This window comes from Salminus brasiliensis, chromosome 20 (genome assembly GCF_030463535.1).
Source record: "Salminus brasiliensis chromosome 20, fSalBra1.hap2, whole genome shotgun sequence".
NCBI lineage: Eukaryota > Metazoa > Chordata > Actinopteri > Characiformes > Bryconidae > Salminus > Salminus brasiliensis.
The window spans coordinates 16499323-16643501 of NC_132897.1; the positions used below are offsets into that span (position 1 = coordinate 16499323).

At 40.2% G+C, this 144179-nt stretch overlaps 2 protein-coding genes and 1 pseudogene across 3 annotated transcripts; all 3 read left to right on the plus strand.

Moving 5' to 3' along the window:
- The first annotated feature begins 767 nt into the window (after positions 1 to 767).
- parp8 (poly (ADP-ribose) polymerase family, member 8) lies at positions 768 to 56817 on the plus strand. 2 transcript variants are annotated; one of them, XM_072664360.1, is made up of 27 exons: positions 768 to 1423; positions 5178 to 5232; positions 20597 to 20634; positions 24252 to 24341; positions 29010 to 29080; positions 29176 to 29244; positions 33527 to 33621; positions 42194 to 42254; positions 42428 to 42518; positions 42880 to 42946; positions 43086 to 43214; positions 45317 to 45349; positions 45771 to 46380; positions 47636 to 47689; positions 48509 to 48604; positions 50055 to 50147; positions 50270 to 50395; positions 50620 to 50685; positions 50850 to 50917; positions 51135 to 51183; positions 51579 to 51691; positions 53095 to 53167; positions 53280 to 53349; positions 53450 to 53523; positions 53679 to 53748; positions 53833 to 53917; positions 54637 to 56817. In XM_072664360.1, exons 1-27 carry the CDS (start codon positions 1333 to 1335, stop codon positions 54737 to 54739), a joined length of 2640 nt encoding a protein of 879 aa, XP_072520461.1. In that variant the 5' UTR covers positions 768 to 1332; the 3' UTR covers positions 54740 to 56817. The 2 variants fall into 2 exon arrangements, with proteins under 2 accessions (XP_072520461.1, XP_072520462.1); XM_072664361.1 differs by lacking the exon at positions 45317 to 45349 and having other exon boundaries at positions 769 to 1423.
- Positions 40800 to 40962, plus strand: LOC140542438 (U2 spliceosomal RNA; annotated as a pseudogene).
- A 6148-nt stretch (positions 56818 to 62965) lies between the features above and the next one.
- LOC140542236 (uncharacterized) lies at positions 62966 to 71882 on the plus strand. The gene is made up of 4 exons (XM_072665128.1): positions 62966 to 63263; positions 66329 to 67333; positions 68139 to 68356; positions 69617 to 71882. Exons 1-4 carry the CDS (start codon positions 63240 to 63242, stop codon positions 69684 to 69686), a joined length of 1317 nt encoding a protein of 438 aa, XP_072521229.1. The 5' UTR covers positions 62966 to 63239; the 3' UTR covers positions 69687 to 71882.
- The last annotated feature ends 72297 nt before the right edge of the window (positions 71883 to 144179 follow it).

The following is a 144179-nucleotide window of genomic DNA, read 5'->3' on the forward strand; positions in this document are numbered from 1 at the left end:
GAAGATCTTACTGTACAGTAACAGCTGAAATATCACCACATATCAAACCTAATAAATGAAGATCTTACTGTACAGTAACAGCTGAATTATCACCACATATCAAACCTAATAAATGAAGATCTTACTGTACAGTAACAGCTGAAATATCACCACATATCAAACCTAATAAATGAAGATTTTACTGTACAGTAACAGCTGAAATATCACCACATATCAAACCTAATAAATGAAGATCTTACTGTACAGTAACAGCTGAAATATCACCACATATCAAACCTAATAATTGAAGATTTTACTGTCCAGTAACAGCTGAAATATCACCACATATCAAACCTAATAAATGAAGATTTTACTGTACAGTAACAGCTGAAATATCACCACATATCAAACCTAATAAATGAAACATTTACTGTACAGTAACAGCTGAAATATCACCACATATCAAACCTAATAAATGAAACATTTACTGTACAGTAACAGCTGAAATATCACCACATATCAAACCTAATAAATGAAACATTTACTGTACAGTAACAGCTGAATTATCACCACATATCAAACCTAATAATTGAAGATTTTACTGTACAGTAACAGCTGAAATATCACCACATATCACAAACCCGTGTATATCCATAGACTAACAGACAGATCACCACAGATGTTTTTGCACAGCTGAAATATCGTATCGAGTATCGGGCTCGTGCTCTATCGTATCGTGGCGACGCCGAGCAGCGGATCAGGCGCGCGGACGCGTGGGCAGAAAAACACGTCCATGACGTCACCTGGCTCGGTGTGACTGGGTTCGGCTGAGGTTTCCACCGCGAGTCCGGTTTTCTTTCCCCCCTGCGAGGCCGGTCCGTTTCCAGCAGCCCACTGGTCCGAGCAGCGATGTTAGTTTCACTTTAACGCCGCGCTCCCTCGCCTTTCCGAAACGCCATTGTTGGGTTCGGCAGAGTGATGAGGAGGAGGGCAGGACGATGCTTCCGGTGTGAAAGTGCTACCTTCGTGAAACCCGAGAGGAGCTCCGAGCCGCTGCTGGTGGGGTTTTTTCGCGGCAGCCTCTGTCCTTAGACGAGATGATGAAACGGTGGCGGTTCGTGTGACACACCTGGGATTGTTTCCACAGCACACGACCGAGAGAGAGAGCGAGAGAGCGAGAGAGAGAGGGAGAGAGAGCGAGAGACATAGAGAGATACCGAGAGAGAGAGAGAGCACGTCGAGCACTGGCTGGCTGGGCTTCGAGGCACGTCGTGTCTGGAAAAGGGGGAAGAGTTATTTCGGTGAAAATTAGTCAAACGGAAAAAAGGGGCCATTCCAGTGGGTTTTTATTTCATGGGGATGTGTTCAAGACAAGAGAGGATTCAAAAAGACGTCGACATCGTGATACAAAGGTGCAAGGCAGAAAAAGACTGCCTTTTCTTTGGTGAGTTTCCGGAGCCCGTATTGTTGTCAAGTGTGCTGCTGTTTGCCGCTTCGGTCCACAGACAGAGACCCGCCGTCACACCGCGGATTAGACGGACACACACACACACACACACACGGTTCCTGGGCTAGTTCTGGTCAGCCTTTGCTGAGAAAGGTTATAGCTAGAGAATAAGGACAGACAGTCTGGTCCGGGGTGGACAGTTGGCCATCATCATCATCATCATCATCTTCATCACATTGTCACGTATGTTTATTTTTCCAGATGAACTGTGCTCAGCTCGACTGCTACTACAGGCCTAGTAATACACGAGCCAGCACTGTTGCTTTCTGCTTGCTGAGGAGGTGGAGGAGGTGGTGGTGGTGGTGGTGGTGGAGCTGGAGGTGGTGGTAATATCTCCACAATAACGAGGCATTAATATGCCTGTCGTGTAATTAGCCAGTGCTTGCTCAGGTATCAAAATGGGGACCTCTCCTTTCTGAGGGAGATAAACACGCGCCGCCTGCGTGTTAGCCCAGGTAAAGCACACAGACGGACCAAGTGTATGCAGAGTGGCTGTGTAAATATTTATTAGCTATCAGTTTGCTCCCGGTATCCAGTGTCAGTGGAAATCCCTCTTGATGTTGCCATGGAGACTACACTTGTTGAGAGGGACTTCTCATTGTGGGGCTGTTCCTGTCGATGTGCTCCGGGTTCGGGTCTTGTGGATCTCTGGCCACCAGCAGGGTTTTTCCAGACAGACTTTGACGTGCATTATTAGTGTATTAGTGAATTACTGTCTATCTATCTATCTATCTATATATATATATATAAATATATGTTTATATCTATATATCTGACTGTCTGTATATCTATCTATCTATATATCTATATATATATCTATCTATCTGTCTCTCTATCTGTCTACCTATCTATCTGACTGACTGTATATCTATCTATCTGTATATCTATCTATCTATATATCTATATATATCTGTATGTCTATCTGTCTACCTGTCTATCTATCTATCTGACTGACTGACTGTCTGTATATCTATCTATCTGTCTCTCTATCTGTCTACCTATCTATCTATCTATCTGTCTGACTGACTGTATATCTATCTATCTGTATATCTATCTATCTGACTGACTGTCTGTCTGTATATCTATCTATCTGTCTCTCTATCTGTCTACCTATCTATCTATCTATCTATCTGACTGACTGTATATCTATCTATCTGTATATCTATCTGACTGACTGACTGTCTGTATATCTATCTATCTGTCTCTCTATCTGTCTACCTGTCTATCTACTTATCTGACTGACTGTATATCTATCTATCTGTCTATCTATCTATCTATCTATCTATATATATATATATATATATATATATATATATATATATATATCTGTATATCTATGTGTATCTACATGTTCTTTGGACAGCATCGATCGATATATATATATATATATATATATATATATATATATATATATATATATATATATATGTATATAATCGTATGATGAGGCAAATAGCAAAAACCACATGGTGCCACATAGCGGTGGGCAATATGATACAAGATATTTTGTTGTGAGGATATTATCGTCATAAATGTTATCATGATACACTGTATGTTTTTCTGAGCCTATCATGGAGATCATCAGTGCATAATGAATGAAAGCGTTTTTTATTTTTTCCTGTTTAACTGAATGGAGTGCAGCGAATGTTCAGTACAAATCGCTGTACTACTATGGATAGTAGTCGTTCTGTACTGTGTGATTGTGTAAATGTATTTTTTTTCTTCAAATTTGCCTGAAAATGTCTTTATGTATTGTGATATGATATTTTGACCACCTCTGGTAGCACCACATAAAACAAGGCATATACTAGAGGTGTGGTAGAAATACTATATTACGATATTTAAAGATATTTTCATAATAGAATATACTCATCATGATACATGTGATCACAGATTAAATACATCAGTAGAATAGAAACTACTATTCTCCCATCATCAACATCTGCTGCACTTCATCTACTTAAACCAGTCTAATGACACTGTTGGTAATGAAATGGGCAGTTGATCAGTTGATTCTTTAAGGCCTGACCATATTCTTGATATGCTTAGAAAAGCATATTGTGTATCATTATAACAAGATTTCTCACAGTACGATAAAATATCGCCATGTTGCCTAGCTCTACTAGAAAAACTATACTAGAAATAGACTATTTTTTCCTGCTGCTGCAGTACGAACTGCATGAGCCTCCTTGCAAGAACTGTGGAACATATTACATTGCTCAGCTTGTCAGCAAATGCATGTTTATAACTGTCAACAAGATGGAGCTCACAGTGCGATTTCTATTTATGGCTGTGGAGTAAAAGTGCATAACACTTCCCAACTGTAGGGGGAGGCCAGGAGCAAAAAATATCATACCTCGCATAATGTTGCTTTTAAGACATTTTCTCAACATAGATGCACTAGATGGACAAAAGTATTGGGGCACCTACACATAAGGCTTGCATGTAGCTGCTCAGCCATGGAAAGGTTTGGATCTCTTAGCACTCGGCGACCCCGTTCTGTAACTTTACATGGTCTGTCACTTGATTGCTAAGTTGCTGTGGTTCCTAAACACTTCCATACTTCCACTTTACATATCTAGGGAAGTAGATTCACCAACTGACCTGTTGCAGGTCCTATTACACTCCTATTCCAGGACCCTGCTGGAATCACTGAACTCTTTAGAACAACCCATTCTTTTAACAAATGTTTTTTTAATATTGAATTGAATACTGAATTCTATGATTAAGAGGTGTGTCCCAATACTTTTGTCCATATAATGTACTTATCACGATATTTTAACAAATAAGATTTATTATTCAAAATTTGCTGTACTACATTCAATTAAACAGGACTCTGTAATAACAACAGGTAGCTTTAATTAAATATTCAGGTCTGTAAGTACTTATAATATCCACAATCTGCTCAGAGACGCACAGTGTTTATCACAGTAACAGCATTCATCACAATAACAACAGCATGTCATTATTTTATGGTATTTCTGCTGTGTTGCACTATATTCAATTGACCAGGGCAATTGTTTAGGTAGTCACGTTATTTCCACCCTTATAGATGAGTACTTTAAGAGGCATTGGTTCTAGATACAACAGCCAGCCTTTACATTAGAAACCACCTGCCTGATATTGTGTAGTTACCCTCATACTGTTAAGGCATGGACTCCACAAGACCTCTGAAGGTGTCCTGTGGGATCTGGCACCAGTCCTGTAAATTATAAGTGGCGCCACCATAGATGACATCATTGAGTCCTGGGCACCCTTAACCCTGACTGCGGTTCACCAGTTGTCCTTCCTTGGGTAGGTATGGACCTCTGCATACCAGGAACACCAACAAGATCTGGCCTGGCCGGGTTTTGGAGATGCTCTCACCCAGACCCTTGCCAAAGTGGGCCAGATCCTTATGCTCGCCAATTTGTCCTGGTTCCAACACATCACAAACTCCCTGTTCACTGTATATTTCACATCGGTACAGATGCCATTTTTCAGTACTGTATAGAACAGTGCACAGATATACTGTGATCACATTGCCGTCCTGCACCAGTCTTGCTGCTTGTAACGTTCCATTATTTGTATTGTAATGCCACCATCCATTTTCTGAATTTCTGTCAGTCTGTTTTGCGGACAGTATGTGTTGGACAATATTCGCTACACAAATAACTGTGTCTGACTTCCTGTTTGTTTTTGTTTTTTTCAGATTTCCGATTCACCGACGCCACCTTCACGTTCACCTATTCAAAAGGCTCCAAAAGGTAACCCTAACAACAGTGGCAGCAGACAGTTGTCCCTGGTGTGGAAATCACATGGTCAGAGGAAAGTGCTGACCACATGATTTCTCTCGAAATGCAGCTGCCATCGTGCCACGCTGCAGCTGACATACACACGCTGTCTGTGGGTGTGCATGTGCCTCTCTGTTCCTATGTGTCCGTGCGAGCATGGCTTCATGCATGTGGTGTATGCGGCAAGTTGGGCGCAGTCTAGTCAAGTGATTGTTATGGTTCAGCTCTGCCATCTGCACTTGAAATCCACTTATTTACCATATTAGGTGGTGAAGGAAAGCTGGAAGATTTAGGCATAATGCGTAATGCTTTATATGTCCGAATTTAAACACATCAGAAACAATAAGTTATCAGCATTTCTGTCCATTGTCTGCCACTGAAATTCTAAGTCTGATCTGCATGCTGCTAAAACTATGTTGCCAAAATACAGCGGTAATGATGAATGTGATTTCAGTTCAGCAGGACATAGAAAGACTATTCATTACTTTGGTGCATACATCAACAAATGATCATAGTGCAGCCAGTACGCGCCGACAGATAGGGCAGGTTAGTGCTGCTTACTTTTTTCCCTCAGGCTGCTAAATACAAAATATTGTGATATTTGATTATTCATGTTAATTTAGTCGACGAATAATTGATTTATCTGCTTAAATGTAGCCTGATAATATGAAGATTACAAACTGAGGTGACATTCCACAGCTAAGTTACCAGTTACCAAAAGCCATTTTAAAGGGTTCTTTAATAAAAGGAATGGTTCTCGATAGCACATCTTCAAATCTTCAAGCTTTTCTTTAAATGATTCTACCTGGTGCCGAAAGAGTGATAAGCACTTTCTAAAAAAAATAAGCAATAAGATTAATATGTTGATAAAGCTCTTTAGGCTGCAGCCATTTTTAATTGGTGTATGATAGATAATACATAAGTTTGATTTATGTCTTTTATTTCAATACATGAGCTCTGTGTTGACTGGATGAGCTGCAAACAGCGTGAGAGGTACTTCAGAAACTCATATAGCTTAGTATTCCCTAATATTCCCATAACTAGTGTAAGTGGTGAGCCTTAGTGGTTTGTTGTCATACAAATAAAAGGTGGTGTAATTAGCTGTTAGGCTGTCCTTTAGCCCAACTGCTCACTGCCAGAGGCCTTGTTAGCCAAAGCCCAACTACCTACAATTATCTCATGTCATTTCAAAAAGTAAATGGCAAAAATGCCCCCCTGTCTTTTTTTGAGCTAGTGAAGTGTCGGACTGGAAATATGGAGAAGTGGGAGGAGGAACATGCCTTAATATGGTGTTCATTTTCATGTCTACGACAAGTCTGCGCTAACCTCCATCACCCCGTCACCCCCCCTGCCATGTATCATCCCTGGCTCCACATATCAGAGGGGGAACTGGTGTTCTCCAACTCCAACCCCAAAGTTCCAGGTTTACAGTCTTCTCCTAAATCATCACCAAAGGTCTAAACTAGCAAACGTCCATCTGGTGTTACGTGCAAAGAAAATGAACTGCATGCAAATACAAGGCACCAGGAACAGATTGTAAAGAGCTTGGAAACAAGAACGAAAATAAGGTCTGACTCAGACTCAGCATTACATTGTTGTCTTGGACATATCCAAGTGAATGGCATTGAGGGGTCATGAACCATTATTTCTTGAAAAAGCACCTCTCGTTCTTAGAGGCATCCAGGAAACGACCAAGGATTGGACTGCAGCCAGGTGGTTTCAGCCCCTCTTTGTATTTTATTGTCTACATTTTGGTGAACAAGAGGATTATAGTTTCTCTTCCGTGTGATAGGATCTTTGTGTTGGGCCAGAGCTCTGAACAAAAGTGCCATACGGTTAATCTAGATCACAGTGTATCTGTTTCACACTAGCCTGTATGTAAAAGGATGTTGCGTCTTGAGGTTTATGGTGTGGAGACATTTCCGCTCAGAAGAACATGTGCTTTGTAGTTTTTCACATAATCGAATTGTTGTGGGTGTACCTTTTCTCCAGCGGCCTGCGGTCCATGTTAACACTCTGCCTTCAGTCCAGTGACGTTACAGCACTTTCCTGCTAAATCCCATAACTATGAACACATTTGTATTTTGTTTTTAGCCAAAATTCTGGTCGCAATTGGTGGCCAGTAGCCATGACAACCAGCGCAGTCAGTTTGGATGCTCTGTTAAAATTATGTGGGTTTGCTTGAGGGGCATTTGGATGAACTTGAAGGCTTCCTAAGCCACCGTGCACAAATGAGCTGTGTTCTAGTACTTCCATCCCCATAGTCATGCAAATTCCTCGATAAATATGCTAATTAAAATAGGGGTGTCCAGGAATGCACTTTTCGCTCACTGGAGCAGCACCAGTGCGATAAGAAGGTCTTGAGAAAAAGATTTATGAATGCGGAGTGGGGGGCTCCTATATTTCAATTAATTCTCTTTTAATTAGGGCAGCCCCTGGGCCTTGGCGGCATCCTCTCCAGGCCTGCTGAATGATGGCCTTATTCAGAATAAAGCTTGAATTACTGCCAGCGGTTATGGTGGTGGTGTGTACGGTGGACACACCGTAGTTGTTTCAGTTCAGTTGTTGTATGACTGTACATCAGCTTTGATTAATATCAATGTGATCGTATTGCTTTGTAAATTCAATATAATATATTACATGCTGTACTTTAATATGAAACCCATGCCTTACGCTAACTGTTGATGGCAATGCTACATTTTAAAAAGGTAATAATATCATTCTGTAGACATACAGATAAAATATGTAATGTTAATTAATGGAATTTTGTGCAAACAGACAGCAAGAAACTCATATAACTCATTAATTTCGTAGTTAGTATTTTATAGTTAGCTTGTCGTCTGCAAAGACAGAAGGTACTGGGGTAGGAGAATACAGTATTTCTGATACTACAGTAAGTAAAGTACTTAGCAGACAACATTAACCAGGCAAGTGAGCAAGGAGCTACATTGAGGATACTGCTGGTAAGGGTGCATCAGATGATACGCAAGGGAGTGGGCACATCTACATTAACCAGATGTATTAACCATTAATATCACAGTGTGCTTTCCCTCCCCTTCCCACCTTCCCACCAGTCAGCAGCTGCTCGCAGAGGCTCACATACAACTCTTTACCTCTGCGTCTTCCTCCATCAGTGTTTTCTTTTCCTTGTCAGTACAGGTGCAGATGTAGTGTTGTAGGAAGCAAGTTCTGATCCTTAGTTAACTGCAGACCAATGTTCAACCTGTTCAACCTAATGTTTGTTTTTAATCAAATCAAATCTGGTAAAATCCTAATAGATCCTGTAGTATTTAAAAATGTATCGCCAAATAAAAAATGGTATGGTATGGCGTGAGGGCTCAGTGGTCTATTGCACTGCCACTATGCTCTAGGGGTTGTGAGGTTAAATCCCAAGCCAATGACGCTTTGCCATCAGCGACCAGAGTCTGAGAGAGCACAATTGGCCTTGCTCTCTCCGGGTGCATAGATGGTGCTTTCTCCAATCTTATTAAAGCAATGTTGGCCGGTACTGGTGTGGCAAAGCTGGGGACTTTCCTTAGAGCACATCGGCTACCCGACAATGCCACAAATCGATGGCAGTGCGAAAAGAGGTGGTGACAAATAAGTCCTACACTATATTCTCCCATGTGCATTTCAGAGGAACTCACTAATTGATGATGTCAAATCACCAATTATAAATAAAGGGAAAGCAACAAACCTGGAGGAACCAGTCTGCTAAATGTGCCTTTAAACGAGTTAAAAACACCCCCAAGACCATTCACTTGACTTTGTGCTTTCAGATATGTGGCTTTAACCTTTAAACATGCATGATTGGAGCCTCATTTAGCTGGAACACTGTTTGTACTATGGTGTTTACGTATCTGAGCATAGCTAGCTGGCTACAGGTCTAAACACAAAATAATCTGTTGGACGGTAGGATGAAATACATGAAAACCGCCCAACCCTATTAGCATTAGCTAAAAGTCACAAAAGGTCCTGTCTTACTATGTTCCTCTGGTATTCATTAAACTGTGATGAGCAGTGCTTACTGGATGGGTGGCATGTCCGTGTACAGATGTAAACTAGGAGTCTGGGTCACGTCTTACCCACGTGTTTTAAACAGTAATCACAAGCGTTTCCTTCCTCACCATTACGAAACCTGAAACAAAGAGTTATATATACCAAAATGAACCGAAAAGTACAGTAAAATCAAATAGCTTTCACACACACTTTCTCGGACCCCACCAGGCTTGCTTGAAATGAACTCCACGCCATTCTTTTCAGGACAGCTGAGCTTTTACACTCGGTCACATACATACATAACTCTCAGGGCAAACAGACTAGGCCGAATACCGCAGTAATACTTTGAGAACGTAAAAAAGTGGATACCTCCCCACCTTACCCAGCGTAATATTTACATATATAACTTCTAGAGGCATCGGTTTTCATTTTCTTCACTAGCTGCACAGATCAAATGGGAGAAGGGACATATTTAAATATCTCATAGATCAATTACAGGACTCTACCAAATAAATATTATAAAAATAATAATAACAATGCAAAGATATGCCATATGTGCATAGACCTGGCATCCCTGGTAATTTTTTCAATTATAGCTTTAAATAGACATTCAGGATTACGATGTTTTACTGTTAAACACACAGCTGTGTAAATTACTGCAGAAGGCTAATCTGCTTTGTAACGGAATGACATAACCGCCAGATAACTCGATGACATGTTGGCTACATAGATAGTGGCAACTCAGGGTCATATTTAATTTACACTGCCATTAAAAAAAACACTAGAGAAAAGTTATATTATATAATTAATTAATATACAGAAAGTCTAGTGTTTTTTGTTGGCAAAAAATATTCTACAATGTTAATTACAATTGAATTGCTTATTTAAAAATACCTTCTTATGCATGCATTTCTGTATTGTATGAATTCATATTGAATATAACATTAAAATGGATTAATATGAAAACTGATGCTAGACTTGTGAATAGTAACGTAAGTGTTAAATCTTTCAGCTATATTTTTTATTAATATATATTTTGTATTTTAATTGAATAGAAACAGTATGAGATAGTCAATATAGTAGTCATTAATATTAAATTTAGCTAACAACTTTTTGTATAATTAATTTATTTTTAATTTATATTTATTATAATAAAAAAATTAAAAAAAAAAACAATATATATATATATATATATATATATATATATATATATAATTTTTTTACAATTATTTTTATTGTAGTTCCAAAGAAGATTAGATTAATAAAAGACGGAAAACTGACCCACACTCACTGCTTTGTTCCGGCAAAAGAACTGTTTACTTTGTCTTAACTGGAACTCGAACAGCCACATCTCACTACAGTTGGGCTAGTTTTGGCAGGAAACCGAAATGCTGTACAAACAGTTCTCACACCAGGTTGCATTTGAGCCACATGTGGTCCACAAGTTAAATGCCATAGCAAACCTATAATGTGCCCTGCTTTTTGTAGTTTTGGCCGCACAGTACACTTGCCATTGCCATAACTTACCTGTAAGTGCCTTAACTGTCCCTCATTTGGCCCAGAATCATCTGCTATCTGAGTAATGTGTATAGGAATTTCACATTTATAAGATTTAAAGGTTTGAATTTGAAAAAAAGCTTTAGGTAGCTACAGTAAATGCCTTTCCACTCTTGTGAAATCACAATCCCTCATATACCGCCTTGTGATGCAGTAAGATTGTTTTTCTAAGATGCACTAGAAGCCTTTTAAAAGCCTTCAGGAATTTGTGTTTGTGTAATAAAACTGTTGGAAAACAGATGCCCTTAAAAACAGAGTGTGGCTTTAAAACGGCTTGAATTAGAGGCTTGCCGTCATCTGTTTGAACTAGGTCTGCAAATGTCACACTTGTTTCGGAGAAGAGGTGCCATGCATCACAATCAGGAAGCTGACGGAGTGTTGTCTATGAAAGTTTGTCAGTGTGTGTGAGCGTGTGAGGGGAAGTAATGAATTTCCTGTATTTTTTTGTTAGTGTTTTTGAGTCGCTGCTCAGCTGCATCTGTTAACTGCCGATCAGGGGAACACACTGTGCATGTCGGTGACGTAGATGTAAATAATTCAGCGTTTCAAACTTCAGCTCGCTGTTCACTGCAAACAAGCGAAAGCACTGTTTTCAAGCACAGCAGAAAGTGTAGTGTTTAGAGTTTAGAGCACTGAGGAGCTTGATTGGAGGAACAGTGACTTAATTTGGTCATAACAAATAAGGCCAGTTTAAATATAAGTTTTTGAAGTAGGGCTGGGTAGAGTAGAGCTGGGCGATATTGACAAAAAAATATTACGATATTTAAAGCCATTTTGTTTTACGATATACGATTTCTATTGCAATATTTTTACATATAGACAAAATGCACCAACAGCATTTAACAACTGCTATCCAAATACTCTCCCATAGTGAGTACCGTAATTTTACTCAAAATCTGCTGCACTCAAAATATGCCCTTTAATGAAATACGACTGATTACACTCTTGGTAATGAAATGTGCAGTTAATCAGTGCTCTAAAAGAACTGCTTATATCCACCGTATGCTCATAAAAGCATATTGTGTACCATGATAACAGAATTTGCCATAAATGCCATATATAAAATGTCACAGTACTTTTTTGTAAAAAAAAAAAAAAAAAGAAAAAGAATTTTTACTTATATATGATACGCGACAATATTTATTTTTCCTCAAATCTGACTAATTGATAAGGGCTAATTACACTCTTTTTGTAATGATACATATAGTTGATGTCCACTAAGACAGTAAGGTTCCAGAGACGAGAGGTTGCTAAAAGCATCACAAGTGCAACAAATCTGGGCTATCTGCTAAGAAATGCTGTTACTCTCAAACAAACCATCATATTATTAATGTTTCTTCTAGCTGTATCTCCACTATCCAAACTCTTTGTTATCTATAGTGAAGTGTTCCAGTGCTTTGTTGATCTAGACCTTCACACAGATGATGTGTGGGGGTTCTACTTTTCTGAGTCACAGCAAGTAGGCTTACCAAATGTTGATAATGTTAGTGTTGCCACTACTGTTGGTGTACAGTACTATTTTCTAAACATTTACACAGATGAGCCGAAACATTATGAAGCTAATAAAGAAAATAATGTTGGTCATTTCCTAAGAACGGCACATGTCAAGGTTTGGGATGTATGTGAAACTAACTAAACAGTTAATTAGTTGGTTAGACAACTTAGTCAAGCTTGTGAGGTGATCCTGATAAGTTGTGGTGGGTAACTACCGACAATCCTATGAAAAGAGGGACAAATCCAAAACTGGCCACAGGATGTTGGTTAGGTGCCCAATGCATGTCAGTGTGTGAGGTGATCGGGAAGGTGGAAGGGACAAGTCTCAGAAATGTTTAATGATGGTTACGGGAGAAATACCTCAAAACACAAGTGCATCGAGTAGATGCAGACCAGTCGGGAGTGCCCATGCTAACCCGGTCCACGGTCATGAGTGCTCTCTTATATTTCACTTGGAAGGCTGGGTCCACAGGCACTGTTTATCTGTGTAATCTCCACAGTAGACTCACCTCATATGTTTACTATAGGTTTTCTAGACGTGCAATATGGCAAAACAGACATTTTTCACAGTACACAATATGTAAAGCTTTCAATTAGGTCCCATACCTTAAGTCAGTTTGCACTTTGCATAATGAACTATTTTTTCAAAACCTGAGTAATTAAATATGCTATGAATCGTATCCAGTAAACACACATCTTCTGTGTCTCTTAATGAGCTTTAAGCAAGAAAATCATTTTCTTTGGTGGTTTTGGAAATATTGGTTTTTAAAATGAATGAATCAGTGGCCTGAGTGTTGCTCAAGATCTAAATGTAGTTACTTCCCATTTTAAAAGACAGCTTCTCTGAGTTAGCAGATAAAGATCAGATCAGATGTCACATGGTCAGTAGCTGTGGCTACCTTGGCACAGTATTGTTCGGGCTCAGGACTTTTATTCTGAAATTTCGAAGTTTGAGTCAGAGCAGGCTGTTCTTTATGATATGTGTATCATGTCATGTCTTACTCTAATCCTGAGTTATGAAGCCTAATTATCCAGTACCCGATCCAGTGCCTGTAGTTACTGAATAATAGGCCTTATTGTGTAATAAGCCTTGGAGTTTCAAGGGGTGAACCCATTCATGCAGTGAACACACTCATACACATGAGTGAGCACATACATGCAGTGAGAGTGGCTACTTATCGAACCCGGGTATCGAACCCACAACCCTCTCATTAATAGCACAGTGCTCCAACCACTGAGCCACCACCGCCTTGTACGAATCATACGTCAGAATCACATACATGCCTCAAATTCAGCCTAAATTCTATCTGTACTTTTTCTGCATTTTATCGGGAAGTCGTAGACCGACCAAAACCACCTAAGCAAGTTTATCTTACATGACAACTCGGCATGGTTTGAGATAAGTGTGTTACTGAACTGATCATTTAGCAGCTTGCACAATACGAACTGGTGCTAAGCTTGGCTGGTTCAGTGACTTGCTACAAACATTTGCTGTTATATTTTTTTTAAAATAATTTCTCATGGATTTTTAACAATAAGAATCTGGGAAAATGCAGAACAAGAAAAAATAGATTCATTGAGTTGTTAAGGAAACAATGCAGTCATTTTCCCTTTAGCCAGTGTGACTCGGAGTCATAAGCTGAGTAACAGCCCGTTCTGCTTAAAAAAGGTTCAGTAAACAGCCCAAAGACTTCACCAAGTACTGTGGATACAGAGCAACTAAGATTGTACCTGGTGATGGTTATTCTGGTAAGTTATTCTGGTAACAGCCCCCCACCCCCCTCCCCCAAGGACAGTAAAGCTCATCTCATTTACCGCTGATTTCAAAAACACACATGCAAACCATTGCGGATGACGCAGCTGTTGAGCTGTGCTTGCTGAGCTGCCTGCTCAGTGCTGCAGGTGCAGAAACTGTGCTGTATACATCTGCCATAACATAAAACAGGTCAAGTGAATAACATTGATTTTCTCCTAACAATGGCACCTGTCAATAGGTGGTATAGAATTATTATTATTATATACATATTAGTTACTCTGATTCTAAGTTAAGAAGCCTAGAATACCAGCGGTGCGAGAATCGGTTTCCCACGGATCAGCTTAATTACAAGCTAATTTTGTTAGTATTGAGACAGACATCCAATCCTAGTATCGGAGCGGTGCATCCTTACTCTCTTTAAGAACTTTTGACCCTACATTTTATAGTGAGTAATGGTGCTCAGGGCATATCTGTGCAGGTGTCGCTGCACAGTAGAACAGTGCACCACCACTCCAGAGTCTGTTAAATCTTTACATTTTCTACATTTTCATGGTCTTTTAGACCTCAACTTGACCTCCACCATTCCTGTACACTACCATTTCCTAAATGGGGAAAGGCTAATTGAGGAAAAGGCTATCTGAAATCATTTAGCTACCTTCCTATAGCCTTCTCTTGCTGAGTGGGCATCATTTTAATAATGAGCGCCAGACAGCTGCTTTAGAGGATGTGGTCAATTCAGGTGGTCCTGAAACAAGTTATGCAGACCTTAAAATAATCTCTAAAAATATGTTTTGCAGTTGTAACACACAGCAATATAATTACGGTGTGGTATTATGTCCATATCATGTGGTTCCAGATGGGTAACTTCTGTAGGAGAGGCTAAATTTCACATACCCCCCACCACTTGTATTTTTTATTATTTTTTTTTACACATGGGAGCAAACATTTAGTATTAAATCAAGCAAAACAATCACTAGCCAAGCTCCACTCCTGATTGTCTTGCCAGAATTGCCTACAGGGCTCCAGCGAAGCGTTGACAGCTAAGAGACATATTTCAGCAATGGATTTTATGGGTCTTACTGAGCACTAATTTCATCAAGTTCAATTCCGGTTGCGATTATGAGCTTTGGACGCCACAGGGCTCTGCGTTATGACTTCCACGGAAAGCTACAGGGCTTTTTGCTCGATTGGGCAAGTGGCTGAAAACAGCTTCAAAAAAAAAAAAAAAAAAACGACTCTAGGAATAGGATCTTAAAGCACCCCCTGAGTATGATGTGATATGATGGGTGCGTGCAGCACTCTTGCTCGCCCCTCCCCAACCCTACACACTTCCTAATGGAACGCCATCACACAAACACAGCCTCAGCAGCATGGGCGCGAGAGGTTGCTGGAGCAGGTGAGAAAGCGCAATCAAGCTGGAGAGAAATATATCATTGTTCACAGCTTCCACATTCCCCTTTTTGCTTTACCCAAGTAAGGCTTTCTGCAACTGAGATTGTACCTGGTGATGGTTATTCTGGTAAGTTGTTCTGGTAACAGCCCCCCCCCCACCCCCCCAAAGGTGGTAAAACTCATCTCATTCACCGCTGATTTCAAAAACACACATGCAAACCATTGCGGATGACGCAGCTGTTGAGCTGTGCTTGCTGAGCCGCCTGCTCAGTGCTGCAGGTGCAGAAACTGTGCTGTCAGGAGGTGGTTTATACGTATTAGGCAATGAATGAACAGTCAGTTCTTGAAATGAATGTGTTGGAAGCTGGAAGTAGGAAAAATGGTCAAGTGCAAGAATCTGAGCCACTTTAATAAGCGCCGAATTGTGATGGCTAGACAACTGGGTCTTGTGAGGTGTTCCAGTGTAGTGGTCAGTACCTACCAAAAGTGCTCCAATAAAGGACAACCAGTGAAGCGGCGACAGGATCATGATCACACAAGGCTCATTGATGCGATCCATGGATGTTATGGAATCAGTGTACACAGTAATATCAGAACATTATGACCATCCCTGGTTTGAAATTAACTTGGCCCATTCTATCAGCTCCCTTTACCATACAGGAGCACGTTGTAGTTCTATATTAACAGACTACAGTTCATCTGTTTCTCTGCATACTCTGTTAGCCTCCTTTCACCTTGTTCTTCAATGGTCAGGAGCCCACAGGACTGACCACTGACCACAGAGCCGGTCTTATTTGGGTTGTGGGTTATTCTCAGCACTGCTGTGACACTGACACTCTATTAGGCACTCCTACCTCGTGGATGTAAAGTCAGAGACAGAAGCTCTCAGTTTGTGCGGGTCATCCTCTGGATCTTCATCATCTGCTTTCTGGGTGGTATTAATAAACTCCAGCAGTACTGCTGTGTCTAATCCACTCGTACCACCAGCGCAACGCACACTAACACACCACCACCATGTCAGCATCATTGCAGTCATGAGAATGACCCACCACCCAAATAATACCTGCTCTGTGGGGTCCTGACCATTAAAGAACAGGGTGAAAGGAGGCTAACATGTATGTAGAGCCACCAAGGTGCATCACACCACTACGACAACATGTGGTTTAGATGGGTTTAAATGGTAGCTGGATGGTAGCAGCTTTGTCTTATATCAGCAAGCCAAAGTACCGCAGGTGCTTCACTGGTAATTAACTGAACCAAGCTTACCTCCTAATGGTGCCTTGATCAGCACGTTTTTAAAGCTGTTTCATCACAAGAGTGTGAAGCCAAAGGTAAAAAAATACCCAGTTACCTGATTATAATTGTGCAGTGCATAGAAAAGTCTTGTGACCAGATCAGATGTGACTTCATGTTTTTGATGTTGCTCTCTGTCCTGAGCTCTACTTGAAAACACTGGGAATAATCAATGTTTCATGTTCTTGTAAAATCCCCCAAATGTCCCCCTAATTTGCTCCTGGTCAATTAAGCAAGCCCGTGTTCAATTAGTTCCAGCATGAGTCTGGCTCCTGGGAGGGCTTTGCTCTTTGCTCTGCACCAGCAAAAGACATTCTCAAGCAGCTATCCATCCAAGAGGGGAGGTACCAGACCTCTGCAGCCATTCATTGGTCATTTATCACCAGGAGAACTGGTGGTCTGTGTAGTACCCCCCCCCCCCATGCCTTGTACTTCTTAGAGTCCATAAATTAGATTTTAGCAAGAGTGACACAGATGTGTTGTAAGGCCAGCGTGCAATTTTCTAGGCCTGCCCCGCCTTTCTAGCATTAAGTCTTGCTAGTGTCAGCGGCCTTAGAGATGGAGGTTCAGCAGAAAAAGTGAAATTTTGAAGTGTTTTAAACCAAGAGAAAGTAGAATCATTGTTTGCCATTTAGCTTTGGCCAAAGTTACATTGCTAGTTCACTCAAACGATGGATTAGCAAGCTTTCTGCTGGCAGTGATACGACGTACGTTAATCCAGGCCAGACAATATTACATTTTAGAGCAGTCACTGTCAAACTTACAAACTTGAAAATGAATGATGCAAAGTATGACACAGCACTAATAATTTTTAGCTCTTTCCAGATGCTGCTTTGAATAACGATGGCTGCGAACACCTCCATCCTGCAGAAAACCTCAAGAACTCTTCTGGGGATTGAGTTTTAACAGTTGACGTTCTTGTATACTTGAATATCTCTCACTTCTCATTTCAAAGGAAATGATTTGATTATGCCTTGAGAAAATGTGATCTATATATGTATACCAGGGTCGGTATGGTGATTAGTCATGATATATGATCAGATGGTTAATTCAATGAATATTTAAATGTCTAGAAGTTATAGTTCCAAAAAAATAAAACCAGTGGTCCTCGGCTGGTTGTACCTGTGTAACCCCTCAAACTGAAACAAACAAGACTTCTAAATGTTTTTATTGTGCCATTAGATTGACTTTAGCTACAGTTGAACTTTATTTCTCCCCAATTTGGGTCACCCATTTACCCAACCCATGCAATTACATGCAATACTCCAGACACTTGGAGGGTAAAGACTCACATATGCCACCTCTGACGTTCGCAGCCAGACATCGTCTTATTTCCAGACTGCTGCCACTGCAACACCACCGCGCAACCAATGCGCTCTGAGGAAAGTGCCATGTACCCACTGATGCATCAGCCAGCAGACGCCAGTGCCGGCCAGCATTGCATTGAAGTAATGTGGGGCAAAAGTGCCAAATACCCACCCTGGAAAGAGCAAGGCCAATTGTGCTGTGTGTCGATGGCTAGCACCATACTGGGATTCGAACTATCAATCTCATGGTCATACTGACCACGCCTTTTCCGCTGGACCACTGTAGGCATATCACAAGTTAAACTTAAGCATAGAGGGTCATTATAGTGTAAGAGCATCACTATAAGCCTCTTCAGAACAATAACTGCCAGTTAACTGGCTGCACATTGATACATTACAACAGAGTAATGCAAAATGGGGCTGTAACAGAAACAGGTCAGTATTGGTTTGTCCAGTTTACAAATGTTTGTGATAGATAAAAAAAAATCTTCATAACCTTGTTAAAGCTAATTAGTTGCCATTACATTGTTCTCTCTCTCTTTGATCGTATAATATTCACAATAGTTTCCTTAGGGGAACATTTAGGAGAACATAATAGAACACATCCAGATGTGTACCTACCCGTCATTGCAACACAATAGAGCACAGGCCTGGCTTCGATTCAGCTGATGAGTCTATTTGCTCTTGTGAAATTGCTGTCTTAAAGCATAATAGTTCTGGAAGCACACTGACCAAGGGTGATTATGCATGCTCAAACATTCACTCGTAAGATGCCTAGCCTGAATTATTAACAACAGTGGCAGACACTGAAAATCCTGGGAAATCTTTATAATTAGTGGACCTCTAATAAACCAAACGGTGAGAATTCACTTTAGAATTTGTATATCGTCGGCTGCTGTCAACACTCCTTTGTTGCAGTGGCATTAACTCCGTCAAACAACTAATGGACACTTGGTTTAATTCGTTTTATGGCTTTAAAGACTGGACAGTTCCTTCGTGTGACCGCGTAATCCCTACTGTGAAGCTCCTGCAGAAAATCTTCTTTATGTTTACATCTCATTTATATGAGCCACCTCTCTGCAACTGTGAAATTAGAAAATCTGGACCGCTGTGTTCTACTTTTTATGACCGAATTTGATTGCTGTTGTTTCATGGTAATGAACACCACCCCAGTGTAGTGAGGGAGACTTCAGAGGTTCTTTAATCATATCTTTACAACACAAAGGTAAAGATATAGAAACTTCATAAAGGTTCTTTATGCCCAGAAACTTAATTGCATTTGTGTGTGTGTTATAACTTGCTTTATTTGTGGACTAGATCAGTACTTTACAAACTGTGAGCCACTGGTGGGTCACAGTGTGGGAACGAGTGGGTTGTAAAGAAGCCACATGTGAGAGTAGAGCTTAATGAAGCATGTGGTAACCATTCTGTTTTCGGGGGGGAGGGGGGGCGGTGTTATTAATGCAAACAGCACAATTTCTTTTTATTATATTTATCATATTGTTATTCTACAGCCTATACACATTTCTTACATTTATCATGGCATATAATTGTGTTCGTCTATGGAAATATTGGTTTATTTGAGTTGAATGGAAACCTTTTTTTAGACTAGAGACTAACGCCGCCTCTACATGTGAGTTCTGGAAACAACCTACCATGCAACCGACACACTGAAGCTGAAAAACTATTGACTGTAGGCCTTTAACCTTTGTGAGTGGGAAGAAGGGTGTGGCTTAGGGGCAAGAAAAATCTTTTTTTCTAATTTAAATGCTGGACTTGTAGTTAATAATAAGTCATATGTGTTGTAATGTTATTTTTATAGTATATATGTATGCTGATTATATCAATAATAAAATGTTGAGCATGTTTAGTTAAAATGTTTTTTTTGCAGTTTTGTTCCAACAATGATGATATGCAATATCACAAGTCATTATGTTTCTTTCTACAATATTTGATAATTACTGTGTCAACATTTCATTAAGTATGGACTTCCAGAATTCCTTTAAACAAATGTACACTAAGTGTTTATGCTTCTCCTGATCACATATCTCTCCTATAAAGCTGCTATGCCAGAGATGCAAGGTTTCATTACAGCAGTGACAGTATTTTAAGATCACTGTTTCCAATAATAACACACATTGGAAATATGCAAAGTAGCACGGCTGCTGCGGGGAGTGAAAAAAAAAACAAGGCAGCGCCGGGCAGTGAAGTTGAATGTTGAATGAAAGGATGTGTGTTAGTACACTTGGCTGATTTCACTGTTGATCCATTAAGCAGCATCAGTGATAAACAATGCTGAGTCATGCAGAATCAGTGATGGGAGTGATTTTATTACAATAAGACCCAGGAGGGATATTTGAAAAGTACCCAAACAATACTAATTCCCACAGTCTACTGTTGTGGTCTGTGATTATGCAATTATAATTGATTCAGAATTAGCTTAGATTTGGTAGGCCATCATATCATAATTTTTGTGATCTAAAAGAATTCTTTAATGCTTTTTCTTTTTCATCTAATTCAACTCCTTTTGTTTCCCCAGGGTATCCTACTCTGTGCATGTCTCCGATGATTACCCAGGTAGAGTATTTTTTGAAAGCATTTTAAACATCACATGACGTTTAATTATAGCTGCAATTAAATTATATTATATAATTATGGATTATATTACGTGATGTATTAATGTTTCTGATGTCTAAGAAAGTAATTAGGCCAAATACTTTACTAAAAATATTCTAATACAGCTACTACACAGCTTACCGATTTTGAAAACAAGGAGTATCTCACATTTAATGCGTGTAATTTAAAGAATTTACAAACCTTAACAGTCTTGTCATTGTGAGGGTGCACACACTTGACGAATAGTCCAAAATGATAATAACAAGAACATGTGATTGGGAAATCATATGATTTGCTGTGAAAACTGTGGAAGTCTTTTACTATGAACTAGTGTTCATTTAGTTGAAACTGTAAAAGGAGTGGCTGAGGAAACACCTCCTTCACTGCCCTCTCTCTGGCTTTTGTCTCTCTGGCAGCTTTCTCACTGGCTCTTGCCTGAATCAGCCATTTACAGTTATATTGCACACATCATTTCACACTTTAGGACTAGTGAATGGTTGGAAATATTTGGAGGTCTTTGATCGCTGTGAAGTTAGATTGGAAGGCTAAAGATTGGCTTGCTTCCCCCTCAAACCTTAAAGTAGATCACTTGTGTCCAGCAGAATCAGATTGTGAACATTTATCAGAAGAAACGGTGTAATGTCCACATGACCTTATTCCACTCATTTTTATTTTTTTTACAGTAATCATCTGATGTGTCTTTTTTTCTCCACGTTTTTATAACATACGTAACATACTGAAACGCATATTTGGACAGTGAGGTTTATTAAAAGGATGTCCTGTAGAGTCTGGTTCTGCCACTGTGACAGAAATCTTGAGTCGTTTATACATGTTTTATTTCGGTCAGTGAACTATAATTGGCCTGACAAGAAAGCTGCTTCAGGACATGTCAAGCAAAGGGACAGTTAATGTAGCTATGACTGACTACCCACTGCTCTACAATGAGGGAGCACTTTAGTGCTGGTTTTACCAAAGGGGCAGTCGAAAATAGTACTTACGGATCACTTTACTGTGGTAAATCTAAAAGAGCTTCTCTAAAAGAGAGAAAGGGTGGATATTATAGCAATGTGTTATCTTTACCATGGTAATTAACATACACAATGATACACTTTTCTGAGTGTATTATGTGTATTATGAGGACTTGAAATAGCTGAAGACATGTATAGACCATTTATAGAGCGACTTTGCATGCAGCCTTGTAAACTAGAAGAATGGAAATTCTGGGATAATGCTGATATCTGAGATTTTTCCAGGTACTTCCGGCTAATTCCGTTACATAAACATGCATAACATGTAAAAAGTAAAACTGAATAATTCTGTCTAAATCTAATTAGCATTATTGAGTAACGTGTATAAAAATGCAGATAGTTTGGTAAAATGCAGATATGTTGTGAACTTGGAATGGATATTTTATCTGATTTCAAAGAAGCATAAAGGCCAATTTATGCTTCTGCTATGAATATACGTTGTAGTCTACGCATAGCTGCATACCCTTTGCGAAGCCACAAACCCTAATCATGGCCCCATAATGTATGTATAGCGGCGTGTCCTATGTGTAGCCTCGCACCCTATGTGTAGCCATGTACCTTTGGTGTAACCGCGTACCCTATGCATAGTCGTGTACTCTATGTGGCGCTGTGTATCCTACACACAGCCGCGTACCCTACGTATAGCCCTGCACCCTACGTGTAGCCTACGTGTACCCTATGCATGGCTGCATAGCCTATGTGTAGCCGCATACACTATGTGTAGCTACGCTACGTCATGCGCACGTGCACCTCCCCAGAAATGTAACTACGCAACGCAAACCACAACAACAGTGCTTGGAACGCTTGGTAGCATCGTATTACTGCAATTTTTAATAGGGATACGGCTTTTTCAGTTCCGATACCGATACATAAACTTGGCGTATCGGTCGATACCTGATACCAATCCGATACCATTGCTGATTTAATACCTCACCATGTGGAAGAGACTTAAGGCATCATGATTGACTTACACATTACTTTACTAACTTTGTAAAACAAAATATAACAAATCAGTCTAATCATCCGATACCCGATCCAGCTCATTTTGATAATATCACCTCCAATATCAGATCCTAATACGGAATCGGTGCATCCCTAATTTTTTATTCAGTTGGACAAACATGGATCATGGATTCTGGGAACACTGATATGAGATAAATGGATGCACATGGCAAACCAAGTCATCAAATCTATCTGTATTTCCTCGTCCCTGTCTCTCAGTTGCCAAACAAATACGGAAAATTCACCCTCCTTCTGCCTCGGTTCAGTGGTCGTATGGATCATCTCTTCTGATGTCCTCTCTCTCTTTTACTGCAGAAAATGAACAATGTTAACCTTAACAACAGCTATTTTGCTTCAACATAATCCCCTCAGTTTCAGTCACCATCAGTCACAGTGGTGTGGGTCACTGTGTAGAATTGAAGCAGAAGCATTAATCAGTCTTATCACCTTGTTACCAAACCTTTGTCCACAATTAATGAGGTCTGTAGTCATACTTACTTAATTTTTATCATTGTGTTATTATTCAAATACAGCCTACTTAAATTGGTAGGTTATGAGTAACGGAGGCTGCCTGAGATGAGCTAACAGAGTTACAGTACACTACAGTGCTGGACGTGGTATGTCTTCTACAAGATGTAGTTTCTCCTCAGTGGTTCAATGCCATCATGTCTTATGTCAAACAACCTTATCAGCTCTTTGGCAGTACACTTACGGCAAGGCACTTGGAAGAGCAATATAAGGTGCATACTTAATTACAAAGATGAGCAAAACCATCATATTTTGGTACTTGATTTCAGTATCTGAATACCCTGATGTAATTACCAATGTTTATTAAATGTATGGAAATATTTGATACATGCCATATGTCATGAAAGCGTTTTCAAATATTGTGATGTTTTTGCCATATTGCCCACCCATACTGCTCAATGTTTCTGGTGTGTACTGTATTTTTATTTCCTAAGACACGCCGTTTGTTCGAGATCTCTTAAAGCTTGTTGTAAAAAAAAGACTTGAAAAAGCTTTAGAGCTGTGGGCCAGAGTGCTTTCTCAGTCTGAGAATGACCCTGATACTCTGATCCAAAACACATCTGCGACGAACAAGAGGGTTTTCTCCGAATCAAAGGCCAGAGGATGCAGATTCTCTTTTAGCCCTGTATGCTGGGGCTTAATCCACAGCCCAGTGGCACCCGGAATCAGCTTTGCATAAGAATGTAGACTTTCCTGCCTTGGATTTGGACATCATTCTCAAAGTCAGTGCAGTGTGCAGAATAACTCCCACAAACCGGTGGAATTTCTTTCTAACCCAGAATTGCATTTATTGTCATTCGGTGTCGTGAGGGCTAGTTCAGGAGGAAAATCATATATTAAGCCTTGCGACTTCTTTCCGAGATATCTTCTGTTTACCAGTGCGAAGCATCGAGGTCTTCATAGCTTAATCAATAAAAAGAAGTCAATATTAAATGAATACTGTATTATAAAGAGGTTGACTATGACATGGTCTCCTTTGTACATATGTACTCATTTGTTTACTGTTTTTCTCTCTTTCAGACAACACCTATGTCTCTAACTCTGAGAACGACGATGAAGTATTAGTCACAAGAGATCCTATCCCAGTGATTTTCCACAGAATAGCAACAGGTAAACCCCCCGAGAATGTGAGATGTATGCTACTTATTATTATAGGAAATGAATTCTGTCATAAAATTGAATGTGCGTTACGTCCATGTCAAAACTTTAAATTGACTTACTAATGCATTATTGGACTGAAATATATATGAACATACTGTAAACTGTGCTGATTAGAAAATATTAGGCTTGTTTTCAGCTACCCCGAGCTCTTCAAGGATATCTGAAGGTACTGTTATAGTATTTGAAACTCTCCAAACTATAAGGGATTACTCCTGTTTGGTTCACAAATTGTCCAGTTAATTTAATATGAAGCTCAGAACATCTTAAGGTTTTTCAAGTGACTCTGAAATTATAAAAAAAAAAAGTTACAAAATAGGAATAATGAACTGAATTAATGAATGTTTACATTCCCTTGTCAACAAACAGTTTAACTGGATATCTGTGGAGATGCCTTATAAAATAAAAATATATATCTTTATTTATTACTGTCATTTATATGAAGATCGGAACACATTTTGGAATTGCCAGTTTGACAGGGTTGGCAAATCAGTTTTCTCCTCTATATACACTATATGGACAAAAGTATTAGGACACCTGCTCCTTCTTTGTTTTTTCCGAAATCAAGGGTATTATAGAAGTGTATCCTGCTTTTATTGGAGTAACTGTCTCTACTGTCCAGGGAGAGCTTTCTACTAGATTTTGGAGGAGCATTGCTGTGAGGATTTGGTTGCATTCAGTGACAAGAGCGTTAGTGAGGTCAGGATGTCGGATCATCACCACTTTATATCCCTCTAGTCCACGCCTAGCAATCGCCATGGTGCCAATAGATTCCTGTTTCGACGGCAGTAATTCTCTACAGGGATTAAACAAGCTGTGTGTGCATTTTCACATCTGTGTCAGCACTGGGTGCAACGTAAAGCAGCTGAATGCATGAATTTATAAGGAGTGTCCACAAACATTTGTTCATATTGTGTATGGTCTCTCAAACATCATGTTTCATGTATAGAAGTCAGAGATTACAGCACTATTGGTGGCTTAGATATCCGGGCTATTGATGTATTAATATTGTAATAATAAAATATTGTATTAATGTGAATAAAGGCTGCATGATAGGGATATACAATGCTGATGACAGTGATATAAGAAGAAATAAGGAATAAGAAAACATTCATGTACATTCATGTACAAAAAATACACAGCAACAACTGCAAGCACATATTTTGTGCTGGTAGAAACACTTTTAGCCTTCCCTGAACAACTAATGTATTAATTGATAAAAAAGCTATTGGGGCTTCATACATTTTACACATAATGAAAGTAAAAGTAAGAATGGTCATCAGATGTAAAGCATTTTCACAGGCTAGCAGTTTGCAAACGAATAAGTCATTTGTACTGGAAGACCAGCGTTCAAACCCCATCCCTCAGGGAAGCAAAACCAGTGCTATAATGGTATGGTGCTTTTTCACCAGGCAGACTCCCAGAATCCAGAACCTTTAATGCCCTGGTCTAGAATGTGTTCTGTCTCCCCGAGTCGCAATATGTGGAGAAGACTATCGCCTAACAAACTTCTATCCTCTATAATGATCTGTCTTTGAGTAACTAGGTGTGTGTTTAACGATGTAACAAAGTGCTACACAAATTGTTTTTAGTGTTGCAGAAGTGTCCTGAGTTTCCTTGACTAATGTGAGCTACATGGCTAACTGCTATTCCTGTTCATTTATTTTATGCTGATTACCAACTAAAGAGGCTGATGCAGACAGCTAGAGGAGAAAGAGAAGCTTGCAGGATCTGTTCAGAACAAACAACAAAGAAATAGATAACTTTGTAATCCCTGCTGCTGAAGAGGTTTTATGACCACATTCTTTTACCACATTTCAACCCTTCTGCTGCAGTAGTCCACCACAACCAATAGGCGTTTGTTCTGATTCTGAATCTTTGGCAATGGTCCTATCAGATATACTCCCAGCATGTGTCTTGGTTCCACTGCTGCAGTATACTGGAGGTGCGCTGGCAGCTTGGTGAGATGAGGCTTATACCTCTGACAGCTTCCGCACTCCTTTCCTGATGAACGGCCTGTTTAACAGAGTCCAGGTGGTTTTCAATTGGTCCAAAAGGTGCTGATGGAATGCCTTTTTCTATTTGGTTCAGACAAACACCTGGAGGGTGATGGGGCAGATCTGCAAAAGAGGTAGATCCTGCCAGGTTGTTAGTCTTGCTGGGCAGGTCAGTTCAGCCTCCTGCGCTCTGGTGGTGTCCATCCAGTTTACGGGCAGACTATCTCCTTGAAGGAAGAAATCCTTGGCCGAGTGCTGAGGGACCCGTGACCCGTGGCCTTTTTTTCAGTGATTGCTCATAAAGTCATAATGGCTTTGGGTAGCCCATACCACTGCCCAGCACTCTTTTTCAGATGTGGAGTTAACCGTTAATAATGGTTAACATTAATAATGGTTAACATGGTGAATGCAGTCTTTGTAATACTGTCTGGCTCCAGCCACTTCTTAGGATCTTAGGTCCACCGAGATCCCATAAAGTGATTCCTGTATCTGCTGGACCTGTGGCATGGGATAGGGATGTAGCTATGCCTTGGCATTCAACCTGCGCCAATTCCCCAGCACCACTGGGAAAGCCCAGAAGAACATTGATGGATGGATGAGGCCTTTCTGTAACGTGTCTTTAAGGGGTTGCTTGATGACTTTTCCAAGAACGCTTGTTATGGACATTGGTATATGGATTGGTCACTCAGGGTGGTGGTGCAGTTTTAGCGAGCTGGTACGTACTGAAGGTAAGCGTTGCAAAAGGTTCGTGCAAAGGGCATATATGGCTGTTGGGTGAGGTGCAGTCACGCAAATCCCTTTTTCTTTTTTACGTCATTGTCTAAATCTAAAATTAGGCAATAGACCAAAACTGCATCCTGCAACTGTTCAGTTTTTCCACAATAAAGCTCCACGGATGCAATTAAATTTGTTGACATTTACTTGTATAGTGTGTCATGGCTAATGAGCATGTGCACATAAACGGCATGCAGTGATGGCCTGTCCGTCATAAGCCTGACTTCTCCAGTTTTGCAAACCTCTCTGAAACAGGAGTTCCAACTGTTCACAGATGTTTCTGCTTCGGAGCTGTTTGTCAGCATCATTTTGTCTAGACAAAAGATATTTCCTCAGCAGTGCCATTTTTACTTGCTGTGACAGATATAGAGTGGGCGCTAGACTCTTCTAATTATTAGCAGTATGGCTAGCCAAACAGTGAAGCAGTGACACCAGCACAGTGGTTAAGACATCCTGAAGCTACGGAGGTTCATGTATCGGTAATGAAGGCCGCTAAGTAATGAGAAAGTACCTGGTGTTGTTTAGAAAACGAGATCGCAGACAGGCTACCTGTTACCTGCTGCCTCCAGGAATGCTGGAGGATGGCTGAACCTGGCTGTGTCTAACTGCTAAATGCTGTGTGTTGTTCGTTCTTTAAGGCAGTTTTGACCTTTGCAAAGCTGAAGTCACTGAAGGCTGCAGTGTGTGAAATGAACCTGAGTGCTAGGCTTTTTTTCTGTGATTTTTTACAGCATCTTAACTAATTATAGTTCCAGGCCCACTTTAGGCATGTGCTGATTAATTATTCAAACTGTATAATCATGCTAACTACCTAACCCTTTTCTTTTTCCCTATTCAGGAAAAAGAAACATTGAAATCCCTCTTGTTAAAAATGTAATGTTTGTGTGTTTTATATCTGTGTTTTAGGTCTGTGAATTATTTCAATGACGTGTTAATTTCATATGGATGGGAATTACATGGGAATTAGCCGCTTAGCTCTCTGCAACTTTGTTGGTCATTTTGGTCACTAAATTATATTTACTAATCAAAGAAAAGGGGTAAGTTGGTAAATCATAGGCAGGCAATGTGGCTGTGTTCAGTCAACATTGCATAGATTTATATGTAGCCGTATTTCAAATAGTCCATTTTAATCGTTTTATTGTAAAATGTTTCGTTTAACATTTTATAAACATCCAGCTGTGAATATTGTTAGGAATTCAATAAGAATATTCGAGAATGTTTGGGTTTAATAAAAGACAACATAACAAATCAGTACACAAGTATTCTAATGATTTGGGCCAACCCTAAATGAATGACACCCATTAAGACTGCAACAAAGAAGGCTTGACTAAAGTACATTGGACAGTGTTGTGTGTGGAATACTGCAGCATATCTTACTGTTGAGTTTTAACACTTGGTCTAGTGCAACTTTAAAACAGATTTGTTAAAAAATAACACCAAACTGGACATTGGACTGTGTGAATGTGTTTCGGTGAGCACTTTGATGAATGAAGAAATGAATGTATTCCAGCAGGAATAAATTGCAGGCAAGTCATCAGCCATGATTCACCAGTTTGTTTGTACCCAGTCTTCAACACTATTGATTCACCTGTGTGTTTTATATTGCATTCGAAGACACAGTCAAAATCTATAACAATATAATTGCAATATCAAACCTTTATCCATATCATGCAGCCCTAGACTTTGATCTGTTTCAGTGTGCCACATCTGTGCGAGTTCTCCAATTACGGTTAATGCTGAAATCGCCTTTGACAGGCTGACAAATATGTGCCAGAGAATATTTGGCCCTAAATTAGATCACTGGCTCATTGTGTCGAGATAATCATCATTGGTTTCACATTTTCTACAGAGATAAGGATCAATAATGATGCCACCAGCTGTCTTTCCATCAAGTCGAAGCTTCAGATCGACAAAAACCCGGTAAGTTTTCATTCATATGAATTTCACATGCTGTAATAAATCATCTGGTGAATAATACAAGTGCAGACAAATGACTTTTTATTCATATCTTGCAGTGCCATTATGCCATAGAGGAGGACTCGGAGGGCGATAATGACTCTGAAGAGTTCTACTATGGTGGTCAGGCAAGTGCAGACGATTCTCAAGGGAATCTTTTGTGTCTAATTGAAAACATATTAAGAAATTAGATTTTCTAGCACCTGGACCGTTTGCTTTGAAGGTCAAGGATGAACCCATCCCTGGCAAAGCCAATGAACCTAGTAGCTCTTGACTAATAATGGTATAGCGTGAGAGTTGGAGTGCGAGTCAGATGAAGAAAGACTAATGATAGGTCAGTCATTTTTGCCACCTGTAAATGTGTGAACTTTAGCCTAAATGAAAGTTCCTATCTATGTAGGTACTTAATAGCGTGAAAGTAAGAAGCGAAAATGGATTTCATACCCAACCAAGGCCAAGGACACTTTCATGCTAGATTTCCCCTCCACGGCTCATATAAAAGAACTTTTGGCTTTCTTTTGCTTGAGTAGTGTATTGGCCCATTCATCAAACAAGGTGAGAGGAGGTTTCAGTCATATGAATGAATGTCTGCACAAACGACTCCTTCTTAAATGACTCATACGCCAGCTCGTCGGAGGAGATCCATTATGGTAAAGCCGCAAAGACTGAACTCGATTTGCCCTCAGTGGGCCGGACTCGTGGCAGGCTTTTGTGACTGATTAGCAGACTGCCGTTTGGATGGAGACGCATACCCTAATGCCCTCAGTGGCTGTGAATGCACACTGGCACTCGCTCACGGTAATGTGGCCCCATTACAGCTCTGACATCCTTGCTGCTTCTGAGAGCGCTCAATCACCGAAGCTGCGTCATCTGCAGGCTACGTTTCAGGGCCTCTGAGGAGCAGAGGAGAAGGTGCTTTTGGGGTGAAATAAGGAGATTGACTTTTCGTGTACACTTTAGGAGATGGACCTTGTTCGCGTTGGTAAACAAAGAATCAGTGCCAGTGCCTCCAGGGACTGTTGGGTCTTCTCCAACAACTTTAGGCCAGTATGTGCTCAGTCATTAGAAATACAGCAACAAGCTACAGAACCTAGATTTTTTTCCAGACAGGGTCTGTTTGCAGTAGTGACTTTTGTTTTGACACGGTCTGTTCATTTGTAATAGTGACTTTTATTTTGACATAGTCGGTTTGTATTATTTTTGTTATTTTGACATAGTTGTTTGTATTTTTATTTTATTTTGACATGGTCTTTTTGTATTAGAGGCTTGTTTTGACATGGTCTGTTCGTTTGTATTATATTCTTTTTTATATGGCCTGTTTGTTTGTATTAGTGACCTATTTTGATACAGTGTGTTCTTTTATATTAGTGACTTTTATTTTGACTCAGTCTGGTTGCTATAGTGACTTCTATTGAGGGAATTATCCCTGTAAACGTAACAGTGGCAGTAAAACTGTATTCCACACTGTTATGGTTAAACTTTGGCGATTAACCCGCGGCCATTCTAAACTGTGGGGGCCGAGCTGTATGGATCTCAGATTATCCGTGATCCTTTAACCCTACTAGTGAGTTTAGATGCGTAGTCTAACATCGCAGACAGGTTTCAATATCAATTCTTCTTGTAGTTGAAGTTCATGATGCCACTTCGAGGGCATCTGAAACACATCTACTGTCTGTGGGAAATACACACTTTTCCAAATACACCAGATCTAGGAGTGTTTGGCCATTTGTTTGCCATTTTTCCTGTTAGCCTTAATAACAGGACGAAAATTAATCAAGTTCATAAACAGCAAAAGATAATTTCTAACTCACGCCGCTAAAGAACCACTGAGACACTGAATAATGACCACAGCTTGTGACGGCATCACATGATGACTCCATGTGAAAGCCCCAGTGAGGCCACAATGATAAAGAGAGTACTAGATCTGAGTGCCTCAAGTGTTTAAACAACAGGCTACTCAAGTAGAACTTAAATGGAGCATAAAGAAGGGGCAGAAAAGCTAACCCAGGACCAGAAATGAACAAATTAATGTTGCATGATTTTGGCTAAGGTAGGCTCGTTTAGGACACGCTCGAAAAAGTTCCTGGAGATATTAAGAGACACATTTCAGATTTAGAGCATTTGGCTGATGTTCTGATCCAGCACATCAAAAGTGCTTTCTTGTCCACTCAGAGAATGTATCCTTAGCTAGTACAAATGGGATGGAATCTGAAATACCCTTGAGCTGTGATGCTGCCAGAAACTAGAGTCAATACTCAAACCAAGATGGAAAGATACACAGTGCAGACATTAGACACAAAGTCAATACAGGAGTTTTTAATAAATGCTAGATTAGTGTCCCTTTATCTACATTTAAAGGGCTGTAGGTATGCATGTGTTTTTACCATTGTCGTGTGGTAGGAAGGTGCAGGTCCGTTATGGCTTTGTAGGCCATGTGAGCAGCTACAGGTAGGAAGTCAGCGAAGGAAATGCAGCAGAGGGGTGGCATGACGGAACTTAGGAAGATTGAAGACTAGTCATGCTACTGCATTCTGTCTGGATCAGGTGCAGAGGCTCACATAGGAAGATCGGCCAGGAGAAAGGTCAATGCATCGGTAGGCAAACCTTGAGATGACGAGCGTCTGGACCCGTCACCCGTCACATCATAGTTTTGTTTTTGGACGCAGATGTGAAAAACTGTACTGAAAAGTTTGTTCAGGTACCTCAGCTCCTTGAAAATCAAATGGACTGTGGAGATTATGTACATGACATCTGTCCTAATTGGCTGCTATGGACTGTGCCCTATTCAAAAAGCAGTGTGAACTGCTGCAACACTTCTTATAACTTCAGGACAAATGGGCGGGGCTTAAATGCTAAAGTTAAATAGTCCGAAAGAACCTGATTGGCTGGTCACAAAAACACTGAATTTTTTTATTCACCAATTAGCCAAAACATTAGTACATTAGAAATGATTAACACTGCTTATTTTCATCTACAGTGGCATCTGTCAAGGGGTAGCTATAATAGATAATAGACAACAAGTGAACGGCCAGGTCTTGAAAGCAGGAAAATCAGCAAGCATATGAATCTGAGCCACTTTGACGACGAGACGACTGGGTCAGGGCATCTCCAGGTAGCTCTTGTGGGGTGTTCCTGGTATACAGTAGTCAGGCCCCCCGAAAAAAAGAACAACCGTTGAACTAGAGACAGGTTATCAGTATTGATATGACACATTGATATGACCCATAGAGGCCCCACCTCACAACTTACAGGACTTAAAGAATCTGACCTGGTGCCAGATACCACAGGACGCCTTTGGAGGTCCTTTGGAGTCCATTTGTATGGATTATCTTTTCAGGATTTGTAAATGAAGTTAGTGGGGATTCTGTGCTGTGCACATGAAAAACCCCTCCGACAACACCACTTTTAAGCCGACTGCATTTAAAGCGGAAACGGACAGTCATTACCGGGGGGACGTTATTAATGTTTTAATCATTATGAGACAGTCCTGAAATGTATTAACTAGGCCTCTTCATTAAACCGAACAAAACCTGAACGTTCGACATTCTATAGGAGAATTACTGGAAGAGATAAAGCCTCCATTCTTCAGAAAGTCCTGTATCTGCGGTTGCGCCTTTTTTGACTATTGTTTGGGAAAGTATTCAGTATTCATCAGGAGTAGTTTCAGCTAGTTTTTGCCTTCTCAGTCATTTTCAGTTCATGTGCAGTGCTTACTTTACATTTATATATTCCAGCTGCTACAGAGAATCAGCTTTTAATCACACATTAAATTGAACCGGACTCTGAAAAGGTAATAACTGGAATATAAATAGTAAAAACTATTTTAGCCCTCTCTCAGTTTGGAGTTCTTGGAATTGTATTTTGTGAGTTTGTGTATTCACATGGATTAGCCTTCTAAGCTGAACTGTCGAAAGCATCTTATTACGCTGTTGTTATTTGACAGGAGATAGGTATGAACCCTAGTTATTCATGCACTGCTTGATATACAGTGTCTGCAAGTTCAAATATAACAGCTTGCTGTTCGAGGCATTCTCTGACTAGCTTTGAACAAACATAAAGATTATTCATGGATCTCATGGGAGATTTTGAACACTCTCCATGTTCTTTTCTTCCATCGCCTCCATAAAAACCCTAAAAAAAACCCAACCCCCCAGCTTTCATCATCTTACTGTTGAATTAAAAAAATAAAAAACATCCTCAAGATAGCAGATTAAAAGGATTGAGTTATATCAAGACATATTTTATGACTAACTCTCAAGGTTGAAACATATTTCTGGCAACTCCTGCTCCCCAGGTTTCTTGGCTAAAACCCGGGCTGAACGAACGCACTGCTGCCTCTGTACATTAACATCTCTAGCTTAGCATTTGCACCCTGACCTGGGTTGTGTGTGTGTGGTTTGTCCCTGGCAGGTGAATTATGACGGCGAGCTTCACAAACACCCCCAGCTGGAGGCTGACCTGGCAGCCGTGAGGGACTTATACGGCCATCATGCAGTATCGCTCAGGTACGAGGCCATTTCCCCACTTCTCCTGCAACCACTCTGCCCAGCTGTGGAACTTGTGTGACTTCACTTAACTCCTTCACATAAAGGAACACTTTATATTTGATTTATAATTTTGGCAATAATTGTGATGTGTTTCTCTGTGGTTAAAAAAGACAGAAAGCATCTGTAATAGAAGCCAGTAGGCACGTAAGTTTCGAGTCCGAGAGTTTTCTGTTTTAGAGGTACGTAAATGTCTCGAAAATATCATCCGTTAGTATTCAGAGATCGTTAATCATGCTATTGGACGTTAGAGCCCCAAAAAGACAAACAAAAAAAATCACATTTAAGATCCTATTTCCAGCAGCGGTGAAACCGGTATGTAAAACTGTCTCGCTAGCAACTGTTCGCACTTAAAGCTGCCCATAAAAAGTCTGTGTCTTTGGTTGGAGCATAAAAAACAAAAGCTTACAGCCCTGTTATTTTCCATTAGAATGATACGTTCTTTTCTTTTATAGTGAATAGCAGTGTCCCGATCCGATCCAGGCATATTTTAATGGACGGGTAAATAAATCTATGTAAAACTATCACGGTTTTACCAGCGGGAGAACCGCACGCCTTTCTTTGTTTTTAAACCAGCACTGAAGACCTAATGCTAATGCTAATACACACACGCTATAGAAAACCCAAATCACAGCACATTCACCCACTATAAACCAGTTATTTCACACCAGTAGACCAACAACAACACATATCAGTCTAGAGTGTGTACCACTACACACACCCACACACACAGGAAGTGATTAGACTTCAGTGTTGTAAAGAGCTGATTGGTCAGGGATATTAAACACACTATAAAACAGTCATTTTAAGCCTTTAATATTTATACAAACACAAACATTGGATCGGTATCAGCTGACACTCAGCATTAAGAGACCCTGATCTGGACATCCCTAATGGTGGACGTTTTGAGCTCTGATTGGCTGGTTTACAGCACTGCGATGGCTCACTGAAGCCCTGTAGCATAACATAGCATAGTGTGGCATAACAATCCAAAGGAAAGCTTTGTTTTGAGCACTGTAAACATTGTAAATAATGAAAATTTTAATGAAATGAAATTATCCAAGTCTCCTCTCTGTGTCCTCTCAGTGTCCTCTCAGTGCAATGCACAGTTAGCAAGCTGAAGACACTGTAGCCAGTCAGCTAGTGTTTTTCTTTAGCATAAAATGGACACTCGGATTTGGTTTCCTTGTGCGGCACCTTTCAGTTTCTCTTCTGGTATGTGGTTATTTTTAGGCTGGGTTAGGATTTTTTAATCCTAAAAATGCAGCTTAAAAAAATAAACATAATCATATAATCATACACATAACTAGTGTACCTACACCTGCATGGAACAGAAAAATATATTTTTGAAAATATTTTTTTTTTAATGAACTGCATCACTACATATTAATAATCCTAACAAAGCTCTGTTCTGGTGTTTTTCGAAAGAAAGCAATGTTTTATTATTGTGTTGGTTTTGGGTATTTTTTGGCACAGTTCACAGATATTCATATGGGTACAACCAAAATAAAACCAAAGTGGAACAACAAGGAAAGGCCTGAAACAACTTCCTTCGGAGCGGCTGCTTAAATATTCAAATCATGTCAAATGAAAGCACTAAAGCATGTTACTTATCACTAATGCCTGCAGGGAGCTGCTCACTCAAAAGCCCATTTGTTTGTTTAACTGTGTTAACTCCATCAACGTTCTACCACAGCCTCGGCCGTGTGTATTGTGCAGTCTCAAATGGAGAAACGATAGCCTGCCATAGCCACAGTCATTCGGCCCTGTCACAACCACCTGCCCTTGCTATATGTCACTTAGACAAATGGGCAGGGTCTGTAGATCCCCCTCATGCATTTCCGTAGCTATCCCCCATGGGGTATGATTTATGGGTTGTGGCACCTAGAGCTGTGCCATCCTCCTCCCCACCAACCTTCTGGCAGGGTTACCCCACTCAAGGTCATGCTGGTCATGGTGTCCTTCAGCTCTTCCAGCTCCAGTATCTGTCTGTCAGATGTATCGCTGTCACTGCAATGTCTGTCACACCTAAGTTGCACCCAAGGTTCATTACTAGTTACATCATGAGAATATAAAATGTACAACGGTGATTAAAGTTTAAGCGAGCCTTCTGGAGGAAAGTTTGATGGTCAGATGAGGCAAAGATTCAGTTGTGTGGCCACAATGACCAGAGGAATGTTTAGAGGAATAGAGGAAGGTGAGGCCTTCCACACTCAAGAATACTGTACCAACTGTTAGGCATGGTGCAGTTAGCATCATGCTATGGGGCTGTTCCACTGCACAAAGTGGATGGAATAGTGAAGAAGGAGGATTACCTCAGAATTCTTAAGAATAACCTCCAAACGGTTGAAACGAGGACACGACTGGGTGTTCCAATAAGACAAGGACCCCAAACACTCAACAAAGGTGGTTGTAGAGTGGATTAAGCTGGCCAACATTAAGCTTTTGAAATGGCCTTCCCAAAGTCATTACCTCAACTCCATCAAAAAAATATATATACTGTGCTTAAAAGTCAGGTCTGTGCCAGGAAACCAACACATTTAATCAAACTCCACCAATTCTCAGAATCAGAAATACTTTATTGATCCCAAGAGGTAAAATTGCAGTTGTTACAGTTGTTTGTTACAGAGTTTGATGGTCACAAGTAAGTTGACCTCCTGTGGCGCTATGTGGTGCATTTCGGTGGAAATTCTGCCAAGATAAGTGACATTTAACCTAATGTTAGGTGTGCTGTGTGTTAGATTAAGAAAAATCTGTTTGTGTAAATTTGACTGTGCTCATTTCAGACAACCCTAAAAATAAATCAATGTATATTATATGTATTAAGCAATGCTGCTAGTGGGAGATACTGCTGGGAAGCTAACTTGCTGAGAGGAGGCAAACTTTTTTTTTTATATATATACTGGATATACCAAAAGGATGAAAGACTATATCAATAGAGTGAATGTAGAGATGGAAACAGACCCCCTATTTCCCCCTCAGCGATTGCCCTCTCAGCTCGACCACTGTGATCTGGTGATGATGATGATGATGATCTGGTGCTGATTGCTGTCGCGTCAGTTCGACACTGAGCTGCTCTTACGCTCTACAATCAGCGTCTACCAAATGTTACTGCGGTGCGATAATGAGAATTTCATTGCAAGGCTCTACTGGTACCATTAATTTGATTGCAAACCTTTTTGGAGCCGACCTGGTGGTTAGCGCAACGTATCATAACAGCAGCTGTCCACACAATCCTGAGAAGACGTGTACGCTTGACAACATAAACCAGGAAGAAACACTGGCAAGCTGTTCCTAAGAAAATGATTCATCTCGAAAAGCTGGCGCTCTGAAATCTGCTGTCATTCTGACTGGCAGCTATTAACAGCAAGATCCTTTGAGTTCTAGTCCTCGTTGCTCTGATTCGAAAGGCTGCAGCCATCCAGGTGCACAAATATAGAGTTCAGTTCATAGCTTCAGACACCTCACTGCTTGCTTGCTGTTTAGTTGCTGCGTGTGATTGACCTTTACACTGTAGGCCTGTCTGTCTTGTGTTCTGTGTCTGACTTGAATGCGAGACACAGAAACTTGAGGTACTGGAGTTGTTCCACTCAAGTTGTCCTCAGCTAACTTCTGTGAGGTGTAGAACTGAAGCACTACTTCTGCCTGCGCTGGATATTTCTGTAAAAATAGAGGACAGTCTCTCAGAAAGTCTCTGAGCTGATGCTAATGATGAATTCCTTACATTTCACAGTGCCATAGAATGCTTTTATTAAGTATTTTAAGGTGTTCTTGTATAAATAGTACGTTTGTGACGTTGGTAGGAGTAAAAAGTGCTTAGCAAGCCTATTTACAACCCAGTTATTTTGTCTCAGAATAAAATGCACAGATTTTTTTATGTTTTTCCAGAGGGCTTGCGAAAAATAAAATAGTCCAGCAGACTAAGGCGCTGTTACGATGATCAGAAGGTTGCTGGTTCAAATCCCGATCATGCTGCTAGCCGTCGGCAGCAGAGGCCCCATGAGAGCACAATTGGCCTTGCTCTCTCCAGGGTGGGTAGATGGTGCTCTCCATCACTTTGTTGCAGTGCTGGCTGTGGCTGTTGTAGGATTGATGAAATTGTCATAGCATTTGTATAACTATTTCCTGTACTGAAGAACCCTTGAGGAGCTTCTTTTTTTCCAAGGTCCTAGACCACAGTCCCTTGAGCATGCACGTAACATGAAGCATTCCAGAGCCACTAACATTGAATGGCTTCATTCTGGAGCTGAGGATATAATGAACTTAAGCCATGGAAGAAGAATTTCACCCAGTATAATATCAGTGCTTGTAGCTCCTTCTTATTCGTCTACCATTTTCAAAGGGCTTTGATTCTCGCCTGACTGTTACAGACCATCTCTTGACCCCCCCGCTTTGCAGATGCTCCGGCTCTTAGCAGCTCATGGACTGATGCGTGACCGTGGTGACGTCTTTTTTCCCCGGAGTGTCATAACAAAGTCATCATGATGATCTTATGAGAAACGAATGCACGGCACTCACCTAGGACGCCTGTTAGAATCTGAATAGAAACACTGATCAACAGATGAATGAGATTACGTATGGTGACGCGCTTTCGGTTTCTCGTATGACCAGAATCACAGCAGTGTTTGTATTTGCTTGTTGCTTGAGGGGTTTGAAAAAATCCCAGACTTTTTTGGTGACCATAGACTGGCTTCTCATAATCAGGCTGTAGCAGTGCCCCTTTCAGTTTTGTTTACTGTGGTCCAGCGCCAAAAATAATGAGCCTAACGCTGAAACAGTGGTAATATATTCCTGCTGGTCCGTCTCCAGGCCTACTCTATTTCTGTGAGTCTCACTGCTAATTAGGGGTGTAAAATTCTCGCCTCACAAAGATAACTATGACTCTTTAAGAGATGATTCGGTGCTCCGTGACGGCTCGGATTCCATTGTTTTCAGAATTATTGCACGATTATTTTTCCATTTCTCTTTCAGACAAGATACAATAGGCAATAGCTATGATACGGCATAAAACCGATGCGCTTTGATTCACTACTGATCCGATACGATTCAGTTCAGTGTTGATATGATTCATTTCAAGCCTTCTATAAAGGTTCTATAGGTCTAAAGGTTCTATATAGCACTGAAAACCTTGTTGCGTGTGTTTTGCATTTCAGTTATTGCCTTCCATGCTCTCATGTTCCCTTCTAATGCCTATATTTGGCAACTAACCTTGAAGGCGGAATTAAATGAGGTTGAAATATCAATGAGGTCATTGACAGCCCTACAAGTCGACCTTCACTCAGACTACACTGCTCAACACCACAAGACTGATAGTGGTTTTCACTTCTTTTAATACTTTTTTATTTAAAGAGGTGATACAACAGAGTGATACAACTGCTATACATGGACCTAGAGCCTGCCTCACTTCGATGTAGCTCTCTGTCTTCTTACTGATGCAGAGCAGCATCATCATTCATGTAGCAATATTAGTATAACTCTTAAATAACTCTGCTGGATAAGAAAATTGTACACAGAACAAAGTGTATAAGGTTCTGGAGTACCAAATATGGGCATAACTTCAGTGGTCTGTTACCTAGAAGTGTGGAATAGCAAGCTCTAGAGAATATTAGCTCTACATGTGCTTTTATAGCTCTCTCTCTCGCTCGTTCTCTCTCAAACTCACACCGATTTGTAATACAGTAGTACTGGCATGAAATTATACTGTGCTGTCGCATGCTCACACTCACAACTGCGTCCAATCAAAGTCAATCAAAGCTAACAGTGAGTGCTTTTACATGCACATGCAAAAATTAATTCGTTCATAATCAGATTTCTGCCGCTACCTGGTTATTTAGGTGGTCATGCACTCAGATTTCTTAGATTGGACTTAAGTCTAGAAATCTGGTTAAAACATCTTTATAGAGAGCTGGATTTTTTAGCTCAGTTATTTGATTTCTTTAGATGAAAGAAAACTCCAGTTCCCAGAAGCCCCAGCACTGATTACTGCTGATCGGCCACAATTCGTTGTTTATTGTCTCCCTTTGTTTAAGTGCGCCATTATGTGTGTCTCCTTTGTCTGCTGTTCCCACCTTATTTTCCCACCCCACCTCCAATGTAGTGCAGTGGTAACACACACTGCCCTTTGGTTCAGTGGGTTGCCGGTTTAAACTTGGCTTCCAGCACACTAACAAAACACACCAAATCGTTCTTGTCCCTTGTTCTCCTTTCTAATTTTTCAGTTTATTTATTTATCTCCCTGTTTAAAAAAGAAATAAATAAATAAACCAGGAGCTCTGCTCTTGGGTCCAACACCATCCAATCTCTTAACTACTTGGAGCTGTCCTCTAAACACATTATAGCTCCGAAATAGAAGTTATAGGGTTGTGTCTCAATGAATGGATTTGTATTAATGTCTATTTGCCAACCCAGCTAGTCAAACTCTCCTTTTTATGGCATTATACCGCAGTGAAATCTACTGACTATGGTTAATGATCGTGTTCAGTTCAGATGGTCATGGTCCGCTCATTATGCAGTAATTGTGAAAGGTCACGTGTGTTGCAGGTCATCATTCTTTGTAGCGTATAATCTTGTGATTTCCCAGCCCTTTGTATGTGCAAGTGTGTGTGTGTGTGTGTGTGTGTGTGTGTGTGTGAGAGAGGGGGAGGGGGGGCAGTTGAATGCTGCATTGCCATTCTGTGGTTGGCGCCCTGTATTCCTGCTGTTGGAACTTTGGTAGCTACATTCATTTGTGTTCCAATCTGCTGAGGATGGAGTTTTTGGAGAGCTGCCAACATGCTGAATAGTCCTGTCATCAGTTTTGGTGTGCCTTCACACATTTCCATGCGCGAAAACAAAGAGATGAAGTCTGAACGGAAAGTCAGATTGGGTGCACAGTTGTCCTAAGGAAAACGATATTCCCCCACATTAGCTCTGAATATGAGTGAATGCTGATAATGCTGTTGACAATGAGACATGTTCTGTCTTACTTTTAAAAAAAAAAATTAAATAGGGATTGTATACAGTTCAATTGTATACGTACTTCTGGTGGCTTGCTGGTGTTTGTAGGGGTGGGTGTGGTTAGCGCTGGTTCTTTTGGCGTCACTGTGTAGTAGCTGGTTACTAACGATAGGGTAGCCTTGCACGGGGGGCCTGTTCTGGTTATCGCTTCTCGGCTTTTTGGCTAAGATCAAGTGTAGTATCTGTTCTTATCAGTTTAATATCTGATACGTCCTCTATATGAGGACTATATATTAAATTGATTTTTGAACCCGGGAGTCGGAAGACCTCAAGACCTCTGTACCTCCAGAAATGGTGCACCTCTTTCATGTGGATAAAGAAAAGAAAGCTGAAGAAATGTATTTGCATGGGTGGGAGTGGTCTTTTTTGTGGGTTTTTGGTTTTCCCTCTGTTTTTGTTCTCCTTTTTTTTTCAAAATATTATGAACACCTACCTTAACCTCCCTATTCTCGAATGACACGTTGTGGCATGGACTTCATTAAGTGTCGGGAGGTGTTCATTTCAGAGGTTAACAGGTCCACAGAGTCATAATATTCTGATATGGCTGTGACAGTGGGTGACGTAATTCGCAAACAATAATGATAGCATTTCAGGTTACGAACATTTTTCTTTCGCTCCGAGTGCTCTGTGACACCATTTCCGATTGAAATCCCGACGCCATTCCATGTGTTATGGTTACCTTCCTCCTTCTTCTTCTTCTTCTCCCCCCTACATGTGTAGGCTTATTATGCTGCCCGTAGAAATCACAAACCCACGTATCTGTAACGGCTGCAGTAGTTTCGGTTCCTTCCGCTACAATGGAAAACAAGTACTGTCACGTTTTTAGAACTTTGGTATCGACCTGGGACCTGAAAGTATCAGTCTCATGACATGCCTAATGGACACTGTGGGTTTTACACCCAAATAATGCAGTAAATGTTAAATGGTCCAATGGAAAACATGCATCTCCAAAATGGTGACTTTACAGGAGAAGGTGAAAATGATCTTAACTTTGAATGGATGTCAATGTTAAAAAACATGAGTAATTTAGAGCATTTCTATTGGTTCGTTCTTCCAGAATGATGTACACAGTGTACATAACAGCTACAGGGTTTAAACCATGTAGAAAACTAAAAATGAACATAAATGGTGAAAATATGAAAATAAATTGCTCAGACAGAAGCAAAAATGTCTTTCTATTAATTCACTTACTTACAGTAAGGAGCTATTCTAGCGTTCGTGGTTCCGTGCGAGCAGCATGCAGTGTCTAAGGAGCAGGGCTTCAGCCTGGAAAACATAATGAATGGTTTTGATCAAAAAATGAGTGGCATTAATAGTTTATTATATTAAGCTATTATTAATACATTCACTTTCACATCAATGGGGGAAATGTGAGTTTCTAAATTATTGTGTTTTAATAATAACTGTTATTTGCTGTGTTTTGAACAGAATATAGTTATAAATCCATCTGTTGCTTCAGTGATTCTTGAATGACAGTCAAGATATTGTGAACAAATCATCTGAAGATCTGATTTTTTTTATTATCTTTTTTTTTTAGGGAATATGGTGCAATTGATGATGTAGACATAGATCTACACATTGATGTCAGTTTCCTAGATGTAAGTATAATTCTTCACTGTCATGTTAGACACAAATAACACTGGACTGCAAGAACAGAACTGGTAGTTATTATGACTAATTATTAGTAATATTGATTTATTATTTAGTGAATACATAAGTAGTGTTAGTTATTTAGTTAAGAATCCATCAATAGGTTGTTATTTGTCCGCAGGAGGAAATTGCCCTCGCCTGGGATGTGATCAGGACGGAACCTGTTATCGTTCGTCTTCACTGCTCGCTCACGCAGTATCTAAATGGACCAGGTCAGATCACACACGCATGCATGTCTGCCACTAGACCTAGAAATAAATTCATTTCTAATGTAAATGGCTTAATTAATGGTTCAGTCCCACAAAATAGCTACTGTAGCATAAATTGCTTAAAGTCAGTGCTAGTTAACGTCCTGTCGAGTCCATGCTTTAATGGGCCAGAGCTATTTTGGCGGCACAAGGGGCACCTACACAATATCAGGCAGGTGGTTTTCATGTAATGGCTGATTGGTGTATAACTACTGTAATAGAACAGAACCTGGCACTACATCAAATAGCAGGTGTGTTGCATTCACTTTCAGTGTCTGAGACTAAGACTCTGACATTGAATTTCTATTCCGTACTTTATCTGCAGTTCCCACCGTAGATGTATTTCAAGTGTCCACGAAAGACAGGTTCGGCCTGGGACATCAGCTGAAAAAGTATATATAAATACACACACATATACTTTCATTTCTTTATTTAATATTTTTTCTTGAGCTTGAGAAAGCCAACATTGATTGATTCTCTCCCACCGTAGCTCATTTTTCAACATGCTTTTTGTTTTTTGTTTTAAATCAGGATAATGCAGACCTTTGTCACACAACAATGGAAGCATCATACTAAAGACAAGATCAACTGCCCACATAGCAAAAAGCAGACGGACAAGAAGGTGAAGTCTCCTCTGCACATCTTCTCCACTCTCCGCAGGTAAGAGCAAAGCTGCTGCACGACTGCACTGCCCGATTTCATTTCAGACTTGTATACTTACTTCATATGGCAAAAAAAAATGTAACATCATAAAACGCGTAGACTGAATTATTATGCATCATATATACCCCCATGTTTCATTTTTCTCAGGTTTCTTAAGTTGTAGCATATGATATGGACACCATAGCCCATAGTAACCACAGCCCATTATGCGCTTTACAGGACTGGAATCTGCATTCCCACAATAGTGCAAAACATCACTTAGACGTCCCTGCTTTTAATCCTTTAAAGCCAAGTGTTTTATATTTGATACATATTTGAGTTTTTAAAACCTCTGCAACAAAAAAAGTGTGATAATAAATAATTTTCATATTTAATTATTAAATAAAATCTAAATAACAATAATATATTATGCATGAAATACGAAAGAGATAGTCTGCATGTTTTGAGTATTTGTAGATTTAGAGTCCTCCCTGGTGAGAATGTGTAATTGCACTGAGCATGTGCAGAAAAACTTGCAGTAGCCGTTCTGTTTGTATCCACGCCATTAGCATTGTCACGGCTGCTCAGATAACCAGCAAGCTTTCAAAGTCTGTGCCTGCAATATGATATTAAATCAATATTGTATCAATATACACGATTAATGGAACACTTTACCTTAGTTACAATTAACAAACGGTTAAGCTGCTCGAGTTGCTCAGTTCTCCTTCACGTGTCCATGTTGCAGATGGGATGGGGCGGACACACGTAGCATGTTTGTAAGGGGACAGTACATGAACACACACAGTGAGTGAGGAAGGTATTAGCAGGATTAAACAAACGTATAAACGAAATATATAAAAAAAACTAAAGTTCTGAATGTCAGTTATAATTCATTTTTGACTAAAAGCCCGGCCCTTATAAGGGGCTAAACAATTCTGTGTTCTGTGTTTTAGTTGTTAAAAATAAATAAATAAATAAATACAATTCCTGATACATTCCTGATACAGAAATAAATTCCTGATACAAAATAAAAGTCCTCTATTATCAAATTGTAATTTCTTTTTTTTAAATAAATGATCAGAAGGTCAAATAAACACTATAAACAAGTTTAAAGAATAATTTTAAAGAATTTGAATTTACTAGCAAGTTCTTGATGATATAGGGTTTAAAGGGGTTATTTATTGATATAGTTGGTCAGTGCTCTTTTAAGCATTGGCAACACCCAAATCTCATATGCTGAGAAAATCTTATCTTGACTATGTGTCCTTTTATAATGTCATATCAACGACCTGAACAAACAAATCTGAATAAAACCACGTCAGCTTTAGCTCTTCCACACTTGTTTGACATATTTTCTTAAGTTCTTCAGATACTGGGCTGGAAGAGAGATTAAGATCACCTAGAGATTAGGAAAATGGCCTGACATGGGCGAGACATAAATAAGGAGCTAGTAGATCAGTAAATCCTTAAACTTTGGATTACAGTGGGTTCTTAGGTTATACAAACAGAGATTGCCTTCTATTCTTAAATTACAGTCTGAACCACAGCGAGTCTTCTTCCACCAAACATTACAGTGAAACTGAAATTAGCTTTGATCGGTCCTCAATGTTCATATCTTATGAAAAAAATCCTTTGATCTGTTGATCTCAATTGATCTTACCATAAAGACCATGTAGATCAGTTTAGTTATCATAAAAAACTAAAATCAAAGGGTTCTTGTGGACCACATTTCAGTTCCTCACTCACGTGACTACACAACTTGCATACAGGTTTCATAGCCGGCACTGAGCGATAAGGCTTAAAGGGCCCATAGCCTCCATTCATCTTGTATGTTTCCACTTGTCTTGTGGCATTTCTGTTCATTTTCGCACCACCTTTCTTTATCCCTTCAATTTAAAGTGTTTGTTTTTGCTACAATGTCTAATAGACTGATATATATACATACTGATTGGCTGCCGTGTGTTTTGCCTCATTCAAAACGCAGTATGCGCTGAAGCATTTCTAACAAGTTCAGCATCATGCATGGCTGGCGCCGAATTGCTGTAGGCTGAATAGGTGGATATTTGTTGGTTTTTGTGACGTCACAAAAACAGCTAATTTGAAATGGATTGTTTTTGCAGTTTAGTTTCCATATATGGACTGGTGAGTGAACGGTACGTACTGTTCGTATGCAGTATGTAGCAATGTTTACATACTACATCACACTCTCTTATTTTAGTAAAAGGGTGGAAAGTCTGGTTTTCCATGATTTGGGCTAATTAAGATTATGAAGAATATGAAGACTGCAATTTAAAAAGTGATGGGTTTGGCTTAAAAATGACACTTTCTGACGTAAGGATGGTTCCTTTTGATCCCATACGAAGGCTGATGTCCTATACCAATAATCTATTCTCAAAAAGATCAGCGGGATCAATACTACCATAATATAGCTAACAAATAATGGAAACCTATAACCCACCAACTATTGATTTTTTTTGTTTTGGTTTTGGTTTTTATCCAGAGCATCGCTTTGGATTCCACTTTGAAAGGTTAGTTCAATGTTTAAATCACTCTTCTCTGCTTTTGACAATCGAGGTCCCCCAGCTACCCTCCTCCTGGGTGTGTGAAGAACAAGAAGAAACTGAAGCCCGAGCAGGACGGCTGCGTGTCCAAGTCGCACCGGCTCCTGCGCCGTACCTGCTCCAGCTCTGTGAAGCCGGAAGTGGATGGCTGTGCCGGAAAATCACACAAGCTGCTCGGCCACTCGCTGTCGGGCGAGCCGCGCCTGGAGCTATCGCACGTCCTCAAGCCTCAGGCCCACCGGCTGCTGCCACGGGCCGCGGTGAAGCCTGAGGAGTGTGGGGGCGGCCTGCGGCCTCACCGGCTGCTGCCCCGCTCGGGCGAGCCTCGCTGTGATCATGGCGGCGGCGGCGGGGGTGGTGGAAGTGGTACTGGCGGGAGTAGTGATTGTGGCAGTGCTCTGAAGCCCCACCGGCTCCTGAGCCGCTCGTGCTCAGGCAGCGTGCGCACCGAGGAGCTGGACGGCCTCAAACACCACCACCGGCTGCTCAGCAGGTCCTACTCCAGCAGCACTAAGATGGGTAAGGGCGAACTGCCCAAGGAGCCGGCCGGTGAGAGCCGCCGCCTCTCGCTTACCTCAGGGCTCATCGGCATCCTGGCCCCAGCGCTCTCTTCCACACCGCCGGTAAGGAGCAGATCAATCTTGCACTTTCTGAAGCTCGGATCTGGTTACATCTTACATACTCTAGATGTCATAAACTAGTTGCGGACCATGTTAGATGATCATTTCCCACTTCATGTATCTTGATCTTTTGGCTGCACTGAGCTTTGCACTCTAACTTTAGCCAGCGCAGCATGGATGTGTTCAAATTTCTTCACCAGCTCACCTAAGCACTGATTTTACTACTAGACTCCCATGAGGAGAGCTTTGGAGGTGGTTTAATGGAGTTTTAATGTGCACAGTGGAATAAAACCAATTCTTTTTGTATTAGGATCATTAGTATATTATATATTAGCACTTTACTGGGGAAATAAACACATACTGCCCAGAGCTTACTATATATCCGAAGTAATATATATCCAAAATCCTGTGTGGGAAAGTAATTGTTCAACTTTGTTAGCTAAGTGCTACCAAAGCACGTACATTATATGGACCTCTTAATGATTGGATTCTGGTGTTTCGTTCAGTCGGATTGGCACATAAAATTAAGCACCTAGCCATGCAGTCTGCCTTTCCACACATTAGTGAAAGAATGGGTGTTTCTAAAGAGTTCACTGAATTCCAGCTTGCATTCCTCCTAGATGTTCCACCAAGCATTTAGGAACCACAGCAAGAATGTCAGACCATGTAAAGCTACAGAGCGGGGTCGCCGAGTGCTGAGCTCGGAGCTGTTAGAGCTGCAAAAGGGGGACCTAAGGCATATTAATGCCATTGTCATAAAAGCTCCTGTAGGTATAAAGTGTAGATGTCCCAATACTTGTGTCCATATAGTGTGTGTCCGCCCAGGAACCCAGCAGGAGTTATTTTTGCTATGTATTGCTTGTATGTAAACTTCCAATCACAAATGTACATCCTAAGTACTGCTACTATTTACGTACAGCGTACAGTTACAAAGGCTCTTCTTACAGAGGAAATCTGATACCCCTGGGCTACTTGTTGTAGAAATGTTGTAGAAACAAAGGATTTAGATACATTTGGACATAGTGTCCCTTTCATTTGTGTTCACAAATGCATCCCAGTGCTACAGCAGTTTATTTTACTCTTCTTTAACACACTGATTCAACGTGCAGTTGAGTCAAATACGTTGGAGCAGTGTAGCTGTGTTAATTTACTCTCAGATGCATTAGTATTTTATTTTATTGTTTTGTTGACTTGTTCATAATTTGAATGTATTGAGTAATGTCTGGAATTGTACAATATTTGTTGTCTTGTTGACTAGCCAAACAACGGAGCAAAGTCTATACCAATCAGAGACCGTGGCTTTCTTGTCCAGGTGAGTACTGATCTACTACAAGGCCAACACAAAAAAGTGAATTTCTGGCAATATATATATATAAAAAAATGATAACATACACTTCTTCCAATGACTGCATTTAGCTACACTGTTGACACAGATGTGCAAATGCACAAACACACACACACATACACACACACACATACACAGCTTGTCTAGTGCCTATAGAGAAGTATGGCCAACAGAATAGGACTCTCTGGAGCAAATAAACATGAACCTATTGGCACCATGCTGCCTAATGCCAGGCGTGGGCTAGAGTAGTATAAAGCCCCCCAGCATTGAGCTATGTAGCAGTAGAACTGTGTTCTCTGGAATGATAGAGCTCCTTTTGGCATGAGTTGGGGATGAGGTGGGGTGGTGATCATCCAACATCCTGACCTCACGAACGTGCTAGTCAGTGAATGCAATCAGATCCTCACAACAATGCTTCTAAATGTAGTAGAAAGCCTTCTTCCCTGGACAGTAGAGACAGTTACTCCAACAAAAGCAGGATAACATATTTTGTAATACGTAGAAACAAGAAATGAGCAGGGGTCCCAATACTTTTGTCCATGCTGTACAGTATATGGTAATGTGGCATTATATTATACACATAATCCCCTTATTGTGCATCTCTAATTCCACATGCTGATCCATTATACTACAGCCAACGCGGACACACACACATTGGATCTCCTCTGTCAGCAGATTACATTGAAACATCATTACCAATGTCTCTGAACATCCTGCAGTTGAGACGTTAGGTCGGGCAGGTATAATTAACACGTGTTTTGATTGTTATTCATGTTACAATTGCAGACGATGGAGTACGCAGAGCAGAGGATCCCGGTCCTGAATGAGTTCTGTGTGGTTTGCGATGAACCTCATGTGTTCCAAAATGGACCAATGCTCAGAGTGAGTATATTCAGAGCATGTGACTACTGAACAGAGAAATCATAGAATGATCTCAGCCTGGGGATCAGCTGAGTGACTGGAAAACCTCTATCTAAGTCCAATCTAAGTCCAATAAGCACGCAGACAGACCCACAATGTGATGCCATCACGAGCGTCTTTATTTCTACAGTGGGCTACACACCACAAACCCCCCCAAAAATAATAAACCCCCAATGCATGACTAAGTTTTGGCACTTTCGAAGAGTCCTAGGGCTGTCTTGAGCCCAGCTCACACGCCCAACCCTTGCTGTCTGTCTCTGCGTATTCTCCCTCTGTCTATTGGAGAGCAGGGCTTTTATGCAGGCTGGGAGCTCCTGACTATGACCAGGTGAGGTTTCTTCCAGGTGAGGTTCAGCATGAGCTGAACTGTCATAAAAAAACATGCATCTTCCTTCTATACATTTGAACAGTGCAGCTGTTCTTTATATCTTGTTAATGTGTCATAATGGATAGACCTATAGAAATGCTCCAAAATGACTTAAAATTAAATTTCTTAAGTTAATTTACACTCAGAACCTTTTTTAGTTACTATTTTTGAGATACTTTTGGCAGTGATGAGGGATACCATATGTTCAAACGTTTGTAGACACCCCTTTTAATAGAGCTGGGCAATATGTCGATATTTTATCGTATCGTGAGTTTGTAAATCTTGTTATCGTGATACGTAGTATGCTTTTCTAAGCATATCAAGGATACATACAGTGCATTAGTGTGTTTTAAGTAGATGAAGTGCAGTACATCTGGAATAAAAAGCACTGTACTCATGTGGGGAGGTATTTGAATAGTAGTTTTTAACATTTTATATATTCTGTATATCGTAGTTAATATTGTGTATATTTTTACCATAACGCCCAGCCCTACCTTCTAATGAATGCATTCAGCTGTTCTAAGTGGCATCCATTGCTGACCCAGATGTGCAAATGCACTCAAACAGCTTGTCTAATACTAGTAATACAATGGGACTGCCTTGAGCAGATCGACATGACATCCAGGCGTGAGCTAGAGGGGAGTTGCATTGAGCTGTGGAGCAGTGGAACTTCTCATCCAACATCTTGACCTCCAAATTCTTGTCTCTTGTCACTGAATACATTCAAAACAGCAATTGATTTTAGAAGAAACAATGAATGAGCAGATGTCCCATATAGTTTACTAACTAGTGTTTATAAGTTCCACAAGCGGTATAAGACAGGGTTCTTCAATTCCAGTCCTGGATGGCCTCCTGTAGGGAAATCTTAGGAATGTGCTGGACTCTGGCCCTCCAGTTCAGCACTTAAAGAACCCTGGTATATGGTATAACACAGTGTTCACAAAAGGCAGACGTCATGCTGTTGTAGTAGCAGTTGGCTAAAGCTGCCCTGTTCTGTATGTAACCATAGCTTTGCTAATCGAGGACTTCTGTGTGTTTTCACAGCCCACAGTGTGTGAGAGAGAGTTATGTGTCTTTGCCTTCCAAACGCTAGGGGTCATGAATGAGGCTGCTGATGAGATTGCCACAGGTGCCCAGGTATGCACTGTAGAACACACATACACACCCTCACACGCTCGGATCATTTTTATCAGTTGCTTCACCTCCTCTCATGCTCTCAGGACTGTGATGACTCTTGTGAATTATTTAACACACTGCAGGTTGTCGACTTGCTGGTCTCCATGTGTCGCTCTGCACTGGAATCTCCGAGGAAAGTTGTCATTTTTGAGCCATATCCCTCCGTAGTGGATCCTAATGACCCTCAGACCCTGGCCTTCAATCCACGGGTATATTTTCTTCAAACATCATCTTTAGCTTATAATGAGTTAATGTTAAAAAAAAGAAAGTGAGCCTGTGGCCAAGTTCCAATTTTGCGCATCCATTTGTTTGATTGTATGCCATGTGGAGTCTGAACATGTAGACAGATTTTATAAAAAGCTTACTACAGGTAGAAGTAGTAGCATTGGCCCAATGCACACTAACACTGTAAAAACCCTTTGCTTTCTCATAGAAAAAGGACTATGATAGAGTAATGAGAGCTCTTGATAGCCTCACATCGATCAGAGAAATGACCCAGGTATGAGTGAAAATGCTTCTTATGTAACATCCAGTTTTATTGCTTTTGCAGTGTTTTGGTATTCAAACAGTATTTCTCGAGCCAACGTTTCCTTTAGCACTTTACTGAATCATCTGTTTCTGTGGAAAGTCTGCTCTGCCTAAGGTTTCATTTGTGCCAAGCAGGCTCCGTATCTGGAGATAAAGAAGCAGATGGACAGAATTGACCCATTGGCTCACCCATTATTGCAGTGGTAATACGCTTCTTTGTGTCTTCTACGTTCTCCATCTCTATAACAGCTCTTTTAGTGAATGTCATAAATAGCTCTTGTCTGAATTACTTGGGTTGCTTTACTAGTAAGGTCAGCATCTGTGTTTTTAGCGATTTGAAGAATGGCTGCTAATCAGATGTGCTGATGTTTCAGAAAGTCCTATAAAAGCCCCTAAATAAAGCTAATGTGTTGTTCACAGGGTCATATCCAGTAACAGGTCTCACATAGTGAAGTTACCAGTAACCAGAGTAAGTCTCTTTTTTTTTTGATTTGCCAAAAACAGAAATGGACAGATTGCACTGTTTGTATAATGAACAGTTATACCCCTCAGAAAATGATGATATTTTCTGAGACTATTTAAGGCTTAGAAAATATGCTGCTAATTAATAATTTATTTTAAAACATCAGTGCTTTGCCTTTACTCGAGGGGGAAGTGTGAGTCAGCAAGAGCGTAAATCTAAACTCTCAGAGCCTCTGGATTTTCTCCTACTCATTTTTAATTCACACACACTATACCACTTGCTTTGAAATGCTGCCCTGGACAATACCATGAGTAAGGCTGCCCAACCATGGGTGGAGAAAAAAATGAAGGAATAATATCTACAGTTCAAGCTCTTACATCTTCTTCTTTCTGCCACAACAGCAACTGAAGTTTATGCACACCCCCCACCAGTTCCTCCTACTTAGCAGCCCACCGGCCAAAGAATCCAACTTCAGAGCTGCCAAAGGCCTCTTTGGAAGTACCTTTGCTTTCCAGTAAGTTTCACTCTACACCATATATATATATATATTTATTTTTATTTTTTTGACAGATTCAGTCGCCAGTATATTAAAGGTGCCCTAAAATGTCAATATTCCAATAGTGGAATAATGAGAGTTTGGTTCAAACACTGTGGCCTCTCTTTTAAAACCAAACTCTGCATAATGACAACAGAGCTGGAAAACCCCAAACTTTAACATAACAGTCTTGTCTCATTTTATTCACTTCCCCAAATTTAATACACACCAAGCCCACTTGCGAAAGCCCTCAAAGACATAGACAAAGCTGGTGATTCATTAAAACGGAGCGTTCACTTTGGGGGAAAATAGTGCTTTTGTTACTTGTATTTCAATTTTTGAAGACAATCTTTGCCAAGATTGTGCTTTAGTGACCTTGGGAGGAAACACGTTACCACCAGACTCTCCTAGATGGGCTTTTCCCGAGGCCTGATCCAGTACATAGCAGGGCTTGAGAAAGTGAAAACCAAGGAGAGGAGTGGGTGTGTGTGTGGTAGGCTAAAGGCTAACTCTTGCCGACCAGCTTTACCATCAGGACAGGATATCTGCTATACTCTGCAAGATATGACAAAATAATGACCAAAACAATTTTTACAAAAGCGATGACCCATTACAGAAGTTCATTAAAAACAGAAGTTTTAATTAGCATCTAAAACTACATCTGCATTTTACACCCCAACATGTCTGTTATGCAGACATCAGACAACCCCTTAAAATCCTAAAATGTGCTAAATGATGACTGTTAAAAGCTTAGTCTCACGGTGCTAGCCATTAGCAGCTGAGGCCCAGAGAGAGCACAGTTGGCTTTGCTCTCTCTCCAGGGTGGGTAGAAGGCGCTCTCTCCCCTCACCAGGCAACCAACGCGCCTGGATGGAAGCGTTGTATCCCCGGTTCTTATGTCTTCACCCTCACTAGTGTGAGGAGCATTGCATGGGATAGGGGGAAAAGACGTCTTTGTGAAAGAACACAGAGCAGTTCAGTAAAAGTTGTTGCATATTGTCATCAATAATCCAAAACTGTAATTGATTTGTGAAGAAACAACAAAATTAAGTGAACTTCAGTCTGAGGCTGTGGTGTCTGTGGCCAGTTTGATACAGGTAGCCTTTTAGACAGCCTTGTGTCTTATTCCCAGTAATGTTTCTGTGTGGGAATAATGGTGACTTGCTGTTGTTTTCATGAAATAAATCAATAAATCAATTCAAAATCAAGTTTGTTTACTTAATCCGGCTGTAAATGGCTTTTATTGCCACCACTGCGGGCTGTCACAGTGGTTACTCTATTACACACCACTGGCCATTAGGGACAGGGCTAACTTGGACTGTAATGGAATGTAATAGAGGTGTGATTTGTCTGATATATCTGTACATATTCATCTCTTTCAGCGGATCACACATAGAGAACTGGCACTCAATTTTGAGGAATGGTCTGGTTGTGGCATCTAACACAAGACTCCAGGTAAACAACATTTTAAAGTGCCGTTCTACCACTGCATCCTAACAAAAGACAAGACGGAGAATATTTCAGTTGATATGAAAAGTCACGTTGGGTCATTTGTGTTTGATTGCAGCTCCATGGCGCCATCTATGGGAGTGGAATCTATCTCAGCCCATTGTCAAGCATATCCTTTGGTTACTCAGGTCTGACATTTCTGCTCTCTTAAGAACTTCTCCCTATACCGAATGTTTACGCAAGCAATAGCAAGTTTACAAAAGTTAATAACAAGTTTGCCTCCCAAAGGGATGAACAAAAAACAACAGAAAGTTGCATCAAAAGATGAGACTGCTACAAACAAGACCAATATTCATCTGCAGGTGAGTATAGTCTTCTTTTCTGATTGTTTAATACATGCTCCATCATGGCACATACAAGTTCTTAATTCTCAGTAAAAATGATGTCTATATCAGTTTGCAGGACTTGTGTTATGTAAACACATAATAACAAAGTTTCATATCTTTGTTTGCTACAGTCACAGAAGAAAGGTCAGCAGCCACAGTTTCTGCAGAGTCGCAATCTGAAATGCATAGCCTTATGTGAAGGTACAGTGTCTAGCTTTTGTTGACCTTCACGACAGTAGCTTCTAGCTTGTTTTCTTAACAATGGCAATGTTTACTCTATTGCAGTTATTACTTCCCCGGATCTGCACAAGCATGGCGACATCTGGGTAGTTCCAAACACAGATCATGTCTGTACACGGTTTTTCTTTGTGTAAGTAAATTCAGCAGGCCTGCTTTCTTTTGCTTGGAAAATCTTTTGTTTATAAATTTTGCCACTCTGTCTTAAATGTCAGCTGTGTTTAAAGCCCCAGGGAACCTAAATCTGTATTCTAATCTAACATCTAATGATGTTAATCTTACTCTTGTGGACACAGTATGCCCCATGAACAATGCTGCAGTGTCCACAAAAATCAAAAATGTTCCCTTTTCGGAGTAAACTGTGAGGTTTTTTTCTTGCGTAACACTTTTGTTTATCCATTCCCCTGTTTTATCAATCCGGCCATGCAAATATTTCATGTGTGTATTCGTTGGATGCACACCCAGCATTAAAGTGAATTAGAGCCTTGCCTTTTGTAAGGCACTGCCTCACACAAGTAGTGAACACACTGAGGCCTATAGCACCAGCTGCACAATGTGCAGAGCCTGTTTCACTCATTTCTCCCTGCACGCACCACTGTGTTTAGTTCTGTTGTGTAGTAAGATGTGAGGCTGTGAGGGACATCAATCAGGCATGCTCCTAAGAATATAAGGACCACACCCAGTTCTCAGATCGGTCCGATCAGCATTTTTTAAGCATTTTTTCGATTTGATGGCCTTTGTTCCCCAGGACTTTAATCAGCTCAGCCGAACGGCTACGGTAGACTGAAGCAAGCAAATTGTTCTAAGTTCCATAGTTCACTGAAATCTTAACTTTTTTCTTCATTTGACTAGTTACGAGGACGGACAGGTGGGTGACACGAGTATCAACACGCAGGAGCCCAGCATTCACCGGGAAATTTTACGAGTCATTGGCAATCAAACCGCCACTGGATGAAAGAATACAAACGCAATACTGCTGCCTTCACCTGTCCTCCTGTCTCAAAGCTGGATATTTGAGCGTAGGAGGTCGCACCATAGGTATTTTTGGTATCCACGTAAAACGGTATAGAGAAACAGATTATTTCCGACGTATGGAATTAGCTACAGTATTTATACCCCACGGATTACACTGGCTAATCAAACTCTTACCATTTTGCTAAGTTTATAAATAAAATTGTACATTTTCAAAGGACACAACACGTCTTACAGTTCCACTGATGGACGGCCTATTTTTTGTAAAGAAAAGGGGAAAAAAAGAAACTTCTTTGAGTAATATTTTGAGACTTCTACCAAGATGTTATTTGGCCTTTTTGGGGAAAACCAGATATTCCTTTGTGGTAAAACGCCATCCTGCATTGTTTACTAAGAGTTGTACTTTTAGAAGTATGATACTTTGTGTATACATAAGATGTTGATATGCACTTTATTTTTCTTATTGTGAGATATATAAGTTCCAACTCCATCATCTTTTAAATGCCTTTTTGAAGACGGATTCGATTTCACATCGTTTGGCTTTGGCGAGTGTTTCCTGGTGTTGTGGACATTAAGAGCTGAAAGGTTGTTGTGTTTACAATTCACATGTTCCTGAGCTACATGGGTCATATGCTACTCTGTAGTAGCTGTTGGTTTACAGTTTCCAAAAAGAAGTCACAGTTACGAGTTTATCCATACTGATTCCACTGCAACTCTGTTTGCTCTACTGTTTCAACCAGACTACTGTGACATTAAGTTGCCGTTTTGGTAGAATTGTCGACATAAAAAAGAAGAAGAAAAAGAAGAAGAAGATGAAAAAAGAGAATCAGTACTTAACATGTATTTGGGCAACACTGAAAGAAAATAAAATGCATGTGGCTTTCCTTAAATTTCCAGTCGAGTTGTGTTCTTAGATATGTTAATAGCATTTTTGATAGAAGAAAAAGTGGCGCCCGGTTGTAAAATGTCTTTAAATATTTCCGTATAAATCTTTTTGTAAAGGTGATTTTAAGGCAGAATAAGTGTTTGCTGCTTGTTTTTACATTGCCATGTTCTTGGGACGGTCTAAATGTAAGAAAACACCCCCTTTACTGTCATTCTTTTGCAGTTGTTAGACATTACACACAAGTATGTGTACTTTGCTTTTGAAAGAAGAATGAATCCACAAAAGAATTGCTAAACATTTTTTTAATGAAACCTGATTAAATTATACCTTGACTCAGTCAAAGCAAAGCACTAGTGTTCTCCATTCACTGACAAATGACAAAATAATGACTTTGTGCATTAATCATCGCGTGTAATCAGAGTACAGCACTGCATTATTTTCTCTCTATTGAAAAATGATCAAATTCTACATTTTTTTGGCCGAGTCTGGAGTGATGTTGCACCCCCCCACCCCATTATCACTTTTTCCAAAGCTATACCCAGTTGTGCCGTACACTGTACATACAGCTAACACATACAACTACATTGAAACTCATTGGTCCATTCATTCATTATCATGTTAATCCTGCTATGTCATTTGACTGAACACATTTAATGATTTTCATGAATCATTTCAGATCATCTTTCATCCTCCATAAATCTCATGATCACATCTGAACTCTAGAGGAAAGGTATTTAGTAACAGCCACAAAACAACTACTACTACAATATTATGCTTAAAACTATTATTTCTCAACCTTGCAAAAGCAGTTATTCTCACCCCCAGTAATGTTCAAGCACTTTGAACGGCAAACATAATATTTACGTTATCTGTGATGAGTGTTCATGTTTGTATGGTTTTGTATATTGTAGTGACCCGTATCACGCTACTTAGCATTTGGTGCCTTACAGAGAAGGAGTATTGGCAAATACCTAACAACAACATCATCAACAGCACTGTACATACTGTAAATACTGCCAGGACAACACTGAGTCCAAATATTTTCTGTATTCAGTTTTTACTTTTTCTTTATTTTGCGAACAGGTCAAGCTTTTGGGCTTTTTACAAGTTATGGAAATAGTAGCTTATGTACCTGTTTTTGTTCATTAAATTTGAATTTGCCTATAAATCCCAAACATTTGTCACATTTTTTTGTTCTTTATAAAGACATGGAATTGGACTCCTCCCTATTAGGCCCTCTAAAGAGCCTAAAGCGTAGTGGGGCTGGAGTCCAGCATAACTGGTAGATTTCGCTACCATCCCTGCTAATTAAGGCTTTGTCAGACAAGCAACGTTTTGGACATGTGGACTTGATTTAAGTAGTTAAATTTCATGTTTTTTCTTCATCATTTGGGGCTTTTACAGTTTTATAGTGCCTGATTCAAACATTTCTCTGAATATCTACTCTAAAGGGCACCTTTAGCCTGTTAGCTAGCAATCTGCTGACCAGGTCAGGTGACACTAACTTCATGTTCTGCTCACACTGAAGATAAAAAAGTGAAATACTAAAAACAAAATGTTGTTGTGAAACATAGCGTAATGTAGGGCTGGGCAATCAATCAAAACTGACTTTCAGAACCTCACATGGACAGAATCCTTACTGTGTTCATATACAGTCTCCTAAAAGCATACTGCCACATGTGTTTTTACTTGACTCTGCCCTGTTCAGTCTGCAACATAAAAGCAACATGGCGGAGAACTCAAACACAGAGCCAACTAAGCAACTCAAGCATCTTATATAACCACTCATTAATCATTATTGAGGTGAAACCTTTAGTTGATCATATTGTACAGCACTAGTGTAATAATTCTGCTTGCTAGCTACAGTCATTAAGTTACCTAGTGTAACCGGTGGATGTTGATACTGCTGCCACCAATAAACAAAGTCTGCGGGTGGGGTTTGGGGGGTTATTCTCATAACAGAAATAATACAGCCATCAGCATTGGCAACAAGCCCCTGCATCTTCTTCTGTCCTCATATTAAAAGAATATAAACGAGCAAGCTTAGCTGACTATTGAGTGAACCATGTAATATATAGTATAATTCGCCCTAAAACTGACCATGAGCAAAATCTAATACAGTGCAATTGCTTATAAGGAACCCCGGAAGATATATGTATAAAATTGGTGGGCTTCTTATGAGTGGTAAATGTAACAAACGTTAAAAGGGAAGAGGCTGGGAAGTTAGTGTAATTCTAACATAGGAACATAGATTTGACCTTTGTTACACTAGCACATCAACATCTGAGTTCATAAATGTAACTGGTTAGCTAAATTTGGCCTGATTTGTCATGCGAAGCGAACAGAGACAAACTGTTGAGTTGCATCGAGTGCGCTTGAGAACGAAATCAACAAAGCTGTGCTGGACTCCTGCCCCTTACGTTTGGTCCATTTTTATTTTGTCAACATGAGCTCCAAATTTTCTTAGGCAAAGTAGAAGAAAGCATCATTTCAATGTGTCTCAGGAGATGCGGAAGGTCTTGTAATGTAAATATTGTAAGCATAGGAAATCAAAAATACAGTACGTTCTATCTACATTGTCAAGCACTCCTTAGAGAGCAGTCAATGTTTAACCTGCCTGCTTCTCCTGCATCACTGTTCAGTTTCCTCTTTCCTTTTAAAAGAGAAAGAGCATGTGGTGCAACAACACAGCTAGCACTTTCTGTCATTCTGCACCATCATCATGTTCTGAGCTTCTAACCTTTGTGCACATATTGAATGTCATACAAGTACAGGTCCAAGTAGATGCCAACTGTTACTAGCTGCCATTCCTGTACTTGCAATGCATTAAAAGAAATAGTGTTTCCATGTGATTTGGGCATTGTGTGATGCAGAATGCACTGTGCTGACTGAACTCCTGCACAGCTTCGATGACATATTCATGTAGTCGACATATTTTACATTGCTCTAAAAAGTCCAGTGCGTCTGCTACATCAAATAGTACCTACTTAATTACTTCAACTAATCATCAACTGGCCTGCAGTTAGCTTGACCACAGCCAAGAAAACATCTAGACGCAAATGTAAAAAAAAAAACAGTGCTGTCTACGTTAACACACACGATTTATCTGAAAACTAGTGACATATTACTCTTGGCTTAATCCAGGCAAATGATTGATCAGCCATTTAACTTTTAAAAAGTTGTTGATGTAAGAGGTCAGTGTGTGTCGCCGCCGCCTACCAGCAGAGGGCGACGGCAGAGAGGCACTGTTACCCAAGCGAACTCCAATTCCCAGAAATCCTAGGGGTAATCAGTGCCAACCAGACACACCTGGTGGTCACAGCATTTAAGACTGTGACAAAGGGCACTTCTCTGTCACACCTTTGTAGAGGGGTGACCGGTATGGTACACAGAAGTGAAAGAAAGGAGAAAAGTCAGAAAGAAAAAGAGGAAAGAAAGCAAGCTGAAAAAGAAAAAGTTTGAGTGAGAAAAGAGCTGAAGAGATCACATCTCAGTACTCAAGCAGCTGAAAAGTAAAAGTGTGTGAGTGTAAGCTGAACAGTAGGCTAAGGTTATAGTGAGTGAAGCGTTGATCCTCACTTCCTTTGTTTAAAGATCTGCGAGTTTGTATGTTTTCTTTAGTTGATGCCATCTTGGTGCCTCCTTTGTTCAGTTTTCCCGCCTTTTTTTATTTCATTGTTTTAAGGGGTCCAACTCCACCAATCCCCTGTGCTTGCTGGTGGGGCAGTGGTAATAGGTTGGACCACCATTGCTAGGGTAGCTGGTTCAAACCCACCTTTTCTCCCACAGTGCACAAAAGCACACAGTCACATTCAGGCACATCCTTGCATCACTTAAGGCCTTACAGGTCTTGCTCTCTGCGCTTGGGTCAGTAACAGCTGAAGCTTCTGTGTCTGAGCTTCGTCGCTAAAGTTCTTAAAACTACACTGAGATTCTAAGAAAAAGAAATGGATTTCTCTAGCCACACATTTTATTTGTTCTCCTGCTGTGCATTTCAATTTGGGATTAATCACAAATATATATAAAATATTGTTGTGATTAACAACAAAAACAAACACAAATCTGTTCTAGAAAATAATGCTATGCTTTCACTTTGTTGGAACCTAGTGGAACAGATATTCTGAAAGGTCTAAAAGGTGAGTTTCAAATCAAGTCAATCACACAAATGGTTACAGCCTTTCAGACACACCAGTAGGATTGAACTGTGTCCAGTGAAACCATGGGTTTGCACTGAATTTGCATGGGATGCACAACTTGAAACGTGAGGAGATCATTTGGCCATTTAGGCCATCAAGGCCTAAAATATTGGCACCCCTGCCCTTATTTAAAAAAAATGAACCACTTCTTTCCTACAACTGTAGCAATTACACATGCTTTGGTACTCACAGGTTTATTTCATTTGTTTGCTAAATTTAACACAATTTAAAACAGCAAAATTTGTTGCTGAGAGAATTTTTTTCGATCTGATCTCCAAGAAGTGAACTGCACAAAATGTATTGAATTGCTGATTTATAAAGTCCTGGGAATGTCTTGGGAACCCTGATGTGCTTGGTGATTGCCTTGTAGTGAACAAAGAATACATTATAAAATGTAAACCTGCATGGCCACAAGAATTATTGTTACTGTAAACACTTTCCTTTTCCCATTTTCCAAAAACTCTTTACCACTCTAAAATGAGTAACTGGGTTATTAAAAGGTGGAGTTTTCCACCATGTGCCACATCCATAGTCAACATGGTGAAATACAGGGTTGAGAAAACTCTGCACTACTACTGGAAATGCAGTGATATGTGAAGACACTTAATTAGCAAGAGGTTAAAGCGCCTGTGAAAATGAAGATGGAAATAGTTTCTCAACTTGTTTTATAGTGTGAAATGTGGTTCTCACATTTTCATCCTACATAGCCAAATTTGCACAGCACTTTTTAAGACATCATGCAGTAATTTGGTGCACATAATGTAGTCAGCTCTTCACAGCATTTAATTATAAAAGAAAATGCAAACACTACTTTTGACTCTTTATTCCTGGAAAATGTGTAGCAGCAATTTTTGCATTGCAGCAGCATGTAGTTGAAGCCTTCAGCCATGAGCAGCTTTATCATTAGTGGAACATTAGTGCATTGATTGTGGAATCCAATACGGTTAAATTTTGGGGCCTTTCCTGTTCTCTTTGTAAATGCTACTACTGGGCAATGCTACTTTTAGGAAACATGAGCTCACTCTACTTTGGTGTCATATTTTATATTCTGAGCCCTGTTCCACTTGTTGGTAAACACGGTTACTAAAAAAGGCACTTTTCTGATACAGGGTGATGCAGAAGAAACTGTTGGTGCATTTGTATCCAGTAGAACTGGGTGCAAGACACTCTTTCACTGTGCTTTCTAAGAAAATGACTTGCGTCCTGTGCAACTCTACAAGATGCAGCAGCACAATTCCTAACTGAAATGAGTGCGTTCACTTACCCTTATACCAATGTCAAACCTGTCAGGTAAGGTGTACTTCAGAGTTCCTGTTCATGTTCGTCACCTCATCTTCACGCACTGTACTTCATGTCCAAGTCACTCCCACATTCCAGCTAGGGTTGGTCAGAATCCTAGTAGATGTATTACTGCGTTATACAGCTTCACCGGCAATGGGGGTCTGGAGGCCGTAAGTTGGGCAAGTAGCTTTTATGTCCCACCTCAACCTTTGTACAACTTAAAAAAAAAAAAAAGAAAGAAATATGAAGTTTACTCACAGGGTGAAACACTACGTGGACAAGCACAATTTCACATTCGTCATTCGAGAAGTGTTAAATCGCCAGTCTGACAACCACTGCAACTGTTAAACTGCTGTGAATCTGGAGAGAGACGCTGATGAACGTTAAGAGGAGACTGACTCTGATCGAGTGACTGCTGCTGAAAGGACAGAGGCTGAAATTTAAAAGCTTTTATTTATTAATATTTTTTTGTGGACTGCAGCTAACTCTCTAAGCTAATCTTTGCTGAGCTAGCTCAGCTGCAGCTCTACCATCAGACAGCTCAGTGCTCGCTGAGCTCACTCACACAACTGTTGATAAACTTGTGTCTGAGGGAGCGAAGCAGAGCGACTGGTGTTGGGAGTAATAGAAAGGCAAACTGAGAATGAGGTTCTGCCGTGTTTGGACTTGTAGTCAGCTAGCTAGCACTATCTAAACACCACAGCACAGTCCGTGTTCCAGCTAACTCGGGCTCAAATCACACCTTTTGGAGGATAAAGCCTCATATCTCTGCTCTCTCAGATGACTGTTTTCAGGCACATTTGATATCCAGGTTTGCTTGATTCTCCTTTACAAATGAAATTTGTGCGTCCTCAACTCACAACTATGGTGGGCTTGCATACCCCCCCCCCCACCCCCCCACATCTGTTTTCAGAGCGTGTTTCTAACCTTACATTAGGCAGTCAAGCTCTGTACACACTTTTGAAAGCATATGTATTGGGGTAAATTGACAGTTCGGCTATGTGTTGGTCTTATAAAGTGGCGCGCAAAAGTTTTAGGCCTTCCTGGTCAGAATTTCGTCTTTCAATCCCTATTAAAAAGCATAGCTGCTTCAAAAAGTACTGACCATACAGGATGCCCAAAACTTTTTTTTTTTTTTTTTTTTTTTTTTTTTTTTTTTTTTGGTTTTTGTTTTGTTAAGGAAATAAGTAATCTTGTTTTAAATATTATAGGAAGTGTCATATTTAACGTTACAGTTACCTTGTAAATTAGATAATCTTTCACTTGCTTGGCTATTGACACAGTAACTAGTAACAGAGCTTAAACGTTTTCATAAGGATCCTTAAATAAAATTCAGGACAATGTACTGTATTACAATTGAATGACCTTTTGTAAGACTAAGTCAAATTTTACCCATGTTGGGGTGCAGCCCTGGATTTTGGGCCCCATGAAAATATTACACTGGGTCCCACAACTCTGCCAAAATATTATATTAATATTAATTAATAATATTAATATTAATAAATTTGTAGGATCCCAGTCAGTCACAGGCTGTTAATAGTCCTAACTTCCCTCCCCCTTATGGCACCCCTGCTAATCCTCTGACACAAATGTAGGATACTACCCTTAAACGTTCAATGGAGGTAAATATTAAAAAAATATATTTTTTAATCCCGGTCACTCTGCAGAATTTCTATTGATCTATTAATACAATAATTTTGACACAATGTAATTTTGACACATTCAAAGTGCCTTCATAACCCCACACAGTTAAACGGCGCTCACACTGCGTTCATTACGGCCCGCCTCTCCCTCCTCTTCCTCCTTTTCCAAAAGCGAAACTGAAGTGTGTGTGTGTGTGTGTGTGTGTGTGTGTGTGTGTGTGTGTGTGTGTGTGTGTGTGTGTGTGTGTGTGTGAGTTCAGTGTGAGCAGCTCGGACTGTGTTTCTGTGTTTTACTCCGTTTTAAAAGCTGACGGGAGCTCCGCCAGTAAACACGGTGTACTCGCTCCGGATAAAGCGCGGGGAGCTGGCATCGCCTACTGCTTCGCCTGGACTTTCAGGAGCTCGTGCGTGTGAGGCAGCAGGGCTGGCTGTGCGGCTGCGCGCGCGTGTTTACTGTGTCTGGCAACGCGACACACGATGGCCGGGTCAGCGTTACCAGAGGTGAGTTTGACTCACTGACGGCCATTATAACTGATTCGTTAAGGTTAATCTACATAGACTGACCGTTACTGACCGTTACTAAGTACTCCCACTACTAACCGTCCAGTATCTGCTTTAAAAACGAGCAAGTCCTTCACGCCCTTTTTGGGGGGTTTCTACTGCCGAGTTCTGGGTCGTAAATTCCAATAAGATTCAAGAAAATGCCACTTTTTAAAGGTTTATTTTAGTTTTTCTGATGTTAATGATGCAATAATGATGAAATCACACACAGCATATGATCGTAGCTCAGAGATACGGCTCTTTTTAGCGAGTCAGGTGAATCGATTTGGCTGGTTAAGCAATAAGAATCGGTTCCTTTAAATGACTCTTCAGTAGCATTCCCAGTTTCCCGCCCAAAACAACGAGCTAATCTAGTTAGAGATATTAGACTGGATCATATAATTCGAATAAAACCCTACTTTGATCAAAGGTTTGACCAAGTTTACCAGGAGAAATGGAAGTTGTTCATTAATCAAGGGTTATAATAAGTTCAAAAAATGGGGAGGCTGCCAAAATGCAGGCACCTCCCTCAACTTATCAACAAACATCCACAGAAATCCTAAGAACTAACATGGCAGTGAGATACAGTGGGGCCAAAAAGTATTCAGTCAGCCACTGATTGTGCAAGTTCTTATACTTAGAAAGATGAGGGAGGTCTGTAATTTTCATCATAGGTCCACTTCAACTATGAGAGACAAAATGAGAAAAAAAAATCCAGGAAATCACTGTCTGATTTTTAAAGAATGTATTTGTAAATTATGGGGGAAAGGAATTATTTGGTCAATAACAAAAGTTCAACTCCATACTTTGTAACATAACCTTTGTTGGCAATGACTGAGGTCCAACATTTCCTGTAAGTCTTTACCAGGTTTGCGCACACTGTAACTGGTATTTTGGCCCATCCCTCCATGCAGATCTCCTCTAGAGCAGTGATGTATTGGGGCTGTCGCTGGGCAACACAGACTTTCAACTCCCTCCACAAATTTTCTATAGGGCTGAGGTCTGGAGACTGGCTAGGCCACTCCAGGACCTTGAAATGCTTTTTACAGAGCCACTCCTTCGTTGCCCGAGCGGTGTGTTTGGGATCATTGTCATGCTGGAAGACCCAGCCACGGTCCATCTTCAGTGCTCTCACTGATGGAAGGAGGTTTTGGCTTAAAATCTCACGATACAGGGCCCCGTTCATTCTTCCCTTAACACTAATTAGTCATCCTGTCCCCAAAGCATGAAGTTTCCACCCCCATGCTTCACAGTTGGTATGGTGTTCTTTGGATGCAACTCAGCATTCACTCTCCTCCAAACACAACGACTTGAGTTTTTACCAAAAAGTTCTATTTTGGTTTCATCTGACCACATGATATTCTCCCAATCCTCTTCAAACTTCAGACGGGCCTGGACATGTACTGGCTTAAGCAGGGGGACACTCCTGGCACTGCAGGATTTGAGTCTCTCTTGGCGTAGTGGGTTACTGATGGGAGCCTTTGTTACTTTGTGCCCAGTTCTCTGCAGGTCATTCATCAGGTCCCTCTGTGTAGTTCTGGGTTTTTTCTTCACCGTTCTCATGATCATTTTGACCCCACGGGATGAGATCTTGCATGGGGCCCCAGATTGAGGGAGATTATCAATGGTCTTGTATGTCTTTCCTTTTCTTACAATTGCTCCCACAGTTGATTTATTCACATCAACCTGCTTGCCTATTATTGATTCAGTCTCCCCAGCCTGGTGCAGGTCTACAATTTTCTTCCTGGTGTCCTTCAACAGCTCTTTGGTCTTGGCCATGGCCATGGAGTCTGATTGTTTGAGGCTGTGGACAGGTGTCTTTTATACAGATATTGAGGTCAAACAGGTGCCATTCATACAGGTAACGAGTGGAGGACAAGAGCTTCTTAAAGAAGTTATAGATCTGTGAGAGCCAGAAATCTTACTTGTTTCAAGTCGAGTCAAGTGGGTTTTTTTGTCATTTCAACTACATACAGAGTACACAGTGAAACGAAACAACGGAAGAAGCTGTTGCAGAGTCTGGTCATGTTGGCCCGGATGCTGCAGTACCTTCTTCCTGATGGCAGGAGGGAGAACAGTCTGTGTGAAGGGTGGGTGGAGTCATCCACAATGCTGGCTGCTTTGCAGATGCAGCGGGCAGTCTAATTGTCCATGACGGAGGGGAAAGAAAGACTCTGTCAGACGCTGTCCTCACAATATGTTGGCGGGTTTTGCGGTTTAGAGGCTGTGCAGGTCCCAAACCAGACAGTGATGCAGCTGCTCAGGATGCTCTCTATGGTCCCTCTATAGAAGAGGGTGAGGATGGGTGGAGGGAGACCAATCTTTCTCAGCCTGTCTGTGGGTGACCCATGGGTCCCTCATAGTTGAAGTGGACCTATGATGAAAATTACAGACCTCTCTCATCTTTCTAAGTAGAAGAACTTGCACAATCAGTGGCTGACTAAATACTTTTTGGCCCCACTGTATAAGGGTACTCTGTGGAATAACGACTGGTGCTCCATCCAATCCTTTTGAGAGGAGTTAGAGTTGACTGTAATACTAGTAGTAACGGCATTGTAGGCCTCATTTTCGTCACATCTCATAATTACTATATTTGACTTGTAGAACTGGGGGATAAATAGCATAAATATTATTAGCACATCCAGTTTACAAAGGCTAATTATGCTCTCTTTGTTATAAACCATAGAGCTGATCGGTATTTTTACAGTACCAATGATCTCGACAATTTGCTGTGACACTTTTTAAATGAACTTTAACTTGATTGTAACAAGTTCATTCACACTGCTCTTTAATTTCAGTTATATCTAGAACACTCACCCAGTTCACTCTGTTCTGGAGGGTTCTCCCCATTCCCACTGTTCTGGAATGTTCTCCTTCATTTACACTGTTTGAGAGCCTTCACCCAATTCACGCTGTTCTCCTTCCAATCACACTTTTCTGGAATGTACATCAGTCTAGAATGTAGTCAGTTCAGTTCAGATGGTTCTAGCACATAGTTTTTCATACACACTGCTCTTTAATTTCAGATATTTGACGATGTGGACCTCATCATTGATCCAGAAACATTTGCAAACCCACAGGAAATGATGGCCGAAATTAAAAAGATGGGCTTAAAGCCATACATGGAAAATTCAGCTGTAGTGGTTAAAGGATATTTCAGAAGGATTGAGCGTCTCTATGTAAGATTGTCAGAACTGGAGAAGAAAAAACTCCAACGTGGACAACATCCAGAGAGAAGCCATGGGAATCACCACCCCTCACCCAGACTGCAGTCAGCTCCCAGTCCATCAGCAGAAGCAGTTGACATTGATCCTGAGGTCATGCTTTACATCATCGCCAAACATTCAGAGGAACTTGACCGTATGAAACGAGCAGGTGTTGCCGTTTCTCAAAGCAACAGGCGTGTAACTTTTCAGACTCTGTATCCAGGAGAACAGGGGACAGTCCAAGCTCAGTTTGCCAGAGAGCGCTTCATCACGTTCTACCAGAAGATCGCCACGGGCCTGCAAACCAAGACGTTTCGTTTGAGCACAAGCCAAAGGCAGATTTTGCCTACAGTGTTTCCAGAGCTGCTAATAGGCTACATGCTACATGATAAAAATTCAGTAATGCTCACTGGGAGCTATCTTAGCCTAGAACGTTTTGAGCAGTTTTTACACAGCTCTCCTACACGATCCTCTCAAAAAGAAAAACAAAGACACACGGACAGTCCCCGGGCCGCAGCGTCCAGCCCCCCGGCGCAGCAAAGTCAGCCAAAAGACGAAATTTGCTGCATTTGTTTGGAACCATTGGTTAAGTCCCTAAGTACGACTCTGGAGAAATGTAAGCACTCGTTCTGTAAAGACTGTTTAAAGAGGGCATTCGAAATTAAACCAGTGTGCCCCACCTGCGGAGAGGTGTATGGTGCGCTGAAAGGTACCCAACCTGATAAGGGCGAAATGAAGGTCACTCGGGACTTGTCTAGCTTACCAGGCTATGAACGCTACGGAACAATTGTCATAAATTATTACATTCCAAGTGGCACACAGGGGGTGAGTATACTTCAATAATTCATACATGGAAACGTCAACATCACATTACCTTTATGAAGACCTTGCCAAAACAATCAAAGAATGGTGGTATTGTTTTTTAGGAATCAGTAGAGCCCATGATTTGGCAGATGTGTGCATCCATATGCAATATCTATATTTATTATTTTCTTTCCCCTGCAATTTATATAAAGGGTAAGCAGGGGTAAGGAGGGTAAGACTCAAATCACACCCATATAGAGGAAAAATAATCATATCTGAGAGCACAAAGTTGAGGGAATGGTCTTGGGAGTGTTTCCCACTGTATTCAGGCACATTTTTGTAGATTGGTTAATCCAGGTTTGCTGGCTTTCCCTTTACTTGAACTTAGCATGTTGCTAAATCCACAGCTACAGTGTGCTTAGAGGGCATGTGCGTACCCTTTGGCGAGAGCGCTGGCGAAGACCCAGTACAAATACTACCCAGTCTAGCATATCTAACAACACTAATATTAGCTGGCTGGCTGACAAGTAATAACTGTTTGTTTGTTTTGTGATTGGGGGGAAAAAAAGGTGGAGCTACACCTCACGCTGCAACCAGCCAGCAGAGGTGCTAGACCTGTCATGGCTCCACTTTTAGGAGACTTTGCATTTACGTTGTCAATGTTCTCCTCTGTACTGTATGTATTATATACTACATTGTATTGAACTCATGGAAGTTATGAGTCCAACGAAATACACCAGATCGTCCACAGTAGTTCAGTGATATAACTGAACTAGGAGTTGTTTAGGACCTGGCCAGATGATTGCATTTACTTTTGTTTGGTTAGGCTGAGCACCCGAATCCAGGCCAACCATACCAAGGTGCCTCACGCACAGCCTACTTGCCAGACTCCACAGAGGGAAAGAAAGTTTGTAGGCTCCTTAGGCAAGCCTTTGACCAAAGGCTAATCTTTACCATTGGGAGCTCTTCTACAACTGGCAGGAGCAATGTGGTGACCTGGAATGACATTCATCACAAGACCTCTCGCAATGGTGGACCTACAGGGTAAGCTCATATACAGAAGCATTTCTGATATTTTGTGTATCGTTACATATCGTCGCGGTCCAGTGAAAAACCTAATAAAATATATATCTGAAATTGTAAACTTGTAAATGGAAGTAAATGTAAAATTTATTCCACAAAATTTAGAGCATTTCTATTGGTCCATTCTTCTAGAATGATTTACACAGTGTACAAAGCAGCTACAGGGTTTCCTCCATTTGTACACAGTCTGTTTGACCTTGGATTGGTGGAGTCCAAACTCTGTTTTTGCCATGATGCAAGTCCACAAACGTTTCAGACTTTGATAGATCCCTGTTCTTTAAATGAAACAGGATGCCCAGACGCACCTGATTATCATCCCACTGATTGAAAACACCTGACCGTAATTTCACCTTCAAATTACCTGCTATTCTTAAAGATTCACATAACTTTTGCCACTCATATATGTAATATTGGACAATTTGTTCTCAATAAACAAATGACCAAGTCTTATTTTCTTTCTCATTTGTTTGATTTGGTTCTTCTTATTTGCGTTTAACACTTTTATGAAAATCAGATGAAGTTTTAGGTCAAATTTATGCAGAAATATAGAAAATTCAAAATTAAAAAAAAAAAAAATAAAAAGTTCACAAACTTTTACGCCTCGCTGTAGACAAACGCCCCATTCATTTAACACCATAAACTGATGTTTTGATATGTTGATTTTTGTCTTGATTTTAACTGGATTTGCATTTGCAAGAATGATCTGGTTGCTGTTTGTGTTTTAGTTTACTGACCAAGTCTTGTTATCGACCTCTTTCTTCAGTTCGCGTCTGTGCTCAGGGAGTGAGTGGTTTCGTGAGCAGTTGAGTGTGTTGTGCAGTTTGCAAAAGCTCCCTCATTGATTTGCTGTTGCTATGGGTACCAGTCCGCACACCCCAGTCTTGCGTGTGCGTGCACACAGGCCGACAGTGACTGACGAGCTAGTTAGCATGCTCTCATGCACTTCCCCAGAAGAACTGTGTTCATTAAGTGAAATCCGGTAGATGGAAGCTTTATTAATAATCAAATTCATTTAGAGGTGGTTTTGGAGACAAAGAGATACATTATTGTTAATGTGTCCGTGGCAAACAAAAAGTCAGAGTAGAGCAAATTTGTAAATATCATGGTTAATGCGTGAAAGCTGGCAGCCCTGGTTACTGATGCTAATGATATTTGTTCTTAATGATATGACACCGGCCTGTTTACTCTTCTAAGACATCAACCTTCTTTTCTTTTTTCTAGCTACGGTTATCCAGATCCTGACTACCTGAAACGTGTGCAGGAGGAGCTGAAGGCAAAAGGGATCTGCTGATAACTCTGATGTTGTGTACTGAAACATTTCAGATGAAAATACCATAACCGAGACAGAACCCCATACATATGCACCGGCTATAGATACAGGCTGTTCATTCCTAGTCTATTGTCTAACAATACTTGATGTGAGTAGTAAATCAGTACTTGATGTGAGTAGTAAATCAGTCTTTAAATGAGACTGCTTTCCACACTCAACAATGTCATATAAAAAAGTCAACATAATAACACCCTTATAATACACACTGCAGATTGCAAATCGCAATTGTCCATTTTCATCAGAGGTTGAAAGTGGAGGTCTGATTAGATCACTTGGCTTTAGGGTGGAGACTTTTTTTCACATGCCAGAGCAGAATAGAGATGGGTGGATGCCTTTTTCAGTCGCCTGAATGTTTGTTTTTTTCACTGATAGTCCAACCTGTATTTTTATTTATTTACATATTAATGACCCTTAATAAACAAATCCGGTTTTACATGTAGGTATTACAAAGCTTTACATTTTGTGTTATTACCTGGACGACCTTTCACTTGTGTGTATATATAGTGATGTGCATAGCTACAACCACTTATAAAGAAACTATACATTGTGGTAGATGAAGAAAACTTTAATGAAGGTTCCTTAACCCTTAATTTAATCAATTTCTTGAACTTTGTCATTAGTAACATTTAGTAGGAGTGATTGTGATGACCAGATCACATTCATGATGCTTTTGATGTTTCCTGATGTTTCCTCCCCTGAAGTTGTACAGTGGCATGCCAACATTTGGGCCCTCCTGGTCTATATTTCTGCTATTGTTAAGCAAGTTAAAGATGACCTGATTTCCAAATAACATGAAGTTCAAATGTCAATGAACAATGTCTTTAAACTGTCATAAAAAAATGACAAATTTTTAAGCATTATTTTTTTAGTTTTAAATTAACAAGGGGAAGGGCACCCTGCAAGGACTCCCATTGAGTTTTTTTTTTTTTTTTTTTTTTTTTTTTTTTTTCTTAGTTCTTGTTGGTGGGAGGTCTTTGGGTTGGCTTGCTGCACTGCTCTTTTGAGGTCTTTCCACGTATTGTCAATGATGTTTAGGCAACGGGACTGTGGGGGCATTGGGAAAACCTTTAGCTTGTGCCTCTTGAGGCCATCCATGTACTGAAAATTCTTCCTCTTCATCTTGATTTTTGGTGTGATGGTTTGCTACCAGAATTTGCTGGTATTTATTTCCATTCCTCCCTCCACCAGTAAATTGTTCCCCATGCCACTGGCTGTAACACATGCCCAAAGCATGTTTAATCCAGCCCCTGCTTAACAGTTGGAGAGGTATTTTATTAATGAATGCATTTGAGGCTGCAAGGAAATAATTGTGTATTATTTTTGTAATTGTATTATTTTCTGTGTGTCTGTAGTTGCTATCATTTTCAAATATATTATATATATAAATAAATTAAATAATTTGTTGAAGTGATTTTCTTTCTTAAAAAGTTCAAACTTTGAATTAAAGTTCATTTTCAATCAACACAGTACAATTTACCGGACTGTTTTGTTGTATTTCTGGTAGGTATGTATGTGAATTGAAAAAAATGCTGTATCTGTATATTTGTGGTGTTTATATTTTTGTTTATTCAGTTTACCCAAACAAAATGCCATGCATTAATATATGGAGGAATCATCTTTCCAGAGATTCCAAAAATGTTCAGTTCAGTTCAGTTACTTAAACAATTTTCTAGCCTGACTGTGGTAGGGGTAGGGGGCTGGAGCAGTTATTGAGTAGTCAAACTGCAGATGTCTCAGGTCTAGTCACATTAAACAGCCTAGTATTTAATCAGTTAAGTTAGGAAATTAATTTCCTTTTGTAGTGCTTGTAGCAGCTTGTGGCGGTACAGGTGGAATTGGTAGTGACTTAATATTTGATCATATTTAATGTATATTGAAAATGTACAAAGTCAATAAAGCCATGGTGGTGTTAACAGGATATATGCATGTACTGGCAATGAAGTAAGAACCACGTTTTGCATAAACTGAGAAGCTGACAGCTTATTTTCACAACAAGGGGAAGGGACAAACTACACTGTTAGCTAAGTGCTAGGAAAACACTTGAAATTGCATTAATAGAGGCATTAATAGAAATGAGCTTTATCATATTGTTGGTAAGTCTCTCATTAAGAAACATTTTTGCAAACACTACAGTCATATTTCTAATATTGACAAAAATAAAACTTCATGAAATGACTGCAGTCTTGTCATCTTTCAGTGGTCCATGCTTGCTTGGCAAAAATGGCATGCTCAATTTCAACTGGAGTAATATATTCAACAATAAAGTGAATGACCTTGGCAGAATTGTAAGTTAATAACTAAAGGTTTTAGTGTTTTTTAAAGCATTCACTAAGGGCATTTTCTTGCCTATAGTTGATTTGCTCTGCTCTGAATCAGTTGAGTTTTAATCTTGAGCATTTTCCCCTTTGTTTGGCTTGTGTTTACAAAAATTCAAGTGCACCAAAATGCCACAACAAACCACATGAGAACGCTCTCATTGATTCATACCTGCCTGAACGAATAGCATCAAGGGTAAATTCACACCAGAGCCCGAGTTAACCAGACAAAACCAACAAGATTTACATTTAAGGCATTTAGCAGACTCTCTTCTCCAGAGCGACTTACAATAGTGCTTTGCTATTTACCCAAGAAAAACCTCAGCTAGTTTGAATAGACTAATAATTCAAAGATACCTCTAAGCTTTAGACATTACTAAGCACAAGTCAATAAGGAGACCATAGTATTCTACTATTTGCCAAAGTACTTTGGGAAGAGGTGGGTCTTCAGAAGACCGTGAGCGACTCTGCCGTTCGGACACCCAGGGGAAAGTTTGTTCCACCATTTCGGTGCAGGACAGAAAAAAGTCTGGACGCTTATCTTCCGTGGGATGGTGGGTCAAGCCAAGCCATACTTGAAGCTCGAAGGGCTCTTTGTGCAGATCTGCTTTTGACCATTGCCATCAAGTACGGAGGGGCTGGTCCAGTCTTGGCTTTGTAGGCCTGATGTGGGAAGCAGCTACAGGAAGCCAGTGAAGAGAATGCAGCAGAGGTGCTGAACATGGCTGAATTTAGAAACGTTGAAGACGACCCGTGCCGCTGCATTCTGGATAAGTTGCAGGGGCCTGATGGTGCGTAAAGGGAGACCAGCCAGAAGAGAGTTGCAGTAGTCAAGTCTTGAAGTGATGAGAGACTGAACGAGCACCAGGGTCGAATTCTCTGGATGTTGTACAGGAGAAATCTGCATGACCGAGTTAGATTTGCAACATGGCTTGAGAATGATAACTGATCATCAGTGACTACACCAAGGATTCTAGCTTCTGTAGATGGAGTGATCAGTGAGTTCTCAAAGGACCTCACTAAAATGATGTTTACTAAACAGATGTGCATTTTCGGCACAGTGGTGTCCCATGGCTTTAATTGTAGTCTTGAGGTGAGTTTTGCAAGTTCTGCAGATTTTCCAACAGGATTCTGGTGTTGTAGTCGTGGTTATGCTTCCTTTTTGTCTCTGAAATTTCTAGACATCTAAAGATTTTGTACTTCTGGTGAATAAAACTTGTACTCTTGCCCAAGGTGGTTCAAATCTGGCCGAGTCGGCTTTAAATGCGATATAGTCCTACTGGAAAAGAAGAGAAGTTGAGCTTCTTCCTCAGAAATCCAGGCATCCTTGTCCCCAAACGCTTCCAGGCCAGCAGGCATATATAATCCCTCCAGCTGGTCCAGGGCTCCTCCCAGTTGGTCGTGCCCAGTGCATTTTCAACAAAAGGTGACCAGGCAGGTGCATCCTTATCAGATGCCCGAACCACTTCAGCTGGTTCCTCTGAACGCATAGGATCAGCGGCTACTCCAAACCTCCCCCGAATAACAGAGCTCCTCACTCTGTCACGAGTCCAGCTACCTGACGGAGAAAACTCATTTTGTCCAGTTCTTCTGGTCAGAACCCACACTCCATATGTTAGATCCATTGGTAAATCAAGAGCTTTGCTGTAGCCACCATTACTGCTGTTGCTGCACCTAACTCGAACCGAACGGGACCCTGAGATATTTAAAGACTTCCACCTGGGATAGGCTCAACCCCCTCCCCTCAGTCTTACACATACCTGGAGGAGCATACTATCCTTTTGCTGGGATACTACCATGGCCTCAGCTTTTGAGGTAGAGGGGGCGCTGGAGGCCCCTGTATGTAGAGGCCAGAAGGACAGAGGACAAATGAGATGAGAAAATAAGCAGGACTCTGGCAGAAGAAACTCAAAATCTGGATGGGAGTTAGGTTTTTAGCTTCCTGCATAGTCCACAGTGCTTATTTCCATTTCTTTAACCACCTTCACTTCTGTCCCATCTAAGGCAGACCGTGTCTCAGGCCTGCAACCAGCCACAGTCTGTAGATCAGGGGTGGGGCAGTGGTGGCTCAGCGGTTAGAGCGCCGGGATATCGATAACAGGGTTGTGGGTTCGATTCCCGGGCTCGGCAAGCTGCCACTGTTGGGCCCTTGAGCAAGGCCCTTTACCCTCTCTGCTCCCCGGGCGCTGGAGTTGGCTGCCCACCGCTCTGGGTGTGTGTGTGTACTCACTGCCCCTAACACGTGTGTGTGTGTGTGTGTGTGTGTGTGTGTGTGTGTGAGTGTGTGTTCACTACCAGATGGGTTAAATGCGGAGGACACATTTCGCTGTACAGTCCACACTGTACAGTGACGAATACGTGCACCTTTATCCTTTACCTTTAACTGTGGAGTCCAGCATACCTGGTAACTAAAAGAAGACTGGATTTCCGTCCTGATCTTGTTCTTCATGAGATTTCTGCAACTCCTCATCTGCGTCTCGAAGGTGGAGGAGCCACTCGGCGTCAATCTTCAGCCCGTCATCCCAGTTAATGTCTCACATGACCTGACCATCTCAGGACATGCCATAAGGAGCTTTGGAGAGATGGTGGCCCTTCTCGACCAGTTTCCCTCCTTGTGGAAAGCTATTTTCCAGTTTTGTTAAACCCTTTTGACTTGATTTTGAGCCCCTCAGCCATTTACCTTGAGGATGGCATGCTGGTACACTGTTATGCATATGATCCTTGAGCAACAACTGAAGGTTCTGTGGAGAAACCTCTTAAGGTTCTTTGAGGAACCTCTGAGGAACCTTTTTCTTCTAAAAACTGTTTTGTGAAGGTTCCTCAAAGCAGCATAAGAGGTATCTCCACAGTTTCAAATCGAAGGTGGTTCATCAAGGTTCTAATATACTTTTAACAGTGTAGTGTGTTGGTTTTTAAACCCATACGTTGCTGGTTTGATCCCCGTCTGGATCAGAACACTTATCTGATGCCCCTCCTGGGATTTTACTATCAATACCCAGTAACTCACTTTTCCTAGAGTGTGAGACCTGGGTTTGATCCTGCCTCAGGGTCAGAGACACTATGACCCCATTTACACCTGGTCACTTCATTCATCTTGAGTATCAGGATTATATCCTTTTAAACCAGATCACTCAAGCCACTTCAGGAGGCGGCCTGAGACGTGTAAACACCTCTGTCTCTCAAAGACGCATTTAACAACCAAAACCCCTCCCAGTACGATGAAACATCAGTAATCATTGCAGAGCAATGAGCGAATTTGCATATTCTGTCCCACATAGCAATTAGATTTCAGCCTAGGTAACCAGAGAAAATGCATGTGATGTAGGATGAGACTGGCAGATCAGCTTCCGGTGTTTATATACCGGTATAACAGATGTAATAGATAGCGTGAGGGCAGTCTGTCATAGATTGGTGAGGAAGAGTGAAACCTGAGAGTAGGGTCAATGTGGTTAGATTAATGATTAGGTAACCTTCAGCCACAACATTGAAACCAGCTCCAAGGAGTGTAGAAACAACACAATGGTTTCAGTGTTCTGGCTGATCAGTGTAACGTGTGTGTGTGTGTGTGTGTGTGTGTGTGTGTGTGTGTGTGTGTGTGTGTGTGTGTGTGTGGAGCTGATTTTATTGTTGTGACTGTGAATGCAGCCTTATGCAAAATATGGAATGATCAATAGAAGGTTATACATTTTAAGGGGTTCCAATAGTGGCCTACCAGATATTTAAATGCAAGTAAATTTCAGTGCTGCCCTTTTTATTATAACAACGCTGATTATGACGTTGCATATCATTGTGGCGTACTGCGTGCAGTGTGCACAGGACCAAGCCAGGCAGCAATTGGGCTGCACAGCAGGGAGTTAGGTTGAACAAGCCTTATGTTTTCATACGAGCTAGGACTTCTCTCACAAAGCAGAAGCTGGACTTCTGGTATAACGTATCAGAAAACGCACCCTAGCGTGCACAGAGCCTGTTCAGCAGTCAAGTGTAAACGCTAGCTATGTTCAATATGTTTCCACACACCCCTTAAAACGCCAACACACCATCCTCGTCCTCACCCAGTCCTGGATTTCATGAGTTGAAAAAAATGTTAGCCAGAATTTTGATTAAATGTAGTGAGGACAGTAAGAGAAAACAAGCATATGACCCACACTTTCTAGAGAGGCGAGAGAGCGAAGCAAGAGGGCAAACAAGACTACAGTTACTATACCCACAATACCTAATGCTATGCTAATCAATGCTAATCCATCCACCCCTAGCATGTGGCTAAAACTTATAGATGCAAACGGAGTCCATGTTGCAGTGTCCTGATCAGGATTTCAGCAGACGTCCTGGGCATGGCTCATACCAGCGATCAATAGAGCATTTTACTGGAAAGACATGTGCTTCAAAATAGCCAAAAGGTCTTGCACTAATACACATTTTCTTTTGGCTCTGATTTTAAGCTACTAGCCTGAACAGTTTGAACTGAACAAATACAAAACATGGCCTGTCCTGCAACCAGAAAAGGCTTAGTTGCCTGGTTAGCTTGTTAGAGCTTGTTAGCTTGTAAAGACTCTGACTCCTCAAACTTTGTCCCAACAATCAGCAGCCATGGGCTTCTTTAAGCAGCTGCCTAGCCCTCTGAACATTAAAATAACTGACGGCCACAAAGTAGGATCTTCCGGTAGTCGTTTTGTTAGTTGATAATGTAGGGTTGAAAGGTAAGTTAACAGGAACGGTGAAGGTCAAGTGAAGAAAACTGCCTTCAAGGCCTGCTAGAAAGACAAGTCCGAACCCAATGTTTGAGACCTTCAGGACTACAAATCGGACCTTCATGGAAAGGTCATGTGAGGAAAACCTTGTTCTGTACCACATGAATTCACTTGATGTATTTTGGAAACAAGGCCTGTAGACCGCTAAATGTGGTAAATGTGTATTGAAAAGGGTGCAGCATTTCATGAGCAGAACCCCTCTCCCACAGACACAAAGAACATTTTGTCTGGTTGAGGAAAGAACGGGTTCAATTAAATACCAGAAAATTCTGAAAGCAAACATCACACGCCGCTAAAAAGCTCTTCTGAGCACCTGCCAACTCTCCAGACCTGAACCCTATAGAGAATCTATGGAGTATTGTCAAGAGGAAGATGAGCAACACCTGACCCAGCACTACAGGCGAGCTGAAGGCCACGATCAAAGCAGGCTGGGCTTCAGTAACATCTCAGCAGTGCTACAAGCCGAGTGCCTCCATGCCACGCCACACTGATGCAGTAATTGGTGGTAAAGAAGCCCCAACCCGTTCAGTACTTTCTGTATTGTAGAGGCTCGTCTGTTTGATCTTATGAAAGGAGTCTTGAAATATGAAATATATGTTTTTGGGATGCATTAAAGTCTAGCATAGACTTATTTCTCTAACTTTACAGCAGCTATAGGCTAATGAAGCATAATACATGGCATCCAATCAGAACTGAACTTACATATATCCATTTTCAAACACCAGTAACAAAAAGCAGCCTATTAAATTCTAAAGGGAGAACAAAGAGTGGAAAATGAATAACTGACTGTTATTAATAAGTTATGCGCACATGAATCTACACAAACTTCAGAAGGTGGTCTTAAGAACATCAACAGTAGCAGATTACAGTTTGGCTAATTGAATGAAGCCATACTGAAAGACCAAGACTGATCTGCCCTGCATGCATTTTAAAGGACTGTTATTGACAGGGAATGAGTGCAGACAGACAACCCTTACCCACATGCAAAGCTGATATGGCAATATATAGAATTCAACCATATGACGTGTATTCAAATATATGGAATTCCCTATATGGACAAAAGTATTGAGACACCAGCTCATTCCTGGTTCCTTCTGAAATGAATTGAATAGTTCATCCTGCTTTTGTTGGAGTTACTGTCTCGACTGTCTAGGAAAGAAGGCTTTCTATTATATTTTGGAGGAGCATTGCTGTGAGGATTTGATTGCATTCAGCGACAAGAGCGTTAGTGAGGTCAGGATGTTGGATGATCAGCACCCCAACTCATCCCAAAAGTACCATCATTCCAGAGAGCACAGTTCGTCCACTGCTCCACACAGACATTAGGCATATTGCCAACAGGTTCCTGCTTATCTGTTTAGGAGAGTTCCTATTCTATTGGCAGTACTTTTCCCTCTACAGGGACTAGACAAGCTGTGTAAGTGCATTGGCACATCTGTCTCTGCAATGGGTGCAACTTAACGTAGCTGAATGCATTCATTAGAAGGGGTGTCCACAAACTTTTGGACATCGTTTGAAAGGGGCATTTATGAAATATAACATATATTTATATATGTCTGTTAGATCTAGAGAACTTCAGGGTGAAGTTGTGAAAGAAAATTCCTGCTGTTGTCGATCTGCCCCACATGGGTGCAGTAGAGCTCTTCAGTTAGGCCCAGCACACAAACGCACCCTGCTTAATGGCGCATTTTGACCGCTGGGTGGCAGTCTGGCCCGCCCTGTGCAGCCTAACAGTGCCCAAAACAGCGTCCTATATTTAGTCTAATAATTATGTTAGTGTGAGACCTTCATTTCAGCAAGCAAATTCATGCCTAATCGATTTTTTCCTACAACACCTTCTCCTAATGTTTTACTCCTCTGCCTCACGCGCGGAAAACGTGCTCATATTAGCCCCCCCATAGCCAGGCTGAGCTGAAAGCACTGCCGTTCCCCCCCGAACCCACTCGACTCGAACCTGCTGTTGTTTCTTTACATTAATTTCAGCTCGGTGAGACAGAAAGTGAACCTGCTCCAGCCTGCTTTCGTGGGCTCTGGTTTTTCGGTGCTGATCGCATCGTGTCTGGGTGACTGGGAGTTAATGACGAGGTGCCGCTGCTCTAATTGGACTGAGGATTTGCCATTGAAATGGCTCTCGGACACTCGTACAATCGGCCACCTGCAAATGGCTGTGTGCTGAATGGGCCAGATTAGGGGTCCGGAGCAGGAGCTCGCTCTCTCTCTCGCGCGCTCTCTCTCTCTCTCTCTCAGCCTCAACCCACCAGAACCGGGACCCGTTTAGAACAGGGGGGGTTTTATACGGTCAGTATTTTTACTGTTGTTTTCATTGACTTCTGCTCTGTTTTAGCTTTAAGTCAGAATCTAAATGAGGGGAGTTGGTTGTTTATTTTTTCTTGTTTTAAACGCTGTTATTTTATTGGATAATCTTTTTTATTTTTAATGTAGTGTTACCGCGTTTTGCAGGCAATATTAATGTAATTAATATTAATAATAAAATTAGCACGGTTTATGTTTTTAAATATGTGAATTATTATTATTTTTTAATCTTTTAAAATAATAAATATTTTTAATGGTTATTTAAAAACGCCTACAGATGACTGTTCAGGCTGCTGTGTGTGTTTGGGAGGTATGCGGATGTTTATGACCATTAAAGTGAACGGTGGACAATTTTATCTCATGTCTCATAGAATAATCACACCAATATGCGTAGAAATTAATCAAAAATATATATGTTTATATATGTTGAGACACATTATAACGCGATTACGTTTTTTATATTAAATTAATAAAACGGCCAAATGTATTAAAACGTATTTTCTTCACTACAGTAAAAGTAAAAATTCTCCTCTTCGCTGATTGGCTAATTGTGCTCGTCAACAACACGACGTATTAATTCAACAAAATATGTTGTTATGATTATTACGGCAACAATAGTAATAATAATAGTAGTAATAATAATAATAATAATAATAATAATAATAAAAAATTAAATGTGTTTTTAAAAAGCGTTTAGAGCCAAAGTCTATTAGAGGACGAATTAAAATAAAAATATAATCTTTAAAAATATTAATTTCAACACGCTTTATATTTTTAGGCTCACTGAAGCCACTTTTACGTAGTAGTGTCCTCTGAATCAGCTCTCTGGAGAACGCAGGAAGGAACATGGTCAGGACTAAGAGAATCATTATTTAGATTCGTTTCGACATATTGGCAGATTTATGTACTAGCCCACCCCACCGCTACCCAGCACACACACACACACACACACACACACAGTCTCTTGGAGACACAGAGTCGTGCCTCTTGCGCAGGTCGCTGTTCCTAAACGCCTGTTGGACACGGCGCGCGGATTTCCAGGCCAGTGAAAGTATTACTGCAGATTTCGACATCTGTCAAATGCAGCCAATAGAAGGTACATTAGTAATATTGAAGCCGGGCAAAGACGGCGGCAGATCGGGGCAGGATTAAAGCTGGATTCATAAGCTGATCACTGCGGGAAAGCCTGCAGGACGACACGGGGGCCACAGATCAAGCAGCTCTCCACAGGCCTGCTGTCTGGCGGCCCAAGCCGCAGAAGTGGGCCTTAACCATGGAAAGCCTGGAGTTCACCTGCTTTTCCATATTATTATAGTGCCCCCCCTCTCCCACCTTCCACCCATCTCATTCTCAAGAGCCATATTCAGATGATATATTTCATTTCCTCCAATCTGAACCATATTTTGGATTCATAATGCATTCATGGATTGTCCCACCAAGCCCTTTGCCTGCTGCACTGCTACGGTGATGCTGCAGAGGCATCTTGACTTGTTCAAGTAAGTTGGATTCGGGTTATTTAAAGTGTCAGAAAATGTAAACAAACCACAACCTAACAAAACATGAGATTTGGCAGACGTTCAAGTATCTCTAAGCCAAGCTTAAGGCACCACAAAAGGGTGTCATTGGTGCAAATGACGGCGCTCCATCGCTGAACCAAATATTGGTGGCAGACAATAGAGACTATAAGCAGGATAGACAGCAGCCAGCAAAGAGCCACAGCTAATCTGATCTAAATAGGGGCTGGGCTGGGTGTGTATGGGGAGGGAGTTAACAGGAGGGGGTGGGGGGGGGGTGTAATTATTATGTTGTTGTTGTTGTTGTTGTTGTTATGCCATGTTTGGCTTTTGTTTTCCAAAAATCTTTCTATTGTGGAAAAATGATGGTGCACACAAAGAGGCGATTATAAATATTTATATGTGTTTGGCTTATATGCAGGAGTGTGTCCTGTGTTTTTTTTATTAAGGATCATGTTTTCCTGACAAACTTTTTGGCAGTAAGTTGTTCAGGCAGTATTTTTTAAATGAAGTGGTTAAGTTAAGAACCTCTAGCTAGCCCAATGCGGAGACTATCCCAATGCTACAGCTGCTTGGTGTAATGGTTTGGTTATTAATGGTCTTGTTTGATCCCATTTCCGGGCACCTATAGTCTCCTTCTTTCTGGCCTCTTTGCCCTGAAACAAACTGCACAGGTTAGCTTAAAAAAAATAAAGCTGCTAAAAATGGTTCTTTGAGCAATTCTATAGAATTCCTATAGAAACTGAACGTGTTTCTTCTATGGCTTCACTCAAAGTGTAGTACAACATACAGAACGTAGGTTAATTTCTCTGCTTTTCATTGGATGGCCCATCTAGTTTATATGTAATGCCACCCATCTCATGATTTCTTCAGCTAGCTTAATAGCGGCCGGCTTATTCAAATGTGGCTGTGTGTTTACGTTCTTCACCAGATCTCAGCCTGTAGGTTTGCTGCACGTTCCTTTTTTTTTAAGCCTATGAAGGTTCCAACTGTCCTGAGCACCTGAAAAGCTGGCCATTTTTTTTTTTTTTTTTTTTTTTTTTTTTACAATAAACAAATGAAGGCATGATCTCTGGTCAGGTTCGAGCCATTAAGAGGATTAGCCACGCTTGATTTCTGGGAAATCCAACTATATGATTGTTACCTTGAGCCTAAGCCTAGAGTGAGACGTAGCTCTCCGACAGGAAAAGTGTACCAGGCAGGAATCTCATCATTTTGCCTGTCAAGCTTTAACTTTCTCTGTCAGGGCTATGCATTGCTGAAGCGTTCAGTTGATATAAGGCCTAAGGCCTATATAATTTTGTCCTCAAATTGAGACGGTGTATTCCTCTCTCATTTCCATACTTTTTAACACATAGCATAAGCATCTTGTCTTTTTTTTTAAAGCCCGCTTTTAACGCACCGACTGAAGTGACAGTTCCTCGGGTCCTTTAGGTCGATGTGATGAACAAAAGATGAGGCGAGCGGCCGTGGTTGTGAATACCAAAGCGCTCGCTGTTAGAAAGCCTGTGGGAAGGTTCATCACTTCATATTGCAGAGAGCCATAATCGCTGCAAACAGCTGGGCTCTATGAAGTTCTTATGAACATTTGTTGTTGTTGTTTGTTTTTTATCCTTTTGTTGAAGGATGTGTGACCTCTTAAAAGGTCGACTCAAGGGTCAAAACAGACTGATATCTGTGACTTACTGCATGATGCAATGGTTTTCAAATGGCTGGTAATATAAACAGAATTAAAATGGCCTTTTTGGACCTGGTCCAAAGGTCTTACCAGAAGGAAAAAAAAACAAAAAACAGTGCTGGACATAAAAACCATGATTAAGACTCAAGTTGTGGTCCCAGATCATTGTGGTGTCTCACAAACAACGCGCGCTCGGATTAAACGAAGCCCCAATCTGGAATAGCTGAAAAGGCGCCACTAGGCCAAGATCATCATTCTAAGACAGCTCTGTAAAAAATACTGTAAACTGTAATGGATTGCACTGCAATTTGATTTGTCAAGTGCAACAATTCTTTATTTCGGTATTCATGCCAGCCCCACAGATTAGTCTCTGGCATACTCTATGTACGCTTATCTTTTTCCACTGGGAGAAAAAAAAGAAAAGAATGGTCTGCCAGACATCAAACAGCAAGAGGACGGTTTGTGATGATGGATAGTTACTTGGGCCGAATTTATCCACGTAGACGCAGCATATTTATGAAGACTGACACCAAAGGCCCGAGGGTCGGATCCGTAAGTGTCGGGGAAGGCTAAGTGTAAGTCTCAAGCTAATGAGCTGACGCCATTGTTATTCATACATGCTAATTGATTGCATTCAAGGCTCAGCCTAAACAAATAGCTCAGGCCTCCCGACTTACTGTTTACTTAACGCAGAGGTTGGGTCACAACATTGAACTTCTCCATGGCTCCGTGGCTCATAATTAGGCTTATTGTTATGACCCTCTCTGATCACGTAATAGCAACAGCCTTCTATGGTCATTACCACCGATGAAAGAAGCTAACGTGTTAAAGCAACGTATTCACGTTTGTGTGTGATAAAAGGATCTTCAGCTGCATCCTGAGATGCGGAGTGCTAGGATTTTAATGATCGGTACTCAACACGTGCCAGCATGATTAATAAAATGCTGGATTTAATGTGTAAAATATCATTTTACCATCATTATTTTAACGCACAGTAAACAATGACTCAAAAGCTTTTTATATGTGCTTTCAGTCTTTTGAATTTGTTTATGTATTTACTTGAAATGAATTCATAAGCTTTCTCTTCAAAATGTTGCCTAGTTAATAACATAACACATGAATAATCTGAATTATGGGAGTAAACACCGGGAACAGCATGTCAAATGGGGCTTATGGGAGAATGGATGCTTGTTGTTGACCCATTAAATGTACAGTTGGGTACACAACACTTCTGTAGATGCAGTTCCAAAGCGTTACAAAGTTAGCATATTTAATAACTAGAATAATAATTAATATTAATCATTATTAAAAATTGTATTTGGCACCGGTGTCATACCCCTAATACTTAAGTGATACTATATGTGCCAGTGGATCTATTACCAATGTCGTTTCTGCCTTCAAACTGCTTGACACGCTGTAATAATTAAATATAATGGTGTGATTTTATATTACTGATAGACTACTTTATGGTTATATATTTATATAACATTATACAAGTGTTAATTAGTAGTAATGTGTTGGGAAAAATAGACTACTATACTTTCTACATAACATATAGATTACTGGTGAAAATGCTTCAATTCTGCTTTCTTTTATTTTATTTTTTATTAAATACATTAAGTTTCTTCATATATTTTTTTCTTACTTTATATAAAATGAGCTCAACAATTTGAGTGTAATCACTAAAATGTTACCATTAATTTCTTAAACTTTTTTTCTATCTGTAGCCAGAAATACTGCAGAATCTATTTGACTCTTTTACATTTTAGAGAATTATTTAAAAAAATGTTTAAATCCCAGATTCTTAATGTGGGGACAAATGTGTGAGACCTCAATGTTTGCTTTATTTTACTGTTTGACGTAATGTGCATCGGCCAGTGCTGCTTTACATTGTATTAGAAGTGTGTCATGATGAATGGACCAATAGAATTGCTCCAAAATTACACTTTATTTTTAATTCCTTTGAAGGGGGTAAGAGGGTTTTTTCCCCTCTCTTGTAAAGTTAAACTATATATATATATATATATTTGCACAAGAGCAATGAAATACTAGTATATTATTGCTCAGTGACATTACAGATGCCAGTTACTATTTTTATTATTCTATAACCCTCAGTGAACCTGAACTGAATGTGCTGACTGAAGTGTTTTATGTCAGGACTCATTTTTATGCTTGTGTGTGTGTGTGTGTGTGTGTGTGTGTGTGTGTGTGTGTGTGTGTGTGTGTGTGTGTTGCTTTGTATTCTTAGAACACACAGACATAAAGAACAGCTGGATGCAGAGACATAACAACTGACCAAAATAACGCATAGACACTTTTATGTGGCCCATGTAAGTATGGACCTTGGTCAGAACTCCTGATCTGGCCTGAATAGAGATACATTGACCGACATCATGGCAGATCATTCTTATTTATTTCTAAATAACACTGACCGACAGCATGCTCAATATTCAGTACAATTTAGTCATTTCAGTTACAGGTTATTTGAGTTTGTCCAAGACCACACCTGACACACCCACTTGAGGTTTCTCACCGAGTGTTTTTAGTTTTTAGTTTTTTTTTTCCTTCCATGTACAGCTTGATAAAGAACAGACATCCTCCTCTCAGGGATAAAAAGGGGCCATTCTTCAAACCGGGCGTCCAGCTTCATGCTAGAAAAACTTGAAGCGATCGTTTTAAGGTGCTGAAATGACATGCTGACAAATGCTTTGTTTAGACTAACAGTTAAGACCGAGGCTGAAAGAGGAGCTGAGGACGAAAAACCTAAGCATGGAGGAGACGAATTTACAAATGGACTCGCAGGTTTGAAGTTAAGGGGCTGTGTGTATAAATGAGATTGTCTCCATAGAGACCACCATAATTTAAACACCCCAAAAAGCATGGAAAAATGACTCCCTCCACTTCTCCCGCCATCGTGAGGACAGTGAATTTACTGATGGGCCAGGCAGGAAGTAACTTCTTGGGAAACTTCTGACATTGTCTCGTTCGATCATGTATTATGAAGATGTCAATGGACAAAAAAGGCTTTTCTAGATTTAGGATTCAGACTGGTAAAGGGAAGGGTGTGGGTGGGGGGGTTCACAACCTACAGCAAAGTCAGAAAAGAATGCAGGAAGACATAGAAACCCTTTGCTTAAACCCTGAGAAATTAAAAGCCCTTTATGAATGAAATTCAGATCATTCCCAGCAATGGGAGATTCATTAAAATCCTGGATTTTTTTTTTTTTTTTTCTCCACTAGGCCATGGTACACCGTTCCACATGTTTAAGCTTTGATATTTGTCTAATAAAGACCATTAGATCATGCCCACGAGTAGCATACTTGCAGTCTGCTTGGCTCTGCAGCAGTGTCCTTGCCATTGTTACTATAGATCATGAGGAGATGTAAAAGGCCCTCGCCACTGACACATGTAGAATTCTCCAGAATAAAAAAGTGCTGAAGCTAATAAGAAGAAGGCCTTCAAATATCTCCCCAGATAAAGGCAAGATCAGACCTGAAAAGGGTTCTTTTCGTTTTTTCAAAACATAGTCCTTCACAGCATGTAATGTAAAAGCACTATTTTTTTTTATAACTTTTTTTTTTTGATGTACCTCAAACATATTAGCAGAAAGTTCCCAGTGCGGTAGCTATCGCCACTCTTGCATGATACCGCTCGCACTCTAAAAGGACGAACGCCTCCTCCAATGCACAGGCAGCGGCCTCCATTGGACGCACGGCATGGTTGAGCACCTTAACATACTCAGAGAAGAAGGCTAAGTGCTCAGCTCTTCCACATGACCAAGTTGCAGCTTGATTGGCTGGTATGTTGCCTAGCGTCGGGGGGGAAAAGAGGACTCCGCTATCCCTTTTCCACCATCAAGAATGTGGCCGGTTGTGTTCACGAGGACCTCCGCCCACTGAGAGCACATATTGGAACAGGTAGGGCAAGCAGCGCTTTTAAAGGATGACCCCCTTATTGCTACCACGGGGTACTTGAATCCTCAGGGAGATGATGGTGGTGGTGGTGGTGCTGGTGGTGGATGTGGTCGTCCATTACATCTCACAGTATTCATGTACAGAACGATTAGCATTGCGCAGCGAAATTTCACTTCATGCTCAACACACACAAGAACATGCAATGGTGTTTACAGTGGGAGGGGAGTGTGCTGCCGAAGCTAACTGGCTTGAAGGGTTTTGAAGAAATGGGCTTAGAGACGCCCTGCCATGCAGAGAGTCTTCTTTGTGTGATATCTGGGATGAGGGGTTGCACTGAGGAATCGGATTGCTGGGTTTCCCTTGTATGCACTGTAAAAGTGCTATCCACTCACCAGAACTACAACCTGCTAGCTGTAGTTTAAAGGGGGTTAACAAATTAAGATATATCTACTTCAAAATATGTTCTCTGGTGCTGACAAGAACTTTCTATGTTGATTGATGATGATGATGATGATGATGGAAAGACATGTCCAATAAACTTTGCCTATGAAATCATGATATTATTAAGTTTTTGATCACCTAGCAATGCTAGGTGTGTTTGCTAGAGGGGTTTACTGTTACTAAAGCTTCATTTCAATCCTGAAACTAGAACTGGTCCAGCGTTGATGGTCTAGATATTTTAAGAAGGTTGAAAGATTAGCATGGTGTTAGCATAGCATTAGCATGCTAGATTACGGTGTTTACATTTGTCAATGTGATTGATTTTTTTGCTTTTTTGGTTCAGTAAAGTTAAAATGAAGACACAAAACCAAACAAATCTTGCAAATATTGCCAGCCAGGAATAATTGTAAAAAAAAAAAGAATGATCCCTGGTCTCTGCAAAGGTCATCATGTCTAAATCTTCAACCGAAAGTCCCACATAACTGACTTGAGGCAAATAAAATCATGCTTTTAAATGGCTCAGACAAAAAGGCATACACCAGTATTTGTGTCCACAAAAAAATGTTTCCCTTAATTCAAAATCCATTAGCAACCCTGTGGCCCACTACATAATGAATACGCACATTCACTTTTGCCAGGATCGGATGAAAACACCACTTCAGATCTCTCGGGACTGGAGTAGCCATTTCCAGCCTTCGTGAAAAGCAGAGCTCTGTGCATTTGAAATTATTCTTTAATTAAGAGATATTATATTCACCTCACATTCAGATATTTCCATGAGCACCACAGTGGATGGGTTTGGGCCACACTATGAGATGGCTACCCTGGGATGAGTACATTGCAAACACGGCTAATGGAGGCAGGAAAGTAGGCACTGTTGGCAGGCATCTTCGAGCCGGCAATCCTTTTTTTTTCTTCTTTTTTTTTTTCATGGAGCCACTGGCACCATGTGAAATGAGGCTGGGGTGGATCATACTGAAAATGTACTGTTCAAACCATGCCATTTGCTGCAATTGCATTAGTGCAGGGTATGCCAGTGAAATGCACAACCAACAAAGGGTTGTTTATGCCATTTCTTCAACTTTAGCTTTATTATCAATAGCTTACATTAATATATTGGCACTGGTGCAAGTTTTCTGTTCTGTATGTTGTATCAAAATTGGACCAAAAATCTTTATACACTGACTTCAAATAAAAATGAAGAAAGTTTTCCCCTTTCTACTGTAAAGCTGCCGTAGGTACAAGGTTTTCACACGACAGTGACGATACGTTGCCTTTGTAGTTCCATTCATTCGGGTACTTTTTGTATGCAAGCCGTGTTCCCAAATCCCAAGAAGCAATTAAACACGGACAACCTGGGTTCACTCACTTCAGCTTAAAAGTAAGGTACCATTCAGTGAGTCCCCCAAGGTTCTAATGGAACAAGTGTCTTTGCCGCCGTGGCACCTGGAGACTGTGTGTCCGATGTTTGTGACATGCTGTTGCCCATGGCTGCCTTCCAGCTGTGCTTCTTCAGGGATTGCTCTGTGTAGAACAGGAGCTGGAACAACCGTCTTTGCAGCTTCAGCCCGTGCTGCCTGAAACTTTAATGGTGACATGAGGAGCGAGGCGGTCCAGATGTGAACAGGGAATACCTTTCATGATGCGGACAGTAATCCTGAGTCCTGTGTGTGTTGTAAGGGACACAGAAGGAACGCAGAGGGAAGCTGGAGGAAGGGATGTTTACTGGGAGGTAATGAGCAGCGGAGCTAATTTTTGGGGATTTGTCCCATTATTGTTTTGCCACATGACAACTTTGGTGCCGTCTGCTTCCATTCCCCTGTTAATAACAGAACCCAGACAGCTGAGTGCACACTCAATTATTTAGGATGAAGGGCTGGGGTTAGAGCTGCTACTGCTGCTTGTGTCAGTACTGGAATATGGGGCTATGCCTTTAAAAAAAAAACAAAAAAAACAGCCGGCTGAAGCACAGACAGGCTTAATAATGTGACCTATGTGTAGATTTTCTACATATAGCACTAACATTTTGTTAAAATAAAATTTGATTTGCTCTTCTGAAGTGTCTAAAACAAGCCTCCTTTTTTTCTAATGATGGATGCGGTCAGATATAATGTAAAATTAACATTTAACATAACAAATGAACATAAAACGGGTACCCTGAACAAAAATTTAAAAGTAAAATTCACTGGAAAAAGCTTTAAAACCTTAAAAATATCAAGTTATTAAATTAATTATTATTAAAAAGGTCTTCACATCATTTGTATAGATAAATAAAATGGCTTTGAACAGTTCAGCTAACATGATCGCTTAACCAGTCCTTAATCTTAAACACAGCACTTTTACTGTTTTTTATCCCGTAAATGGCCTTAACTTAATCGTGAACCCCAAAATACTTAGCAGTGTTTCATTATTTATTATATCAATAATTACTGATTAATAGTTTAATGAGTACAGTTTTTTTTACATAATTATATACACACACACATACAACCTATGCGTAAAAGTAATGTCCAAAGGTCCAAAATGCAATTAATAATGTTTTACTCAGCAGTGTGTTTTCTGCCTGTATAATACAGTATATAATATAAAGAACAGAATAAATACAAATAAACATAAATGCAGGACAAATGGATGGATGTAATGTTAGAAAAGTGAGTAGTTTTAAATAAAAATCATCATAATCAATATTATTAAAAAAAAAAACACACACCCATATACATATTCAATTTGGCCCATTCCATAGTTTTCTCTGTGGTTTGAACTCTGCTCTGTACACTGTGTAAATTCTTCTGAATGAATGGACCAATAGAAATGCTCTAAATCACTTGGAATAAACTTTTGTTTTACATTGACTTCCATTCAAAGTTCATTTTTGTGCATTTTGGAGATACATGTTTTTCATTGAACAGCGATGATATATATGCCACTGTCTCACACACACACAAAAAAGTGTCCCTCCTAAATAACAAGACAGAAAACAACTTGCTGATTTTCAATGGAAGTCAATGTAAAAATAAACTATTCCATATCATTTTGGAGCATTTCTATTGGTCCATTCATCTCGTCACAAGGGCAAAGAACAACTGACAGATTTGAATGTTGACAAAAAGTAAAAATGGAGATTTATAAATGCCAGCAAATACTGTATATCTATACACTACATATATTTCTGTATTTCTGAAGAACAGAGGAGATATTTAGATTAGGATTACCATATTTACTATTTCTCTTTCAGGTCTGTTTCCCTGCCAAGAGAACAATCTGCTGCTGCTGCCAAGTCCTTTATTGTATTGCCTCTCGCCATCATGAATTGTGGTCTGAAAATAGCCCAGTAAAAGCCAAGACCTTTGATGTGTTGTGCTAATTTGATTAACATATTGCACTGTTATGTTTGCATGCACTTTGCCATATCCACCTCATAAAAGCAAACACAAAACGTACCTTCACACAGGGGACAAACAACAACGCAGCAATTTGCACAAAGGACAGTTTGTATAGTTCTGAATATGAATAATGTAATCCGTATTGAAGTCAACTGAATAGGAAACGTATCAAATGATCAGACGATTCAGTTTTTCTATGTGGGTGTGGGTGATGGTGGTGTGTGCGGGGGGGTATATGAACAGAAAATTAATCTGACCTGCAATTTGATCAGGAGACAGACAGACATGCTTGGATAGAATATATTTTCTTAGTTTTGTAAACGAGATCAAAGCAGCTAATGTAAGTTTTATGTATGATATTTAGGGGGCGAAACCATTGTCCTTTTTTTTGCCTTCACTCAAATTCTTTAGATACCAGGTTAATAGGTACTTTGGCCTGTCAACCAGGGGAGTACATGCATCACTTTAGGGGGCTAATCTGTCTGTGCTTTTTGAAAAGTCCCTTAAAATATAGCCAGACTAATGTCTTTAAGTGAAGAGCTTGCTTTATCAGATATGTCTAAACATGTATTTACTTATAGATTTGCACATCTGTCCACACGAGTATTTCCGATTCTACATTATAATATAAATATTATAATCCCTGTCATACAAACAAGCAAAGCAACTCAAAATCAATGAAAGTCAATGTAAAAAGATTTTATTTATTTTACATATAAGATTTTATAAGATATTATTATAAGTCATTTTGGAGCATTTCTATTGGTCCATTCATCATGGATTTACACAATAATTTAAATGGCAAACAGTAGAAACAGCAAAAATTGTAACAAAATATATATATTTTTAATCAGTATTGCTATATTTAATGACGACCTGCCATGAAAATAAATGAATTCTGTACTCTGCTATGTTTTTTGATGAGACTGTAAAACCACACATAATTGTCAGCTATTAAAGATGGGTTACACAAAAATGCCCATCGCCAAGATCCCTTTTTGTAATATTTAACCCAAATGAATAAAAAGCATATGAACGAAATGCATCGTACTCTACTGTATATGAGTATGTATCTTTACATGCCTGCACTGTTTTCCAATAAATGTCATTTTGCAGGGAAAGGGTCATCCAGTGCTAGCGATGCCTAAAAAGCAAAGAGAGGTCAGGGTCAGTGCCCAGCATGGATGTTACCCAATCAATTTTTAAACACATCGCTCCAACTGTTCTGTCGGCACCGATTCAAAGCAAACCACAACAACTGCCACATTTGCTCTCTGCGACGTCTCTGACCCCAGAAAAGTAAAATACACTCGCCCTCCGAATACAAGGCTAAGAAAGACGTGACAAGGCCTTGATGGACGAGACGTCAAGCACCAGCTCTACTGTTCAGACGAACCGTGGAATGCTGGTAAACACCCTGACCTCCTTGTCCTTCTATCAGCCAGAGGTATTGATCATCATGACACATCATTCAAATCCTACATAATGAGTTCTTAATGCAGGCGGCGCAAAATCACATGTTTACATTTTTGATCCTTCCTCACAAGATCCAAGATCACAGCCAAGCAGGAGAAGCACGACCTCCGCTGATTTATTTGAACGCACAATTCACACCTTTCCCATCGTTCCCCTGATGTATGGACCTGTATCCGCTATGTGGTCGTCGCTAATGTGCTCGGAGTTGCGTCTCTCGCTCTATTACAGTGAATGACAATTAAACCTCCGCCACCTCAAAGGCGCAACACCATTGGTTATGACATTTAATGTCCTCGTCCTGGCTTGTCTTTGGCATGGGAACACAGGGATTCAGTATCACTTCATCTGTCTTTATGCCAAAACAATTCACAAGTTGCCTGTGCCCCAGTTCCCATTACAAAGCAGGAGGCTAACATTAGCAGCTAAGCTCTGTGCCCCCGCCGCATTCCCGCATCCCTATTGGACGGAAGGATCCGCGTGCGCATTCTGTATTCAGATCTCCCAGGATGTCCGTGGTCTGGCTTGTATTGTAACAGGATGTGACACGCAGTCTGTTTTAATCATTGTTTGAGCTGCTGAGGCCGGCGCGGCCAGGGATGAGGGCAACTCGGCTGACGCTCACTTCCTGCCAGTGGAAGTGAAGAATCAGCCTCAAATAAATGAAGAATAATAATAATAAAAAAACAATAAAACTAAATAATTTTTTTTTTAACAAACAGAAAGACTGACCCCAGCTGATCAAACAACAACAACAACAACAACAACAACAACAACAACAAAAATGAAGGAATGATGTCTTGATGTTAAATTCAGATTAAGTCAGCAGAAAAGAACTGAAGTGAGAGACAGAGAAATAGAAAGAGACAGAGAGAGAGAGAGAGAGAGGCAGGCAGGCAGGCAGGCAGGCAGTCTCTTGTGACCTAAATGAAAGCCACGAGAGAATACCCGGCCCAGCTTCTCCCGGGCTAAATGCACTCTCATATTAATATTTTAAAATGCCATAATGCGGCTGTAAACCCTCGGAGGACAGATACATCAATTTGCAAGAGGCTCTGCTTCAGGAAATAGAAACGGGATAATTTGCCATTAGGAGAAATAGTTGGTGGACAGGCTTCTTGGGAGGACATAAAGCAAGTCCCCTTGCTCACTTGAGCAGCAAATCCACACTTTCGAGTGAATGGAAACATTGCCTGAGAGCTTTAATGTCCCCAGGTTATTAGTACAAAGAGCTTTGTTGTGGTATTAAATCTGCAGTATGTTACAGTGATCAATCAACATGAAAGGGGCTTCCCACTTGGACCCAGTCATTGTAAATAAATCATTTAGAGCGTGAGGGTCGAGCTTTTTTTAGCATTATCATAGCTCAGCCCGCTAAAGAGTTTATGGCCCTGGACAGCTGAAATGTTTTTGAGGATATGGTTTGCATTTTCGAATACAAATGTGAGTGAAGTAGCTATTTTAGTATGGCATTTTTGTAAATGTGTGTGTGTGTGTGTGTGTGTGTGTGTATGTATGTATGTATGTATGTGTGTATATATACAGCAACCGTATAACCGTATATAGCATCATTTCATATAAATATAAATTTGTATTATTATTATATCTTTTTTTCACTGGATGCTTATTTGGTACATTTAACATGTATACTAATCTATTTTATATTTATATATTAATGTAATATAATGTCATGTTTGTGTCCTTTTTACGCTACTCAAGATCTGAGTAAATTGCACAGAAACTGTGAATGCTATCGATAAGGTTTCTGCCTAAAATCCATTAAAAATATTCACTATTAGCACAGTAATTATAAGAATTACCTATTCCACCCTCAACTCCTCATACCATCACTCGTTTTTATATTATCGTCTGGCTTTATCTCTCTAAGATTTAATTACAAGCGCTATCATAATTAATCAGTTGTTCTTTGCTATTATGTTTTCACTATTTATCTCCTTCTCCTGTGTTCATTCGAACTGATTTGCATGCCATTGAGCTTAAACATAATAGCCTAATGAGTCATTAATGAGTCACACAGTAATTATCATCAATTTCATAATTATATGTAGTGGTGTAGCGTAACGCTCGGTTTAATAAGCGATGGGATAAATGTCCATTCATTGACACCACTGGAAAAATCCAAAACAAACAGAGTCTTACAAATGTCAAGGCTAAGAGCTTGAAGCCTGGGTGATTGTTGCCGCTTATACAAAAGTCCAACAACTACGATGACTCTCAGGAAAATTAATTAATAAAATGCCGTGTCATGATAGCACAAAAGCAGTGGGGGGACAAAAACAGGCAGAAAAAACAACCTCAGAGTTCTTTTTTTCTACAGTGTTTCTATTTTACCGTTTAAACAGTTAGAAAAAGAAGCGTCAGGAGCAGTCTTACCTCTACAGACTGCTTAACTTCATAGCTATTAGACAGCCTATACACACACACACACACACACACACACACACACACACACACACACTACCAACACGACAGGTGTCTGCTTCCAAATGTGAGACGGTACACTGTGACACTGCCAGACTGTAAAACAACAGAACATACAGAGGCCTCTCCAGCGTCCCTCTGCTTTCCCCAAAAACACAATAATGTAGGCAAAGGTAAACAGCTAGATGTACTCTATGCCCCCCCCCCCTCCTCCACCACCACCCATCCCTTTTTCTTTCTCGTTCAGTCACCAGATGGTTCCATTGAGGGCAAAGAGAAAAAAAAATCACTTGCATGACTTGACTGTCAGCTTGCTCTATTTGCCTACTACTCGGCGCCGGGGTCGCGGTGGAGTCTTTAATGGTTATAAAACACCTGCTCAGCAAATCAAACAAACAAAACAGCACGAGCGAGCTGAAAGCGAAATACCTATGTGATCAGGTTAGCGCGGACGGCTAGCTATGAGTGCTCGTGATGAGCCAGGAAGCACCGGCAGATGTCTCACCTTTAGAGGTAAGAGTATTTGACCTCATGACCATAAAGAGGCACACAATCAGGCCTACGAGATAATGGCTAACTGGATATTTGTTTGAATCACAGGGCTGATACGGACAAAAAAAAAGGAAAATCTGTTCAACAAAGAGACGTGCTGGATGCTCCCAGCTGGAGTTACGTGATCTGCCGACGTAAGGCAACAATACAGAATACACAGTGGGCTATTTATGCGGTCTAACATAAGGAATGTATGGGCTTAGGTTGAAGCCCACTCATTGTGGTTTTTACTATACTGTGAAAGTGCAACTAAACATAGCCTTTTATACTTGCCTATATATTATTATTGTCGCTGTCAGGCAAAAACCTCATATCTCTAAAATAGTCACTTCATAGAAAAAGGGGATAAAACTTCTTAACATTTAATGGAAGTCAGTGATCTACTCCAAATATTTCAATATTTCTGGCAAGCATTTCTGGTGGTCTATTTATCACAAATTTTGTTAAAATATGTAAAAAGTTGACATAATTTCAAATGATTAAAGAAATGCAGAAATAGTATATAGTATAGATTTCTAGATTTTTATATAGTGTATATTAATATAAATAAATCATCACCATATTTAGATTTTACTGATAAATTTGAAATACCAAAATGCACCAGGCAAACAGTACTGCCACATCGTCCTATAAAAGAAACTCTGAAAAACGAAATACACTGTTGTAACTTATTTGCTTCATATACAACACTGCTCTGGATTTGATTAATCTGACTAATTGTGCTCTTGTTAATGAAACAAGCAGTTGTTTAAGGTTGTAGACAGACTGATAGCATCACCAGTATCTTTAGAAAAGCTCTAAAAATGACAGCATCGATAAATGATACAATATCATAATATTGCCCACCTATACTATGGCTACAATTAGAATAACCATCAGCATGATTTATTCATTTGCCTTCAGTGCTAATATTGTTGAAAAAATTGTCTTTGGATACACAGAGAAATTGATAAACAGTATAAACTGTACACAGAGATCAATGGGAGTGAATCCTAATTTTTTTCATTTTAATGACCACAACAAAATGCAAAAAAGCTTCTTGAGGCTTTTGTGGCAAAACTCTGTGATCATCTTTTTTTCCACCCTTGGTCCTGCTGTACCGCTTTGCAGTGGAATGCAAAGGAGAGCAGAGAGGTGGTCCAAAGACTACAGTATCTTTTTTTAGTATCTTTCTTTAGCTTTAAGAAACAAGTAGGCCTGAGAGACTTGTGCATTGTTAGCATGCCCAAACTATCATTTTTGATTTTTGCAATATTGCATGCAAATACAGTTGTAGTACCGTCACAACATGCTGCAGTGTTGCAAAAATGAACAAAATGCAACGCTGAATGCCATGCCAACCAGTTATTTGCAATGAAATGTTCAAATCTTTATTGTGGCTTAGCTCTGAGTCACTAGAAAGCTCTAATTCAAATACCTACAAAAAATGAACTACCCATGTATGATATTGTGCATCACAACAACATTCATTTTTGGAAACATAAAACCCATACGTTTAAAACCCCAGGCCTATAAGGACTGCCAAGCATGCCTTGTGATTAAAACTCTGCAAGAGGGCCATGAATACATTAACAGGCCAATGATTTGCATGCAAGAAGTGTTTTCCTCCTTGTTTCATTTTTTTTCTCCCCCCCCCCATTTTTTTTTCTTCTGTAACCGCCATTCCTCTCGTCTTCTACATCTCAATCACGTCCCAGTTCCCGCCCCTTTGTGTTCGCAGACAGAAAGTGATGGACATCCTTTCACTGCCTGCATGACCTCTGGTAATCCTGTTTCATGCCGCGGCTCCCCCGCTGAAGGGGACACAATGGCGCGAGCCGTACCTCCTCCCAGTCGATATTCTGACAGACTTGATCGAGCAAATTAGTATGCTTTGGTAAGGGCATGACCAAAGCCCTTTTCAACACCCCTGCGAATCAATACAAAGGCCAATGGATGGCGTGTGTAGTCCCTTTGGTTTGCCCCAACACCCCGCGTTAGCAAGACTTCCACCTCGCGCTCACCTCCCCTGCAGCCGTAGTGCGGCCTCGGGATTAAAGGAGGGGGTTTTGAAAAAAAATGGAAACTGTTGTGGAGGTGAGGAAGACCAATCGCAAATAACAAAAGATGGCCTGACCGTGACTTGTTACTGAAAGGGGAGTTATTTTTGGGCCGTCAAGCTAAAAATAAAGACCTGCTAAATGGAAATGCGTAGTAGATACATACAGTATAGTTGATGCAGCGCAAAAAAATCGTATCTCCGAAGTAGCAACCTTCTGGAATTTTGGAGCGTTTCTATTGGTCCAATTATCATGAGATTTTGACACAGTGAAAAAAAAAGTGATTAGACCATGTCAGAATGCTGAGTAAAACTGTTCACCGTGCTATTGGCTTGACATCATTCCCATTCAATTGGCCAATCTTGTCATTTGAGATCTATGTTTTGAGCAGTGTTAGTCAGAATAGTCAGAATAGGACAATGTTCAACGTTTTCCATCTGAAGTGGTTCTGATGGGAGGTTCAGACTTTTCAGAATTGCAGTGTTGGGTACTCACCATAAGATTATGTTGAGGTGCCTCAAGCTAACGTTTCCCTAACACCGACAAAAACACTCTTATAAATGTAGACGTCTAAAGAAAAGCACCGACCGACCGACTGAATATCTGAATATCAGCGAAATGCTCAGCTAATAAAAGCTAATAGGCCCAGGGTAACAATGCATATTATATTAGAATTAGATCATATGAACATAAACTCTTTTTAATACAAAATTTTGATATACACAATAATCTTAAAATACCCCCCTCCCCACTCCCACCACAGCATTTTTTTTTCTAACCTTCCATTTGTACCATGTTCTTGCCAACCTGTTCCCCCCTCCCAGTTTCTAACATTAATTACATCACGCAAATGTAACCGACACAACCTTTTCAACATTACTCCCCAGCTCTAATTGTATATTTTTAAGTGTATTGCATGCATAATTTTACTTTGCAAGGTAAATAGCACTCTATCAATTATGCCACAGCTGTGGCTGCAGAGAGAACATTTCAGCGTTAATTAACCCTCATTTGAAGCGCCGCCACCACACTGACAACAGCAAAGTTCCGGTTGGGGATTGCTGAAACAGTCCTTCCCGGTTTCATTCCCTGTACCACGAGCAATTACGTTTTGTATTAGAACACAGGTTATGGCAACAGGAAATAGGAGCCAGAGGGCAAAGGGATACTCATTATTCCTGGTATTAATCTTCCCAACCAACGCTTCATTGCATTGACTTTCCAAAATGAAAAAAATTCAATCCACAGTTTGTTCTATTCCGGCCAAAAATATGTAAATTGCAAAGATTAGTGACTACTGACTACTTTATATAGGTTGCTGTTGTAGGAGGCTGTTTAGGAAATAATTGGCCACCAATGGATCAATACAGCATATAATGCAAATCAAGCAAATGCCCAACACCCAATGACCAAAACTGACATGCTGTCATTAAACTTTGATAGCATGTTCCAGGATGACAATTACATGTAGGCAGAGGTCACTCATGTTTTATGACACATTGTCCCTCCCTATCCTTCGACCATTGTTGCAAAGCAGAGGAAAAGCCCTCATATCCAATAATCAGAGAGCAGGCGGACTTGGGGACTGCCTGCTGGTGTCTGGTCTGGCATATGTTCAACATCATAGTGCTGGTCACCAGGCTTCCGCTCTCTGCAACTGCTAAAGGGTGTCTGAGGGCAGGCCAGTGTTGGCTACATTGTTCCAGATGACACCATGCCATGGTGTTGAAGCTAATCTATCTGGTGTAATAAACCGCTTATTAATACATACATGTTTCCCACACCTTATGTTGTAATCACTGGAATACACATTGTCTAATTTTTTTTATTAAGTTTATTAAATAACTGCATGTTGAATGTCAATGACAGTAATTCATTTTTTTAAATTTGTAAACCACCATATTAATACCATATTACTTATAACTCACCATGTTGTATTGTGTATATATACATTGAATATTATGATTTTTTACTTACAACAACTGTATTACATTATTGTGTATCTCAAAAATGGTCAACTGTACAGTAGAAGATAAACAATCCTTAATTTCTTCAATTTTAATAGAAGTCAATGGGAAAATATTTTATTCTGAGGAAATTTGGAACATTTCTATTGGTCCATATATCATGTAATTTTGATACAATGTAAAGAAAAACCGCTGGCCAAAAAAATGAAAAACAGCAAAAACGGAGATACAAAGTTTTGGGTGACAGTGATAATATGTATATGATATATGTCTTGAACATTTTCAAAGCTTAGAATATTAAATACAAATGATAAATATCTTGACTAGTTTCTAACTTTTGCATTATGTTCCTAATAAATTTTAAATATTCAATAAAATATAAAAATAACAGCATGAATATACAATACAAACACTGATTGCACTATGTATAGAAATAAACACTAAAACACTCAATTTAAAGTGATATATATGATCCAATATCAATAATCATATACAGGCACATTGCAAACTAAATGCATAAATACAATTTTAAAAAAGGAAACCTCTATAATACAACAAATGGTTTATGACTTCCATTTCTAAGGTATTTAAAAAGAAAAGACATTAGCAAACCCACAGGCTGATGAATATCCACAAGTCACAATTGTGGAGCTATAAGGGAGACTTTTAAGGCTGAGATCTTCATGTTGAGTCTGAGCACCACTTTGTCACAACAGATAAATGCCACCCTTCTTTCAAGGATGACCGTGCGAAGGAGCTCCTCAGATGCTCCTATGAACTGCTCACTGGCTTAATAAAGAATCAATAGCACTCTAGGGCAATGATGGAGTCTGGCCGCCTCCAGGCCTCCCAGGCTTTGCTGGAAAGAGCTTGTGTAAAAGATGTCTCCGTATCATCTCTGTTGACCTGCTGTAGCAAAGTGCTGCATGCTTCTGGAGCAAATGGCTTAACGACTGCACACACCTGGCCTGTGTTCAATGTGAGGATCCAGTGGAGAAAGGCTATTCTGGCATGTCTTCCATTTACATTTGCCAGACGTTTATTTAGAGGGACTTGCTATGTGATATCTAGTGGGAAGTGCTCCGTTCTCAACCCGGAAACAGGACAGTATCTAGTTCAGGGCTGTGTATCAGAATTCCTACTAAACTATCTGAATTCTAAAACTGTAATTATATAACACATTTCAATACACAAGTAGTCCATCATATCAGCATCAGTAAGATAATACACATTTTAAAAACACAATTAATAAACATAGAGAACACAATGTAAGCATGTTACTAATGTCTCTGTTGGTGGGCCGTACTGCAGGAGTTCAGATTTTCCTCTGTGCTAAAAAAATGTCTTGCGAACATGACATGGATTGTTTTGATTGGACGTTTTTGTTTTGATTTGCACCAAAATAAACATTCATTTATTCATTCATTCATTCATTCATTTATTCATGAATGAAATTAATTTAAGCTGTTCTTTCAAAACAAACGATGAGAAATCAGAAGCACCTGGTAAACAACACATGTTGTAGTTAACCATCAGCTGTAGTAACCATAAGCCCACAAAATTGAAATAACAAGGGAAAAAAATAAATAAATAAATAAAAAAAATTATATATATATTTTATTTTATTTTATTTATTTCCCTTGTTATTTCAATTTTTATATATATACACACACAACATATTTGTACACTATATATTACATAATTGTTATTTACTGATATTTAGTATATAGTAGTTGTTTACTATACACGTATGCATTTACCTACCATATATATATATATATATATATATATATATATATATATATATATATATATATATATATATATATTCAATAATGTAAAGTTCACATATATATATGAACTTTACATTATTCATATGTCAAATATATGATCTTTACATATATAGACATAGAATATATTCCCAGTACATTTATGACCAAATATTTCTATTTGTATTTGTACTTAGAAATGTTATATTCAGCAGATGAATGAATTAACTTTTAACTGTGTATATTTGTGTACAACCCAAAAGTGGGTGTGGCTTAAGCCAGAAATGAGTGTAAGCTGCCATAAGCTGCCATAAGTGGCCATATAACTGCCGTCAATACATTCCCCACCTCATTTTCATTTTAAGTTTAAGCCACAGGACTTAAAAAAAAATCTAATCAAGGTTGAAGGACCGAACATTGTTGAAATGTAGCATTCGATTTATGCATCTGTTGAATATTTAATTTAAATAATATTTATTTTAAATCAGTTTTATTACTCCTAACTAAATGTTTCTATTTAACAGAAGAAAGATATTGGGGGGGCGGGGGGGGGGGGGTTTGTCTAACTTAAGTCGAAAGATACCCTTCAGTACTGATAAACATAGTGCACAATTACTGTTCTGCTAAATGATTGAAGAAACAAGTCTTCAGTCAGCGATTGAAGGCAGCCATGTCTGCAGCTCATTCCTCCATCAGAATGTCACAGAGATGAGTCTGGAGGCTTGCCTTCCAAAACTGTAAATGCTGGTCACATTCATGTGGAGGAACAGTAGACCACTACTGCCTGTTTTGGTTCATAGCATGCTTTTAGATAATTCTAAAGGACTGGATTCAAAGCTCGGTTAAAGATCTTATAGGAACTTTTGGAGGGTTACAGTGTCTCTCTTGTGAAACATCTCGCTTGAACCTTGGCGGCGTGGTTCCTTTTGTGCTCCCGCACTCAAATGAAAACACTCGATCGAGCCTCTTGCTGACGGGGACAGGCTCTACATGCTGACGAGGTTGTCGAATTTGTCATTTCCATTAAAGACAGTGTGAATGTCAAAGCTATTAGAGACATACAGCCCATAGCAAAGGCAAGGCGAAGCGCTGGGAAACGCCATTGGCCAGCACTCCGGTGCACGTGCCTCTCTTGTGAATTTAATGGAGGAAAAGGTCCTGCATCATACCTTTGTCATAGCGCTCTCCTCCCCATGAATAATGTTAAAGGCAGCGGTCCATTGACGAGAGGCACTGGAGTTTTATGTGCGTCTGTGCCAGGGGTCAAGCGTCTATTGTTTACAGAGAGAGCGACTGCTTTCACCCCGTACCAGCCGGCTGAATAGCACTCCCTGTTAGAGGAGGGACCCTGCATGAACAACAACAAAAAAAAATCCTCCAGGGCAGCACACTGCGGTGTGAAAATCGAGGCCGCATAGCCAATTCAAAGTCGTGCAAAGACCCGATAATAAAGTCAGTAGGAATAATGTAAAATATGCTTGATAGCGTTTTTAATAAAAAGCCTCATTCTGTCTGAGAATGCGTGATCATGTGGTGAGCGATAAGAGAGTCAATTGCTCAAACCAGTTTGGTGTTCCCGACATAACATGAGGACATTTACTCCGAGATCCGTTCTCCCGCACCTGATAAAACAAGCCATTGTGTGTTGTCATTGCCATAATTAGGAGATCAATACTGATCTATAAGATGAGCCACTGTGTGACACAATTCTCCTTAAACCATTACGAGATAGCTCATTGTGCTTCTAAGTGTATGCGCCAAGAGGCTGTGATTATAGTCTTTGATTTCCTTTCTGGAGTCAATGTTCAGAACGCTGCGCACCAAGAGCCGCTTTGTGACTGAAGAGCTCTGTGGATTAGAGTCCAATGATAACATGCGAGATATAATCAGTCCCATTCTGGGACCAACGTGTGACGGTGTGCGCATGTGGCTGGCTGTTTTGGCTGTAACGCTGCAAGGGAATGTGGAGAAGTGATGGTTTAGAGGACACACATGGACACACATGGACATGTACTCGACCGTGGTAGAGCAGGAACGATGATTTCCAGCCACCCGATGCTAACCGTACACTATTAGGCCCAGAGAGTAGGCTCAGTATTCCTGCTTTTCTCTATGCGCTACTCTTCGGTTGGTCACAGCAGATCGATAAAATGTGACATGTCTTCATTGTGAGGACGCAGCTTGGCTTACACGCCAGCGTACCCTTGCGGCATCCCTGCTGGCCCAATGGAAGTAAATACAGACTGCAGATTTGCCGCCAAACAGAATGCTGAAGGTATTTGTAACATTTGAAGCTGAAATGCAGGGCTTAACATGCTTTCTCATTGAGGCTACGATTTTTTTTGCCACTTGCCACACCCCTCCAAAAAAGGAAAAAGGAAACAGTAAATTATCGGAGGGTGGCAACACTCCAGAACGCAGGCCTAGCTTTTTTTCTTTTTTTTTTTTTGGCTTGTATTTGGAGGTAAAAAAACGAAACCAAACAAAACAAAAAAGTGACGGGGCCAGTGACCCCCAGTCCACTTTGTGGTCCGGTGGTGAAAGCAGCGGCCCAGCAGGACTCGCCGGCACCTGGTCGGACAGCCGAGCTCGCAGCCCCCCTGAGCCATCTGGGGGTAATTACCACTAGGTATTCTTTTAAAGAACCAGATGGGACCACGAGACCTAGCAGGGTAGGAGGGGGATGTTGGAGGGAGCAGGATGAAGGGGGGGGGGGGTGGTTGCTGATGGGGTGGAGGGTGGGTTGAGGGGGTGTGTGTGTGGTGGTGGTGGTGGGAAGGGGGGGGGGCGCAAGAGGAGTCCCTACCCCACCCCATCATTTACAACATAATTCCATTCAATGATACACTTAATCCTCCCACCAGTTAGAGGCCTCTTTTAGAGCAGCCACGGCCGCTGCTCCTTTTATGTAAATCCACCCCCCCCCCCTCCTGGAAAAAAAAGAAAAAAAGGAAGAACAAGAAATACACAGACAAGAGGGGGTCCCTCCAGAGACCGGGAAGAATTATTTGCCCCTCCAATGGTTTCCGCCGCCGCAAAGCACTGCAACATATTTACCTCTTGGTGTCTTTCTCTGCTCCCCCTCTTGAAGAAAGAAGCACTATTTGTTTAGTGGGAGAGAGTGGGATAAAGAGGGGGAGAGAGAGACAGAGCGAGAGAGGCCGGAAGCGAGAGACGAGAGAAAGCTAAGCTCGTCGTGGGCAAGGTCAGTGTCAGAGGGCGAGACTGCACCAGCTGAGGTCGGCCCGGCCACCTGTTAGAGAAGCACTCTTCTCTTTCATTTCTCCCCTTCTCCGCTTTGCTGCTCAGCCAATGGACCCCTTCTCCACCAACGCCCAAATTAAATTAACTAGTAAAATGTTAATCTCATGGGAATACACAATCGGATTCCCTCAATTCTAACAGGGTTATTTCGGATAGAGGGACAGGCAAAAGAAAAGAATGCTTGTATGGAGGACATATTGGCCCGGGGTTGTCTTTTGTTTGGCATGTTAAAATGTTCTGTGAGGAAATCCATTTACTTGTGTTGCAAATTTTCTGATTTAGAATCTAGCTGTTCTTCTTCATTCACCTGAAAAAAAAAAGGAAAAAATGTCATTTTTGCTTTTTTATACACAAAATACTTTTTAACGATGCTACATATGGTTTGAATGGAGCTTGTTTTTTCCTCAGCCCACATTCGGTCCACTATTGTCTGAAGAAATGTCTCTCCGTAGGCTATTTTCTGTCACTTACCACGGCCGGTTTTAAAAAAGCCGAATGAACACATGCACCGCCGCACGCTGGCTATTAAGGCCTCGCAATTTGAAAACAAACAAATAAACGTCGGAATAATTTGTGCTGCGATTTATTACCATGCATACATTTGGAGCTAGTAAATTGGTATTATTAAGAGGCAGAAAGGCTGGGGGTGGAGCTTAAGAGAAAGAGAGGGAGGGAGTCGTAGAGAGAGAGAGCGAGAGAGAGAGAGAGAAACACAGACTTATGGAAAGAACTGCGAACCCCCACAGTTGGCTAGCTTGTGCTCTCCATGGATCCTAATTCAATTATATTCTAACCTTTCCTGTATAATTTAGCGCCCTCTCCCTGTCTGTGCCATTTGTCTTTCGATGATGAATATTTCATTGTTTTCCAAGCTTCCTCCTAAAAAGCAAGCCATAAATGAATATCCACTAACAGCTCTTCTGCCCTCTCTCTTTCCATCCCCTCTGCCTCAATCTGTCTCTCTCATCCACTAGCATAATGCCCTGTGTAGTGCGGAGTGCCTTAAAAAAGACTTTTATATGAAAATCAGGGGAGCATGATGAAAGGCACAAAACGCAACAATGTGGCCCCTAAATTGTCTTTTGTTAACGGGAAATTGTTGCATTACGCAAATTTATGGAAATGCCTCCTGTTCCGGGTCTTTGGTGAACTTGTAGATGCAGAAATATTAGTCGCAAAAATAGATGGCATTAAAGAAGCTCCATGGCCTTAATGTGTGTCTGAACACACCTGAGCAAACGCTCACGAGAAGAAGGCGCTGCAATATTGAAAGTAAGACAGGACTTAATAATTACTGTAATATAATATCTCAGTAATTACTAATAATAAACTAATGCCAGCATTTACTTGATAATTGATTGACAGAATTGCAGTGCTTACAATGGGCCGGTACACTGGGTACAGTACAGAGCGCTTCTGAGGTTTGCTCAGTACTATTATACCTTTACTATTAGTTTAACTTTTAATAAAATCTTTGCTTTGCTGTAGAAATTCAGAATGGAACATTGATCTGCTGATACCGGCCACCAACACGTGAATACGGGGAGTACCGCCACTTACTACTTCCACTTCAGGCACTGCATAGTAACAATCTCTATTGGCCTGTCCGCGTGTTTTAGCCGGCATCTCCCTGACAAGCGTTTTAAAGCAAGCACAGTGGGGGCCTATGTCCGCGGTTACGGTGATAAATCAGAACACCCGGAGTTTCAGCCAAAGACAAAGCACTCAAGGTTAAGAGGCAATGGGGCCAGATGGCAACAGTTTGTGCTCAGGGAGTGGTGGGGTCGCTAACAAGCCTGCTAGCATGTCAGTACGTACATGGGTGAAGACAATGAGCGTAGCAGGGTGGGCTGGTCCAGGCCTTTAGGGCACTTTGGGACATGGCACAAGTCATCACTCAGCCTTCTGGACTATATCGTCCAGATTGGAGGGTGGAGAAAGGAGGAACTGGCATGCTGGATGAGGATGATACGCCCATATACAGGCCAAGAGTAGGGAAGCAAGTAGTGAATTTTCTAAAAATATATCCTAACCAATATTTCAGTCAGTTGACCAAGAATAAACCAAACCCAGACTCAACATCCAAAATTGAACCAAAATATTTAACCTAAGTTTAAGCTAAGCTTTTTTTTAGAATGGTTTGCAGTGAGTACTCTATGTGGACTACAGTCTTGTAGCAGTTATTTTATGGATGTACAAAAGTTATTGTACAATGGATTGGCATCTCTGCATTTTATTCATTATCTTTAATCCTATATATAGTGTTTATAGAACTTTGTATATGTCTATTTTTGATATTTCTCTGTAATGCCAGTCCAGGCAGATGTAGTCCCAATTTCTACATTTTATTGTCAGTGGCAGATATGCACAAAGAAATATAATATCAGGATGAGCCCTCAATTCCCATATGGGTGCATCCCAACATTTTTTAAGTCTTTAGACTTTTTATTTAGTCTGATTAAGTTAATTTAAAGAATTTAAGATGTTTTTTGTTCTGTATAAACTGTTGGAGAATCTTCAGATGGACTAAATCAAACATATCTTTGCTTTATGAAAATGTTTCCAAACATTTCGTTGTCCTGTTTTTAACTTCTACTGGAACTTCTATTACCAAAGAATTGCCACACCAGTTCATAGTTAGTGTGCAATAGTCCTTGGAGTGTTAAGAGGTTATGATTATATGAATCTGGTAGTTGTGAAAGATTTGCAACCTACTGTAAAAGTTGCCATTTTGGTAATACAAGGTTTTTGCATGAGAGCAGCGACATAATTCCAATTTAAGAACTAAACATAAAAATAACATATGTGTTTACTGTCGCTTCCAAACTTTTTGGCCTGTTCTGTCTATGTGTGCTTGCAGCAGAAAGGATGGGTTCAGAGTGAGGGGTACTAGAGGGTGTTTCTCTAATTACCACTCTCACAACTATACCCCCCCCCCCACACACACACACACACACACAAACACAGACACACTCATAGTTTCTTATGACAACAACAGCAGCTTTCAGGGGTCTGCAGAAATACGGTGCCTTTGTGAACAGACCTTGAGGTAAATAAAAGATGAACAATAGTGAGGGATACACAGAGTGATGCTGTAGACAGGGCTGCTGGTGGGGATAATGCATTTGGCGAGGTGAAATATTTATAGGCTTGATTACTTCCTGCCGACATGACACCAGCGTCTGCGAATATTTCATGATCAGTGTGCTTTTATGGCTGGTAGCGTAACACACTCGCGTCTCAGCATGCAGATTACAGCGCAAACACGCACCGCTGCCGTCTGCCGGGCGTGTCAACCTCAGCCTTATATGCAGAATAGCTAAATGAATTTACTGGAGCACAGTTGATGTTCTAGTTCTGTTCTATTTCCCAGCACCACATTGAGGCTTGTGGCTTTTGTCACGTCTTCATGAGCTGTGTAGTGGGTGGGCTGCAGCCTGCTCGAAGATGTACAGCTGATAAGTCTTAACTCAATTTGGGCATGAAATTTCTGTCAGTTTCAGCCAAGTTAGAGGGGATGGAAAGCTAGTGTCCAAAGGGGAGTACAGTAATAGCCCAGAAAAGGCATTACCCACATGGTAATGTGATCTATGGCAATATTTCAAATTCCTTCATATCCAACATATGTTTGTCACATATCGAAGTGCCTAAACTTAACTGAAATCTGTCATTTACAAATATTCTGTGCATGTCCGCCATATATGGACATATACAAAGTTTCAGTGGAGGTCATTGTAAAATGATTTTATTAAGATTAATATTTTATCTGTTGATCCATATGAAGAACAACTGTCAGATTCACTCAAAAAGTGAAAAAGTGCAAAAATGGAAATAGGTTTTTGCCAGACAGATTTTATGTATGTATGTATTACACCAATCAAAAATATATGTATGATGCTTACATATATACTTAAAATATAGATCATATGTATATGTTGAAATATATGGCCAATCCTGACAATATGATGTATTGTGTATATGGCTATATATCAGATTTACATACTAAAATGAATGAATATTGTATTTTATGTATTATATTATTGTATTTGACATTTTTCAAAAATAATGTTTATTATAAACTCAAATACATTTACATTTATGGCATTTAGCAGATACTCTTATCCAGAGCAACTTACAAAAGTGCTTCAGATAACAATGTCGTGTTTTAAGAGAAGGCCATAACTATCAGCACATATAACAGATCTGTCTGTCTTATAATAAAGGAAATGTATTTGTAGGTCTTGGTGTGTAATATAATATTGCAGGTAGGCCTCAAGCCTTATTTTGTGCAATAATAAAGGACCCAAAGCCAGAAAATGGTGTCCTGGAATTACGGAAAGCAGAAACAGGCCACGCAAACACTCTTTAAAAGATTTATGGATAAAGAACACTTCAGCACAATTGATGTTATAACAACCGCTAATCAGTCTAAGTCTCTAAATACCACCAAGAGGAGCGTACGGCGAAGTTTGTCTATTCCCTCGAGTGTAAATGCTGGATATGTTGCCACCTCTCTCTCCTCCCAGGGCATGCAGATGCCAAACGCAATGAATAGAGCCTCACAATGACAAACAAGCAGGCAGACAAAAGAGGCAGTGAATTATCGCCGTGCACCGCCCTGCTAATTAAAATTTTCGCTTGTAACTTATGTCAGCGTCGGAAGAGGCCAGCGATCAACTCTCTCCCCCCCTCTGAAGCACACATTCACACTCTTTCAGCCCCCTCCTACACTCCCCCAGCTTTTCATTTGAGGCGCGTGTGCGTGTGGTGGGCAAATTGCAGGGACGGACCAAGGGGGCAGCGCTTACGAGGCCAAATTAAAAAGCAAGCGCACACACACACACACACACACACATGCACAGATGAACCCACACACACACACACTTTTTTTTTGCTCACCAGCCTGCCACAGGCAGGCCCGCACACACACTCTACTGGTTGAGGAATGAGATATCGGGTGCATTCCGCTCCCCAAGAAACCCTGATTGATCAACACCCAGGAGGGTTTGTCAAAACAACGGGGGTCGAGCCCAGTGGGACATCAACATGCTGTGTTTAGTCACCCGCTAGGACTGGCTGGTGGGTTAGAGCTGAGGGAAAAGGGGACTGAGGGTACTACAACGCCAAATGGGTGCTAAGTTAGAACCGCAGCTGAATGAGTGCTGAGATATACGTGTATGTATGTATGCATGTATATAAATAGATAGATATAGAGACAGAAGTAGAGCGGGAGAGACATAGAGAAGGAAAAGAGCGAAACAGAGGTTAGAGACCGAATAAAGGGAGGAGAGAGAGAGAGAGAGAGAGAGAGACAGAGAGGTAGTTTTGCATTGTTTTACTTTTGTATATTTAATAATTAACACTCTTCTATTTGTTTGTTTAGTAAATTTGTTTGTTTTAAATGACAGATATATTTAATAATTAACATTGACTTTTGTAACCATTACAAAAGTATCCATTACTTTTGTGTATTCCATTCTTCTTTTCATTTTATTAATGTCGTATTATATATATATAGAAACACTATGATTGCAACGCTTCAACTGTAAATTTATCAATGAAACAAACTGAACTGAAAGGAGATGCATGACAAAGAGATAGAGAAGGAAAAAAATGGAGTATAATAGTGTGTGTGTGTGTGAGAGAGAGAGAGAGAGAGAGAGAGGGAGAGAAATAGATGACTGAGAGAAAGAAAGAGAAAGGGAGACAGAGAGAAAGAGAGAGTGAGGAAAGAGAAAGTGAGGGAGACGGAATAGAGGCATGACAGAAAAAAGAAATGTAATAAAACGGTGTGTGAGAGAGAGAGACAAAAAGAAAGAAAGAAAGAAAGAATAAGAAGAGGAGAGAGTGAGCGATAGAGAGAAAGAGAAAGAAAATAGAGAGAGAAAAAGAGAGAGAGAAGAAGTGAGGGAGACAGAATATAGAGGTACAACAGAGACAAAAAGGAGAAGTAAGGAACTAAAGTAAAATGGTGTGTGTGTATGTGTGTGTGTGTGTGTGAGAGAGAGAGAGAGAGAGAGAGAGAGAGAGAGAAACAAAACAAGAAGGAGGAGAGGGAGAGGAGAAAGAGAAAGTACAGAGAGAAAGGAAATGAATGAGAGGAAATAAGGGAAGAGAGACAGAATAGAGACAAAGTATACCAGAGAAAAAGAAGAGGGAGAGGGAGAGAGACAGAAAAAGAAAGAGAGAGACAGAGTAGAGCATTCGGGAAAGAGAAAGGAAAGAGAGGTAAGAAACATAATAGGAACGAGAGAGAGAGAGATAGAGGAGAGCATTCGAAACAGAAATAAACGGAAATAAATCTGAGAGAGAGAGAAAGCGAGAGAGATACTGACTGACTGACTGACTGACCTCTGCTCCACAGGCTGAATCAGCAGGCTCAGCTGGGGAAGCTTTTAGCTGCTCACAGGACAGATGCACAGCCCTGAGCCATAATCTGTATCCGTCTTCAGATGACAAACAGCACGCAGCAGCGCGGGCATATTGCATTATATATTAAGTACCTACCAGTCAGTAAGTTATAGGACTGCACCCTGGCTACACACACGCTGTTCTGAAAGGCCGCCTGCGGCCTACACCGTTCCACCATTCTGCCGGGCTGGGCTCTGTTTCACAATGTTCAATTAGATAAGGGGCACAACCCGCCCCTGAGTTTACGGTGCTTAGCTGCTCACTGCGATTTCTCTGAACTCTTCCATGCCGCTTCCAGCACTGGCAGATGGACAGACTCTGGCTGCAACAGTTAAGGGTGGCAAGATTTTCTTACTGTGCTTTACGTGTGCTGTTCTTAATCCAGTGGGTCTGGATTAACTGGGGGGCGACAGAAACATCTGAGGAGCTGTCTGTTGATGTAGTTATTTTTAACTGAGTCGGCTTATTAAAACTGCTTCAGCCATTTCTGAGAAAGTGCTGCTCATTTTAACACTGAGAAACTTTCCAATCCAGTGCCAACCAATCCCTGAACAGCGGCACATCTTTTGAGTGTGCTGGTTAAAAGTAGTAAGGTTAGACAATGTCCAGGGTTCAGACAAAAGTGTGTCTAATTTAACACTAATTTAACACATTTCACTTCTTTGCCTTTTCGCTTAGCTTGATTCTGCGTTTCCTTCATTTTGCTGTCCACGGCACTTATTAAACTGAATTTTGCAAAATTAAAATTTTTATTTTTAATTGTTTATGCTGCATTGCTGTGGACAAATGACCTAAATAAGAAAACAACAATGGAGGTCTTTAAAATATCTCTGGAAAATAATTACTAATATTTTTTATCATTTATAATTTTACTCAATTTTATACCAAATTTGGGTGTGAAGACTAGCACATGTCTTGTACGATACACATAAAGTCAGCCATCATCATTTTTCGAACTGCCGCTGATGCAGCATCGCTAGGTAGTCAGCGCGCTCTGAGGAAAGCCAATACAACATTCTGCTACAAGAGCTAACACCTGTGCTGACCAACACCAAGCCACCCCTGAGAGAGCAGGGCCAATTGTGCTCTCTCTGACTCGGGATTCAAACCGACGCTCTTCAGAGCGTCCTCTGGACCACTCAGAGCCAATTCTATTCATAGAATTTTTGAGACATTCCTAAGAGATTTTTGTGGTGAACTGCATTGAAGAACTTCTTAGTGCTTATTTTAAGATATTTTGTAAGTTTTTCTTAGGAAAGTTTTCATGAATCCAGCCTCTGCTCGGGTTAATTAAGTTAATACAGGGTGAGAGGGCACTGGCACCTATATCCACAAAGGCTTTAGACTACAAAACAGTGTGAGAATATCTGCTTTATTCATGGCCTTTATAACACTTATATTGCAGAGAAGCGTCTTTTGGAAATGAGCATCTGCACTCCTACAAATAAAGGTGCTGCAAAGGCACTCTTCGAGTGATGCCTTAGAAGAACCATTTTCCATGATTTATTTTCCATAATGAACCACGTTTGTAAAAGAGATGTTTGACTAAAAGGTTCCTTACCAATCTGAATGTTCTTCACACTCACAGAGAAAGTTCTTTAGACCTTCAAAAGATGTCACAAACATGATTGTTTGTGGAACCAACATTGGGTTTTATGTGGAATCGCCCAAAGAACCTTTGTAGTAACTTTATTTTTAATAGTTTGGTAAATGACTGGGTGTTACTAGCTTATCTGGCCAATTTGATCCATCAAGGAACATCAGTATTACCCAACAAATGCAGGGAGGCCAATTGCAATAAGCAACAATATAATATTTGCCCACATTATGCAGCACTAACCAAGATATTTCTCTACTGCCTTAAATTTCCATTGCTAGTATCGTAGTCCAGTTTTGACTACTTTTAGTCAAAACTGCACTCTGACTTACCCCCCCCCCCCCCCCCCCCCCCCGGATATTATTAAGCCCTTTGGCGAAAGAAACTTTAGTATTTACTACTGATGGACTTGAGACCTAAAAAGAACAAAAAACAACAACATTTTGGCCCAATTTCTGCAGTTTGACCTGGTTTTCTCTTTCTCTATCTCGCTCACTCACTCACTCAAACACACACACACACACTTTGCTTCGGCAGCAGTCTAATGGCAGTGAATAAGAGGGATCATCCTCCCCCTACGGTCATCTGCTTAGAGCCGGCTGGGTGAGGAGGGATGGAAGGATGGAGGGATAAAAAAGGAGAGTTAGGGATGGTTAGAGTCTAGGGCTAGGCCTATCTCTCCAGCTGGGAAGGGAAGGCAAGGCGAGGGAGGGGGGCACTCAACCATTTTTTTGACTTTTGACTGCCGGGCCTTATTAGCAGTCAGCCATATGTGCAAACGTAGAGAGGGGCAAGAGGCTAATCATGGCTAACTGTGACTGCCTCCCTGAAGAGTCAAGAGGAGGGGTGGGGGTGCTTTTAGGACATGCAAGGTTGTAAACAGTGATTTTGGAGCATCATAAGCTGCTGTGCGATGTCGATTATCAATGCATATTAGGGTGAGAGCGATATGACTGTGCTAGACCACGCAGTGCGCCTCTCACAGCACACCGCAGGTTTCACCAGAATTAGAAGTAGGGGTGGGTGATACAGCAAAAACAAATATAGCGCAATAATTTTGATACACGGCTGAAATGCAATAAAAGTGTCTGATTTTTATTTGTGTGATTAGTAGAATGATTTTTATATATATATATATATATATATATATATATATATATATATATATATATATATATATATATATATTTATAATGTGCTCTGAGGGCAGCTTTCCTGATGCATATGGAGTCAGTCAGTAAGTATTTCCTTTGGATCTCTAACAATTTTTTTTTCACAAAAATTACAAAATTACATCTCTAGAATTTCCTTATTTATCCTGGTTACTTGCACATCATCAAAAAAAATCTCAGTCATGATAGTAAGTGCATGCATAGTGCGAGCTACTTTTCCCTCCACTCCCAATGAATTCTGATTGGATGCACATACTGGTGCTCACTAATGGGTTTCCGCAGAAATGACAGATGGGTGCATCTGCCGTACAGTTCTCAACACTGTATTGAAATTGTCTCACCCTTTGTAAACTTCCAGAGACAGACTCTATATTCAGACAGAGAGTGCATCGTAGGGCTCGTACGTGACCCCTGACCCATGCTAACCCCCCATTGCTTCTGGTTTTCAGCCACCTGCGCTATAGCAAAACAACAAGCTACTGGTTGTTATGAGCCCTGAGTGAGAGAATACAGGGGAAAGAAAGGGCAGGGTGGATGCTCAGACCTTTTCAACCTACCGTAGCAAGAGTCCCTAAAGTGCAGTAAGTGCTACTCTGGGCAGATAGAACAACAGTATACATGAGGGTCTTCACCTTGTGCAAGTGTCTAAAAAGTCTCTGTAGATTTCAGGAAAGAAAGGTCAGCCACCTCAAAACATGGGTAAAGTACCAAGACCTACACGGGCTTCGAAATTGCAGTAATAACCTCAGAATTACTTGGCTATATTTGTTCTAAGTGGTCAACGTCTACATGAATTAACCACGTATTAATGTTTCATATATTGCATGCTGTTAGATTTACAAAGCTAAGCATTGGCAACAACTCCACAATATGAGCATCACATCATACAACACGATAGACAGTGTTTAATATAAATGATACCTCTGGCAAAAGTTCATCCAGGACTCTAATGCGCCATCACCTTTCTTCAGCCAATCACCAGCCTCCACCTGTGTTAAAAGACCTTTAATTACAGGCATTTGTTGCTGCTTTCAGAAGTGATGTCACGTCTCTCCCTCCTTCCCGACAACTGCCACCAGTTTGGTCTCGGCACCTGCCCGGGGGTATGCTCTAAGTTCGGCAGGATCTGCCGCGAGTCGAGAGTCCCGATGTTGCAAGACCTGCGCTGACGTCTAGGCCTACGCCAAAGACAGTTTAACTTGGCACCATTGTTCCCTCAATGTCATTAATTGTCAAGATTAAATTTACAATTTACTGCCCTCATGTCTTCAGAGTCTTCTGGTAGTAATTTAGTGTCATTAACTGAAGTATACAGAGGATTTTGGAAAATTATCATTATCGTATTTATGTTCCATTTATTCTACATTTACAAAACACAGTAATAATGCATATGCTATAAATAATGCTGGAGGTGCTTTGAGGAACTCTACTGCAGGTATGGCTTACACTGTAGCGCTGCTCAGAGCAGAGAGAGCAGCAGGCAGGCAGGGGTCAGTGTGGGGCATATATATATATATATATATATATATATATATATATATATATATATATATATATATGTGTGTGTGTGTGTGTGTGTGTGTGTGTGTGTGTAAGACTGAGAGAGAGGGAGAGAGAGAGAGAGAGTCTGTGGCTGTAAAACCAGCTGTGAACGACAAAGTGTTCACGACCCCGTGTCACTAAACTAAACACTCACTGCAACCACAAGCTAAACTCCATCTGTGAAAGTGAAGCTAACTCCATAATGCAACTTACGAGGATGATGCATACCTTACGGACAGTTAATGAAGGTTCCTAACTAACTTCATTCACAGACACGACATCAGAAGATGACCGCTATAGTGACTGAGCTATAGCCATGTATACAACTGGACATAAACAAGGAGTATATCTCCAATTATTAAAGCATGCTTTCCACCATCTGGATGGTATATGTGTTGAACATTGCAAAATATTCCACTAGTCCAGAAAGGCCTAATGATCCCAACTTTTCTTGTGATCTCAAGATAACAAGTTGATTTGTTGGAATAACAAGTTGTCGCTGTCCAATGAAAAACCTGTATCTCCAAAAAGGTGACTTTACAAAAAAAGGCACAAATGATCTTTACTCTGAATGGAAGTCAATGTAAAATAAGAGTTCATTCCACATAATTGAGAGCATTTCTATTGGTCTGCCCGTCCAGACGTATTCAAACAGTGTACTGAGCAGATACAGGATTCAAACCATGGACAAAACTAAAAACAAACAAAAATGGCAATGCGTGTTTTTTATTGGACAGAAGCAACAATTTTGTTTCCTCAAATAATGAGTTGTTGATGAGTTGTTATGAGAAGTTGTTTTGTCGAGACAAACCTGCATATGTGACATTTCATAAATATATATATATATATATATATATATATATATATATATATATATATATATATATATATATATATATATATTATATATATATAATTATATATATATATATATATATATATATATATAATTAATCTTATCAATGCTTTCATGCTGGCAATTTGTAATACTCAACAGAACCACTGTCAAATCTGCAAAAATGACCACTGTTCTGTAATATGTTATATAGCACGACATCAAAACAAATATTCAAAGGCTGATTTAACTTTTTTTTTTGGCATCTTAATATTTAAACACCTTCTTCCGAAACAAGAACAAAGAGTGAAATCCAACTTCCTGCTTACAAGGCAGGCGTTGATGTGGTGCTGCCAGTTGTCCCTTTCGTAAGTGCAATAACTTCAGTTGCAGCTACATTTATTTTCTCCGGCAGGTTGTTAGCTGAATGTACATAATGCTAACATTTGTTTAGCTTAAAAGCAAATCCCTCTGCCTGAGCACATAGGGCCTCACAGCTTGACAGGCAAACCTAATGACTGGGATGATTAATTGGAGCCCTAAGGACAGTTTTTCAAGAGGAGGGGCCGGGTCTGCAACCTGCAGATTCTCTCATGTCAGAGTCTTAGCTGGGAGCTACTGGAGGTTGGGGGGCTGTGATTTTTATTAAAGAGGCCGGGTTTATGTCTGAAAACTAGACTTGTTCACGTCAAGTGCAATGTTTTTGGCAATGTTATTGGCATAATGACAAGAACGAATGCCTGTAATTATGACAAAGGATTGTGTTCGTGATCGACAGAATATCGACATAAATAATAGGAGATAAATCAAGTGAAGAATTGCGAAAGCAAAGCTGTTCTCCAAGGGCCTCGACAAAGGACACAAGAACCGGCTGTTTTACTTGTTGAAAACAGACACGCTGCAGATTGAAGCCGGCTTTGTGTACAAGAGCACAAGTGCCAAAATGAGCCCAAATGGAAATGTATCACTGCCGTCTTCATGTGGTTGTATGAACAAGAGATCATTTATATTAGCGCAGACAGTTTAAAAACCGGAGAGTAATCCAAAAGACAAATGATACCTATCTCCCCAAAACGTCTCGTTCTAAACACCACTGTATAAATCAAATGGAAGACAATGCACTGTAGGGTCAGACGTGTTTACATACACGAACACTTGTAAGTGTAAGCCCCTACGTCAAATGGACGCTGCTTAACTCGCGGGCTTGCCTTTCCCCACTCTGTGGGCAGGAGATATGATTGGTGAGTGATGCTCTAAAAAGGTTCCCAGTGAGGGCCGCATTTGTCCAAGCCATCACCTAGTTCCAGAGATTACCCAACTGTTTATACGTTCATTAATCCTGAGTTTCCGCTAATGCATCACTGACAATAAAATAACATCCCCACATCCCACTGCCAAGCCTTTCCCAGCTTTGTGCCAAAGTGAATCCATGGGGCTGTGAATGTACACACACACACACACACACACACACACACACACACAAATGTCTTCCCACTGTGAGCATGCCACGTTAACAAAGAATCAAGAGTTGATCCACATTACTGCTATTTTATCTTTTGCCTTTATTTTTTTTATTTATTTATTTAGCTTGAATGGGCATCTGCCTGATATTTTCGTTTGGTGGACACGACGACCCCAACAAAATTTCACGACTCAGGCCTTCTTTCTTTTTCTTTTTTCTACTTTTTTTTGGGGGTAGTGTGGATGTACAAAAGGAAAAAGATAGAGAGAGAAAGACCAAAAAAAAAAGCTGGTTGGCCACTGATAAATGGAGACCATCTGATGCTTGAGAGAAATAAAAGAAGCCGGTGAAGTACCCGCACCTGTCAAGCCTTATTGAGTGAGCGTAATTTAGTGCAAAGGTACATTGTAGGATGACTTTATATATTACTGGGAGCCAGCGATTGGAATCATTCATCAGCCCTGTGTTACAGTAGGTATAGACAAAAGGCCCTGCAGACTCTCCTCGAGATGTATGACGCTTTCCAATGCCCTTGCTGGTTGGCAGAGATGGCCATATTCAAGACAGATGTCCGTATTTTAGACGGCTAAGTGCTCCCGGAGAGAAAAGAAAACAGAATCCCACTGATGGCCCGGCGAGGAGGGGGGGGGTTGCGGAATCGAGGACTTATCTTAGAAATGAAATCAAATGGGAACGGAGTACCAAAGGACATATATGGTAATGAGAGGAATTTGGGTTTTAGCTTGGGATGGAGGCGAAAGCGAAGGACCTGCAGCAACACCTTTTGACCCTTTTCGGTTTTCATTGAAGCATCATAGAGAAAAGCCTACATGCAAACCCTACACAAAGAAGAGGTCTAATAAAGAGCACCGTGCCTCACAGTAGACCACCTGTGTCTGAAACAAACGCAAGGCACCCAGCACACAATGCCTTTTTATGTGCATAAAAATGTTCAAACAAATGAGTACATGTTGTGTGTTACCATTATTTCCCACTTGAATATTAGGCCTACTGAAGCGGCCTAAAAACGATGTTTGTCCTCTTCTACTATTACAGATGCAGTACAAACAGAATTCATTTGTCTGTTATTAGCCAATAGGATTTTAAGTGTACAGTGCGCAGCAAAAAGCCAATCTCTCCAATTTGAATCTGCTTGAGAAATGCGTGCCTTTTTCTCCCTGCGTCGAACTAATAGCCGTATTACATCCTTTCAGAGGCCGAGAGAAGTGATACAGTGAAAACTGTAATTAAAATGTCTAATTGGCATATTTCATAGAATGAAGTAAATTACTAGAGCCTCACCAAATAATTGAAAAACAAAGCAATTACCTTCCGCAGGCCCCATTCACTAGGATAATTGCCGGAGGGGATGATTCTGGCGTATGAGGAGAAAAAAAAAAAAAAAGAAAAAAAAAAGGATAATTCTTTCTGCCTCCCTATAGAGTCTGTAGTGCACATACCTACCTTCGGGGCTCATCAAAGAAATGCCCATTGTTTGGATGTTCATAATCATTAACTGAAAGGACATTTTTGCTATACACGAACTAATAACATTGGAACTATAGCTAACTAATATTACAGAAATGTCTTTAAATATACAAATTTGAAGCAAACCCCTGCGAGATGATTAGGTCCGTAGAGTCCCTTTATATTTAATGAGCTTAAAAATTAGGGGAAAAATTGAGATTGTGGAGTGTGCAAAGGTTCGGACACCCTATTAAAGCAACACTAAGTAGCATTTTTACTTTAAAATAGCAGCTTAAAAATGACTGTGATGCTTCACTGAGTGTAATAGGGAATATATGGTCTTTATCGTTGCTGCTAACTGCAATAGTATTTCAAAGTGGGCAGGTCAATGCTTGTGAAGTACTGAATAACACTTTCTAACCTGTCTAACTGTCTAAATTCTGGTCATTTTACTCCACATGCTTCATTTCACTTTCAGGGCCAGTTCTGTATCTCTCAGCTTGTCCAGAGATGCATGTAAAAAGTATGTCCCTTCTTCAGTGGTTGCTGAAAGCACGAATTCCACGTCTAGACTGTAGAGGGAGCCCAGGAGCAAGAAATAATGATAATAGTACATAGAATTGGAATTTGCCCTCCACTTTTGACCCATCCGTGCAGTGAACATACACTAGTGAGCAAAGACACACACACACACAGTGATCTAGGGAGCACACGTTCCCAGAATGGACCTTAATGCCCTTTAAGTCAATACTATCCCAGCTTACAAATGCTTTATCTAGCCGGCTAGGCCTCTTTCTGTTCCTGTTATTAGAATGTCACCCCAGATTCATTGCAGAATGCTTCTTAGGCCGTCTTGTGCAATCCACATGTACTCAAATACTCAATGCCCACAAATACTCAAAGATGTTCAAGACAGAGGACTGTGAGGGTCTTTTCTAAACTTCAGCTTGCGTTTCTGGAAGTGGGTTACGATGAATGCTGAGGTCAGCCTCTCTGTTTAGAAGGCTAGGCTCATTTTTAAATCCTCAGCCATCTCCCTGATTGTTGAGTGTGAGTGCAAGGTTTGCAGAGCCAACAAAAGTTTTCTTGCTCTGGAATTATCAGCTGAAAAGTCCTAACCACAATGCTTGACCTGGTAGGTAAGTTAGTTAAGGCCTAATTAGTTCATCAACTGTAGGTTGATGTAGGTAAAAGTCTGCATTTTTATACAAGCCACAATTACCATTCACAATTTTTTTTAGTTCTAAAATCAACTATGACCTCGACTATAGACCAGAAGATGTCATTTGTTCACCCTAAAGAAACATAAGGATATATTTGGTTTATAACTAAGAAATGAAAAACGTTCTCAACTCAGACTCAGCCTTAAATGGTTTAGATTCAGGGTGTAATTTCAGCCTAATAATAAACCATACTACAAAAATCATACTACATTCAATGGGTTACTTTTTGATTGTAAATCATTATGGGTACTGTAGTTCTCTCTTTACATCAGTGCAGTGATAGGTTTCAAGCAGCTTAAGAGCTTTTCATTATAGAAAAACCTTTAGTCTGAGTGTCTAAGTGCCTGATATTTCTAGCTATCATATGCATCCCTAAAATGGTTCTTTAGTAACGACAATAGTTCCATATACAGTACATACGATATAAGAACATTTTTAAAACAAGTGTTGTGCACTGACGAATTAAAAATAGCATCCTACCATCCAAGGTACGTTTGGAAAAAAAAAGTAGAAGCACTGGATGAAAAGAAAACCTTGCCAACTGTTAGGCCTGGGCGGCTCTATTCTGCTTTGGCGGAGTTTTACAGGAAGGTTTCTGACAAGGAGCACTGATTTGAAATCGAAAAAATAACATATCCAGACAAATGTAATATGAAAATATTTATGCCATATTTTTTCCTGCCAGCAGGGGCAAGTCCAGGCCAAAGCAATTTCAGCACCCATCAACCAAAAATGTGTGATTATCCAAAGAAAACAAAAACAAGTCAACTGTATTTCTAACTTTTTAATGTAAACTGACATTGAATGAATGAGAGGGGTAACCCAACAGAAGCCTGGGTAGTACACAGTGTAGAGACGGAGTAGTGAAAACACTGGAGGTCATCACTTCAACTATGAAGCTAAGGTTGACTTTACTCACCTGCTTCTTATTTGAATTTTCTGTTCCACCTTAAACATTCTGGCTGTTGTGGATTGACATGAAGAAGAGGCTGCAATGTAACCTCTGTGGCATTTAAAGTGGAACAGAACATTGGAAAAAGCCTGTTTCAGCCTTGTGTACACACTCTTCCACTTACAGCTATAAAATCAAGAATACTTTTGGTTCTGATGAGTTAATTAAAATGATGGATAACGTCCAGTGTGTTCACCGAGCATCTTGACTAGCAGCTAACTGCAGAGGATATTCACTTACCTCACATTTCAGCTTAGGTTACCAAAGAATAGCCCCAACAGTTTGTAGTTGGGGCTGTAGTTTCCCTGTAGTTACTGAATGATATGCCTTGGTGTGTAATAAGTGTGTATTAAGGGGTTAATTAAAACATATGTCACAACACTGCAGCAAAAACTGGATGAAAAGAGCACCTTGGCAAAAAAAGGCAATCATTATCAGCAGGAGAATTGAGTTACTGGGACCCTCTACTAGAGTTACTATAGCCCCCTTATTTAGTTAGCTACATCACATTTAGATTAATGCCTATAATATCTTCATATAGGTATTTTCTGCGTTTTTTGTGTGTATTAATTAATATTTGTCTAATAAAATAATACATAATACAACCATCTTGACTAATCAGAGTCAAAGTGAACTGTTTGTGGGGATTGTCATTTAAACTATACAGCAGGAGTGCATAAGCTCCAATGTGCAAATATAACACCAAGTGATTACACTAGACAAGTAGACATATCTGACATAGAACAGAATAAATAGCATATAAAGAAATTAATTATTAATTATTACGTATTGCACTTATGTACAGTGATAGATTGTGTATGTTTTTGATAGTAATGCTGAGATGTTGAGAGAAGTTCTTTGATGTAGACAAATGTGTAATGTGCAGAGTGGCTGTATTTCAACAGTGATAAGGTAAATGTGCTGACATTGCTGCTTGCCTTAATAAAATAACTCTACATTATTAAATACACACTACATTAACATCTACATTATTTATCATAATATTTTGTACAGTCCACACCGAAATAGTTGAATAGAAATGTTAAGTGGTTTAGACCGGTCAAAGCATACTTATGTAATAAGTGCTAAAAAACAGAAAAAAGTGCTAAAAACTTATTTATAATATTAGGTTTGAACGTGAACATGGATATTTACTAAGTTTCTAATAAGTATTACAATTGACTTAGTGCTTAAAACTTTATTAAACAATTTTAGAACATTAGCAGTCCTTATTAGTTTTATTCATTTATAGTCATTGTTGTAGTCTGGCAGAATAGCCTAATCTAAAATACAGAAAGTGCTAGAAAATATGTTGTAATAAAGGTCAAGAAACTGACTACACATTTTTGCACAACTAGTAGCTAACGTGTTTGTATTGAGCATATCAAAGCAAGTGGCAGATGGGCTAATCTAATTAGTCTAAAAATAAATAAGTTTTAGCAATTTTTGACATCAAAATAAGTTACTGGAAGTGAGCTTTACACACAAAACAAATGTCACTGCTATACAATGAGAAGAGATTTGTTTATTATATTAAATTGTATTTATATTACAATTTATTTCTAATACCATGATGTATTATAAATGAATCCCTTCAGTTCTTAAGGTTCAGTATAGGGCTGAAAATTGGTGAACTTCTTCTAAACTCTTACACTCTTAAAATGCTGAACACTAAACTCAAAAAAAAAAAACTCTGGAGTAAATTATATAAACTCTGACATTCTGGAAGAAAAGTTTATTCCTCTAAGTAATATATGCCACAAATTTGATATCTAGTTTTTTTTCTGTAAAAAAAAAAGAAAAAGAAATATCAGTTTGTTAATATATATCTATGATTCTATGGTTCTTTTAACGTATAACAATAGTGGAGCTCTTTTTTGGTCATACATAGAACTATTATAAAAGGTTATTTTGGGGAACCATATTCAAAAGATTTTTTGCCATAAAAGCATTCAAAAAATATTCGGAGTTGTCATGCTTTTATAGGTTAACAGAGGAAAGGTGTATAGAGGGTTAATTTTCATTGTTTTCTTCAACAATCACTAAATGCACCAAACACTGTTAGTAAGTATTTTTGCAGTAAGATTATTGCATGAAAAAAAAAAAATATAGAAATATTATTGTGCCAAAATTATTAATGAGTTGTTCCATAAGGAAGCCACTATAATAAAGGTGTATCAGGGTAAGGACTACTATGGTTATAAACAAAATACCTTTCCAGTTCACTGTTTCTCTATGGAGCTAAGGATGTTTCTCATTGCTTTGAGCTTCCCAATACTTTTGCTTGATCTTTGGCCTCATCTGTCAGTCATCTAAAGGTGAACTGTTTAGGAAGATAGAAGACTGTCTCTCATGTCTTAATAATCCTGTCATCTCCACCATGCTCGGATCTGCCTTGAAGTTCTGCTTTAAACCACTACTGTACCATGACGGGGGTTACGGCATCGGCACCGTGGAGACGTGGAAAATGGAGGTAATTGGGCATTGCAGGGCTGACTTCACCCATGGATTGTCTGTCAAGGAGGTTGCTCTCATTGGTTACAATGGGCCAGTGTTGTGGTAATGTAGCCTCCAATCCATTTAGTAAGTGTGAAGACAAGGATGGAATGCCAGTTATGCCTTTTTTGTGATGGACTCTGGGCTTGCTGACGCCGGGGAGAGAGCCCAAATGTAACTATTGGGTTACAGGGTTGTTCGGTGTGTATTTAGTGTGAAACATGAGACTCATTATGGAACTGTTATTTACCCATTCAATAAAAATCATTGCAGATGAAATAAAATCTGTTTTATTCATTTTAAATGCAAAAACCTACTTAAATCATGTTTAACTATTGTAAAAAGAAATAGAACTAATATTGATATAATATTGATATATTAATATCTTATGACTTTTATCAATGTTGCTTTGGTTCATGCAAGATAAAAATAGCTAAAATGTGCCTAATGTGCCCAACATTATAAACGTACAATATTTGAAACAAAACACCTGCTTTATAGTGTCCTAATCTAACACTCCAGCCACAAGCTCATGTATTGGCCAACACACTGGCTACCACACTAGCTATAAGCTAACAAACTATTCAATACAATACACTAAAATCTGTTGTATTTTGACATCTCTAATAGTTGTAACAGGAATTGAAGTATAGACCTCTTGCAGTTTGAATGGTTAATTTATCTCTTTTTATTCAGCCTCTCTTATCTAGAATATCTATAAAAGTCTCAAATCTATTAGCTATAATACTTTTCTGCATGTTTGAAGGAATAGTTTGGTAATGTTTTCCTCTTCCACAAAATGTATTTGAGCCAAGAAGTATCCAGAGTTTGCTTATTCAGTTTCACATGTAATCTAATAGACTATAAAATAGGAAATAGAAAATGTGTAAAATACTATAAAACTACAAAAAAGCAAATTATACTTTATTATACTTTTAATAAAGTATTTCTATTATACTATACATTTTAAACATGTATAAACATTTACATACATTGTTTGTTTAATGTATAGTTTAAATCATTTATTGTTGCAAAATCTATGAAGTTTTTCTATATCAGTGTATTGAGTGCACCTTATATTCATTCCATTCATGAGCAGTGAGCTTTGCTAATACACAAGATGTAGATTTGGTGTGAAATCCAATGCTGAAAGATTTCCTTTCCAAATGGTTAGTTAGTTTTATTTTCTGTTGAGGTCAATAAATGTTGTGCCATTTGGAGGTCATACCCATAAACATAATTAATTCCATTATACTGTACATATATAGTAATGTAAACAAATCTTGGGATCTTGCCATGTTGCATGGTGAAATTCACTTCAAAAATAATTAACCCTAAAAACTCTAAAAATGAAACCTAAAAACTAAATGTTTGAGGTTTAAATAAAGTGGACCTCCAGGCTCCTCTCCAACGATGCTCTTATTACCTACAGCTGATGTGGTTCACCTGAATCTAATTTTACCCTCTTTTAAGTAGTAACACACATGAGGGTGTCCTAACCTTTTGCTTGCAAGTTTATTGGATTTATAATAATTACATTTTACAAAAAAAATTGAAAAAGACATTTCTTTGGTTTTACAAATTACAAATACACATTTTTGTAGTTATGTAGTATGTAGTGGTTATGTTTATTTGTGTAGTTGTGTTGTAATGTAGTTATATTACTTCCATCTCTCAATATTGTTTAAATTAAGACCAAATGTCGATATGTTTATATAGGTTTAACAAATTTTACGAATTGTTTTAAATGACTATAAATATACTAAAGTCACATTTGGCAGGTCCTGCTACATATCAAAGTAGCTGAAATGCTAGCGATCTATCTCGATGTGTAGATGTTAGTGTTGTCTGGATAAACCTCATATAGTAAGTATGGTATATAGTAGGCATCCTACCTAGCCATCTATCTGGCTAAAATGTTTGCAGGCTAACTCAAGGCATCAGTAGAGGCTGGGTAAATCTAAATTGGGGAAGACCTTATGCTAGCTATCAAAATAACATGCTAAGAAGTAAAGACATTGTGTACATGTCAATGGCGGCTGGGTAAACTATGTAACAAGCTAAAATGCAAGCAAGTTAGTTTGATATGTCAATATGGACTGTGGCTAAATAAATCTAGAGGCATTAGATGTGAATATTTATTTTGACATACACTCACTGAACATTTAGGCCTCCCTTTGCTCTCAAAACAGATTCCCCAAAATGTTGCTTTGAGAACTCCTTGGAGATTCTGGTCAATGGCGATGTGTGCATGCAAAGATTCCAATTATAGATTAAGACTGAGGTGTTAATATAATAACACCTCAGTGTGCACTCCACTCAAAAATCCGATCCAAAATGACACACATGTAGAGTACCATTCAGTTCACACGTTACCATGACAATGAGCATCATGTCATGTCAGAGTAAGAGGAGCAGCAGTATGATAAAGTTTTCAGTTGGTGTGGGATTTTCGGACTCAGGAACTTCCCATTCACTTATTAAAGAAGGAGCGAGAGAAAGATCCTGGTGGGAGAGAGTCTAAAGGAATTCACAGATTTTGAGTGGAAGCAGAATCTCTGTATGACAAGGCAGTCGTAAATTATTTAATGCAACTTGCCCCCTTCAGAACATACTTTAAGTGGCCCTATTTAAGTTGCTGCTGTTGGCTTGCACATGTAAAGAAGGTACTTTAAATTTCTTATAGGGATTGTAATGGCTATCACTGTTTTATTCTAACAGATTATTTACAGGATAACCCACCTCAAATGTTATTCTAGTTGGCCTAGTCTATTCCTGTCTATTAAGGTGTGTACTTGGGTGTATTCTATTCTGGTTGAGCTATTAGTGGCATTATAAGGCTGTATGTAAACATGGATAATGTTTTGCAGATTTATTTAGGACTTTCGTGCCTATATTTTAAGAAACCTAAAAAACAATAAAAATGAAGGCTACAGTATGCATGGATCATTTCATGGATCATTAGATCAACTTGAGCAGACACATTTAAATTACATCTAAATATGTTGGATAAATAAAAAATTCAACAGACATCAAGTGGTGTATTAAAATCACGATGTACTCAAAAGTTATATCAACTATACAAACAGTTATATCAACTTAGAAATATCCAAGTAAACTGTTGCCTGTTATTTTTTCCACAATTAAAAAATGTATGTGGACACCCCTCCTAATGAATGCATTCAATCCTAATGAGTGCAATCAAATCCTCACAGTGCTCAAAAATCCAAACACTAGAAAGCTTTCTAGCTTTTTTTGAGAAGGTTTCCAAAAAACTTTTCAAACCTTACACTCAAACCTCTCTAGCACATCAAATGCTATTTTTCAAAATGGCAGTTAGACCAGTTTATGAAATTGATAATTGAACAATTTACTTCAACACAACTAATACAAGTGCTTTCTCCAAATTCAACACAGAATACCACTTTTAATGATGACTGTAGTTTTTCAACCCCTTAATGACAAGAGTCTTTTGTACCTAGTAGAGACCCTTCAGCTGATATGACCTGCTGCAAACGTGATGCATAGCCAGACATCTGCTTTTGGCAGCGTTCCTAAAGGAATCTTAGTCCATTCCTCTTCAGCACTGGTGTAGAGTTAACTAATATTCTTGCATTTGCGTGCTGCAACCACCTTCTATAAATCCCACCAAAGAATTTGGTATCACTTTATTTCTACTTCGTCTATTGAACGTAACCCAACCAACTCTAAACTCTAACCTTAATCTATATCTTAAATCTAACCCCAAACCATGTTAGGCCTAAGGGTATGGGTTAAGGTTGGTGTTCAGTGTAGAGTTACATGCAACAGACAATCATTCAACTTTTTTGAGTTTAGTTGCATGTCAAGTTAAATGTCAGTTGAACATTTACAACACATCTACAATAGACCATCCAAGTAAAGTGATACCAAGATTTTTCATGAGGTTTGAGTCGGGCGACTGTGATGACCGCTCCAGAATCTTCCAGGACTTCTTCTGAAACCAAGACTTGATGGACTTTAAGATATGCTTGGGATCGTTGTCCTGTTGGAAGCTCCAATGACGTCCAAGCTTTGACTCCCTACAAAAGGCAGGATGTTTTTTCCTAGGATTTCCTGATACTTGCTACAGATTTTTTGTGCCAGAGGAAACAAAGCAGCCCCAGGGCATCACCGAGCCACCTCCAATGCTTCTTACTGTGGAAACCGAAACCTCAGTGCCTGCTGCCACCAAATCTTTTGCAGTCACGCAAGGGTTTCTGACCACCTGTCTCCTCAGAAATCTGGTGGCAGCCAGTTTTCTGCCATGTCCAGGTGGTGTAGCCAGTGTTTCTTTCGACTTTGAACTTGTGAATTCTGCTTCCAGCTGCATCTCTAGGAACGTTTAGTGTATTTGCTGTTTTTTTGTATCCTCTTCCTTGTTTGTGCAAGGCCAGTTCCCTTGACTTGACGTATTCCTAACATGCGGTCAGGAAACCTTTAGCCAGTCCATGTATTTGATGTGTTTTATCTCAAGAACACCTGATGCAATGAATGATGCCTTTTTGCTAAGAAACCTACATATTATTTGCTCTTATCTTAGCAGGCCACGTGAACTCAGTTCCACCAATCTCTGGCGTGGCAACAACCAAGCTGACCATTTGTTTGAGTCAAAGAAGTGTAGTAATTCCTAACAAATATCAAAAACATTCATTTATGCATTTATGTAATGCTGTGTGTGTGAAAATGAGGAGGTTTAGATCTCTATGCTACTTTCAGTTCCAATCACCAATTGGAACTTCCTTAGTCTAGCTTCTTCTTAATGTAGGTCCTGTATATTTTAAGTGGTAATCAGTAATCTGTACTGGAATACATTCCTAATCTTTTGCGTAATACAGTACTAGCAGCCACCTTGAAGCATGAAGCTAACAGGTGGGTATTAGCTTCCATTGTGCATTGTTGTATACATAGACTTACACATTTATAGATTTATTCTGATGATTTTTCTGTATAATAAACACCTAAAACACTTTAAAACTAGATACAATGTACAGAGATGAATAAGAAACAAACACGCTACCACCTTCTCGAAAGTTTGTTGTTGCCAGTGTAAACCCAGGCTGCCCCCATCTTTTTGATTCTTTCAAACAATGCACAGGACGACAAGATAGCTACTCCCTGAGGCAGGGAGGTGATTATGAGGAAAAAAGGTGTCAGTTTCACCGGAGTTACATGGAGCATGAAAGCGGCTTCTTGTTCCCTGGGAGGGAAGGCTGGGGGGGTTGCCCTTTAACCATCTCTGCACTCTTTCCACAGCTTCTCCTTCCCACTTTTCCCCTCCCCTCCACAGAAGACCCGGATTCAAACGCGTCTTTTTCCGTGACACTTGACATGAGACGACTTGTCATGTCAGCGTACCGCTCCAGGCTGTCACGCAACTAAAATCCCTCCATTTCTCAGCCTAGCCGTTTCTTCTTGCTCCCCCGCTAGCCGCCTGTTCCTCCAGTTCACCTGCAGCTACGGGCTCTGTGGTAGGTAAGAAAATGAATGGGTGAAAAAAAGACACTCCAAAAATTTGCCTAATTCACTGCAGTCTCCAAGGACCTCTCAAAAGTGGCATTCGCACTCCAGGGGAAAAAAATAACCTTCAGCACAATGGAGAATTGCAGAGTAATCTCTTGGAAGCACTTAGAAGCGGAGGTGCAAAATGTTTTGGCCGTTTGTTCGGCAGATCCCGCCAGAGCTCGAGATTACCCAGCAGTTTGGAGTACAGCTTGCATTCATTCTCTTCAAGATTTATCTGCTCTCTCGCATTGTTTGTTTATGATGTGGATCTGATTAGACTAAGTCTGAGTGAGGAGACCTCCACACTCTCTAAGCGTTCTCTTTTAGGAGTCTTGATGGGGCTGTGGAATTTTGGATGCAGCCATTTAAAAAAAAATTGTCCTCAAATGTTTGGGTTTTTCAGTCTTTTGCACTCAAGCCCCCTTCCTAGACACAAAAAAAGTATTTTTTCGGGCCCCGAGTGGTCCAGAAGACTAAGGCATCCAGCGGCAGCCGAGCCCCATAAGCCTTGCTCTCTCCAGGGTGGGTAGATGGCGCCATATCCCCACTTCGCTACAAGATGGTGCGTTAAAGCCTGGGAATGCGACGCTTTCCTCCAGGTGCGTTGGTTGCATTGGCAACAGTTAAAAAAATTAGTGTCTTGACTGCACATGCATCAGAGAGGGTGTGCGTTGGTCGGCCCTTACTATTGTCGGGGGCATCGTGTTCGATTGGGGGGGGGGGGGGACAGTATGTATGAGGGTGGTTCAAACTGGGGAGAAGTTAGATGTCCAGTTATAACCAAGCCCAATAAATGTCCCAGCTGCAATATAGAGCTGTGTTGTAGAATCACTGGTAAGCACATGCACAACCAGCCACATCCTCTTTTCAAGGACTGCCACCGTTACAAAGTCACCAGGCAACCAGTGCGCCCAGATACCCTGTTCTGATGTACTGGCTAGCAATACATCGCCTGTGCCGGCCAGCATCACACTGAAGTTACTGAATTCAGTGCTGAGAGCAGGGTCAGTTGTGCTCTCTCAGGCTCTGGCTGCTGATGGCAGGATTCCAGCAAACAATCTCCAAGTCATGACTCTGCTGGACCACTCAAAGCCTCCTGAAATGTTTATTTCCATCTCTCAGTGTAAGTGATTGTAAATAAGTATTTAAAATTAAACCACAAAATATGTATATATATACATAACTCTAAATTCAAGAATGTCTTACCGCTAAATACTTTGTTACATGTAGAGAACTAAACTGACTTTATTTAGAGGTAACTGATACCTAAAATAATAATAATAATGATGATGATGATAATTAGTAGTAGTAAAGCCACAAGAAAGCTGGGAACCTTTGTCTTCTAGCTGGTTTTTGGTCAACTAATTTGGCCTTTGACTAATTTAAGATTTCATTTATGTCAGTAACTATATAATTGGCAGGTCATTTTACTTCAAATTGCAAATAGGACACAAGAATTATCAGATTTATGAACTCAAAATAATCAAAATAACAATAATAATAATAAATCTGGGATCCGTTGTGTGTATTATATAGCACTGATATAGACCTATATGCACTGAGGAGAACAGTTATTTATTGGCCTATATTATTAAATCTGTTTATTACTGCTATTGGAAATGTTGGAGGTTTTCTTCACTCAGTCAAATATTTCTTGCTCATCCCATGAAAAAATGCTTTCATTACCCCATATCAGAAACAGTGCTGTGGAAGATAATCCAAAATGCCTTGTTTTGCTGTGAATGATGAATGAGAATGATGTCATTTCCCTCCAGTTGAGTTTGCATTAGCTAGTCACCTGGTCGGGGAGAGGGCTATCTTCATTGTCTTACAAATGACACAGAGCGATCACCTTGCTGGAGAGATCAGCACAACAACACCCCCCCCCCCCCTGCTTCCCCCCCTCTTTTGCCTAGACAGACACTCAAACCCAGAAAGCCTTTGAGAAGCCCTTGGCGCCAGAAGACAAACATAGCACTCCCTCAGCTTGATACATCAGCCGGCTGAGCTTTCACTGCTCCTCGCTGTCTGTCAGAGGACAGCAAACCCCCCATTTACTGTCCCCGCAAATCCCTGCTAATCTGATGAAGAAAGCAGATTTGCTTTCCATTTGATGCCGGCCTATCGCTCGCATCCGCCACGCCGTACACCATTTCAGACAGCTCGGGAAAAAGAGCCGTTGGACGGCTACTGTATGCCATATTTATTTGAATTCAAGCTCAAATAGCAGATGCTGATAGACAAGCCATTGGTCTGGATGATTGCTGAATATTCGGAGGTGATTAACCAATAGCATGCATATGAATTCTACGCACTGTTGATGACACACTGGGATATTTGCTCAGGTTTTGCTCTAATTTCACATTTGCTGTAACACATGTCATGAATTTAGAACGTGTTATCAGCCATCTGGATTTTTCTTTAGCAGAAGGCACACCACACATTTGCGTTTACAGATGGACCACGAAAAAAGCTTTAGTTGGACTGTACCCAAATTGGTACAAGAATCATACAATCAAGATGTCTAGAAGGAAATGGCTCATGTGTATTTTTAGAGGAAAGCAGTGCATCATTTGCTCAAGTCAGTCCTAATCCCAGCCTGCTCCCCTAAATCATAAACAAGCACTTGTGAATTACCCTTCACAGGCAGGCAGACCAAAAAATCAGCTACATTTGCCATCATTTCCCTTCTCTGGCAAACGCATGGAGTGTCATTTACTCGTTCTATTCCGGCCATTGACCGCGGGAGATACAGTTTTGCCGGGATGATTACAACTCCCTTGATTGTACATTGTTCTGCAGTCAAGCACCATATAGAACATAAAGGCATGGCTTTCATTTAAGTTCAACAGCTATGTATTTTTCCCATTTCCATAAGCAAAGAGATGCCCTTGAACCGTATTCAAGAGGAGCTTGATGTTATATAAAAAAATAGATTGCTATTTGTATGAGAGAGCATCAGATATTAATAAATGGTGGCAAACATGCTGACTGTCGAATAAAAATAAGGCCTTGTTGAGTCAAAGACCACCATTCATTGAATTAAAAAAACAAAAAAACAAAACATCATTTATTAAATTGAAATTAAGCAAGAACCACCCCAAGAACCAAAAACCAAATGTCTTTATGTAGTGCGTCCTCCCTTTATCATTATTACAGCTTCCATTCCTTTCAGGAGACCCACTTTTCACATTTTGACATGCCTCCAAACTTCAATCTTAGAAGCTGGATTATTTTCCTACACATTCATTAATGTTGAGGTCTGGAATCTCGGTTTGTCGGTTCTTAGTTCTGAGAACAGCGGCAGTTTCAGCAGTTTGCTTGGCAGATGTTACCATTTCTTAATAAGAGCTTCTTGATGAGCTCCACATCCTTTCAGACCCACAGTGTTGAGTCATCTCCTCACTGTGGAAGGATAGACATAAACACCCGTGGATGTTTTCAGACCTGAATGGTTAGATTTTTTTTTTCAATGAGGGCAGTTTTGATGGTCTACAAGGTCTTGAGTGATCTTTGAATAGTTTTTCAGACTCTAGCCTTTACACTAAATAAAATGCTATTGAGGCCCTTGAGAGCTTTGGGGTTTGCTGTTGGATTGCCCAAGAAATGCATGAAGCTTTGTTCATGTTTGCCTTTCACCAGATGTCCAGAAAAAGAGCTATTTTTCGAGGGCAAGACAGCCCATCACATAAAGTGCTATTATCTTGTTACATGGAGATTATCTTCCAAAGCAAGCCCTCGGTTGCTGGGTTAGGAGCCTTTGCCTTTTGTGTGTGTGATGAATGTCTTCATGAAGACGTTACTTTGGTTTATTTTTTGACCCAAAGGTATAACGTAGCCTTCACGCCACATAAAGTTCTATTGTCTTGTGATGCTTAGAGTTGCGTTCAAAACCAGCTCCTTTGTGCTATGTTAGAAGCCTTTGCCTTTTTTGTGTGTGTTGAAATTCGCCTTCGGGCCGTAGCCGCGGGCAGGGCCGCACCCGGGGGATGAAACAAGCGAAAGACGGCGGCCAGCATCAAATTTAATCGCCTCTGACACATCATCACCCTCATTGTGCCTCCCAATCTGACCGGAGCTCAGACGGGGAGGGTCACGGCACCAGCCTCATGCCCAGGCACCGGCCCTGCACGGCTGGCCCAGGAACACCATCTGTCATGTTGGTGTCAAGTGGCCCTTGTCTCCAATGATTAGCATGGCTGCCTCAGGTGGGCCATGACCAAGGCAGCCATATGGTCTGTGGCGCAGTGTAGTGGCCGCAGCGACCCGAGTGAGGTGTCCATGTGCCGGTCCATCCAGTCCAGATGATGGAAGAAGACACTGGAAGTCAGACAGATAGAAGTTTCCAATGGAAGAGACTACGCCGACGTGAAGGAAGTTGACAAGGTCGTTCGGAAAGGTTGCAGAGGAGAGAAAAACAAGAGTAGCATAGAAACTTTTCTTTCTTTTTTTTTTTTTGGTCATGTGCACTAATAAACGGACACACCCTGGCTGTTTATGAAGAGCTGTTTCTTTCCACTGTCTGAATTTGTCTTAAAAATGTAAGTCTCATAATAAAAAATACTAAAATACCATCCATGGAGAAGGGAACGTTGAGCTCCAGGGTACTGTGGATGATATTCATCAGTGGAACCACCAGCCGCTTATACCAGAAGGCTACCACATCTCCAAGTCACAGCATGTGTTTGTTTGTGTTAATTAGACTTGACTGATTGGTATCCGCTAATGATCCTGAACAATGTGATCTGCTGTATGTCTTGTTGGGCTGAAATGCTTAATTGGTGAACTAACAGGTCTATAATCATCCACTGCTCTGCTGTGTGAAAACAAACAAGTGACACAAACAGGGATCTAGACTGTTAGGACTTGTTAGCATCAATCTAGTGTAGTCCAATACTAATAAAGTACAAACCAACAAAACACTTCATTTATCATTAAAATTAGTCTCTCTACTGTAGCCCATTGCTGTTGCGGCATTTGTTGTTTATTTGTATTTAAGAATATTTAGTAGTGTATACATATGAAGCATATCTATCTATTAATTTGGCTGCATTTGTAACCCTACAGAACGATGGTGTAAATGCGAATCCCATTAAATGTCATACCTGTTTCTACATTCAGTGACAAATACACTGACATCTCATTTACAATGGCACCTGCCAAGTAAAGGCATATACATTATTGGGCAACGATTGAGAGGTCAGCTTTTGAAGTTGATATGTTAGAAACAGGAAAAATGGACAAGCATAAGAATCTAAGCTACTTTGATTCAATTGCCACCTGATCACTGCATTCATCCTAAATATCAAGCTTATACATGGGTCCTATTTACAGCTAGTCAGTTCATGTGACTAGTATCTGTATTGTAAAGATTTCAGCCACATGCATTGACACCTGCCAGTCAAATTCGTCTCCGGTTAGTCAGACTAAAATCCGATGGCTGTGGTGGGACTCAATATGCAAATTTGTTCATTGCTGTGTAATTATTACTGGTGTTCCGAGTGTCCTGGGAGGGATTTTGGCTGATGAATGTGTCTTGGAGAAGCGGATGTGTTTCCACTTGGCTTAAATGGTTTGAGTGAACAGCTTTGCATCTGGTTTAAATGCATTTGGATGTGGCTTGGCATTATCCAGATATAATCCTTAAGACTGGTGAAGTGACCAGTGATAAACGTGATCCTTATGCGTTTTGAGTCTCAGGAATGTATCCGGCCCACGCAGCAATGGGATTTCAGTTCGACTAACCGGCATTTGGTTAAAATCTTATCATTATACAATCCAGATACTGGTCACAGTCATGATGTGACCAGGTGTAAATGGGGTCTTTGACAAGAGCTAAATTTTGATGGCTGGAGAACTGGGTCAGAACATCCCCAGTATGCTGTGGTTAGTACCAACCAAAAGTGCTTCCTGGAAGGCCAACTGGTGAACCGATACAACAGGTTATTGGGAATCCGAGGCTCATGGAGGTCCCACCTCACAGCTTACACCTTCAGAAGTCTTGTGGAATCCATGCCTCGACGAATTAGAGCTGTTTTTGTGGCGTGAGGGGGACCTATATAATATTAGGCTGATTGGTGTATGTGCAAAACTTTACAACCATGATCACTTTTTAGTCTATTTACTCTATAGTTGTGGTTTTTGCAAAGCAAATAAACATATACTGCAATTTTACATGTAACATATACTACAAAGAAATATTTATATTTTGCCCTAATATTTTGTACAGGGTGGGCGCTAGACTGAAAAGAGTGCACAGTCCAGTGCTTTTGCCATCCTGCTCCGATCAATGATGACAGCAGATACAGTACAAAGCAACGAGTCAGTGGAGACACTGTCATTCTGATGCAGAAAGCCCTCTATTTGGGCCTTCATGATTTTGCTGTTGAAATGTGAAGTGTGTGTGTTTTTAGCACTGTTCTTCAGTTCATGCCAAGCTGTAATCATAATGAGACATTGTTACAGAAAGAGCAAATCTGGCAAGGAGAACTCACAAACACATCCACACACACACACACACAAGCTGCTTAGTGCAAAGAGCTCTCAGGCAGACAGGAGAGCATTAGGGCTACAGAAATGGCAGGCTGCGCACACACACACACACACACACACACACACACACACACACACATACACAAAGTCTCAAACACTGTTCATGCCACTCAACTAAGGGGACTCCCGCTGAGCTGTAAAAACTGGCTACTGCAGCTTGCGCCTGGAAGCTAACAGCCTGAATTCACAAGCACATTGAGATTTCAGGCCTTCTGAAATTGGCTGAGAAAGCATGTGGGGTTGGTGACGCCTTGTGCTTGCTTTACACCACTTGCGCAGAAAAACAGCAGCGCCTCATTCACAAGCTATGACATCCCCATTAATGCTAAGCCACATTCAAATGAGCCTGAGAACAGCACAAGAAGAGCAACACCTCCAGTCACTCGTTCAATTGAGTAAACTGCTGTAACTGCAGTCAAGGACTTCCCTGCATTCTTACGTCTTAATTCAGTCCTGCACATAATGCTCATTTTTTCATAAACAGTAGCCAATAGCGAGTGTCTTTTCAAGTGTAGCCAAGCATTTACCTTGTGAGGGGCAATGCAGAGTTAATAAGAGTTCACTCTAGCTAATGTTAAGTCATATATAAGTCATATATTAAGATACTTCTTAGCCAAAATGTAGTCCTTAGACTGTCAATTTCGTCAGTCTTCTAGGGTGGCAGCCCACTAGGTTGACCCATAGTTATTAAAGTTATTAAAAGGGGTTATTTGAGCAGTACCATAGAGGAACATTTTTTTTGTTTGCAATAGAGATGAGTACGCATGAGGAACCTTTAATATTGGTAAAGAACCTTTACATTAAGTGATGGTTCTTTAGACCTTTAAAAAGGTCATTTTAATCAAATGGAATCAAGTTGTGCCTCTGAGGTTGAAGAACCCTCTCTGTAGCACCTTCATTTTTAAGAGTATAGTATCATATTTGATTCATATTAATGAGTTATATATTGACTGTTTAATTTAATCAGCAGACGATTTGATTTAAAGAAGGCCTGATCAGACAAACTAGGCTCTATTATAGTTATATCTAGTTCTATTAGAGCTGGTGTGTGAAGGTGTATAGGTTTAAAATAAGCATCTATTTAAAAATGTTACAGTACCTGTATTCTGTGAAAAACATGCTACAAACACGATACATCTGATCATTAAAAAAAGCTTCTGTTTTATGGGACAGAGGTAGAGTACCGTGCTCTGACCTTATCGGCATGGAAGGCACAGTATTTCCTTATCTCTGGTGTTTAGCAAAGCTCCTCCTTTAGATTGTTTCCCACTGATTACCATACAGTAGGGATTTGGAAGTAACCCAAGAGAAAAGCTTCCCCAAGCCTAAAAACAAATAATGACTATAGTAAAATGTACTTTGCCTAGATCCCCCTGACAGCTGTATGACAAGGGGATTTTATGTCAGGGGATTTGACTTTAGTTTGAGACATTAGTAAACAGTTCAGATAACTGTAGAAAATCCTAAAGGAATAGTCTGGCGCAAAATCTGATTAACATGATTTTTAATTTAGCCCAGTCACAGTCGATCAACCCGGAAATGTTTCAAATCTGGGGCTCGCTTCTGTAGTTCAGAATGGGAGTCTCATTTATTATATTTCATGTACCATTTCATATGACCCTGCCTGGTGACGGACTTAAGCCTTGTCCTCAGAGCTAAGCCAAGCTACTTGTTAGCTTTGTGGCCAGACCACAGTCCTCAGACCATCATAATGAGAAAATGCCATTGCATATGCACATTTCAACAAGGTAAACAGTTCAGAAAACAGCAGAAAATCCTTGAGGAACAGTCGGGCGAATTATCAGATGAACATGTTTTATAGCACAGACACAGTCGATCAACCCAGAAATGCTTTAAATCTGAGGTTTGCTTCTGTAGTAGAATGGATGGGAGGAAGCTACGCTAACATTGACAATAAACACTGGACCTGAGCTGTCTTCAATCTTATCTCAGAGAAGACATGCCCAGAAACGTCTCTCAGTTGCTTCTCGGCCAAGAAAATTTCAGGGAAGCCAAGAGGATACTATTTATCTCAGCAGTAGGTGTGTGTGTGTGTGTGTGTGTGTGTGTGTGTGTGTGTGTTTGGTCATACACAAAAACAATGTCTTGTCAAATCTTAATGCATAATGCATTACTTAATGTATTACTCTGTTTTTCATTAAAAAAAGGAAGCCCCCATACACACCTAGATAACCCCTAAGATGGGAGATCTTCATAGGAGAGTCCTAAAAAGGAAGACATGCATACGACCTGGTCACAAAGCTTAACCATTGAAGTATGCTACAGAACTGAGATCTGGAGAAACTGTGTATATATATATATATATATATATATATATAATAGAAATAAGGTACGTTTGGAGAAAAGAAGAACACCTTGCCAGCTTTGGGGTTGTTTTGGCTCCAGTGGTATTGGAAATATTGTACAACTTGCTCAAAAAATGCTCAAAACTGAGAGGAAGATTCTTCTACAACAGGATAATAATCAGATATATACATCAAGTCCACCATGGACTAGCTGAAGAGACACACACTGAAGCTTTTATAATGGCCCTTGTAGTTCTCTGACCTATAGAAGAGTATGTGAATGGACCTCAAGCACGCTGGACATGCAAAAAGCCTACGTCAGAACAAGAAGCCTCCTGCAAACAACTGAAAGACTGACTGTGTAAGATGCTCAAACCTTTGCTCCGGTCCCATTGGTAATCTTAATGTTTTTATTTTCTTTTTTTCTATTAGAAAAAAAACTGTGCGTTACGATTTGCCTAAAAATATGGTGAGGTGGTGTTGACTACATCTCATTAAAAACAAATGGCAGAACAAACAGTCATTTGGCCAGGTGTGCTCAGTCCTGTATGACTGTACGTACAGTAGTGTTTATCAGTGAAGTTACTGATGTATTGATTAGAGGTTAGAAGAGCACAGGTTTGCTTGCTGACTATTCTGTGAACCCCAGACACTGTATGGATTTGTTCCGTTCCACTAGCAGCTCTCCTGATTTACTTGTGAAGACTAATGAAGATTGATTAGATAAACTAGGTATTGGATGGTAACTGTATCCTTATATTATACTGACCTTCTAGATATGGTTGGTTTGCTTGTTTGTGAGTTTTGCACTATACTGTCTGTTCAGACGATGTACACATTTGAAGTCCTATATCTGAATGGTTCTTTATTTTCAGACAAAAACATTCTTTAAGAACCTAAAAGTAGCATCTCTCTCCAAAACACAAGGAGTGGTTTGCTTTTTTTCTCAACTGGAGATGTAGACTGTCATGTCATGCAACCTGAGAAATTTGTCACAGATATTTGTGTTAGCACAAAATGCTATTATGGTGACCACTGGTTTAACATTTCCTGCCATGCACTGATATTCCCATGCAAAGAAAGGGCATTACTATAGTGCACTGATGAATGGCGCTACCGATCAACTGCGAAGTGATATTTGTAATTCAAAGAATTGAATTCCTATCTCTGGTGCTGGAACTGATCATCTTTTATGATGATTGTCTACCCATCCCTGGCTGTCAGGTTTAAAACCTTATCAAAAGCCTCTAAGCATCTTAGCCCGTACTTAAGAAAATCAGTGTAACGCATGCTATAAACCAAATCCCTTTAACTTGATTCCAAATCTGCATGCAGAATAATGTTCCTTTTGTGTAGCCACCGCACTCCTTTTTAGAAGCTCATATGAAAAATGTGTGCATTTGTGAGCCTGAAAAATATTCCCTCAAGGCAGAAATCTTTCTTATCCAGAGGGGTGAATAATTTATGCTGCCAATGTAGTGAAGCGGAAAGCCATCATAAACAATTCCTCTTAGCCCTAGACAAGACATACACATAAACCAACCGAATAATGCTAGACAAGGCATGCACATAAACTGCCGGGATATTTTACTGTGGTAAACTGTGGCAAATTCTAAACATTCTACATACAGAATTTGATTTTAGGAGCAGTTTGTATGTGAGGCAAGAGGAAAGAAGCCTTCTACAAACTTCTGTACTATAAAGTCTCCTTTAGATCATTTAGATGAATCTCTTAAAATAAAATGGCTAAATGTTAAGAATCAAAATAATAATAATAATAATTCAAAGTAAAACTCTTCAAAAGGTTTAGGCTGGGATGAACAAGACCCTTTAACCATTTACTTTATGGATTATAAAATTATTCATTATGAAATAATGATGAAAATATTTTACACAATATGTTTTGCTGAATTGAACTAAAATAATTAATGGTATTTTGCCTGTTGTTACCATTGTCATTGCATTATGCATTTATATACTTATATAAAAGGGTCAACAAAAGGTCAAAAAAGGCCTTATATATTTTATGCTTAATATAGAACGCCAAATGTTCTATATAACAATGTAATGCCACTGATATCAGCAATTTCTGAAATCTTTATATTTATAATTTTAGCGACTGCTAAATATTTGATATTTTGCCACATTTGATTGTATAAATCAAAACCTTAGCTTAGTTTAATGCTTTCTATTTTTATTGATAACTTTGGGAAACTTTCTCAAGTGTGAACACTGTCAGCATTGCTGTGCAATTGCAATTGATTTGTTAGGGATTCTATTTTTCTTTAACTTAGTTAAAGAATTGTTGGATTGTTTTACATGAGCATATTTGTGCACATAAAATAATATAACTGGGATTGCTTAAAGCACCCACACATGCAAAAGGAGCTCAGCACTTTACAGATTAAGTCTTGAGTTACAGGAAAAAACATACATATATATGTATGTATGTGTATATATATTCTTTGAAAAGAACCATGCTGTAAGTGGTTCTCCTTCTTTGGCATCTCTCAGAAAAACTCTTTTTTCATTTTTAAGAGTGCATGAGTTTTTTTCCCCTAAGATAAGGTACAAGCACAATATTATCAATTAAACATAGATGGTGTGCATGCATTATTTGCGAGGAACATGAGGTAAGGTCATATGAGGCTTTCTGTAAGGGCTACAGCAGCAGCACCAGTTCCATGCAGAGCTCCATGTCCATATGCCCATATTCCCTATGCTGTGCACCTCTCGCTGAGCAAATTTTCCCTTCTCTGGGTAAGAATAGTCTCTTTGAATTGTAACAGCATGAGTGAGTTTCATGAATGAACCATCAGGTTGCTGTCTTGTGCTCTCTTGAAGGCACTGGAATACGGCAATAGTGTCGCGCTCTCACCTCCGTATACAATGTGATCTTGATTCACTTCATTTGCACTCTTCTACATGTCTGAATATTCTAATTTTGTATTTATGGCTGGAGTAAACAAGCACTGGTCCACTATCTTACTGCATACTAGAGTATGGGCTACTTGGATGAAAGGCAATGAAGTGAATTACAAGTCTGCTTCTGAGCTGAAATCAGTCCACACAATAAAATAGCATCCATGATATTTAGTTGAGTAATGTGTAATCTATAGATTCAAGAAATTAAGTAAATTAAGTAAATTAAGTCCATTTGAATTGACTTGCCTGATAGTTTGCATGCATAACCCATTGAACATACACATTTCATGGCAATATGGTTATTGTCACATAGGTTCACATAGTTCACTCAGTCAGTCAGCAAAAATGTTTTTTCAGTGTTAATATATATTTCATTCCAAAAAATCAAGATCATCAGTGTAACTTGTGCAAAACTGGGCAACAGAGTAGACCCCCATTTTCCCACCCCTGTATGGTATATCTGTTCAGCTAGCTAATGGTGCTTGTGAGCTATGTTTTGTATGTTTATTCTGTTGTAGAGGCCTTTCTCATTTCAGCTTCAGTCTCTTAACATATAGTTTGATATTTGCATTCAAGACCTGCTGGAGTTTTGAGGAATCCATTTTTCCTTCCAAATGAGCAATATTGGCAATGCCACTGGCAGCAACACAACCCCAAAAACCTAATAGCTTCACCCTATGATTTGGGTTCCTTATTATGACTCTTCCAAGAAGATTGTATTTGTGTGAGTGGGGTTGAACAAGGGAATTGTGCACTACATTACTGTTCTTCCTACACCTTACTGTTCCTCCTACATCACTGTTCTTCCTACATCACTCTTCTTCCTACATCACTCTTTTTCATACACCTCAATGTTCTACCTACTCAGCATACATGGTTGTTCTACCTACATCACTGTTCTATGTACATCACTGTTTTGTCTAGATTGTAGAACACTGATGGATGGAGAACAGTGATGTAGGTAGGACAGTGTTCAGTCAGTGCAGGGATGCAGTCAGTACAGTGATGCAGTCAGTACAGTGATGCAGTCAGTTTAGTGATGTAGGTAGAACAGTGATGTAGGTAGAACAGTGTTCAGTCAGTGCAGTGATGCAGTCAGTACAGTGATGCAGTCAGTACAGTGATGCAGTCAGTTCAGTGATGTAGGTAGAACAGTGATGCAGTCAGTACAGTGATGCAGTCAGTACAGTGATGCAGTCAGTTCAGTGATGTAGGTAGAACAGTGATGCAGTCAGTACAGTGATGCAGTCAGTTCAGTGATGTAGGTAGAACAGTGTTCAGTCAGTGCAGTGATGCAGTCAGTACAGTGATGCAGTCAGTACAGTGATGTAGGTAGAACAGTGTTCAGTCAGTGCAGTGATGCAGTCAGTACAGTGATGCAGTCAGTACAGTGATGCAGTCAGTTCAGTGATGTAGGTAGAACAGTGATGCAGTCAGTACAGTGATGCAGTCAGTTCAGTGATGTAGGTAGAACAGTGATGCAGTCAGTACAGTGATGTAGTCAGTACAGTGATGCAGTCAGTTCAGTGATGTAGGTAGAACAGTGATGCAGTCAGTTCAGTGATGTAGGTAGAACAGTGATGCAGTCAGTACAGTGATGTAGGTAGAACAGTGTTCAGTCAGTTCAGTGATGCAGTCAGTACAGTGATGCAGTCAGTACAGTGATGCAGTCAGTACAGTGATGTAGGTAGAACAGTGTTCAGTCAGTGCAGTGATGCAGTCAGTACAGTGATGCAGTCAGTACAGTGATGTAGGTAGAACAGTGTTCAGTCAGTGCAGTGATGCAGTCAGTACAGTGATGCAGTCAGTACAGTGATGTAGGTAGAACAGTGTTCAGTCAGTGCAGTGATGCAGTCAGTACAGTGATGTAGGTAGAACAGTGATGCAGTCAGTTCAGTGATGCAGTCAGTTCAGTGATGCAGTCAGTTCAGTGATGTAGGTAGAACAGTGATGCAGTCAGTTCAGTGATGCAGTCAGTACAGTGATGCAGTCAGAACAGTGATGCAGTCAGTTCAGTGATGCAGTCAGTTCAGTGATGTAGGTAGAACAGTGATGCAGTCAGTTCAGTGATGCAGTCAGTTCAGTGATGTAGGTAGAACAGTGATGCAGTCAGTACAGTGATGCAGTCAGTACAGTGATGCGGTCAGTACAGTGATGCGGTCAGTACAGTGGTATAGAGTATTTGTTCAGTGTTTCTGTTAATATGTTTAAATATATGAAATATACATTTTCTTCATTAATATATTTTAAAAAGACAGTGACGCATGCAAAACAATGATGTAGATAAAACAGTGATGTAAGCAGAACACTAATGGATGTTGAACAGTGATATATGTAGAACAGTGGTTTAGCCTGAGCAGTGATGTAGGCAGAAAATGGATGCATGCAGAACAGTGATGGAGACTGTACACTTGTAGATCAGTGATGTAGGCAGCACAGTGATGGAGACTGTACACTGATGTAGGCAGCACAGTGATGGAGACTGTACACTTGTAGATCAGTGATGTAAGCAGCACAGTGATGGAGACTGTACACTGATGTAGGCAGCACAATGATTTAGGCAGCACAGTGATAGAGACTGTACACTGATGTAAAGGTGTACAGGTGTAAAGTGGTGCAGGTTGAACAGTAGAAAGACTTTCTACTAGATTTTGGAGGATTTGATTGCATTCCATGACAAGAGATTTAGTAAGGTCAAGATGTTGCATGATCATCACCCCTCCTTATCCACAATTCCCCTCCCATATTCATCCCAAAGTTACTGGATTAAGCACCATCATTTCAGGGAACACAGCTCCACTGCTCCACAGCTCAATGCAATGGCACTAAGCATGGTGACAACAGGTGCATGTTCATCTGGCAATACTTCTCTACAGGGACTAGACAAGCTGTGTGTGGGTGTGCATTTGCACATCTGTGTCAGCGATGGGTGCAACTTCAAGTAGCTGAATGCATTCGTTGGAAATGGTGTCCCCAAACTTTTGGACATAGTGTTTTATTAACAAAGTAATTTATTTTGTATGCTTATATATATATATATACATATGTAAATATGAGGTTTACGTAAGTGGACAGTAAGGTTCCTTTTCACACTGATACCGAGTCAATAGCCATGTCTAACCCCACATTGGGTTGCATAGGTATCCATCCCAGAGGTAAAAACACAAGTTTATCATTTGGGATGTAGAATACTCAGGGTTTCCGTGTCCAGTAGCCAGTTGCAGTGCAGAGGGATGAGCAGTGCAATGGATATGAGGCAGACAGAGCTGCTCTAGTGGCCTTTGTTTGGTGGCTTGTCATATTGGCTCATGTTGCAAACACAAGAGGGCGTGTTTGTGTCTCTCCACCACTTCGTGGCCCACAGCTCATATGCAATTCTGCAGCCTCATCCCAGTCAAGTGCATCACCCCGTCCTGTGGGGCCAGGCACAGAAAAGGCTTTTAAATTGGTCCCTGCACATAAACGCAGTCCATTAAACCAATAAAAATATAAGCATTGAATTTAATTCTTTCTGCTTGAGGTGTGTGTGTGTGTGGTGTTTGGTGTGTCGACTGAGCGCTGAATTAAATGACCAGGTTCAGCTGTAGATTATGAGTCAGGATGAAGTCATGACATCTTGTCAGGGACAACAGAAAAAGCCCGGTTTACTGAGTTAACACCTACGGTGCCCGTTTAAATCAGAAACGGGCGTCATGTAAGAGTCCAGTGAACGTCGTGGATTAAGACTTGCAACACCGCGCGTCGTGTTGCGCGTTTCTCCGGTTCCAGATCCAGCGTGTTTTCTTGTGTTCTCAGTTTAACCAGGCCGCTGGTGTAACAGGGTGAGCAGTGCTGGCAGCCCTGCTCTCTTTCCCCACCCGTCTGTTCAGCCCGTGCACTCCTTGCGCTGAGATTATATTACCACGTGGCTCGCGCGCTTTAAAACGCCCATTATCTGCAATTATGCGCCGTAATTGCGTTTTGGTTTAAATAGCTGCAAGCTAGAAAAGCGTGCCATCGTTTCTAATCCGCTGCCTAAACACTGATTTCTTTGTCACCTTTAGCTGCGCAGTTTTGGGAAATGAATATGCGCGGGGTGATATCTAAGGGGACTGAGAGAGATTAGATATTTAATATTATTTAATTTATTTGTGTTCGCTAAGGTACAAACAATGTAAATACACTCTCCTGAGTTAAAC

Coding starts and splice junctions, on each gene's coding strand:
- parp8 (XM_072664360.1), top strand. CDS start 1,333: ATGGGGATGTGTTCAAGACAAGAGAGGATTCAAAAAGACGTCGACATC. Junction 20,635..24,251: donor TGTCTCCGATGATTACCCAG/GTAGAGTATTTT, acceptor TCTCTCTTTCAG/ACAACACCTATGTCTCTAAC. Junction 50,918..51,134: donor GCTCACCCATTATTGCAGTG/GTAATACGCTTC, acceptor TGTTGTTCACAG/GGTCATATCCAGTAACAGGT.
- LOC140542236 (XM_072665128.1), top strand. CDS start 63,240: ATGGCCGGGTCAGCGTTACCAGAG. Junction 67,334..68,138: donor TTCCAAGTGGCACACAGGGG/GTGAGTATACTT, acceptor TTGTTTGGTTAG/GCTGAGCACCCGAATCCAGG. Junction 68,357..69,616: donor CGCAATGGTGGACCTACAGG/GTAAGCTCATAT, acceptor TCTTTTTTCTAG/CTACGGTTATCCAGATCCTG.